This window comes from Amblyraja radiata, chromosome 12 (assembly GCF_010909765.2).
Source record: "Amblyraja radiata isolate CabotCenter1 chromosome 12, sAmbRad1.1.pri, whole genome shotgun sequence".
Classification (NCBI taxonomy): Eukaryota; Metazoa; Chordata; class Chondrichthyes; order Rajiformes; family Rajidae; genus Amblyraja; species Amblyraja radiata.
The window spans coordinates 33,641,696-33,785,874 of record NC_045967.1 but is presented as its reverse complement, the minus strand read 5'-3'; the positions used below and the strand labels follow the sequence as shown (position 1 = coordinate 33,785,874).

Sequence of the window (144,179 nt, the reverse complement as noted above, 5' to 3'; positions counted from 1 at the left end):
GTGGTAGGTAATAAGCTACCACATCCTTTGAATGAATATAAAGCAAGCACTATCTGCAATGGGATTGGTAGGCATGGTTGAAATTGTGAAATGGAATGACATTGCATCTTTCTCTTAACCATTTCCTTCTACCTGCACTACCTGGATTGTTTGCAATTCTTGCTGTCTGAAATGAGAAGGGTTAAAGTCCATATCCTGTACAAGATAGGGAGGTTTGCCAATTGATGTTATGCAATCTGTTTGCGTGGCATGTTTCATTGGCCGGGCTAATCATGCAAGCTGTGAATTGCAGGCATGTTGTGCAATAACCTTCACCACCCGACTCAGCCCTTCTGTTACCAGGCTTCTGAACGCTCCTTTCATAAGCTATGCTACTGTCAATTCATCTTTACCTCATTGTGAACTTTGTCTATCGAGCTGGTGTGCTACAATGCTGAGAACTATATTCTGCACTCTGTATCTTTCCCTCTGTCTACCTACTGTGCTTGAGTTTAGCTTATGTATAGTATTATCTGATTTGATTGGATGGCATATAAAACAAGGTTTTTTACTACATCGTCATAGAGGTGGCAATAATAAACACAAATCCAAAACTAAGCATGCAAGTGTATATTGAGCACCCACCAAAATGCTACCACATGTCTCCTGTCCCACCAAAGACCCAACACCCTTGAACACTGCTGCACATCCAACAAAGATGCCTACTGCTCCACCCCTCACTGCATTGCAGTAAATCTGACCACCTGTCTCTGCATCTACTCCCAGCTTACAAGCAGAAACTGAAATGGGAGAATCCAGTGCAGAAAACTATATGCTACCTGTTTAAGGAAACCATTGAGATCCCACATTACTGCTTTTTTCAAACCAAAAATAAATTTAATCAATCATTACAAGAATAATATGTACAATAGAAAACAATACCAACAAACCCACCACCATAGTACAATGTAAAACAATTATTCTTAAATATCAAGCATTAAACAACTGCATTCCAATCCTTGTCCGGAAGTCATGCATGAACCGTGAGGTGAACTCCAAGTCTGTAACGTTCAAGTAGAATGATCCTGACTTGCACAAGAAATTGATGTATGACCTTGGCAAAGCCATCAAGGATGCTAAGAGATAATGTCCGACAAAGCTGGAATCCCAGGATAATCACATGGACATCCGTCGATTGTGGCAAGGCCTGCATGCTATAACGGGCTACAAGATGAGCTCAATGCACACATTAAACAGGGTTGATGGAATGACATCATCTGCTCCAACAGCCTCAGGAGCATCTGTACCCACACCATCGTCAGAGACCTTCTAGAGAGTGAATCCACTGAAAGCAACTGGGCTAGCTGGAGTCTACCGCCATGTCCTCAGAACCTATGCAGACCAGCTGGCAGGTGTATTTGTGGACATTGTTAACCTCTCCCTCCTCCATTCCGAGATTCTCACACTGCAAGAAGATCACCATAACTTTGGTGCCAAAGAAATGCAAACTATCATACCTTAATGACTACTGTCACTGTCATTCAACATCATGACATGCATCAACAGGCTGCACACTGTCCATATCCAGCCACCCAGACATCCTTTATCCACTACAATTCACCTACCACTGCAACAGGTCCAGAGCAGATGCCCTACATATATCCATGGAACATTTGCGTAACAATGACACCCTCATCAGACTGTTATTTATTGACGAAGATAGACATCAAAAGCTGGAGTAACTCAGCGGGGCAGGCAGCATCTCTGGAGAGAAGGAATGGGTGACGTTTTGGGTCGATACCCTTCTTCAGACTGAATGTCACGGGAAAGAGAAACGAGAGATAGAGATGATGTAGCGAGATAGAGAATAATGAAAAAGATATGCAAAAAAGTAACAATGATAAAGGAAACAGGCGATTGTTAGCTGTTTGTTGGGTGAAAACAGGAAGCTGGTGCGACTAGGGTGGGGGAGGGATAGAGAGAGAGGGAATGCTGGGATTACTTGAAGTTAGAGAAATCAATATCATACCACTGGGCAGTAAGCTGCCCAAGCGAAATATGAGATGCTGTTCCTCCAATTTCCATTTAGCCTCACTCTGACAATGGAGGAGACCTGGGACAGAAAGCTCAGTGTGGGAATGGGAAGCAGAATTAAAGTGTTTAGCAATCGGGAGATCAAGTTGGATCAGGTGGACTGAGCGAAGGTGTTCAGCGAAACGATCACCCAGTCTACGTTTGGTCTCGCCGATGTATAAGAGTTCACATCTTGAACAACGGATACAGTAGATGAGGTTGGAGGAGGTGACTATTGCTCCATCTTCAATACCATAATCCAAACTCATCTCCAAACACCTGAACCCCGGGCTCAGCATCTCTCAGCAACTGGACTCTCGGCTTCCTGACCCATAGACCACAATTAGTAATGAGAGGCAACAAATCTTCTACATGATTATTTTCAATCCCACTGCCCTGTGAGATGCATTCCAGGCCCTTAACTATACTCTCTGTACATTCACAAATGTGAAGACAAATTCTGCTCCAACTCTATTTACATGTCTGCAGATGACATCAATGTAGGGGGACAGATCATGAATAGTGACGAGGAAGAAGATAGAGAACTTAGCAACATGGTGTCTAGACCATAATCACCTTCTCAATGCCAGCAAAATGAAGGAGCTGGTCATTGACCAGCCAGTCTGGTGGAATAGATGCCCCAGTCTTTGCCAATGAAGCTGAAGTGTATATCCTTGAAAGGTTCAAGTTCCTGGGTGTGAATATCATCAACAATTTGTGCTGGTGAAACCAGATTGTTGCCATTGCCAGGAAAGTACACCAATGCCTCTACCTTCTCAGAAGAAGAAGTGCATTTGACGTCCCCAATGAATCTTAACAATTTCCAACGGATACAATAGATAAATGCATCACAACTTGGTTTGGCGACTGCCAAAGATCACAAGAAATTGCAAAGAGTTTGAATTGTAGCCCAGTCTATCATGCCAAACAGCCACCCCCATTAAGCCCATCAACACAATTAGCATTCGTAATAAGGTGGATGAGTTGAATGTGCAGATAGCTATTAATGACTATGATATAGTTGGGATCACGGAGACATGGCTCCAGGGTGACCAAGGCTGGGAGCTGAACATCCAGGGATATTCAATATTCAGGAGGGATAGAGAGAAAGGAAAAGGAGGTGGGGTAGCGTTGCTGATTAGAGAGGAGATTAACGCAATGGAAAGGAAGGACATTAGTTTGCAGGATGTGGAATCGGTATGGGTAGAGCTGCGAAACACTAAGGGGCAGAAAACGCTGGTGGGTGTTGTGTACAGGCCACCTAACAGTAGTAGTGAAGTTGGAGATGGTATCAAACAGGAAATTAGAAATGCGTGCGACAAAGGCAAAACCGTTACAATGGGTTAATCCCCTCTCCCTCTCCCAACTATCCTACTGGCTAATGTACAGTCCCTTGAAAACAAAGTGGAGGACTTAAGGACAAGACTGCTTTATCAAAGGGAGCTGAGGGAATGCTCTGTGTTCTGTTTCACAGAGACATGGCTCACCCCCAGCTCCCCAGATTCAGCGGTCCAGCCTGAAGGGTTCTCCATCCACCGCATGGACCGTACCCTGGCATCTGGGAAAGGGAGAGGAGGGGGCGTCTGCCTCATGGTCAACTCTGCGTGGTGTTCCGACGTGGCAGTCCTGTCCAACTCCTGCTCTCCACACCTCGAACATCTGGCGGTGAAGTGCCGTCCCTTCTACCTCCCGAGAGAATTCACCTCCGTTATCCTGACGTTAGGTCTACATCCTACCCCAGGCAGACGTCCGTCTGGCACTGGAGGAGCTGCACACCGTGGTCAACAAACAGCAGACGTCTTACCCCGAGGCATTTACCACCATTGCTGGGGACTTCAATAAGGCGAACCTCAAGAAATCACTCCCCAACTTCCACCAACATGTCTCCTGCTGCACCAGAGGACCTAACACCCTCGACCACTGCTACACCACCATCAAGAATGCCTATCGTTCTATCCCTCGCCCTCACTTCGGTAAGTCCGACCATACCGCGGTGCTGCTTCTTCCTGCCTATAAGCAGCAATTAAAGAGCGCACCCCCAGAAGTGAGGACAGCACAGAGCTGGTCGGGGGGGGCAGAAGAACAACTCCAGGACTGTTTGGAGTCTGTAGACTGGGCAATGTTCAAGGACTCGGCAACGGACTTGAACGAATATGCCACAGTCGTTACAGACTTCATAAAGAAATGTGTGGAGGACTGCATCCCTACAAAAACCTTCCGAGTGTTTCCCAATCAGAAACCTTGGATGAACTTTGAGATCCGCACTCTCCTGAAGTCCAGACACAGGGCATTCACATCCAACGATACAGTGGCCTACATGAAGACCAGATACGACCTTGGTAAGGCCATCAAAAAGGCCAAAAGGGACTTCTGCTCCAAACTGGAGGACGAGACAGATGTTCGACAGCTGTGGCAGGGTCTGAATGCAATCACCTCCTACAAGGCAAAACCAGGAGGCAGCTCGAATGCCGGTGTAACATCACTCCCTGACGAGCTCAATGCGTTTTACGCACGCTTTGACAGGGAAAATACTGATGTGCCTTCCCGATCCCCCATTCGATGCGATGGCATTTCAGTCTCAGTCACAGAGGCCGATGTCAGGAAATCCTTCAGAGGGGTGAACCCCCGAAAAGCACCTGGTCCTGATGGTATACCCGGCCGTGTTCTAAAAACCTGTGCCGACCAACTGGCGGGAGTTTTTACGGACATTTTCAACCTCTCACTTCTGAGGTCTGAGGTCCCCACCTGCTTTAAAAGGGCATCAATTATACCGGTGCCCAAGAAGAGTAAGGTGACCTGCCTCAATGACTATCGACCAGTGGCACTAACGCCGGTGGTGATGAAGTGCTTTGAGAGGTTGATCATGGAGCAAATCAACTCCTACATCGACAAAAACCTGGACCCACTGCAGTTCGCGTACCGCCACAACAGATCAACGGTGGATGCGATCTCGCTGGCCCTCCACTCCACACTGGACCACTTGGACAACAAAAACTCATATGTCAGGCTGTTATTCATTGATTACAGCTCGGCATTTAACACAATCATCCCCTCCAAACTGGTTACCAAACTCGCAGAACTGGGTCTCTGCGCATCCCTCTGCAACTGGATCCTCGACTTCCTCGTCCACAGACCACAGTCTGTTCGTATTGGTGGAAATGTGTCAGCCTCAATAACAATCAGCACGGGAGCACCTCAAGGCTGCGTGCTCAGCCCCCTGCTGTACTCACTCTATACCCATGACTGCGTAGCGAACCACAGTGCGAACTCCATCATCAAGTTCGCTGACGACACCACTATTGTGGGGCGTATCACTGATGGGGATGAGTCAGAGTACAGAAGAGAGATCGAGCGAGCAACTGTCCATATGGTGCCAGCGCAATAACCTGGCCTTGAACACCAGCAAAACCAAGGAACTGATTGTGGACTTTGGAAGGAGTAGGAGGGGGACCCACAGCCCCATTTATATCAACGGGTCGATGGTTGAAAGGGTCAAGAACTTCAAATTCCTGGGGGTGCACATCTCTGAAGATCTTTCCTGGTCCGAGAACACTAACGCAATTATCAAAAAAGCTCATCAGCGCCTCTACTTCCTGAGAAGATTACGGAGAGTCGGATTGTCAAGGAAGACTCTCTCTAACTTCTACAGGTGCACAGTCGAGAGCATGCTGACCGGTTGCATCGTGGCTTGGTTCGGAAATTTGAGCGCCCTGGAGAGGAAAAGATTACAAAAAGTAGTAAACACTGCCCAGTCCATCATCGGCTCTGACCTTCCTTCCATCGAGGGGATTTATCGCAGTCGCTGCCTCAAAAAGGCTGGCAGTATCATCAAAGACCCACACCATCCTGGCCACACACTCATTTCCCTGCTACCTTCAGGTAGAAGGTACAGGAGCCTGAAGACTGCAACAACCAGGTTCAGGAATAGCTACTTCCCCTCAGCCATCAGGCTATTAAACCTGGCTCGGACAAAACTCTGATTATTAGCAACCACTTTCTGTTATTTGCACTACCAGTTTATTTATTCATGTGTGTATATATTTATATCATGGTATATGGACACATTTATCTGTTTTGTAGTAAATGCCTACTATTTTCTGTGTGCTTAAGCAAAGCAAGAATTTCATTGTCCTATACAGGGACACGTGACAATAAACTCACTTGAACTTGAACTTGAACTTGACTTCAATCTACATATAGATTGGGTGAATCAAATTGGCAGGGGTGCTGAGGAAGAGGATTTTTTGGAATGTATGCGGGATAGTTATCTAAATCAACATGTAGAGGAACCAACGAGAGAGCAGGCTATTTTAGACTGGGTATTGAGTAATGAGGAAGGGTTAGTTAGCAGTCTTGTTGTACGTGCCCCCTTGGGCAAGAGTGACCATAATATGGTTGAGTTCTTCATTAGGATGGAGAGTGACATTGTTAATTCAGAAACAATGGTTCTGAACTTAAAGAAAGGTAACTTTGAGGGTATGAGACGTGAATTGGCCAAGATTGACTGGCAATTAATTCTAAAAGGGTTGACGGTGGATATGCAATGGAAGACATTTAAAGACTGCATGGATGAACTACAAAAATTGTTCATCCCAGTTTGGCAAAAGAATAAATCAGGGAAGGTAGTGCAACCGTGGATAACAAGGGAAATCAGGGATAGTATCGAAGCGAAGGATGATGCGTACAAATTAGCCAGAAAAAGCAGCATACCGGAGGACTGGGAGAAATTCAGAGACCAGCAGAGGAGGACAAAGGGCTTAATTAGGAAAGGAAAAATAGATTATGAAAGAAAACTGGCAGGGAACATAAAAACTGACTGCAAAAGTTTTTATAGATATGTGAAAAGAAAGAGATTAGTTAAAACAAATGTAGGTCCCTTGCAGTCAGAAACGGGTGAGTTGATCATGGGGAACAAGGATCTGGCGGACCAATTGAATAACTACTTTGGTTCCGTCTTCACTAAGGAAGACATAAATAATCTGCCGGAAATAGCAGGGGACCGCGGGTCAAAGGAGTTGGAGGAATTGAGTGAAATCCAGGTTAGCCGGGAAGTGGTGTTGGGTAAATTAAATGGATTAAAGGCCGATAAATCCCCAGGGCCAGATAGGCTGCATCCCAGAGTACTTAAGGAAGTAGCTCCAGAAATAGTGGATGCATTAGTAATAATCTTTCAAAACTCTTTAGATTCTGGAGTAGTTCCTGAGGATTGGCGGGTAGCAAACGTAACCCCACTTTTTAAGAAGGGAGGGAGAGAGAAAACGGGGAATTACAGACCAGTTAGTCTAACATCGGTAGTGGGGAAACTGCTAGAGTCAGTTATTAAAGATGGGATAGCAGCACATTTGGAAAGTGGTGAAATCATTGGACAAAGTCAGCATGGATTTACAAAAGGTAAATCATGTCTGACGAATCTTATAGAATTTTTCGAGGATGTAACTAGTAGCGTGGATAGGGGAGAACCAGTGGATGTGGTGTATCTGGACTTCCAGAAGGCTTTTGACAAGGTCCCACATAAGAGATTAGTTTACAAACTTAAAGCACACGGCATTGGGGGTTCAGTATTGATGTGGATAGAGAACTGGCTGGCAAACAGGAAGCAAAGAGTAGGAGTAAACGGGTCCTTTTCACAATGGCAGGCAGTGACTAGTGGGGTACCGCAAGGCTCAGTGCTGGGACCCCAGCTATTTACAATATATATTAATGATCTGGATGAGGGAATTGAAGGCAATATCTCCAAGTTTGCGGATGACACTAAGCTGGGGGGCAGTGTTAGCTGTGAGGAGGATGCTAGGAGACTGCAAGGTGACTTGGATAGGCTGGGTGAGTGGGCAAATGTTTGGCAGATGCAGTATAATGTGGATAAATGTGAGGTTATCCATTTTGGTGGCAAAAACAGGAAAGCAGACTATTATCTAAATGGTGGCCGACTAGGAAAAGGGGAGATGCAGCGAGACCTGGGTGTCATGGTACACCAGTCATTGAAAGTGGGCATGCAGGTGCAGCAGGCAGTGAAGAAAGCGAATGGTATGTTAGCTTTCATGGCAAAAGGATTTGAGTATAGGAGCAGGGAGGTTCTACTGCAGTTGTACAGGGTCTTGGTGAGACCACACCTGGAGTATTGCGTACAGTTTTGGTCTCCAAATCTGAGGAAGGACATTATTGCCATAGAGGGAGTGCAGAGAAGGTTCACCAGACTGATTCCTGGGATGTCAGGACTGTCTTATGAAGAAAGACTGGATAGACTTGGTTTATACTCTCTAGAATTTAGGAGATTGAGAGGGGATCTTATAGAAACTTACAAAATTCTTAAGGCTAGATGCAGGAAGATTGCTCCCGATGTTGGGGAAGTCCAGGACAAGGGGTCACAGCTTAAGGATAAGGGGGAAATCCTTTAAAACCGAGATGAGAAGAACTTTTTTCACACAGAGAGTGGTGAATCTCTGGAACTCTCTGCCACAGAGGGTAGTCGAGGCCAGTTCATTGGCTATATTTAAGAGGGAGTTAGATGTGGCCCTTGTGGCTAAGGGGATCAGAGGGTATGGAGGGAAGGCAGGTACGGGATACTGTGTTGGATGATCAGCCATGATCATATTGAATGGCGGTGCAGGCTCGAAGGGCCGAATGGCCTACTCCTGCACCTAATTTCTATGTTTCTATGTTTCTATGTTTCTAACACTTCATGCTGCCTCTGGAAAATAGCTGTGGCATTGGGGATGACGCCCAGTTTGGCAATGACCACACCAACACTCACAATAGTGTGAACGCACGTGATATATTTTATTTACAGTGATAAGAAAGTCCAGGGCTGACTGGGGGCCTTGTCTCTTGTCGTCAGGACACATGCACAGAGGCACTGGTGATCTCAGGCTTGTCCTGGCAGCTCCGTCCTTGGCTCAAAGAAGGAGGAGGAGGCATTGCGATCTCAGGCTTCTCCCTGCAGTTCACGCTTGCCTTGAGATAAGGCACTGGCGGTCCCAGGCTTATCCTGGCAACTGTCTTTGCCTCGATGTTTGGGCGTAGTGTTTGGCATGATTAGCCTGCAGCTACTGTGTACTTGGAAGCATTTAAAATGATAAAAGGCATGCCATTTATATACTGGAGGCACAAGAGTCTGAAGTTGGTCCAATAGCAAAATGCCATCAGTTTATTTCCCTCCACAGATGCTGCCTAACCTGTTGAAATCCTCCAGCAGTTTATTTCTTCCCCTAGGCAGTCAGTGTGTCTTTTCATGTCTTTCCATGTAACTCTCAAAATGCATTGCAGCCAATTTAGTCAGTTCGAGGTGTGGCCACAATTGTAGGAATGCAGCTACTCGCTTGTATGTTATAAGGTTTCATAAACATCGATGTGGTAATGTCCATGTTTTGTACGAATCAATTTTGTAATGTTGATTGAGAGATAAACAATTGCCTAAGATACCAGGGTTCTGATCACGTCTTCAATCTGAAACATTAACTCCGTTTTTTTTTCTTTTTGCAGATGTTGCTTGGCCAGTAGTTTCCAGCATTTGTGACAACGTTTCTAGTCTCTGCTATTTTTTTTGTTTACAATAGATTGGTCCATACTATTGAACAAATAATGATTTGTCCTAATGCAGGATCTTGACTGGAAATGGCAACCATGTTTTTGCCTTCACAGATACTGCCTGACCCACTGAATTCGTCTGGTAGTTTTATTTTTGCTCCAGGTTCCAGCATCTGCAGTCACTTGTGCCTCCAAACAATTCTATGGGATGGTACACAAAATTGCTGGGGAAACTCAGCGGGTGCAGCAGCATCTATGGAGCGAAGGAAATAGGCGACGTTTCGGGCCGAAACCCTTCTTCAGACTGATGGGGGGTGGGGGGGGGGAAAGAAAGAAGGAAAAGGGGTGGAGGAGGAGGAGCCCGAGGGCGGGCGGATGGGAGGGTGGGAGGAGACAGCTAGAGGGTTAAGGAAGGGGAGGAGACAGCAAGGGCTAGCCAAATTGGGAGAATTCAATGTTAATGCCATAAGGACGCAAGGTCCCCAGACGGAATATGAGGTGCTGTTCCTCCAATTTCCGCTGTTGCTCACTCTGGCAATGGAGGAGACCCAGGACAGAGAGGTCGGATTGGGAATGGGAGGGGGAGTTGAAGTGCTGAGCCACCGGGAGGTCAGGTAGGTTATTGCGGACTGAGCGGAGGTGTTCGGCGAAACGATCGCCCAACCTACGCTTGGTCTCACCGATGTAAATCAGCTGACATCTAGAGCAGCGGATGCAGTAGATGAGGTTGGAGGAGATACAGGTGAACCTTTGTCGCACCTGGAACGACTGCTTGGGACCTTGAATGGAGTCGAGGGGGGAGGTGAAGGGACAGGTGTTGCATTTCTTGCGGTTGCAACGGAAAGTGCCCGGGGAGGGGGGGTGCGGGAGGGAAGGGAAGAATTGACGAGGGAGTTGCGGAGGGAGCGGTCTTTGCGGAAGGCAGACATGGGGGGAGATGGGAAGATGTGGCGAGTGGTGGGGTCACGTTGGAGGTGGCGGAAATGGCGGAGGATTATGTGTTGTATTTGCCGGCTGGTGGGGTGAAAGGTGAGGACCAGAGGGACTCTGCCCTTGTTGCGTGTGCGGGGATGGGGAGAGAGAGCAGTGTTACGGGGTATGGATGAGACCCTGGTGTGAGCCTCATCTATGGTGGCGGAGGGGAATCCCCGTTCCCTGAAGAACGAGGACATTTCCGATGCCCTGGTATGAAATGTCTCATCCTGGGAACAGATGCGGCGTAGGCGGAGGAATTGGGAGTAGGGGATGGAGTCTTTACAGGGGGCAGGGTGGGAAGACGTGTAGTTCAGATAGCCATGTGAGTCAGTGGGTTTGTAATGTATGTCGGTCAGGAGTCTGTCCCCTGCGATGGAGATGGTGAGGTCAAGGAATGGTAGGGAAGTGTCGGAAATCGTCCAGGTGTATTGGAGTGCCGGATGGAAGTTGGTGGTGAAGTGGATGAAGTCAGTCAGTTGTGTGTGGGTGCAGGAGGTGGCACCAAAGCAGTCGTCAATGTAACGGAGGTAGAGGTCGGGGATGGGGCCCTGGTACGTCTCGAACAAGGATTGTTCAACGTACCCGACAAAGAGGCAGGCGTAGCTGGGGCCCATGCGTGTGCCCATAGCTACGCCTTGAGTTTGGAGGAAATGGGAGGAGTCAAATGTAAAGTTGTTGAGGGTGAGGACCAACTCCGCTAAGCGGAGGAGAGTGTCAGTGGCTGGGTATAGGTTGCTCCTCTGGTCGAGGGATCTATGGGATCATTTACACATGCATGAAATAACTGAAAGGGTGTTTGTTCCCCATCTTCTTTGGCAATCCCTCTAATCCCCTAAGAATGCAATCTATCTCCATTACTTTCACTTCTGTTCCTTGGAATCAAAGGTGTTTGTTCATGAATTATTTTAACAGGAGGGGACAATGGGTTGGCACATCAACTGCAATGTCGTCTTGACGAAATGAGTTGCAGGACGAATGATAAGGAGATCGAAGATGAGTGGAGAGCTGATGTGCTGCATGAAGTATTGCTCATGTACATGGACAAACTCAATCTAGTCAGACATGGATGTACTTTGATCACACGTACACATATGGAAACAAACACACACTTGATTTTGCACAAATCCTCTTCCTCGCATACGTCACATCCACCGTTCTGATCTATTCCCTGCTTCATTTCCCTCTCCCCGAGCACACGTCCATCAACTAACTACTCAGTTCCACTGCTCTCCTTTGGATCCCCTCCCTTTAGCTCTCAGGCATGTCCCCACTCTCCAGCTGTCAGCTGCTTGCTCTTTCTCTATCTCTCTCTCCCCCCTATGTCCTTCTTCACCACCATTCTCCCTGTCTCTGATTGTGCCTAACCTCTGATTGGCCTACTCCCCCAGTAGGGGGGAGTAGGCTAATCAGACTGACACAAAGCTGGGTGGCAGTGTGAACTGTGAGGAGGATACTATGCGAATGCAGGGTGACTTGGACAGGTTGGGGGAGTGGGCAGATGCATGGCAGATGAAGTTTAATGCGGATAAATGTGAGGTTATCCACTTTGGTAGCAAAAACAGGAAGGCAAATTACTATCTAAATGGCGTTAAGTTGGGAAAAGGGGAAGTACAACGGGATCGGGGGGTCCTTGTTCATCAGTCTATGAAAGTAAGCATGCAGGTACAGCAGGCAGTGAAGAAAGCGAATGGCATGTTGGCCTTTATAACAAGAGGAGTCGAGTATAGGAGCAAAGAGGTCCTTCTGCAGTTGTACAGAGCCCTAGTGAGACGACACCTGGAGTATTGTGTGCAGTTTTGGTCCCTTAATTTGAGGAAGGACATTCTTGCTATTGAGGGAGTGCAACGTAGGTTTACAAGGTTAATTCCCAGGATGGCGGGACTGTCATATGCGGAGAGAATGGAGTAGCTGGGCTTGTATACTCTGGAGTTTCGAAGGTTGAGAGGGGATCTTATTGAAACATATATGATTGTTAAGGGTTTGGACACGCTAGAGGTAGGAAACATGTTCCCGATGTTGGGGGAGTCCAGAACCAGGGGCCACAGTTTAAGAATAAGGGGTAAGCCATTTAGAACGGAGACGAGGAAACACTTTTTCACACAGAGAATTGTGAGTCTGTGGAATTCTCTGCCTCAAAGGATGGTGGAGGCCAGTTGTCTGGATACTTTCAAGAGAGAGCTAGAAAGGGTTCTTAAAGATAGCGGAGATGGAATATGGGGAGAAAGCAGGAACGGGGTACTGATTGGGGAAGATCAGCCATGATCACATTGAATGGTGATGCTGGCTCGAAGGGCTGAATGGCCTAGTCCTGCACCTATTTTCTATTGTCTATTGTCAATCACAGTGACTGAAGCCTGTGGTCTAACCCAGAGCTGTAAGACCTCTCCCACAGAACCTTGGATCAGTGCCTAGCAACTTGTCCTGGACCATCCATATCGAAGCAATGGCCAAGAGAGCACAGTAACGGCTCTACTTCCTTAGAAGGCTGAAGGGCCTGTCCCACTTGGTGATTTTGCCGGCATCATATCAGTGTCGACCAAATATTTTGAACATTTCAAAATCCAGCAGCGACAAAAAAAATGTCACAACACTTGAAAAAACACCGCCACGTAATACGTCATCACGCCGCGTCACCGCCGCATCATATGCCATCACGCCGTGTCGCGCCGCATCACGCTGCGTATTTTTAGGTGACCTGATACATCAGTCAATGATGCTGGCAGTCACCAAAAAAAAATCGCCAATTGGGACAAACCCTTTAGGACAGGGGTCAGCAACTTTGTTCTGCATAGGGGCCAGGACGCATGTCCGTGAGCAGATGGTGGGCCACATCTATCACGTGTACACATGGATCTCGCCCCCAACCCGCCCCGAATGGCAGGCATCAAATCACGTGTTCACATAGATCCCGCCCCTTCTAGGATGCCACCCGGAGCACTGGTCCCTAGTTACGTGCGCTCACGAACATGGCGCACCTATGGACCATTGCCTTGGCTCTGTCCTGAAGGCGGTGGCTCAAATATCATATTCACTCATCTCCGGCCTATTGACAACCCCAATCCCGACAGTGAAGCCCAGGCACAGAAGGTGCGCGGCCGTGCCGGCGGCTTAGTGCAGGATGTGGTACAGCCAGAGCTCGGCACTCGGCGGCACTCGGCGGCTCCGCCATTGCGATCCTGAGTTACCAGCTATCTCATTGGAGACCCTCAGACTATCTATTTTTTCTGGACTTTATATTGCACTAAATGTCATTCCCTTATGATGTATCTGTGGATGGTTTGATTATTACCACAGATAATAGTATAGTCTTTCCACTGACTGATTAGCACACAACAAAAGCTTTTCACTCTATCTCAGTACACGTGACAATAAACTAAACTCAACTCATCTCAACTAAACAGTTAGTGCAGCCTGACACTGGAAATCTTAGCATCTGCAGTCTCATTTTGTCTCTGTCCCATGGGGGCCCTAACCCTACGCCCCTCTGTCTCCTGCATTGTCTTTTCACCCAAAGGACCTCTGTCTCCACATTGTCTGTGCACACATGGGGATGTGTCTCCCATGCATCCTTTAAGAAGCTTCCAACTTGCCTTCGAACCCACGTGGACTCTGACTCCTATCCTTTGCCCAAACCAATGGGCTTCTGTCTCCCACATTTACTTTACGTTCACAGGGCCCGTCTTAGACGTTGCCTATTAACCTCACGTGCTGCATGACTTTCGAAAATGCATTTACCGTTCTTGCCCACTCAGGTAAAACCATTGACTTGTTCATGTGTACTAATGCCATCAACTTTTAGGGAAAGGGATATGGAAACACATGATCATGGTTCGGATCCCTTAAATCTTATTGTCACATGTACTGAGGCACAGTGAAAATTTTATATCAAATACAATAGGTAGAGCAAAGGAGAAAGTACAGAGTGCAAAATATTGTTCTCAGCATTGTAGCACATCAGTTCCATAAACAAAATCCAATTTCCACAATACGGTAGAGGTGAATCAGACAGTATCCTAGCTTATGGAAGAACCGTGCAGAAGCCTGATAACAGAGGGAAATAAACTGTTTCTGATTCTACTGCTGCATGCTTCCAAACTTCAATATCTTCTGCCTGATGGGAGTGGGGTGAAGAAAAAATGATTGTGGTGGGACAAGTCCTTGATTATGTTGGCTGCTTTTCTGAGGCAGCATGAAGTGTAGATGGAGTCAATGATGTTTCTGCAGTGGCATCTTTCCCTGTAGGCATCAGTTGTCCATTGCTTCCCATTGATCTCTTGATTCAAAACAACACACCCTCCTCATTTTAACAAGGAGAGCCTGACTACTGGAACTTTACACCATCACTTGCCATAATGGGCCTCTACTGATATATCCACCCACAGAGTAGCATCAATAGTGCTGACTGCTTGCTGGAATCATTGGCCCAACTCTTCTACAAAAAAATGGGGCACTTCCACACACAGCAAAGTGACTTTCATAACCGCAAAGAGGGCCAGAATTGCAGTACAAGCTATCTCCAAATTACTAATGAGCTCCAGTTTTATGGATATCAATAAGGCAATGTTGTCCATAAGTCAACAAATACTCTATGCCACTCAATACAATAGCAATATTGTCATGAATGGTGTTGGTGAGGGCCAATTAACAGGAAAATCTGTTTAATGTCTTCCCCTGCCAAGTTACAAATGGTACAGTCAGGACATTCCACGTTCAATGGCTAGTTTTGATGAGTGAAGTATCATTGACTTTTATGTATTGTTTAGTAGAATATAATTACTCAACAATCAAAAGAAACAATTTATTGTCAATTTCCAAAGCAAAACAGTAGCCAAAATGTGTAGGAAAGAACTGCAGATGCTGGTTTAAATCGAAGGTAGACACAAAATGCTGGAGTACTTAAGCTGCATTCTTAAGAGACAATGGTGCCTGATTACAGCAGTATTACAGGTATTACAGGTAAACAATATTCTTTCAAGCCTGTTTGAATTTAATATTTATTAGAGCTTGTTCATACATCGGGCGCTCGTAACCCAGGGTCATAACTCATAATAGTCATAGTCACACAGCTTGGAAACAGGCCCTTCGGCCCAACTTGCCCAGGCGGACCTACATGCTCCATCTCTGCTAATCCCACCTGCCTGCATTTGGCCCATATCCCCATAATATAAACCTATCCTGTCCATGTTCCTGTCTAAATGTTTCTTAAACGTTGTGATAGTATCTGCCTCAACTACTTACTCCGGCAGCTCGTTCCAAACACCTACAACACTTTGTGTAAAAAAAAGTTGCTCGTCAGGTTCCTACCTTTCCCCCCTCCTTTATATCTGACCTTCTCGATTTGCTGAGGAAGTTTGTGCTCTGGAGCCACTCAAAATAAGGGAAGGATTATTGGATCGCCAACCATTAGCAGCAGGTTTTGGGCCACGGCATTAAGCTTGCTTCTCTTCAGATTATAGTTAGTTATGTATCAAAATGTTTTTCCTCAGACATAGACCTTGTCCGAGATTTTCAGATACCTGTTGCCTTAGATCTTGTATATTTAATTTTACATATGCATTCAAAAAAAATCACAAGGGAGCTATTCTATATCAATAATATCACCTCACTAAATGCAACTGATGAATTTGAATCAAAAGGTTTAATATACAAGTACTTTCCAACCAACAGCAATTTCTTGCAGGCAATGTGAATTCCACCGCTTCATTAACGTTAGTTTTATTTTCACCTCAATGGATGATTAATTTTTAAGTGCCATTTTAAATCAATTATCAAGAAATTGTATAGTGTTTATTATTCTATATTGTGGTCATCACATTTCAGTCTTGTCAGAGTTTCCATGTGGTTTTATGTCACACGGGATATTTGACGAGACACACCCAGACATGATTCAACGCTGCAGTTCCGATGCAATTTTCTCTTCAGAGGAAGGTGCCATTTCCAGAACAATAGGAATGAAATGGCTGCCCAGTTTGGATTGGTTACCTTCAGCATTTGATGTCCACATCCCCTCAACTGCAATAGGCAATTCGGCAGCCCAGATCTCACCCCGGCTTCCTCAGCCCTATCATCTCCGAACCTCTCCAATCTCACCCCTCATGACTTTGTGATTGCTAGTCCCAGCCATTGATCTGTTGTCCTATGGAGTAGCGATGAAGAGGTGGGGCATCGTGGACAGCGCCTCCTGAGGGTGTGGGGACCCAACACAGACAGTGGAGCACATAGTCACCAGTTGCCCCAAACACCAATGGTGAACGAGGTCTGATTGACCTGGACGATGACACGTTGGCCTGGCTCGCCTCAACGGAGCTGCAGGTCTAAAAGACATACGACAGAAGAAGAAGATCTGTTGTCCTAAACCTGTGATCTCCCGAGTCACAGACTCTACAACTGAATGCGTAGGCCTTCAATATCCATCTACCTCAGCAATATCCAAAGTACTCATCCTCATTCATTTACCACTTCCCTGACAGCAAACTCTTGGGTTTTGAAGCACCTGGAATACAACGTAGCAAAGTGTACTGTCATCCACTTTGATATAAGGATTAGATGCAGAGACTATTTTCTAATAGGGGAGTGGATTCAGAAATTGAAGGTGTAAAGGGAACTCGAGAGTGCTGGTGAACAATTTCTACAAAGGTTAATTTGTAGGTTGATTTGGTGGTATTGATATTGTGAGCAGCTTTGGGCCCCTGTTCTGAGGAAGGATGTGCTGGCATTGGAGAACGTCCAGAGGAGGTTTACGAGAAAGATTGCGGGGATGATCGGGTTTACATATGACGGTCGTTTGATGGCTCTGGGTCGGTGCTCGCTGGAGTTTAGAAGGAAGAAAGGGGACCTCATTGAAACTTACCAAATAATGAGAGGCTAATGATAGAATGGATGTGAAGAGGTTATTTCGAGTAATGAGAGAATTTAGGACCAGAGCACTGCCTCAGAATAAAAATACGTACCTTTAGAATGGAGATGAGGAGTTTCTTTAGCCAGTGGGTAGTTAATTAATTGCCACAGATGGCTTTGAAGGCAGGTATTTTTAAAGTGGCGATTGATAGGTTCTTGATTAGATTAGCTTGAGCTGCCATTGGTTTTGCCTTGTTGGAAGTGATGGTGTGCAAGCCCTGCTGCAACTGCCCACTGTCCAACTCATCCTCCAGTTTAGAGCAAAAGTCCCTTGTAGCCTTTTTGATGGCCTTATTGAGGTCATATCTGGACTTCTTATATGAATCTGCATCACCAGAGATCTGGTCCTGAGAAGATTGTGAATCATCTGGTTTATCCAAGGCTTCTGGTTGGGGAACACTATGATGGTTTTCATAGCAACACACTCCTCACATTTCACTAAAACGTCTGTAACAGCTCTGTGCAGTCCTCACTGCTGGGGCTGTGCTCTTCAGTCACTGCCTATACATACAAAGAAGCAAAGCCAGCTGGTCAGATTTCAGAAAGTGAGGGTGAGGGATGAAGCTGTAGGCATCCCTGATGGTGGTGTAGCAGTGGTCAAGGGTGTTTGATCCTCTGGTACTGCACGACACGTGTTGGTGGTAGTTAGGGAGTGATTTCTTCAGGCTGCCTTTGATGGTCCCCGGCTATGATGGAAAAGACGCAAGGGACGTAATGGTGTTTGTTGACCGCGGCGTGCGGCACCTCCAGTGCTACACAAACATCTGATCACCACGAAGTGTTTACCATGAGGCAGACACCTCTGCCCTCTCCCTTGCCCCAATGCCTCAGTTCAGTCTATGGGATGAGTTGAGAATCCTTCAGGTTGGAGGGCTGAGTCTCGGGAGCTGGGTGTGAGCCATGTCTCACCTTTTGATAAAGCAGCCTTGCCCTTAAGGCCTCAACTTTATTTTGTATGAAAAGTACATTGAACAGTAGAAAGGCAGGGAGGGGGAGGGGGGGGGGGTTATAGTCCTCTTTGCATGTCTTACTTGCAGTCCATCCAGTTGATCACATTTCCAGACACAATGGAGACCTCCCCAGTGTTTCCTGGCACTGTACTTACTGTAAGTGTGAACCTCCATGAGGTCAGGGATTCCCCTGCCATTGGGGATTCCCAAACGGTAATTAGTTATCTACAAGGGATTGTAATAGTGCTAATCCATTCACTCATCTCCGGCCTATTGACACCCCAATCCCGACAGTGAAGCCCAGGCACAGAAGGTGCGCGGCCGTGCCGGCGGCTTAGCGCAGGATGTGGAACAGCCAGAGCTCGGCACATGGCGGCACTCGGCGGCTCCGCCATTGCGATCCTGAGTTACCAGCTATCTCATTGGAGACCCTCAGACTATCTATTTTTTCTGGACTTTATCTTGCACTAAATGTCATTCCCTTATGATGTATCAGTGGATGGTTTGATTATTACCACAGATAATAGTATAGTCTTTCCACTGACTAATTAGCACACAACAAAAGCTTTTCACTCTATCTCAGTACATGTGACAATAAACTAAACTCAACTCATCTCAACTAAACAGTTAGTGCAGCCTGACACTGGAAATCTTAGCATCTGCAGTCTCATTTTGTCTCTGTCCCATGGGGGCCCTAACCCAACGCCCCTCTGTCTCCTGCATTGACTTTTCACCCAAAGGACCTCTGTCTCCACATTGTCTGTGCACACATGGGGATGTGTCTCCCATGCATCCTTTAAGAAGCTTCCAACTTGCCTTCGAACCCACGTGGACTCTGACTCCTATCCTTTGCCCAAACCAATGGGCTTCTGTCTCCCACATTTACTTTACGTTCACAGGGCCCGTCTTAGACGTTGCCTATTAACCTCACGTGCTGCATGACTTTCGAAAATGCATTTACCGTTCTTGCCCACTCAGGTAAAACCATTAACTTGTTCATGTGTACTAATGCCATCAACTTATAGGGAAAGGGATATGGAAACACATGATCATGGTTCGGATCCCTTAAATCTTATTGTCACATGTACTGAGGCACAGTGAAAATTTTATATCAAATACAATAGGTAGAGCAAAGGAGAAAGTACAGAGTGCAGAATATTATTCTCAGCATTGTAGCACATCAGTTCCATAAACAAAATCCAATTTCCACAATACGGTAGAGGTGAATCAGACAGTATCCTAGCTTATGGAAGAACCGTGCAGAAGCCTGATAACAGAGGGAAATAAACTGTTTCTGATTCTACTGCTGCATGCTTCCAAACTTCAATATCTTCTGCCTGATGGGAGTGGGGTGAAGAAAAAATGATTGTGGTGGGACAAGTCCTTGATTATGTTGGCTGCTTTTCTGAAGCAGCATGAAGTGTAGATGGAGTCAATGATGTTTCTGCAGTGGCATCTTTCCCTGTAAGCATCAGTTGTCCATTATTTCCCATTGATCTCTTGATTCAATACAACACACCCTCCTCATTTTAACAAGGAGAGCCTGACTACTGGAACTTTACACCATCACTTGCCATAATGGGCCTCTACTGATATATCCACCCACAGAGTAGCATCACTAGTGCTGACTGCTTGCTGGAATCATTGGCCTAACTCTTCTAGGGGGGGGGGGGGGGGGGGGGGGGACTGTAAGTGTGAACCTCCATGAGGTCAGGGATTCCCCTGCCATTGGGGATTCCCAAACGGTAATTAGTTATCTACAAGGGATTGTAATAGTGCTAATCCATTTAAATGGATTAGTAGTTTCTCAGTTACGGCATTGATTTGTGCAGGAAGGAAGTTGAGAACCCCGTGTCCTGGTGTCGAGACAACAACCTTTACCTTAATGTCAGCAAGACATAGGAAATAGTGATCGACTTCAGGAAGCACAGCAGTACACATACCCCAGTTTGCAATGATGGCGCCGAAATAGAGGTGGTTGAAAACTTCAAATTCCTAGGAGTCAATATCACCAACAAATTCTCCTGGACCATCCATATTGAAGCAACGACCAAAAAAGCACACCAACTCCTCTACTTCCGGTGAGGTGAGGTGAGGTGAGGTGAGGTGAGGTGAGGTGAGGTGAGGTGAGGTGAGGTGAGGTGAGGTGAGGTGAGGTGAGGTGAGGTGAGGTGAGGTAAGGTAGTAAGTAAGAAGGTAAGGTAGTAAGTAAGTAAGTAAGTAAGTAAGTAAGTAAGTAAGTAAGTAAGTAAGTAAGTAAGTAAGTAAGTAAGTAAGTAAGTAAGTAAGTAAGTAAGTAAGTAAGTAAGTAAGTAAGTAAGTAAGTAAGTAAGTAAGTAAGTAAGTAAGTAAGTAAGTAAGTAAGTAAGTAAGTAAGTAAGTAAGTAAGTAAGTAAGTAAATAAGTAAGTTTTATTTATATAGCACGTTTTAAGTCAACTCGCATTGACACCAAAGTGCTTTACATAAAATAGATAAGTTTCCATACAAACCATAGAAAAAGGTTAAAAAAAATAAAGAAAATGGACACAACATATTATAGAGTTCAACACAAACGTCCCCCCACAGCAGAATCAAAAATTTCCACTGTGGGGAAAGGCACCAGAAAGTTAAGTCCTCTTCCTCTGTGAAACACCAGAGGTCGGGGCCCATTTGTGGCTTTGCAGCCAGTCCGATAATTTTCAGGGCCCTCTTGCCGTGAAGATGGAACTCCAGCGTCGGGTGAAACATTCCTCAGCGGCTTGGAAAGTCTGGAGCGGCTGCCTCCTCCCCGGAGACCGGGGCACTCGTAGCCCTCAGGCCACGCTGGTTGGAGCTCCGACCCCGGCAAACTCGATCCCAGGCTCCACGGCGATCCAAATCCAGCGCTGTGTTGTATTGAATCAAGAGATCAATGGGAAATAATGGACAACTGATGCTTACAGGGAAAGATGCCACTGCAGAAACATCACTGAACTTTTATCTTCTGTTTTGTATTATGTTTACATATTCTGTCGTGCTACAGCAAGTAAGAATTTCATTGTCCTATCTGGGACACATAAACTCTCTTGACTTGACTTGAAGTCCCATACAACTCTCACGAATTTCTACAGATGCACCATATAAAGCATTTTATCGGGATGCATCACAGCTTAGTTTGGGAACAGCTCCATCCAAGACCGCAAGAAATTGCAGTTAATTGTGGGCGCAACTCAGACCATTACGCACACCATCCAGTGTGTGTAGGATAGTGTTAATGTGCGGGGATCCCTGGCCGGTGCAGACTCAATGGGCCGAAGGGCCTGTTTCAGTACTGCATCTCAAATCTCAAAACTAAACTAAAGCACCTGACAGCTCACGTCAGCAAAGTACTAATGCATACCATAGAGCCCATGTGGTCAGGTTTCTCTGTGTTCAAAATCTGAAGAAGGGTGTCAACCCGAATCTGAAGAAGGGTGTCAACCCGAAACGTCACCCATTCCTTCGCTCCAGAGATGCTGCGTAGTCAATGACTGAATTGTTTGAAGGTACACAAAAATGCTGGAGAAACTCAGCGGGTGCAGCAGCATCTATGGAGCGAAGGAAATAGGCAACGTTTCGGGCCGAAGAAGGTCTGAAGAAGGGTTTTGGCCCGAAACGTTGCCTATTTCCTTTGCTCCATAGATGCTGCTGCACCCGCTGAGATTCTCCAGAATTTTTGTGTATCTTCAAACAATTCAGTCATTGAGTACACAGCCAATTAACGATGGGAGGTTATAGACATGGAACTATTATTCCTACCTGAAGCTTATAATTATCTTACTTAACTTAAAATCCAAAGCCATTGCTGCCACTTCTTTTAAGGATGTGATTAAATGGGAGCAAGTTAAAAAGTACCTTATTCACAAGGAAGTATTGAATGTTTATCAGCAAAGATCCTGTTTGCACAAGTTTGTGGTCAAATATTTAAGAAACTCAAGGACAGCTGGAATGTTCAAAATAAAATGTTGCTGATTTTCCTTAAAGCGTTTTTCAATGCGCTTCCTCTATATCAAGAGTATCCTTTTTTTAGGCAAGGCAATAAAAAATGTACACAATTACACAAGGAGTCGTCTCACAATTTATATTCTCAAATATTTTCACAGTTTCTGATGACAAAGAGGCAATTTGGTTCATCGAGTCTATGCTCAGAACATCACTTTCCTGCAACCTATGCTGTAATTGTTGCAACACATATTTACTCTTGCACTCAAATGTATTCTTGTACAGCAGGAAAGGCCAACAGACTATTATCTTCCTAACATCTTCTTACACCTGCATGTTAATTTTTTTGTGAATTTGCCAAAAGTTTGGGTATTATACTGAATTTGAGGTTACGGTGTTGATGAATATTCCAGTGCACTGTTGAGCAAGGGGCCTCAAGACTCACATTTTTTATCTGTGAAGTTTGAGACACAGCTCCCGGGGACCAGTGCTGCAGCCCTTTACTTACATGGGAGAAGGCAAGTGTAACTTGAATTCTTAGAATGGATGTGGCATCTGATAAATGGTTTCTCAGTATACAATGTAACCAAACGAGTTTCCCACTCATCTGGTTGACTGGTTGGAGGTCTGACTGCCTCATCAGTCTGAAGTCCCTGAGATAAGGTATGTTAGGAAGAAATAAGTGAGTAAGATTGTTAGATGACATAAGAGAGTGGTGGAAATATGGTAGCGTAGGTTTGGTGTATGGACCACAGTATGTGTACTGATGTAGATGGGGTGTGTATGTATTGAAGTGAAAGTGGAGATAATGATTGGTCTCTAAAATAACACCACGGGTCTATATTGCAGCGTGATGTTAATATTCAGATGATGATTGGTGAACACAAATGGAGACCAATGGTAAATATTATGAAAAGCTAGGCATAAGCTAATTGCTCATATTTATGTCGCTCTTCTAGGGAGATGCTAACTGCATTTCGTTGTCTCTGTACTGTACACTGCACAATGACAATAAAGTTGAATCTGAATCTGAAGACTATTTGTGAATCCACTCTAACCTCACAACCTCTGCCTCAGAAGTTTGTAGGTTTGGGTATCAAACTGCATGTGAGGTTATAGTAGGTATGTTACAAAACTTACCTTCAGCGGCATTGCAGTTCTGTCATTGGCCGTGTGCGCGACTTTGGCGCCTTTGAGGGGGTGGGCTGGATTAAAATGACGTTTTCTCCTGCCTGTCCAAGATATATTTTCTCGGGCTTCCACCTGATGCTGAAAATTCGTTTTGACTGCCGTTCTCGGAATAAAAAAATAAAAAAACGTGGGACGATTTCAGCGCTGGAGTAAAATAAAAAGCTACTTCTAACGCCGTCAACGCCGACAACGGGACGGATGTCACGTACGGGACAAAACAATGTAAGTCATTTATTTTACATATAAACTTGTTTCTTAGGATTACTTTAATCAAAATTTCACATTGCGAAAATGTGATTTGGGCCCCATACGAACCAGCAGTGTTTTTCCTGCCGATATGGGGTTTAAATTCACCGCAAACCGTAACGTTTCAATCGATCGCGTTCCACAAAAACCCACTCGCAAGATGATTAAAATGGCCATTAATTTACCGGAATTAAACATTAAATTCCTTCCATTTGGCCTATAAATTAATGACAATGAGATTTAAAATTCGTTATATTGTGAATTCTTGTGTGAATGTTATTTGGACACTATTAGGCTATTTAAAAATGTTAACCTTTTCTGAAGAAATGGATAAATGTTTAGATCTAGTAATTGAATTTTGTAATTAGCTACAATTAGGTAACTAACTAATTATATGCTTTAATTTCAGGTCATCCTAGTAAGATTGTTTGTTATTTGTTTCAGAATGCTTCAATCTACAATAACTGAAAATTTCATTCAGTTCTCTTAATTTTTAAGAAAGTTATGGGCTTTTGACTGTCCTCATTCACAGCTTTTAAGTTGTCAATGGAAAAGCAGATGGGAACAAGATGCTAATTTCAGAAAATGGCCATAACTTTTTTAATACTGAAGATATGAAAGTCAATTAGGTGTAAATTAAACTTCTTTTTATGCTTTATCTGATGGGATAAATTGCAGACTTGATTTTTAAAATCTCAAAATTTTGTAACATTGCTAGTTATAGTGTGGAAAAATATTGAAATAGTGCTGAAAGATCTTTGCATTTACATCAGTGCCTTCTTTAAGAAGCAGCCCAGCCCAGCCCCAAGCAGCAGCCCAGCCCCAAGCAACAGCCCAGCGTTGGAGACATGACACAGCCCAGCCCAGAGTCGGAGACCCAGCCCAGCCCAGAGATGTCGCCGATGTCACCAAACGGAAAGGGGAGACTGATTCCGGCGGCGGAGAACAAACAGCGCCCGCATCGCAACGCCAATTCCAGCCACTACCATTATGGTCCCCCTCGCTTGCTCTTCGCCCCTCTCCCCCATGGCTCTTCCCCGTCTTTTCTCCGAGCTCACTCCCCCCCGCTCACACAACCCTCTACCCCCACAACTCCCCCCCCGTCCACACACCCCTCCCCCACCACCAGCCCACACACCCCCCGCCCACACCCACCCACCCGCCCACACCACCATCTCCCCCCACAACTCCCCCTACCCACACACCTCTTCCCCCCACCAGCCCACACACCCCCCGCCCACACACCCCTCCCCCACCACCAGCCCACACACCACCCCCGCCCACACACACCCACCCGCCCACACAACCATCTCCTCCCACAACTCCCCCTCGCCCACACATCCCCCCTCCCCCCACATACCCACCCTCCACATACCCACTACCCCCTCCACCCACACACCCCCACCCACCCAACCCCCCCTCGCCCACACCCCCCTCGCCCACAACCCCCCCCACACACCCCGCCACCCCCACAACCACCCTCCCCCCCCGCCCCCACAACCACCCTCCCACCCCCACCCCCGCCCCCACAAACCCCTCCCTCCCACAGCCTCTCCCCCTACCCCCACACCCCTCCCCCCCACAACCCCTTCGCCCGCGCACCCCTCCAACCACACAAACTCCCCCCTGCCCACACAGACCCCTACACACACACACACGCACACACACACACACACACACACACACCCCTCCCACGCACACACCCACCCCCACAGATCCCTCCCACACACACACCCCTCCCACATCCCTCCTCCCCTACTCCCACAACCCTCCCGCCCGGATACACACCTCCACCCCCACCCCACACACCCCCCGCCAACCCCCCTCCCTCCCCCAGCCCCCCTCCCACCATACCACCCTCTTCCCCCCCCCCCTACACCTTCCCGTCCACACACACCCCTCCTCCCCTCCCACCCCACACCCCACTTCCCTCCTCCCACACATGAAGAGGAGGGGGAGGGAGTGCTCAGGGATGAGGGGAAATGTGCTGCGCCTGCGCAGTTAGGGGCTATGGGTGAGTGGTGGAATATTGCATTTGGGGAACGGTTGCTTTGGGGGAACGGGTGAGTGGTGGAATATTGAGTTGGGGAATGGGTTGCATTGGGGCACCAGGCCTCCCATGTGGCTGGGATCCAACGGGTCCCACTTAGTCTAGTACATAACTAAAACTCTGATCTTGTGCACCCCCGGTTTGCTTCATTTTTCTATTTGCGCAAAAACGATACATGATAGCATAAAACTTTTTTGCCACCTTACTCATCATTCTCCTGTGCTCAAGTGCAACAAGTTTTGTTCTGATCTATGGTATAGGTTAAAAGTTATTAAGGTTTTAAAATCTTAAAAACCGCGCATGCGCAGATTTGTCTCCTCTCCTGCCAGTCACCGCCACGCAGATTGGTCTCCTCTCCTGTCAGTCACCCGGGACAGCGATGCCTGGGCTGGGACAGTGACGCCCCTTCCGGTGCACCAAATTCTAAAAGCCGTGCACGCGCAGCTAGGGGCTATGGGTGAGTGGTGGAATATTGCTTTGAGGAACGGGTTGCGTTGGGGGACCAGGCCTCGTGTGTGACTGGTGCCCAATGGGTCCCACATAGTCTAGTTATTATATTACTAAAACTCTCATCTTGTTTGTTTGTAAGTATGTGTGTGCATGTGCGCGATATGCCAAAATCCCGCGAAAACGGTACACGATAGTGCTACAATTGTTTGGCCCACTGTACTCACCATTGTCCTGCCATGTAAAAGAAACAAGTTTTGTTCGGATTGATATTATATTTCACAACATTTCTGCCAACCCCTACTGTGCAGTGTCTACCATTCAATGGTGGCCAGTGCTCTGTTTTTTGCTGTGGCCTGTTGGGGAGATGGCGCCCGCATAGCGGACAAAAACAGACTGGACAAGCTAATCAGGAAGGCCGGCTCAGTGGTCGGGGCTGAGCAACGAACGGTCCAGCAGGTGGCAGAGGCCAGAACTCTGAACAAACCGGGTTCAATAATGACCAACCCCACTCACCCACTCTATGCCCTGAAGGTGATCAAGAGCAGCATCTTCAGTCAGAGGCTGATTGCACCAATGTGCAAAACTGAGAGACATAGGAAGTCCTGTTTACCAGCTGCTATAAGGTTATATAATGCGCATAAATAACTGCACTTTTTTTTAAATTAATTGTATTTTAACTTGTATTTTAGCTTGTATTTTAACTTGTTAAGTATGGAAGCCATTTGAGGAAATGTGTGGTGTTATGTCTGTCTTAAAGCTGTCGTGGCACTGTAATTTCCTGTAAAGGATTATTAAAGGTATAATCTAATCTAATCTAAACTAACATTGACATTTTAAACTTTACAAAAAATACTTTTCAAACCACTTTTCCACTTGCCCTGCCCATCAGTGGCGTTCGACGTCACAATGACGTCACAATGAGATCCCGAATCATATTTACATTTTTTTAAATCGTGATTAAAAAAAAAAAAAAAACAGTTTTAATCAAATTCTTCCATTTTCATTAACAGCTAACATTGTGTTTAGGTTATTTAAAATAAAAAATGCGACTTTCATTGAGAATTTCATTTAAAAAAAAAACGAGGGTGGGATAGGGAGAGCTTTCATTTTTAAAAAAAACATCGGGATTTTCATTGTGGGGAGGTGGGATAGGGGGGAGGCGAGGAGTGGGGAAGCAGGGGGATAGAGAGAAATGTGGAATGGTGCTAATCCAAATTAGCTGTGTGTCATGTCGTTATTAGACTAATTGTAGTTTGGAACAGAAAGATATGGCAATGTTTAATCTAATATTCTAAATTATTTCCTGATTAGACTGAGCGAAACACACAGATTACAAAGACAAACAAATCGGAAGACACAATTGATTCAAGGGAGGTAAGTGATCCGGAAGTGGCGGCGCTGGTGAACGGCTGCGGCTCGCCTTCAGTCCGTTTGTCTTTACTTTTTTGTGTTGTTTTTTTTCGTTTTGTCTAGTTAAGTTTTTGGTTTTTAGGTTGTGTTTATATGTGGGGTGGGGGGGTTGAAACGGGGCTTGCTGTCTCTCCCTTCGGGGGAATGCGACTTTTTTGTCATATCCCCCTTCTCTGCCTCCGTCTGTGCTGAGGCCTAATGGCGGAGCTGGCGACCTCGAGACTCCGGAGGCAGCCAGTCAGGACTCACCCTGGGCTCGCTCCCGTGAGGGCGGCCCAGCTCGGGGCTGGAACGGCGCTCCCGTGAGGGGCTGTGACGCTCCCGTGAGGGGCTGTGACGCTCCTGTGAGGGCGGCCTGGCGAGGGGCTGAGACTCTCCCGGAGGGGCTGTGGCGCTCCCGTCGGAGCGGCCCAGCCCGAGGTGGAATGGCGCTCCCGTCGGAGCGGCCCAGCTCGAGGGAGGAACGGCACTCCCGTCGGAGCGGCCCAGCTCGAGGGAGGAATGGCACTCACGTGAGGGCGATCCGGCTCGGGGCTGGAACGGTGCTCGGGTGGCTGGGACGGCGTTCTGGCGGCTATGACCTGAGTCCGGGGTTCAGCCGCGGGCCAGCGGCTGCGACTGCTGGACTGGAGGGCGGCAGCTTCGACCACCCCGGGCCGCGGTGTTTGAGCCGGCCCGTTTGCCGGGTTCGGTGAGCCGCGGGACTGTTTGTGCCATCGCCCGGTGGGGTATCGCCTCAGCGCAGAGGGAGAAGAGGAGGGAAGAGACTGCAGCCCTAAGATTTTTGCCTCCACCACAGTGTGGAGGTGCTTGGAGGATACACTGTGGTGGATGTTAATTTGTGTTTAGTGTTGTTTATTATTGTATGATTGTATGTATGACTGCAGGCACGAAATTACGTTCAGACCGTAAGGTCTGAATGACAATAAAGGAATTCAAATCAATTCAATTCAAAAAAGAGCAACTACTTCCTTGAAGTCTGGTTTGGCCAACACCCTTCCCACCCTATTCATCAAGTATAAAATATGAAGTGACTGCTTTATTCCCATTCAAGTCAGAGGAGCCCTGGAACCATGAGCAACTGGGTGCTTAATCATGGCCTGTCTGCCCTGGTCATTGTAAGAAGAATATTTGGAATTCTCGGCTGAGTCTTTTTCATCGACAGAAGATCTGCAGAAAACTGAGTGGTTATTGTCATTTTTTTTGCTTACAGGTGGTGTGGCTGGGAATCAACATCTTTCTATTTGTCTATTACTTTCACTTTTACGAATACAATACAGAATTTTACTACACAAGACAAATTACTGGAGTAAGTACTCACACTTCCATCATCTATTGAAGTCAGTTCATGTCTGTAGTATGTTCTTCACAAATGTGCAGTTGAAATACCTTATTGATTTTTTTTCTTAAAATCAATCAATCAACATTGTTGATATTTGTAAGTAACTGGTTATTGGCGCACTAAGTAGTATTGGCTGTATGTATCACATTAACAGGAATATTTCATTTACAGGAATGTTGTTTTTTAGGTTGTGTTTATATGTGGGGGGGGGGGGGTTGAAACGGGGCTTGCTGTCTCTCCCTTCGGAATGTATGGCCGTTGTTCTAAAGTGAGATAAGAAATGTTCAGAATTTGCCGAACAATCACCTGCCTCTATGAGAAAGGATGCACTTCAGGTGAAGTATTCACCCCCCAGAACTGAAATGTATTCCTGAAAATGCCTATTACAACATTACTTACCAGCAGGTGCTTCCGTCAGCAAATGACTCATAAAGGGGAATTACGTCTAATTAGGGGAATTAGGCATCGGGTGCTGTCCTTTTCACCCCATTGCAGACATTGGACTTTGTCTTTAGAACGGGTCTGCTTTACTACTGAGATCTATATTCTGCACTCTGTATCTTTCCCTTTGTTCTACCTATTGTAGTTGAGTTTGGCTTGATTCTATTTATACACCTGTTCTTGCGCTGTACTATTCCATGTTCTATAAACAACCGGGACATTTGGGTAGCACACGTGCGCGATTCCTGTCCCGTCCCCTTGGGACAACTCAAATTAAACCTCTTTTGTCTGATGTCCTACAGCAGATTCCAGCGCTTCCAAGAATGACATTACCCAGAAAATCATCCAGGCAAAAGATACTTATAGTTTTAAATCTGCAGCAGTCGACAAACTCATTTTGTTTGAAAAACAAGTGATGCAAGAGAATTAAAATTTTTTTAAAGCTGCAGATGTTGGAAACCTGAAATAAAAGCAGAAAACAGAGGGAAAACCCAACAGATCCAGCAGCACGCATGGAAAGAGACAGTCAACGTTTGGTTGAACTGAAATGTTGACCATTTCTCTGTCTATTGAGGATGCAAGGGGTTGGGAAAGCACAGGAACAAACCCTTCAGCCCACGATAACTGTGCCAGACATGATGCTAGGTTAAACTATCTCATCTGCCTACACATGATCCATATCATTCCATTCCCTGCTCATCCATGTGCTTATCTAAAAGCCCTCTAAACGGCACTATTGTATCTTCCTCCACCATCACCCCTGGCTGCTCGTTCTAGACGCCGACAAACCACTCATGGACAAAACTTGCCCCACACATCTCCTTTAAACTTTGCTGCTCTCACAGTATATCTATCACGGGCTATCTGGCGTTGAATTCTCCCGTGTTCCTCAACATCACTCTGCCTTCATTGCTAGCACCATGGGTTGTCAGCTGTATCAGCCACCATTCAGCAAATAACTCTCATCCCTGGCCTGATGCAAACATAGAAAGCCACACGATACTCAGTATGAATCCTCAGGACACACTCAAAAAAACCTGTTTCACAAGAACAAGCAGTAACTAGATTTTAACCAAAAGGTAGCTTTGCCTCATTACCTTATAATGGTGTCAAAAACATATCGCTCTTCTTGGCATCGTTGATATCTGTGGCTTCATGGTTCAGCTTCCTCGTGACTTGTCACCTCGTTATATATTATGTTGTTCCCATTCTACCCCACTTTCAAAAGTACTATGGCAGGTGTAGTTTTTGTACAGTAAATCTCTGCTATCCAACTGTTTAGATATGCTAATAGTTCAGCATTTGGTTTACCAGGTTCTGTTTCCTTTGCTCCTGAAACTTAGCAGGTTCATAGGAAAAATTATGCTACTACTTTAATATGTACACCAAAACAAAATGACTTAACCCAGAAAAATCTGAGGGTCCTTTGTGCACCGGATTAAAGCTTTACTGCACACAGTTCCATCGGGAGCAATACTCAAGAGCAGGCAAAGACGGGGATAAAATGAACTGAAGTTGCTGGTTTACAATAAAAAACAAAGTGATGGAGTAACACTGAGGATCAGGCAGCATCTCTGGAGGTCATGGATAGGTGATGTTTCCGGTCGGGATTTTTCTTCAGAGATGCTACCTGACCCGCTGAGTTACTCCAACACTTTATTTATCAGACAAAGGCATGATTTCTTGATTGTGAGGAATTGCTTGCAAAGGTTGAACATAATAGGGTGCTTGATTATTAATCTTATCATCAGAGTCTCAAGCACTATGTCTGACATGCCATGTTTATTGGAACCCTGATGCTGCCTCTTAATCCAGCATCTGTTTCACATTCCTTCCTTTGTAGTCAATCTTTCCATGCTGTCTCTTGAGTTATTGTTGTGATCTACCAGTGTCGTTTGTGTTATGATTGATGATCCTTCATTATTTAAATACGAGCACAGAATTTCTTTACGCATCCATATGTGGGGGGAGAATAATGGTGGACCCAGCGAGGGAGGACTGCCGTGAGGGAGGTGGGAGGAGAACATTGGCCCACCCCCTATTGTCCATTAAAGGACAATGGGGACCCTGCATGGGGGAACCGCTGGGGGGATGGGGGGATGGGGGGGGGGGGGGGGACAAAAGGAGGAGCCGGCGTGCTTTGTAACTATGTTACAAAGGCCGCTATTTGTATACATTGGGTAAGCAAGCAAAGAATCTCACTGTGCCTAGTCACATGTGACAATAAAGTCTTCCTATTCATAACCAATCTCACTACACTGTCAGCAGTCTGAACAATGGGTTACACATTAAAAGAGCAGATACGCATTCAAAGATTAATATAGCCATGAATATCATAGTCAGATCTTCCATCTTCTTTCCAATCATGTATCCTAACCAAAAAAAAAGAATCACAAAATTGCACTGTATATTTTTTCAATATCATTAAGCATATATTGATATGGGCATTATTGTACTTTTTACAAATAAAAATAAATAAATTCTGCAATTATAGCAGGTTTGCTCAGCGTCTGGAATTCAGCAATGTGTTCAAGGATTCTCTCTGACAAAGAATTTTCCCACTAAACATATGTCAACATTGCTTTTGAAATGGAATTCAACACAGATTAATATTAATTGGTATTTTTTATTTTACTCTGAGAAGTGTCTTTATGTTAGGTGGACGCTGGGCAGCGTGACATGACGTTTCATTCTGAAGCTGACGGGCAATGTAGATCAAAAGGCTAACAGTGCTCGCATGTTTTTTTTTGCAGTCTGCACTGGCCTGGGCTCGCGCTCCAGCTGCCTGTCTCAACTTCAATTGTTTGTTGATCCTGCTGCCTGTCTGTCGCAATTTATTGTCCTTCCTCAGAGGATCCTGTGTGGTAAGAAACATCTTCCTTTTCTGCTCACTGTTGGTGCAGTAGTGATAGAGGATAAGATTACCGTAGCTAGTAATTGATGCTTCACCTACTTAACTTGAGGTAGACATGGGAATGAATCCATTGCCTATTCTGAAAATGTCCTAGAATATCAGGTTGCAGATGTGGTGAATGTGCTGCGAGTAGAAATGGGAGAGTGGGTCCAATTACAATATTTAATAGACACAGACATGGAGAGGAAATGGACCAAGCTCAGGAAAAAAGGACTAACTCAATAACTCAACTTGGTCAGCATGGATGTGTCGGGCCAAAGGGTCCGTTTACCTACTGTCTAGCTCTATGACTCTAACTCTACAACAAACGGATCCAATTTCAGAATCTGGAATCAAGAATTTGTCAAAAGGGCTTCTGCTGGCTGTGATAAAGATAAAACATCAGAAGGATTTTAAAATAGAACTCTCAGTCATCAGGGCCCCTGGATACAATTAAATGATATACGACATGTACATCACCTTACCTTATCACTAGCCATTTCTTTCACTGTGAAATCATTTGGATTCTAGTGAACATGTACATTTATTTCTATTTTAAGGCAAAAATATTCCTGCATAATTTGTAATGTCCACACTCTGACTCCAAAATTGCAAGGTACAAACTCCACCAGTCCATTATCCCAGTAAGTAAACTTCATTAGATGTTTACTAAAGAAAATATTAGACTCAGATATGATGCTGCCCAGGGGGAATAAGCCACCGGCACTTCATACCAACATGTGGATGAGGTACAGAGGGAAACCAGTGCTCATGGAATCCCAAAATAAATTACACACCAACCAGAAAACTCGAGAAAATTAGAGGAGATAAACAGTCTGTGAGAATGGCAAGTATGTAGAGTTAGACTTAGCATGGAAACAGGACCTTTGGCCCACCGAGTCCGCGCTGACCAGCGATCATCCTGCATGCTAACTAAGGAATATTTACACATACTAGGGAAATTTTACAGCTCATCAAAGCCAATTAACCTACAAACCTGTACGTCTTTGGAGTGCGGGGGGGGGGACTGGAGCACCCGGAGAAAACCCATGCGGTCACAGGGAGAACGTACAAACTCCATACAGACAGTACGTGTAGTCAGGATCGAACCTGGGTCTATGGTGCTGTAAGGCAGCAACTCTACCACTGCTCCACCATATTGCCCCTAGACACAACAATGTATGACACAGCTAGAGCTATTCACCATAAAGAACACACATAGTTCACCTTATTTTCTCCTTCCTAAAATACCATATCATTCTTCCATTGCACCATCAATGATTTCTCAGTAATTCGGTAGTTTCCACATCCACTCTAACAAGGAAGAGCATCCCATATATTTATCTCTCTCTGGAGGTCATTTAAATTTAATTAATCTTCTTCCTCTTCCCTTTCTTCTGAGGCAGTCCTTTGGGATTATGGATGATTTTATTCCATTTATTTTTTTCAGTTCTAGCCCAAAATGGAAACTATGTATACTGTACCTCCGTTGATGGGGCACGAGTTGGCCGACAGAGCCAAGGGGTGGGTAGTTTCTGAGATGGTCTGTTCCTTCTGCCACTTACAAAGGGTTTCTGCAAATCCTGATGCATGATCTTGCAATTCACAACGTCATTCTCAAACCCACAATAACAGAGTGGAAGTGAGTCATTTATGTCTCATAGCACTGCATGAGGGCTGAAAGGAAAAGACAAAAGAACTAATCCCATGTTTTTTAGAATACTGAGGATAATCCAAGACAAAAAAGGAGACATGAATCATAATCTTTAAATCAGTTTAAATGATTTCACAGCGTGGAAACAGGTCCTTCGGCCCACCGAGTCCAGACTGACCAGCAATCCACACACATTAACACTACCCTACACACACTGGTGCAATTTTACATTTACACCAAGCCAATTAACCCGCATACCTGTACGTCTTAGGCGTGTGGGAGGAAACCAAAGATTTTTTGAGAAAACCCATGCCGGTCACAGGGAGAATGTACAAACTCCGAACAGACAGCACCCGTAGTCAGGATCGAACCCGGGTCTTTGGCGCTGTAGGGTAGTAGCTCTACTGCAACGCCACCGTGCCATCCCTTGATCAGTTCTTGATTCAAAGATTTTGGAGAGGATTCTAAAAGTGTATATATAATATCTTTTGGGGGAGAGGGTTTCCAGCTCACTATAACCTATTCAATTTAATGACAGTCAGTGATGGGTCTTTGGGAGCCATAGGCAAGATGAGCTGATTATGGACCATCAACATAGTCTATACAAATAGCAAATAACAGAATTTCCTGGTAAATAGATTACAAAGGATTATGCAATATTGTATGCAAGAGTTTTGAACAATTTCAAAAGAAGAAAAAGGAATAAATATGTCACAGAAGCCATTGATAAAATTATTGCAAGTGTTAAAAAGTGTAGCTGGGACATGTTGGCCGGTGTGGGCAAGTTGGGCCGAAGGGCCTGTTTCCACACTGTATAACTATGACTCAATGACTCGATGTTAGTTAATGAACTGCAGAAACATAATTTTGAATTGTTTAAAGCACAGAAAATCATGTGGGTTATGGATATGTTTTAATCCCATGTTTAATCCCATGTTTTAAATTGTGTGGTAAATGGATATGTTTCAGACTGGAGAAATATAAACAGTGGTGCTGCACAAGGATCAATGTTTATTGTTCTTTTCAATATATGGTACATGAATGATCTGAATTAAGGCAACACCTCAATTTGCAGATGCAAAAAAAAAAGCAAGCATGATTATCAATAAAGGTTGATGTAGATGTCAGGATATAGCACAGTTTTCTATTGAACATGACATCATGAAGCAAAGCGTGATGCATTTCAGGAGAAAAAAGAGGAAAGGGAACACCTATTAAACAATGATGCTTTAGAAAGAGTAGACGGTATAAATTATGTTATAGAAATCTTTAAATTGAGAATATTCTGATAAAGTTGTTAGTCGACCTGGGACTAACAGTTATAGCATGCTAAACAAAAGAGATATACCAAACCAAACTAATTTTATGCATCCTTGAGCCTTTTTGGTTTATCTGCCTTGGTGAGGGAGCACAAACAGAAGACATTCTCCAAGGAGCCGCCAGAAAAAGACATGAAATACACAAGAAGATCTGGGTATTTTTCATTAAAGCAAATAAAGTGGTGAATGTTGAAGATGCCCAACTTTTGTAGGGACCTTGATAAAGCAAATAGAACTATTTCCAGTGTTGAATCAGAATGCAGAGGAGAGTAAAATTTGAAGGAACAGGATAGAAAAAAAATAATATTCAGGTAAAAGATTGCCACAGCAGAAACATTGTTGTCGAGGAAAGTCTATTGGAGTTTAACAGAGGATCCATAATATACTTTAAAGGAGTAGATAGTTGAAAAAGTTATGTTTTGAGTGGCATTAGAAAAGGAGAGAGCATTAGATTAAATGAATAATAGTATCACAAAGATAGCAAAAAGTGATGGCTATATAGCTTCTCTGTTGTGTAAAATTCCATGACAGAGAAATATATGTTTGGTTATTAGCAACAAACATAAATACATAATCGACCATGGTTTGAAGCCATCTCCATATATTCATTTCCAGCAAACCCAATGTGTGACAGCATGAGAGGGTTGTATATGGACACATAATTAGCACTGGCAATGAATGATCTTGTGATTTTGTTATTCCAATCCCCTCTTATGAGCAGCATTTCTGTGCAAGTGGATAATCTGATTCTAACATCATACATCCACTCTAATACAAAGCTCCATTGTGGAGTGTCTATTAGTTCAGGAGCAATGATCAATGTGACCATCAATATCAGTGCATTTCCACATCTGTTTGGAAAGTCATGCCGCTTTGCAACAATTTCAACCAATTTTAACAAAATCACTGAGGTTTCTTTATCACACACATCAACAAAACCTTTTCCAACAAAACATGTTTCCAAAAAGAATCATTCAACTGAACTGTATAATTGCAGTAAACACAACTAGATATGTTTCTGAAAAAGGATGATTCGAAGAAATAAGCGAGTAGGAAAGCTGGTGGTTTGGTCTATAATAACGTGGATTTATTCATGCCTCTCCCTCTCCTCAGAATTCTTCTATGTTAATCCTGCAATTCCTTTTGACTTGCAAAATATGAAAACTGCTGAACAAATTATTTAAACGCCATTTCCAAATTTTCATCAGACTATTTTATAAGTACCACAAAACAAAACCTTTGATTTGCTCTCTTGTCCTATCACAGTAAAATGTGACTGTTTAATAGGCTTCCTTTTGGATGTTGATTGTATTTTGGTGCTATGTTAGTGCTGTAGATGCAGTGCCCGGAAACAGTTGGACAAGAACATCACATTCCATAAACTTGTGGCCTACATGATCGCCCTGCACACGGGTAAGTGCCATTTGAGGATGACACACTCAATGCAAATATAGGGAATGCAAATATTTTCTTTGCTTACTTAGCCATCCTACCCTTTAGTTTAATGGAAGTCACAACTTCTGATTTCCCCATTCCTAAATCCTAAACCCTAACTGACTTGACAGGAACATTTGAACAGGCTGTCACTCCAAGTACACATGTTCAGATGATGTGGAACAAAGGGGCTCTGGTGCCTGCCAGGATGCACCAGGGCCAAAGATTCTTGCTGAAGATGTGGATTCAAAATCCAAATTAAAATTCACTACACCAGGAATATTAATCTACTGTAGTTTCATTTATTTCATGATCCATAACTCCATAACGCTTGGTGCTTTGTTAACATTCAGATGACATCGTTGTTCACATAAGGATGCATGTATTCTGCAGCAAGGTTGCCCAAACATTTCTACATTGCTCGATGGTAATCATGTATTGTCTTCCCGCTGACTGACTGGTTAGCACACAACAAAAGCCTTTCACAGTACATGTGACAATAAACGAAACTAAACAAACTAAACATAAACAGACGCAATGTTATATTTTTCATAAAATCTAATAAGATTTAGATTTAAGCCTTAGTTTGGATAAAAGAAGTTACCTGTATTTTGTTCTTCAAAACTATGGTCATCTATTTTCCACAGTAATTCACATTGTGGCGCATTTATTCAACTTTGAACGGTTCAACGACAGTCAGCAGTCAACTGAACATACGCTGGATGCGGTCCTATCCCGCATTGGCAACAATGACAGCAAATGGTTGAATCCTATTCGGTCTAATGAGACGGTAGGAAATAGACTCTTGTTCATGAGTAACTGTCCTTTAAATGAAAAGATTGTCACCTTCATGGTATATTCCACAACCCTTTATCCAGAAAAACATCCAATTCTCTTGAAATTGTGTGTTCTCCATGCCAAAGATATTTCCTGGCATCCCAATATCCCATAAACTTATCATTCTTTACAATGGTCATCTATTTAATTTCCAATGTTTTAATCTTGGTACTTGAAACTTATATGACAATGGACACTGTTTTCAGCACTTTAACTCCCATCCCATTCCCAATCTGATCTTTCTGTCCTGGGCCTCCTCCATTGTCATAGTGAGGCCCATCGCAAATTGGAGGAACAGCACCTCATATTTCACTCTGGGTAGCTCACACCCCAGAGGTATGAACATTGTCTTCTCAAATAGCCCTTGCTTTCCCTCCCTCTCCATCCCCTCCCCAGTTCTCCCAACCATCTTACTGTCTCCAACTACATTCTATCTCTGGCCCGCTCACTCCCCTGACATCAGTCTGAAGGGTCTCGACCTTGAATGTCACCCATTCCTTCTCTCCAGAGATGTTGCCTGTCTGGTTGAGTTACTCCAGCATTTTGTGTCTACCTTTGTTTCCTTATTCAATACTGTCAACCTTTTACAGTCAAAGGATCATCTTAATTTCATCACAGCCTGTGCTATCACTGGACAGAGCACGATATGACTTTGATGTAAAAAAAATATTTTCATTCTTTTAGTTCAGTTTTAGAAATTTAGAGCCAGCAATTCGGCCCAGCAATCCCTGCACACTAACCCTATTCTACAAACACTTGGGGCAATTTACAATTATACCAAGCCAATTAACCTACAAACCTGAACGTGCAAACTCCATATGGGCAGTATCGAACTCGGGTCTCGGGGGCTGTAAGGCAGCAACTCTACCACTGTACAACCGTGCCGCCCTGCTGCTATTTATTTACTAATTTATTTATTCTATTTGCTCCATCGTTTCGTTTCACTTAGTTTAGTTTCCTAATAAAGATGCATAAACAATTGCATTATTTTGCATTGTTACTGCGAACAGGCACCCACACATGATGTAATGAATGCCTGCTTTTTGTTTTCAGTGTGAGACCAGCACAGGTGTAAATTCCCCGTGGAAATTTTCCTTAAACATGTTTCATTTCTTCATCGTTCATTTATTCTGGAATGTGACAATTGCCTAATTGTACCCATGGGACAAGTATAGGCAATGTTACACATTCTTCCCAACAAATTATATTTTAATGACAATATCTGTTCTCAACTGGTGCACTTTTGTGACTGATTTTTAATAATAACATCATGCAGAATGCAGTTATTCCTGTCCACCCACTCCAATCAAACTCCCAACCACTGAAAGCAGATAGCATTGAGAAACTCCTTCAAAAAGCACACGGCACATTGACGGCAAGAAGGCATTTTCCAATGAGAATTAAATTGAACTTCCTCAAAAACAGAAAGATCTCCAAGGCACATTCACTCTAAACACTTAGAAAACTTGAGGGACGTTTCACAAGTATTTCTTGTTTATATGTGGAGTGGGTGAATACATATCTCCTAGATCTGGCAAGAGTGTACATTGAAGGGGGAGAGTACTTAAAGTGAAGGAATTAATCTCTAAAAAGCAAGGAAATGTGGATATAACTATTAACATCTGACTCAGCTAACTATTCAATATTAAAAAATGATTGAGAACTCATAAAATGTTTATAAAGTTTTAACAGATGGGGTAAATATTGCGACGATATCTTAAGACTTGAATAAATGCGTGTATTTGTGTGTGTGCATTCACGTGTGTGTGTGTGTGCTTAATTATGTAATCAAGTCATCAGACCTCTACAATAGAAAAGGAATATATTGATTTGATACCAATGGCACAAAAATTATCAAGGCATGTTTTACAAAGGAATCCTAAATCTTTTCAGTCAGTATCCTTATTTTTTGCTGAATGCTGCTTTTGTTAACGTTGATTTCTTCCTCAGACCCCCTCCTATATTACATTCACCACCATAGCTGGATTAACTGGAGTTATCATCACGCTTGCCCTCATCCTCATGATCACATCCTCAACAGACACCATTCGGAGGTCATATTTTGAGGTCTTCTGGTTCACACACCATCTCTTTGTCATATTTTTGCTGGACTTGTCATCCATGGAATTGGGTATGTATGACGATACCTTACTAAAAACAGATGCAAGGATCGAATATTTGATTGGGAAGCTGTAACATAGATATTAAGCTTTAAAAGGCCATTTTAAATGAGAGTTTTATTTAGGATACTTAACGATGTTGTGTGTATGCACAGGTCTTTGCGTAGCTGCTCACTTAATTGTTCAAATAATTTTTCAAACATCTTCATTTAACAACCAAATGTACAGTAGTTAACACAGAACAAGTGTATGTCAGATTTAGAAAGATTAAATCAGATGGGGCCTTTGTAAGTAAAATGCTCAAAGAATCCTCTCTAATAGCTGCCCTTCCACTGACATGACAGCAGCCTATAATTTCCTGGATTATCTACACTTCGCACGATACCATATCAAATTTATATTGCTCCTTTCACAACCTTAGGATGCAAAACAATTTTATAGCAAACGTCACAATTTTGATGTAATAGCAGCAAAAACAACCAAAGTGCCATAAAATGTGTTTTTGTAATAAAACAAAGCATCCTGGAAATATTCAGGGAGCATCTGTGGAGAGAGAAGCAGAATTAACATTGAAAGCCAATGATCTTTCATCAGAATTACAGTTCTACTAACACAAATACACATAAACACAACAAATACATCTTAAAAAGTTGTTGTTCTGATGATAATACTTGGAGCTCCGCCATCAATCCAATCTGTGTGTAAATCTGATTCAATCTGTGGACCTGCCTAATTCACTAATACCATCAAATTGCCCCTTTGAACGAAAACCCTCTTTGTTTCCTTCAGCCGCATTGTTCGTCAACAAACCGAGGAGAGCATGGAGGTACATGACTTCCTGTTCTGTCAAAATCGTACTGCAGAATGGGGGAGCATCCCTGAATGTCCAATCCCTACTTTCAAGGGAGGAGCTCCTATGGTGAGTATTTCATAATGAATTATTCATTCCCTCTGCATGTTTTACTCACTCTCTAGAATGTAACCATTTCATGGTTTAGAAAACAGGTTAACAATCTAATGTTGGCATTCACTAATATGCCAGTGGCTGTGGCATGTCCTGTGGTATGTCTGGTGCTGTCAGTGTAGTTTGAACATTTTCCCTGCATCCGCATGGGTTCTCTCTGGGTGCTGCAGTTTCTTCCCACATCCCAAAGGTGTCTGGGTTTGAAGGTTAATTGGCTTCTGAAAAATTGCCCCTCATGTGTCACGAGTGGAGTGATAAAGTGGGATAGCATAGAACTAGTGAGAATGGGTGATCGATGGTTGGCATGGATTCTGTGGGCTGAAGGGTTTGTTTCTATGCTATATCTCTAAAAAAATTAAAATATATGGCTGACAAAGTCAGCAGTAACAGCCTATAATAACAGATAAAAGCAGGGGTTGGAACTTTATCCTTTGCGCTTGCTCTTCTGTTCAAAAGACTGTGACTTACATTTGTCATGGCACTATATATTGATCTGTATCTTGAATAGACTCCTAGACCTGAGCTCAATAATGACCTTGCACAGGGAACTACAAATATTCATTATCACCTGGGTGAAGAAATTTCTTCTTACCTCCTCAGTCCCGAATGATCAACCCTCATATATATTTATAAATTCACCATCTTTTCCCTTTTAACAAGAAAGCTGTCAGCATCACGTCAGTATTGAGATTAAAGATTGCCAAAGGTCAGTTTAGAGATCAAAAGAATCCTCCCCAACAGCTTCCCTTCCACTGACATGAAACTCACCAGCCTATCATTTCCTGGATTATCTCTACTTTGCACTTGATAACATATAACATTTATATTGTTCCTTTCACAACCTGTCTGAAGAAGGGTTTCAGCCCGAAACGTTGCCTATTCCCTTCGCTCCATAGATGCTGCCTCCCCCGCTGAGTTTCTCCAGCATTTTTGTCTACCTATGAATATTGACCTTAACGTTTCTTCATCATGGCTGATAAAGGGTGTAAAATTCACAGGCGTGGAATTGATTTCTGATAAACGCAACACACCAAAGTCGATAATTCCATGCGTTTAGAAATATATTGCATAAATTATTTTAAAATTATTTTCAGGATCTGGGCATTGTAAGGCTGGTATTTATTACCGATCACCCTGATTTCCCTTGAGGTATCGGTGATGAGCCACCTTCTCAAACCACTGCAATCCTTCTAGTGAGGTACTTCCACAGTGCTGCTGGGCAGATGGTTCCAGGATTGGACACAGAGATAGTAATTCTTAATATGAATTGTCTCATCTTTGGTATTGTGCCCTGACCACCACAACTTTCAGTTATTATGGGCACTTTAATTCCATAATTCGTTGACAAGACTCTTAAGATGTTCTCTGATCTCCTTATAATATGCTCTTCTGTTGCAGACTTGGAAGTGGGTGCTTGCCCCAATGATCTTGTACGTCTTTGAGAGACTACTACGACTGTATCGATCACAACAGAGTGTTGTTATCACCAAGGTAAAAAGAAGTGGAATGTTGCTATAACAAGTCTCGCACATCTCGCATGTATCAATGTCACATGAACCAACTGCACTGTGGGCATATTCAGCACCCAATTCCCACACTGAAAGTTCAGCATTAGTAAACATGATGAGTTAACTACTCAGTTGTTTCAGCTGATGTTGGCTGAAGAAGAATTGTTGATCAGGATCACTGAGGTACTGTTGCTTATTGCCACAGGATTGAGTTTGCTCATTTGAAAATAATTTAATCTTTCACCAAAAGCTAATATATTTGTGGACCCTCTATACTGATGTGCCAGCCCTGATGGCATACATCAGTAATATTTAATCGGGAGGACAGTAGAACTAAGTATTACGTCTGAGCTATAGTGATAGAATGGGCAGGCTAGAATCTCAATCTGAAACATCACCCATTCCTTCTCTCCAGAGATGCGTTACTCCAGCATTTTTTGTGTCTATTTCTGATCAAAATGTTTACTGCAGCGCATCTGTAGGAGTTGATGAGAGTTGTTACGGACACAGATACCGAGTGACAGTGAAAATCTTTGCTTTACTCGCTACCCAGCCAAATCGTACCATGTTAGAAGTGGGAGGTCATGTATAGAAGTTGGGAGGTCATGTTGCAGTTGTATAAGACGTTGGTAAGGCCGCATTTAGGGTACTGTGCTCAGATCTGGGTACCATGTTCTAGGAAATATGTTGTCAAGCTAGAAAGAGTACAGAGAAGATTCATGAGGATGTTGCCAGGACTAGACAGTCTGAGCTATAGGGAGAGGTTGAGTAGGCTGGGACTCTATTCCATCTAATGCAGGAGGATGAGGGGTGATCTTATATAGGTGTACAAAATCAGGAGAGGAATAGATTGGGTAGACGCACAGTGTCTCTTGCCCAGAGTTGGTGAATCGAGGACCGGAGAACATAGGTTTAAGGTGAAGGGGAAAGGATTTAATAGGAATCTGAGGGGTAACTTTCTCACACAAATGGTGGTGGGTGTTTGGAACGAGCTGCCGGAAGAGGTAGTTGAGGCTGGGACTATCCCAACATTTAAGAAACAGTTAGACAGGTACATGGAGAAGACAGGTTTGGAGGGATATGGCCTAAACGAGGGCAGGTGGGACCAGTGTAGATGGGACATGTTGGCTGGCGTGGACAAGTTGGGCCGAAGGGTCTGTTTCCACACTATATCACTCTATGTCAACAGTGACTGGACTATTTACAAAATGGGTTCAATTGGTGAGGTACCTTGGAAAATCACTCTGAAATGGGCTGCAATTGTACCATCTATTTCATGCATCTTGCTGTGTTCGACAATGCTTCTTGCCTTGTCCTTCATTTGCACCTAGATCTACCTCCATCAATTCTGCCTCAGTCAGCTCCATCAAGCCTAGTTGCCATGCCATCAAAGCCAAGTGGCAGGATTATTCATTGATCTGAACTAGTCATGCAATTCTTTTTTTGTTTCATCGCTTAGCATTTGATTATAACTATAAGAGGAGGTGGTTAGTTGCTGGCAATGTTACAGCCTGACAAATTACTGGGAGTCTGCCAGCCCACACACTTTCTGGCCTGAAATGAAAGCAAAATCTTAATTAGATGTCTAACATATTTCCTGCCTCTAAAACATGATCACAATGATGTTAATAAAATTTGCCATGATGATAATCTATCTTATCTCATTTATCGTGAATTATATTGAAGCCGTAACACGTCTAAGCTCTCCATAACTTGTTCTCCAGACTGTTGTTCATCCGTCAAAAGTCCTTGAACTTCAGATGCAGATGAAGAGTTTTAAAATGGAAGTGGGACAATACATCTTCATCAACTGTCCATCCATCTCACAACTGGAGTGGCATCCCTTCACTCTGACCTCTGCTCCAGAAGAAGATTGTTTCAGTGTACACATTCGATCAGCTGGTGACTGGACAGATAGCATGTTCGAAACATTCGGAAGAGATGAATTTGAGAGACTAAAACAAATGCAACCAAGGTATGTCAAGTAGAAGAGCAGAAAATTAATATTAATGAATGAAGAATATTATATGCGAAAAGCGTCAGAAGGGTGTCGATCCGAAACATCACCCATTCCTTCTCCAGAGATGCTGCCTGTCCCACAGAGTTACTCCAGCATTTTGTGTCTATCTTCAATATTAAAAGACACATTGGGCTGCTGAATGACTTGGTTTGTATTAAATGGCAAAAATTATTAATGTTGGAAATTAATATTGGAAATAGTCAACAATTACAGCAAGACAAATATAAAATAATTTGCTAATTTAGGGTATCTAATTTAGTCTGAAAATAATTCCCATGAACAAAATGGTTTTTGTATGTAATTTTCTGTTTTATAACTGGTCTTCACTGTAAATCCCTTTCCTTGTGATCTCCCAGGATTTCAGTGGATGGTCCTTTTGGTACGGCTAGTGAAGATGTCTTCCATTATGAGGTCAGTGTTCTAATTGGAGCCGGCATTGGAGTGACGCCGTTCGCATCTGTTCTCAAGTCTATCTGGTACAAATATGAGAACTCTGACGCTGGACTGAGAACCAAGAAGGTGCGTTGTTCCTTGAAAAAAACTTGTGCTCCTAAACTTCCTCATTTTCACTCTAACTTGTTTGCATCGAAAGCCAAGTTATCCTGAAAGCACATTGTAATAGACCTTTTTATTCCTCCTGTCAAATTACCACAATTTGATTAGAGTTGGCGTATCTCTCTTTCACTTCGGTTATGAAATATTCTACTGGTGGTCAGATCACTCTTAAGAATGGTCCTCCAACAGCATGAATAATAATATCAATTCAACATCCCAATCTTCTACATCTAAGAATTTAATTATTTAAATAGGCCATGTAATTCCTCACCCTTACTCAAAGAAGATTTATGATAAAAGCATTGTTCATAGATAGAATTAGATAAATATGGATACATATGTAAACCCCTGAAATATTTTGGCAGCACTATGAGCAACAATTTATCCTTTATCTATTGGTAGATTTACTTCTTCTGGATCTGTCGAGAGACTCAGGCGTTTGAATGGTTCGCTGACTTACTCCGATCACTTGAGAGCAACATGGAACAATTGGGCAAACCCGATTTTCTCAACTACAAACTTTTCCTGACCGGCTGGGATTCTGCACAGGTAAAGAGTCTAAAAATACACCATGGCACCAAATAGTAAACCTATACTGTGCCTTCCGATGTAACCATAATTAGTTACTAATAGCCACGTATTACACTGTCTGGGAATATGGAACTAAGCTGGTGGACGTAATGCCGAGATAATCAAACATGAAGCATGACATTTACTTGCAATTGGGGTTGGAACCTGTGCTCTTGAGTTACGAATAATAACCTCTTTGGTTACCTTGTTTTCTCTTTTCATTGACTTGAGCAGAAGATAGGGATAGAGTGAATATAAGAGCCAAATCCGTGAATAGACTTTGAATGTTCTCAGGTGATGAGTTAACTTCAAAGTACAAGGTATTTTTTTTAACAAAAGATATTTATGCAAGCCTGCACCACTTTACACAACCCTTCAAAGAAGCGGTGGGAGCCACTTTTAATATTGACAATAAAGGGAAGTCCATTCAATGTCCTCAGACTCATGCTGTTTCTCATTGTGAGACTTCTCTTTGTGCTTGCAGGCGGTTCACATCAAGGTGCACTTTGATAAAGAGACTGATGTAGTGACTGGACTCAAACAGAAAACACACTATGGTAGACCCAACTGGGACAAAGAGTTTCATTTGATTGCACAAGCACACCCCAAGTAAGTGGAAACAGCAAAGTCAACATTTTTTGTGATAATTCTTTGTCCGGTACTAAGGTAAGTCTAGAATTTGCACCAATGGAAATTAATTGGGTGGTAAACAAGTTTTGTATTGCATGCAGTTGCATAGGAAACAGTGAACTTTTGAACTGACATGAATTCTAGTGGGAACATTCCCTGTGAAAATGAGGAGGACTTTGCTTAACGCAGCAATATTACAAGCTTGATGAGATTTTGCAAGAAGACTGCAGTTTCTGAGAGAATAATCATCCTGTTAACAATAGCAAAAGTAAATTCATAATCACGATCATTTTCAAAAATAAGAGAAGTCCAAATGCAATTATTACAGAATGGACTCCCTGCTGTCCACCATAGGGAAAGTCATGAAGATCCTCCTCAACCACTTCCCTCTGCTGGCTGTAGAGTCACAATGCAGAATTCATCTATCAATGGGACATACAATGTATATGATCAGCATGTGACAAAGAAAGAAAAATATGGGGAAGAACATGAAACGCTGTACATCATCTTTTCCAATCTGACAAACACCTTGGACCATCACCAAAATGAATCACTCTCAGAGAATCATTCCCAAATTTAGCTTTGATTTATATTTGTTTACATTCTAATGTGCTGCACAATAAAATGCAAGCACAGTGGCGTAAGGTACCACTGCTGGTGCCAGTGCTGCTACCACTGAGCCTGGGTGTTGTCTGTGTGGAGTTTGCACATTTTCCCTGTGACTGTGTATGTTCCCTCCAGGAGCTCGTTTCCCCCCACATCCCAAAGATGTGCGGGTTGGTAGCTTAATTGGCCTCTGTAAATTGCCTTTGGTGCTTAGGGAAGTGGATGCCAAAGTGGAATAACGTAGAACTAATGTGAATGGATGATCAATGGTGGATGTCGACGCAGTGGGCCACAGGGCCTGTTTCCATGCTTCATCTCTCTAAATTAATCCTACCCAATGGGTAGGTCATCAAAGGCTCAATATCAATGCAGATAGTGTCAAGAAGAGATGTATCACTAGCTGTTTCCTAACTTTACTCAATAGTCCCCCTTGTCCTCACCTTCCACCCCATCAACCGTCACATACAGCACATAATCCTCTGACATTTTCGCCACCTCCAACAGAATTCTTCTTCTGGCCACATCTTCCCATCTCATTGGTGAGGAAGGTGGTGGTAAAAATTGTAGCGCTATCGTGTACCGGTATTGTGCGAATACAAACCGGGCAAACAAACAAGATGAGAGTTTTAGTAATATAGAGAACATCCAATTTATAGAAACTAGAGACTATGTATAAAAAATTCTGAAATGAGTAACTTGACTTTTTAACCTTTTCAGGACAACAATTGGAGTCTTCTTGTGTGGACCACAACCTTTGGCTAAAGCTTTAGAACAATGCACAAACAAGTACTCTGAGATCAACCCCTTGGGTGTTCACTTCCATTTCAACAAGGAGAACTTCTAGTTTTCAGGGGAAATACCTGGCAAAAAAAACACACAAGGAAGAATTCTAATTTTATAGGATCCAGCTTCCCTCTCTTCGCACAAACTTTAAAATTCTGATTTTATAGAAGCGCAATGCCTTGAAACTCATTTCCGTGAAGCTTACAATTCAGACGGCTATTTTCTCCCCATTTTAATGGATGTCAAAGTATAGACTGTCTATGTTTGGTGTGCATCGGCTCCTCAGAATCACTGCACCATTCAATAAAACAATGGTTAATTCTCTACCCAAGGCCTTAGAACATCAACTTTTGTTTTGTTTTCTCCACAAATGTTGTCTCATCTGCTGGGATTTCCAGCATTTTTTACATTGAAACTCATTGCTCACTTGTAGTACGAATCAAAAAGGTGAATGGTAACATTTAAGTAATGTTTGATAATTGCACAAGTTATGAACATAATCAACTTTTACTGTTGCATACATTTAAGCGTCAAACTACCCAAATATATTGGCCCCATGGGCTCAAGGTATTGTCTGTAAATTATTGTTGGAAAGAACTAGCAATTTAATGTTTTAGGAAGGATATAGTTATTTAATATTCCCCTAGCTCAGCAGCCTAAGATTTTTTAATACGAAAGATTAAACTTTTATAAGAACTCATAAGACAATATGGCTAAAGCATAAGTAAGTAATACTATAAAGTGTGTTGGGGGTGAACATGATTTCTACCAATTATGTTATTGTTTGTTGGGACAACATGTTTAAGCTATATTAACCATGAATGAAATGCAGATTGATAGCGACTTGGGTCATATGGATTCTGAACTGGCTTACTGATAGAAGACAGAGGGTGGTGGTGGAAAGACACCATTCAGGCTGGAGGTCTGTAACCAATGGTGTTCCGCGGGGATCTGTGCTTGGGCCCAAAGATCTTAGAGCGGAGCTTGGGCCGGTGCAGTTTTTTATATTTATATATATATACTAGACTAAGTGGGACCCCGTTGGGTCCCAGCATCCCATGGGAGGGCTGGTCCCCCAACGCAATATTCCACCTCTCTGCTAATTCCAATATTGGTGGCCAGTGCCATTTCAAACAGGGTACAAGGCCACTAAAGACAGCGAGTCGTGACCTCTCCAGCCCCCATATTGCAGAGTCCACACTTCCGGGTTTTATAGTCCCTCCCCCCTCCCACCAGAAGGGGCGTGGCCTTCATGGCTTGATTGACAGGAGAGAGAATCGCAACATTTTTTAAACACTAATAACTTTAATTAAGGCAGCTTTAATTAGGCAAGGCAGCTCTAATTAGGCAAGGCAGCTATAATTAGGCAAGGCAGCTCTAATTATGCAAGGCAGCTCTAATTAGGCAAGGCAGCTCGCGTTAGCACTTTCAAAACCAAAGGCAAGGCAGCTCGCTTTAGCACTTTCAAAACCAAAGGCAAGGCAGCTCGCTTTAGCACTTTCAAACCAAAACACTTTTGCATTTTCAAACCACATTAAGGGCACTGACAGGTCAGAAAAACCACTCACAGTTTAGTAGACATGTGTTTCAGTGTTATTCACAGCTCAGACTGAGAATTGCGACCTCTCGCTCCCCCCATCTTGCAGAGAACTGAGGCACCTCCACACTTCCGGCTTTTATAGTCCCTCCAGAAGGGGCGTGGCCTTCAGGAGAGGTTAATCTCAACATTTTTTAAACACTAATAACTCTTTTATTTTTAATCGATAGGCAAAATCCTCAGCACCTGATGAGCGAAGGGGGACTCTGAGTAAGATGGCCAAAAATCACAGCCGTACGTGGTAGCGTTTTTCTAAAATCAATATAAAGCGCAAACAGGAAGTGGTCAAGATTAGACTTTTAATTATATACTAGACTAAGTGGGACCCGTTGGGTCTCAGCATCACACAGGAGGGCTGGTCATCCAACGCAATATTCCACCTCTCCACCAATTCTAATATTGGGGGCCAGTTGGGGGGGGGGGGGGGGGGCTTTCTGGAGCGCTAGTATGGGTGTTATGGGCTGAAGGGACTGGTTTCCAGTGGGCTAGTATGCAAAGCCGTAAGTGGTAGCATTTTATCTAAAATCAATATACAGTGCAAACAGGAAGTAAGTGCATTTACAGTAGTGCCTTTTAACTTCAAGCCAAAGCACCCAAACCACCATTTGCAGTAAGTAATGCATTTCAACTTCAAGCCACACCCAAGCCACCATTTGCAGGACGTAGTGCCTTTCAACTTCAAAGCTCCCAAGCCACCATTTGCAGTAAGTAGTGCCTTTCAACTTCATGCCACCATTTGCAGTTAGTGCCTTTCAACTTCAAAGCTCCCAAGCCACCATTTGCAGTTAGTGCCTTTCAACTTCAAAGCTCCCAAGCCACCATTAGTAAGCAGTAAGTAGTGCTTTTCAACTTCAAGCCAATGCACCCAAGCCACTATTTGCCGTAAGTAGTGCCTGTCAACCTCATGCCACCATTTGCAGTAAGTAGTGCCTTTCAACTTTAAGCCAAAGCACCCGCCACCATTTGCAGTAAGTTGTGTCTTTCAACTTCAAGCCACAATTTGCAGTAATAGTGCCTTTTCTACTTCAAGCCAAAGCTCCCAAGCCACCATTTGCAGTAAGTAGTGCCTTTCAACTTCAAACCAAAGCTCCCAAGCCACCATTTGCAGTAAGTAGTGCCTTTCAACTTCAAGCCACCATCTGCAGTAAGTGGTGTCTTTCAACTTCAAACCACACCCAAGCCATCATTTGCAGTAAGAGTGCCTTTCAACTTCAAGCCACAACCAAGCCACCATTTGCAGTAATAGTGCCTTTCAACTTCAAACCAAAGCTCCCAAGCCACCATTTGCAGTAAGTAGTGCCTTTCAACTTCAAGCCAAAGCACCCACGCCACCATTTGCAGTAAGTAGTGCCTTTCAACTTCATGCCACCATTTGCAGTAAGTAATGCCTTTCAACTTCAAGCCATTGCACCCAAGCCACCATTTGCAGTAAGTACTGCCTTTCAACTGCAAGCCAAAGCACCCAAGCCACCATTTGCAGTAAGTAGTGCTTTCAACTTCAAGCCAAAACACCCAAGCCACCATTTGCAGTAAGTAGTGTCTTTCAACTTCAGGCCAATGCACCCACGCCCCCCATTTGCAGTAAGTAGTGCCTTTCAACTTCAAGCCACACCCAAGCCATCATTTGCAGTAAGTAGTGCCTTTCAACTTCATGCCACAATTTGCAGTGTGGTGTCTTTCAACTTCAAGCCACACCCAAGCCACCATTTGCAGTAAGTAATGCCTTTCAACTTCATGCCACAATTTGCAGTAAGTGGTGTATTTCAACTTCAAGCCACACCCAAGCCGCCATTTGCAGTAAGTAGTGCCTTTCAACTTCAAGTCAAAGCTCCCAAGCCACCATTGCAGTAAGTAGTGCCTTTCAACTTCATGCCAAAGCAACCAAGTCACCATTTGCAGTAAGTAGTGCCTTTCAACTTCAAGCCAAAGCAACCAAGCCACCATTTGCAGTAATAGTGCCTTTCAACTTCAAGCCAAAGCTCCCAAGCCACCATTTGCAGTAAGTAGTGCCTTTCAACTTCATGCCACCATTTGCAGTAAGTAGTGCCTTTCAATTTCAAGACACACCCAAGCCAAGCCAAGCCAATCGGGGGGCGGGGGGGGGGGGGGGGGGGGGTTGTTTCTGGAGCGCTAGTATGAACCATTTTAGAACCAATAGACATTTTTTTGCAAGCATTAGAACCAATAGATATTTTTTGCAAGCTTTAGAACCAATAGACATTTTTTTCAAGCTTTAGAACCAATAGTCATTTTTTTTGCAAGCTTTAGAACCAATAGAGACACTTTTTGCAAGCTTTAGAACCAATGGACACATTCTGCAAGCATTTTAGAACCACTAAGGGCACTTACATTTGAGTAGACATGTGTTCAGTGTTATTCACAGCTCAGAGAAACGTGACCCTCTGCCTTCCTCCATCTTGAAGAGTGAAGCACACCACTTCCTGGTTTTATAGTCTCTGCCGCCAGCGGGGGCAGCAGAGAGAATGGGGAATTTTGTAAAAACATTAATATCTCTGTCATATTTAATCGACGGGAAAAATCCTCGGCACACATGCGGCGGAGTGGGACTCTGAGCAAGGTGGCCAAAAATGACGGCCGTAGGTGGCGGCGTTCTCTCGGAAATCGCAGCACAGATGGCCAAAACCGGTCAAGAACAGACTTTTAGTAATATATATATATATATATAAATAATTTGGATGTAGATGGGTTGGTTAAAAGACAGTCAGAATCCTTTTTCCCCCAGGATAGAAAAATCAAATAATAGAGGGCATAGCTTTATGTGAGAGGGCAAAGTTTAAAGGCATTTAAAATAATTGCTGGCTTTTAAAAGACTTTTGGATAGGTGTTTGCATATGCAGGGAATGGAAGGATATGGGTTATGTGCAGTTATACAAGAGATGATCTTGGCATCATGTTCGGCACATACATTGTGATCCGAAGAGCCTGTTCTTGCGCTGTACTGTTCTATGTTCTGTCAATTACACACGTATAAGATTTATTTTATTCTGCTCCAAACCCACCTTTATTGCAATTTAGAATCCCACTGCCATACTCAAAAAAGAAACTAGCATACATGTTCTACCTCATCCTTTGTGACCTTGGGTAGGTTAAGCGGTCCTTTAAGGGAGTAACAATGTGAAGTGGTAAAGAGGTATGGGAGGGAATTCCAGAGGTCATGACATGATAGTGAAAACATGACCGGCAATAGTGAGCGACAAGGTTAGGTGGTGGCTGCGGGGTAGATTGTAATTGGGAGCAACAGACAATGGCTGAGATTCAGAGAAATGTTTAAGGAGAACATGTTTAAAGAAGATTCCCAACTGAAACGTCCCCTATTATGTCATCCAGAGATGCTGTCTAACCTTCTGAGATACTCCAGCACTTTGTGTTCTACGCAAGATTCCAGTACCATGTCTACAGAATATTGTTGATCAATATAACCTTAAACCCACAAAGCAGAACAAAATACACAAGTCTGATTTAAATTTATAAAATTTGTCCACCTGTGTCAGTCAGAGAATAGAATGTTCAAAACAGTTGTCCGCTTGGTGGGCACTCTGCTGGTCAAACTGCTCCCAAATCATACATCCATCAACTCCAAAAAAAATATCCGGAATGCTAAGAGCTGCTTTTCTAATCCTGCCAGAAGTAGATTCAGACTGCCAGTGGAGTGATGCTCAAACAACAGTTCTAATTATTCATTGACTTGGGGGTGGGGGGTGGGATATAATATTTAGAATTTTAGGACCATACTGGTACCTCTCAGAACACATGCAACATGGTTAAAGTTCAAATAATTTTCCATATATTTCTGGGCACTGTTAATTAGGCTATTGTGGAATCCCTAAGGTGTACACATTGAATTAACTGTAAAGTATATAATTTTATTGTTTACACAACTTGCAATAAATAAAGATACAAAACTGAGTATGGACATGGAGATGAATTTTATTTTCGGTTTTTTTTAAATTTGCAAGTGTCACATTTCTCCAACATATTCAATAGCAACCAAGAACAGAACTGAACCTTAATGCTAATAATCATAAAAAATCTCAATGGTTTTAGCTGCAACCTGTTTTCAAAAGAGGGGTGGGTATAGAAATAAACATAACATTATGAAAAACAGAAAGCATCAGTTCAGTGGTAAAACTGCTACCTTGTGGATAAAATGGAGCATGTTTTTATGGTGGGCAAATGTAGAGATTTAATATATCCAGAAAACACACAAAAATCTGCCCGTGCTCCATTTTCCTTTTTTTAACCCAATGTAATACCACATCTAACATTACATGAAGTACGTACGTTCATTTTTTTCCTAAAAAAATCTTTAAACCCCTAATATACCCACAAAACATTCCTGTTAGTTTTTCAAATGTCTTTCTCTCGTCCCATATATTCAATGCATCAAAGCTTTGTGATGATTTTCTTAACAAAAAGGGTAAAGGAAACACATTCCGAGAATAAGTGTAACCATATCATGAAGTATGTTTAGGATTTTCCCTCCTTCAATGAGTTGGAGCAAAGGACAACTCCGCATTTTACACTGCCAATGTAATAGGTAACCAGAGAAATAATTTTCCTTGAGAAGTTGACAGTCCACAAAATATCCATTCTGAAAGACAAAAATGGCAAGAGTCATGGAATTCTTATAATTACAACTGAAAACACAGACTGGAAACTTGTTTTCATCACAAAAAAATTAAACCGAGCTAGACTGATGACAGAAAAACGGCACTGGTTTTTTTCTACTCCAATGTTAGAGATACAACACCCGGGAACGTTGGCATTCCATGCTTCCCTCCCTTTCTCACTGTCTCCCACCTTCTCTCTTCCAGTACCTTAGGTGTAACAATCTTACTGTAGGACTTGTCGAGGAACGACTCCGTTTCTCGGACGAACCGGAGGTCATCATTTGCTTCTCCAGTTCCCCAACACGGTCCTTCAGGAGCTCTACCTGGATGCACTTCTCGCATTTGTAGCAGCCAGAGGCACCAGCAGTGTCCTTGACCTCCCACATACTGCAAGCATCGCACTGAATCAGCTTGCCTGACATCTCTTTCTTTCGTCTCTCCCTCTCAAGCGTATTGCATAGTCTCCTCCCCTCAGCTTCCTCGCCGAAGACTCTCGAGCCAAAGACTCACACTTTACTCACAGGGCACTTCCCTCACAAGGCCGCTCACTCACTCCACAAGGCCGCTCACCCACCTCTTGTGAACAGGTCCACCCACTTAGAAGCTGTCGGGACAGACGACGTGTTTACACTGAGCGGCGGACTGGCTTGTGATGCGAATAGGGCTGTTGAGCCAAAACCAAAAAGGCCTAAGGCAGGCAACGCCATTGTAGTGGGAGACTCCATTGTGAGAGGTACGGACAGGGGTTTCTGCGGCAACAGACGGGATGCGAGGATGGTGTGCTGCCTTCCTGGTGCCAGGATCCAGGATGTCACGGACAGAGTGCAGAAAATCCTCAAGGGCGAAGGTGAACATCCGGAGGTGGTAGTGCATGTCGGCACAAACGATGTCGGAGAGAAGGGGATGAATATTCTGCAGCGTGACTTTAGAGAGCTCGGAAAAATGCTGAAAAGCAGGACCTCCAGGGTTGTTATCTCCGGTTTGCTTCCAGTTCCTCGTGCTGGCGAGAACAGGAACAGGGAGATACATGACCTGAACGTGTGGCTGAGGAACTGGTGCACGGGGCAGGGATTTAGATTCTTAGATCACTGGGATCTGTTTTGGGGTAAGGGGGAACTGTACAAAAGGGACGGATTGCATCTTAACAGGTGTGGGACCAGCATTCTGGCAGGCAGGTTTGCCACTGCTACACGGGTGGTTTTAAACTGAATAAGGGGGGTGGGGAGTCGAATGGGATAGTGGAGGATGGAGTTAAAGGGAAAGGGTTTCTTAAATGTGTGAGCGTAGAGACAGAGGGGTGTAAAATGAGGGTAGAAGCAATAGGTAGCAAGGTGAAAAGTAAAAGTGGCAGGCCGGCAAATCAAGGGCAAAAATCAAAAAGGGCCACTTTTCAGCATAATAGTATAAGGGGTGAGAGTGTTGTAAAAACAAGCCTGAAGGCTTTGTGTCTCAATGCAAGGAGCATTCGTAATAAGGTGGATGAGTTGAATGTGCAGATAGCTATTAATGACTATGATATAGTTGGGATCACGGAGACATGGCTCCAGGGTGACCAAGGCTGGGAGCTGAACATCCAGGGATATTCAATATTCAGGAGGGATAGGCAGAAAGGGAAAGGAGGTGGGGTAGTGTTGCTGGTTAGAGAGCATATTAACACAATAGAAAGGAAGGACATTAGCATTGAGGATGTGGAATCGATATGGGTAAGCTGCGAAACACTAAGGGGCAGAAAACGCTAGTGGGAGTTGTGTACAGGCCACCTAACAGTAGTAGTGGAGTTGGGGATGGCATCAAACAGGAAATTAGAAATGCGTGCAACAAAGGTAAAACAGTTATAATGGGTGACTTCAATCTACATATAGATTGGGTGAATCAAATTGGCAAGGGTGCTGAGGAAGAGGAATGTATGCGGGATAGTTTTCTAAACTAACATGTAGAGGAACCAACGAGAGAGCAGGCTATTCTAGACTGGGTATTGAGTAATGAGGAAGGGTTAGTTAGCAGTCTTGTTGTGCGTGGCCCCTTGGGCAAGTGTGACCATAATATGGTTGAGTTCTTCATTAGGATGGAGAGTGACATTGTTAATTCAGAAACAAGGGTCCTGAACTTAAAGAAAGGTAACTTTGAGGGTATGAGACGTGAATTGGCCAAGATAGACTGGCGATTGATTCTTAATGGGTTGACGGTGGATATGCAATGGAAGGCATTTAAAGACTGCATGGATGAACTACAACAATTGTTCATCCCAGTTCGGCAAAAAAAAAAATCAGGGAAGGTAGTGCATCCGTGGATAACAAGGGAAATCAGGGATAGTATCAAAACAAAAGATGAAGCGTACAAATTAGCCAGAAAAAGCAGCCCACCAGAGGACTGGGAGAAATTCAGAGACCAGCAGAGGAGGACAAAGGGCTTAATTAGGAAAGGGAAAATAGATTTTGAAAGAAAACTGGCAGGGAACATAAAAACTGACTGCAAAAGCTTTTATAGATATGTGAAGAGAAAAAGATTAGTTAAAACAAATGTAGGTCCCTTGCAGTCAGAAACGGGTGAATTGATCATGGGGTACAAGGACATGGCAGACCAATTGAATAACTACTTTGGTTCTGTCTTCACTAAGGAAGACATAAATAATCTGCCGGAAATAGCAGGGGACCGGGGGTCAAATGAGATGGAGGAACTGAGTGAAATCCAGGTTAGCCGGGAAGTGGTGTTAGGTAAATTGAATGGATTAAAGGCCGATAAATCCCCAGGGCCAGATAGGCTGCATCCCAGAGTACTTAAGGAAGTAGCCCCAGAAATAGTGGATGCATTAGTGATAATTTTTCAAAACTCTTTAGATTCTGGAGTAGTTCCTGATGATTGGAGGGTAGTTAATGTAACACCACTTTTTAAAAAGGGAGGGAGAGAGAAAACGGGGAATTACAGACCAGTTAGTCTAACGTCGGTAGTGGGGAAACTGCTAGAATCAGTTATTAAAGATGGGATAGCAGCACATTTGGAAAGTGGTGAAATCATTGGACAAAGTCAGCATGGATTTATGAAGGGTAAATCATGTCTGACGAATCTTATAGAATTTTTCGAGGATGTAACTAGTAGAGTGGATAAGGGAGAACCAGTGGATGTGTTATATCTGGACTTTCAGAAGGCTTTCGACAAGGTCCCACATAAGAGATTAGTATACAAACTTAAAGCACACGGTATTAGGGGTTCAATAGTGATGTGGATAGAGAACTGGCTGGCAGACAGGAAGCAAAGAGTAGGAGTAAACGGGTCCTTTTCACAATGGCAGGCAGTGACTAGTGGGGTACCGCAAGGCTCAGTTCTGGGACCCCAGCTATTTACGAAATATATTAATGATTTGGACGAGGGAATTGAATGCAACATCTCCAAGTTTGCGGATGACACGAAGCTGGGGGGCAGTGTTAGCTGTGAGGAGGATGCTAGGAGGCTGCAAGGTGACTTGGATAGGCTGGGTGAGTGGGCAAATGCAGTATAATGTGGATAAATGTGAGGTTATCCACTTTGGTGGCAAAAACAGGAAAGTAGATTATTATCTGAATGGTGGCCGATTAGGAAAGGGGGAGATGCAACTAGACCTGGGTGGCATGGTACACCAGTCATTAAAAGTAGGCATGCAGGTGCAGCAGGCAGTGAAGAAGGCGAATGGTATGTTAGCATTCATAGCAAAAGGATTTGACTATAGGAGCAGGGAGGTTCTACTGCAGTTGTACAGGGTCTTGGTGAGACCACACCTGGAGTATTGCGTACAGTTTTGGTCTCCTAATCTGAGGAAAGACATTCTTGCCATAGAGGGAGTACAGAGAAGGTTCACCAGACTGATTCCTGGGATGTCAGGACTTTCATATGAAGAAAGACTGGATAGACTCGGTTTGTACTCGCTAGAATCTAGAAGATTGAGGGGGGATCTTATAGAAACTTACAAAATTCTTAAGGGGTTGGACAGGCTAGATGCAGGAAGATTGTTCCCGATGTTGGGGAAGTCCAGAACAAGGGGTCACAGTTTAAGGATAAGGGGGAAATCTTTTAGGACCGAGATGACGAAAACTTTTTTCTCACAGAGAGTGGTGAATCTCTGGAATTCTCTCCCGCAGAAGGTAGTTGAGGCCAGTTCATTGGCTATATTTAAGAGGGAGTTAGATGTGGCCCTTGTGGCTAAAGGGATCAGGGGGTATGGAGAGAAGGCAGGTACAGGATACTGAGTTGGATGATCAGCCATGATCATATTGAATGGCCTACTCCTGCACCTATTTTCTATGTTTCTATGTTTCTCACTCAATTATGTTCTTCAGAGGTGAAACATAAAAATTCTAGCCTGATGTTACATCTAAAAATATGATCTCCAAGCTCTTAAATCCTACGATCACGAATCTTGATCAATTTAGTTAATTATTTTTGATCAAACATTGGAATTCCTAAACATACATTAATAAAAAGTCGTAAGTGTATACCATTAACATGACTTCAAAACCTTGATCTATTTTCATAAATGTTTCCCTTCCACCATCCAAGTACTGCCAAACCAACTGGACAACCAAAGAATTCCTTTAGTCTTTGCCCACAAATATCATCACTATAGTGAACTAGTACAGCTAAAAGTTGGATTTTAAGACTGAAACACCTAATCATGGAGAGAAAACCCCCCCCATAAAATTGATAATTTAATATTCACAAAAATTAAATCCTATAATGGGGTCTGCAAATCTGTGTATGTCTGAGATGCAAATTGCATTTAGTTAAGCTTGTCCGATTCAGATTCAATCTTTATTCTCATTGTGCAGTGTACAGTACAGAGACAACAAAATGCAGTTAGCATCTCACCCAGAAGAGCGAACATAGAATAATGGAACAGTAAAATATATGTCCATACAGTAGCAGTAGTGCAATTTTTCTGGGGGAAGGAGTGTCCGGGGGGGGGGGGGTGACTGGCAATCACCAAGGTGCAGAGTTAAGTTGTGTAACAGCCGCAGGGAAGAAGCTGTTCTTGAACCTGCTGGTCCGGCAACGGAGAGATCTGTAGCGCCTCCCGGATGGGAGGAGGGAAAACAGTCTGTGGCTGGGGTGAGAGCAGTCCTTGACGATGCTGCGCGCCCTTCGCAGACATCGCTTGCTCTGGACAGACTCAATGGAGGGGAGTGAGGAACCGGTGATGCGTTGGGCAGTTTTCACCACCCTCTGCAAATATCCATTACAAATATGCAAAGGTAGATAAAAAAGCTGGAGAAACTCAGCGGGTGAGACAGCATCTATGGAGCGAAGGAATAAGTGACGTTTCGGGTCGAGACTCTTCTTCAGACTGATGTGGGGGTGGTGGGGGCGGGAAGAAGAAAGGAAGAGGCGCAGACAGTGGGCTGTGGGAGAGCTGGGAAGGTGGGGGGAGAAGAGGGAGAAAGCAAGGACTACCTGAAATTGGAGAAGTTAATGTTCACACCGCTGGGGTGTAAACTACCCAAGCCAAATGTGAGGTGCTGCTCCTCCAATTTACGGTGGGACTCACTATGGCCATGGAGGAGGCCCAGCACAGAAAGGTCGGATTCGGAATGGGAGGGGGTGTTGAAGTGCTGAGCCACAGGGAGATCAGGTTGGTTATTGTCTCACCGATGTAGAGCAGCTGACATCCAGAGCAGCGGATGCAATAGATGAGGTTGGAGGTGGTGCAGGTGAACCTCTGCCGCACCTGGAAAGATTGCTTAGGTCCTTGGATGGAGTCAAGGGGAGAGGTAAAGTGACAAGTGTAGCATTTCCTGCGGTTGCAAGGGAAAGTACTAAGGGAGGGGTGGTTTGGGTGGGAAGGGAGTTACGGAGGGAGCAGTCTCTGCAGAAAGCCGAAAGGGGAGGAGATGGGAAGATGTGGCCAGTGGTGGGATCCCGTTGGAGGTAGCGAAAATGTCGGAGGATTATTTGTTGTATGTGACGGCTGGTAGGGTGGAAGGTGAGGACAAGGGGGACTCTACCCTTGTTACGAGTGGGGGGGGATGGGGAGTGAGAGCAGAGTTACAGAATATAGAAGAGACCCTGGTGCGAGCCTCATCTTCCGTCGAAGAGGGGAACCCACATTCCCTAAAGAATGAGGACATCTCCGATGCCCTGGTTTGGAACACCTCATCCTGGATGCAGATGCGGCATAGATGGAGGAATTGGGAGTATGGGATAGAGTCCTTACAGGGAGCAGGGTGGGAAGAAGTGCAGTCCAGATAGCCATGGGAGTCAATGGGTTTATAGTAGATGTCAGTCAGTAGTCTGTCACCTGCGACGGAGATAGTGAGGTCTAGAAATGGTAGGGAGATGTCGGAAATGGTCCAGGTGTATTTAAGTGCCGGATGGAAGTTAGTGGTGAAATGGATGAAGTCAGTGAGTTGTGTATGGGTGCAGGAGATAGCACCAATGCAGTCGTCGATGTAGCGGAGGTAGAGTTCGGGTAGGGCCACGGGACACCTCAAACAAAGATTGTTCGACGTACCCAACAAAGAGGCAGGCATAACTTGAGCCCATGCGCGTGCCCATAGCTACGCCTTGTATTTGGAGGAAATGGGAGGAGTCAAATGAAAAGTTGTTGAGGGTAAAGACCAGCTCTGCTAGGCGGAGGAGAGTATAGGAAGACGGGGATTGGTTGGTTCTGCGGTCGAGGAAGAAACGGCAGGGCTTTAAGACCCTCCTGGTGGGGGATGGAGGTGTAGAGTGACTGGACATCCATGGTGAAGATGAGGGAATGGGGGCCTAGAAAACGAAGAGCGTGTGAGGTGTCTTGAACATAGATAGGGAGGGATTGGGATGGAATCGAGGAATGTGGATATGCAAGTAGTTTAGAAAATTTCACCGCAATATGACATCTAGATAAAATTAAAATTTTAAGAGAAAACAAATAATGACCAACTGTTCTAATTCACAGTGGATAGCATAATAAAATATACATTTGGAGGCTATGTAACTAGGTGTTTGAGGATTTAGGAAACATTTATTGCAAAGAACAGTATTGCAAATATAACAAGGCCACCTCTTTGAAGCACTGTAAAAGCACTAGTTGTTACTTATCATTGCCAGGTTATTATTGCATCAGCATACATCAAATGACACAGGTGATCAACTCACCATGAACAACAATAAACAACGACAAACCTCATTGTTTTTGAAGTAAAATCCTATAATCGTGCTCAGGACCCGAGAATTATGCTGGGGGCATGTATTCCACATGGTTGGATGTTTAATTATATTTGTTAACTTACATAAAGAAAGCTGCTTAAATCACAATGCCCTTTTAGGCTGCTAGTATATATGCAAGTCTTGTGTGGTGCAAAAAGAAGGATTCAGTGAGGTGATGTGGAGAACAAACAAGACAGGTATATGGGAAAGGCACCACCTGGTTAAAATAGCAACAGCCACATCAATAAAAATGTTACACATTGCATGATGGATCAATATGGTGTAGCGATCCATTTCAAATAATCAAAGACCAGCACATCTCCTGTTACAACTGCAGGATATCCTGAAAAGGGGATACTAGCCCAACTTTTCTTCTGGTATCAAAAGGATATATAATGTTGGCAGGAATTAACAGCCAATACCACATCAGTTGTATAATTATTTATTTTGAAGAGCAAATTGACTTGCAAAAAGATTTCAGTAAAGTTGATTACAGTTGAAATACATTCAAATTGTATTTGGTTAAATAAAATTGCAGTAGCAACACTTAAACCAAATAAGCTCAGTAAATATGGGGCTGGCTTACAGTGACCCAGGTTCAATCTTGACCTCCAGTGTCACGTAGAGTTTACGTGTGCTCCTTGTGACAGGATGTGCTGGCTGGTGGGTTAACATTGCCCCTATTGTTGGTGGAGAATCAGGGTGGAGTTACAACAGTACAACACAGGAACAGGCCGTTCTACGCCTGTTGAACACGATGCCAAATTCCTCCATTCCATGCACTTATCTGTGCCTGTCTATGAGCATCTTAAATGCCATTATCGTATCTGTTTCCACCACCACACCCAGAATCATGATCTAATCAAAGCCGACTGTATTTTTTAAGGAGGCTGAGGCCATTTAACATCTGCCAACCCCTACTGTGCAGTGTCTACCATTCAGTGGTGGCCAGTGCTCTGTTTTTTGCTGTGGCCTGTTGGGGAGATGGCGCCCGCATAGCGGACAAAGACAGACTGGACAAGCTAATCAGGAAGGCCGGCTCAGTGGTCGGGGCTGAGCAACGAACGGTCCAGCAGGTGGCAGAGGCCAGAACTCTGAACAAACTGGGTTCAATAATGACCAACCCCACTCACCCACTCCATGCCCTGAAGGTGATCAAGAGCAGCATCTTCAGTCAGAGGCTGATTGCACCAATGTGCAAAACTGAGAGACATAGGAAGTCCTGTTTACCAGCTGCTATAAGGTTATATAATGCGCATAAATAACTGCACTTTTTTTTAATTAATTGTAGTTTAACTTGTATTTTAACTTGTATTTTCACTTGTTAAGTATGGAAGCCATTTGAGGAAATGTGTGGTGTTATGTTTGTCTTGAAGCTGTCGTGGCACTGTAATTTCCTGTAAAGGATTATTAAAGGTATAATCAAATCAAATCAAATCAATCATAAGCACGTACCACTCTGTGTGTAAAAATAACTTGACCACCACATCTACATTGAACTTTCCCAACCTCACCTTTGAGCTAGGTGCTCAAGTATTTGACATTTCCACCCTGGGGTAAAGATTCTGACTGTCTACATTATCATAATTTAATACACTTAACTTCTATTAAGTCTCAACTTAATCTACAACACAGCACAGGAAAAAAAATCCAAATTTGTCCAATCTCTCCACATTACTACCCTCTAATCCAGGCAGCATCCTGATAAATCGTTTGTAACCTCCCCAAAACCTCCACATTCTTCCTCAAAAGAGGTGACCAAAATCACTCACAATACTAAATGCAGCCCAACCAATAGTTTTATAAGGCTGCAACACGACTTCCTAATTTTTATCCTCAATGCCTTGAACAATGAAGGCAAACATGCCATACGCCTTCTTTACCACCCTATCTACTTGTGTTGCGATTTCGAGGGAGTTGTGGATTTCGACCCGAATGTCTCTCTGTACAACCCAAGCTGTTAAAGGTCCTGTCAATAACTGTATAAATTTCATCTTACATTTGACCTCCCAATACCTCATTACTTATCCACATTAAACCCACCTGCAATTCCTTCTAAAATCATCATTGATTTCAAAATCATCTTTCTTATCCCTTGAACCTTCATTTCAACAATACACAGAAAACTGTGCCCCTTCAGAACTGTATCTTAACAACTGATCCGAGGTGACCTGAGGCACCGACATTACTGACAAGGAAAGACAATCATGTTTGTTTGTCCAGAAATTGTGTTGATTCCTTCTCTTTCCTTCCTCAAGCCTCTAACCGTGTGTGTGTGTGTGTGTGGTGTGTGGTGTGTGGTGTGTGGTGTGTGGTGTGTGGTGTGTGTGTGTGTGTGTGTGTGTGTGTGTGTGTGTGTGTGTGTGTGTGTGTGTGTTAGCAAAGATCCTGTAGGATCTTTGGTCAGTAGATGCAGCTCACGCCTCGGTCAAGGCTTTCTAGGCGAGTGACCAAAACCCCTGGCGACGCATGGAAACCTTGGGTGGCGCGCAAGGTCTCCAGAGGTTTCCCTTCAGGTTTCCTAAGTAGGACAGGGGCATAACTTACAAAGTTGAGCATAGCCAAATGTTCAGTGACTTCTCAAATTTACCTCAAGGAGCTCCTGCAGATTTTTGAATCTGTTCTTTCAGGATAAGGATGCTCTGTCTCTGTTCTGGGGGTAGCATGGCGATCTGTTCCGGAGTTAGCTGGAGAACCTGCATGATCAATGCAGCCTGGACCAAACAGAAGTAGAAACCGTGTCAAAAGGAAACAAGCTAATACTTCTATGTCATAGCTTTTTTAATTATACTGAACATAATGAATGAAGAAACAAAAAGATATGGCATTTCAAGCCCAAACATTTTGAAGAATGTCTAAAAATAATTGCAAAGCCCATGAACCATATTGCAGCAAACATAAAAATAAATATTGCTATTTAGAAATATTTTTAAATACCTTATATGGAAAAAGAAATATGAAATCTTACTTTCGATAATACAATCTATTGAACTGACTCTGGGTTTGATGATCATTAAACTCACAGGCTAGCTTATACACATGGGCCTTATGGTCCACTCTGGACCAGAGACCCATATATGTGTAGGGACCACAAATGAAGGGGCCATGTTAGGCCAATCTAATAAACTGGACAACAATCCAAATCAAGGTTCACATCGATCTTTCTGCCTAGATGTACTGTATTGGCGGACATCCGTTTGTAAATGTCAAATATATGTCTAAACATCCAGTACAAATGGATATAATATTGGAGGGTACAAGTACAGTACCCTCCATAATGTTTGGGACAAAGACCCATCATTTATTTATTTACCTCTGTACTCTACAATTTGAGATTTGTTATTAAAAAACAATCACGTGGTTAAAATGCACATTGTCAGATTTTAATAAAGGCAATTTTTATACATTTTGGTTTCACCATATAGAAATTACAGCTGTGTTTATATATAGTCCCCCCCATTTCAGGGCACCATAATGTTTGGGACACATGGCTTCACAGGTGTTGTAATTGCTCAGATGTGTTATTTGCCTCCTTAATGCAGGTATAAGAGAGCTCTCAGCACCTCGTCTTTCCTCCAGTCTTTCCATCACCTTTGGGAACTTTTATTGCTGTTTATCAACACGAGGAAAGTTGCGCCAATGAAAGTCAAAGAAGCGATTATGAGACTGAGAAAGAAGAATAAAACTGGTGGAGACATCAGCCAAACTTTACGCTTACCAAAATCAACTGTTTGGAATATCATTAAGAAGAAAGAGAGCACTGGTGAGTTTACTAATCCCAAAGGGACTGGCAGGCAAAGGAAGATCTCCACAGCTGATGACAGAAGAATTCTCCCTATAATAAAGAAAAAACCCCAAACACCTGTCCAACAGATCAGAAACACTTCAGGAGTCAATAGTCAATCATCAAAAGTCAGATTTATTCGTCACGTACACAATAAAGTGCAGTGAAATGAATAAATTTGGTGTGGATTTGTCAATGACCACTATCCGCAGAAGACTTCATGAATAGAAATACAGAGGCTACACTGCAAGATGCAAACCACTGGTTAGCCACAAAAATAGGATGGCCAGGTTAGTTTGCCAAGAAGTACTTAAAAGAGCAACCACAGTTCTGGAAAAAGGTCTTGTGGACAGATGAGATGAAGATTAACTTATATCAGAGTGATGGCAAGAGCAAAGTATGGAGAACTGCCCAAGATCCAAAGCATACCACCTTGTCTGTGAAACACGGTGGTGTTATGGCCTGAGCATGTATGGCTGTTGAAGGTACTGGCTCACTTATCTTCATTGATGATACAACTGCTGATGGTAGTGGCATAATGAATTCTGAAGTGTTCAGACACATCCTATCTGCTCAAGTTCAAACAAATGCCTCAAAACTCATTGGCCGGCAGTTCATTCTACAGCAAGACAATAATCCCAAACATACTGCTAAAGCAACAAAGGAGTTTTTCAAAGCTAAAAAATGGTAAATTCTTGAGTGGCCATGTCAGTCACCCGATCTGAACCCAATTGAGCATGCCTTTTATATGCTGAAGAGAAAACTGAAGGGGACTAGCCCCCAAAACAACCAATAAGCTAAAGGGCTGCAATACAGGCCTGGCAGAGCATCACCAGAGAAGACACCCAGCAACTGGTGATGTCCATGAATCACAGACATCAAGCACTCATTGCATGCAAAGGATATGCAACAAAATACTAAACATGACTACTTTCATTTACATGACATTGCTGTGTCCCAAAAATTATGGTGCCCTGAAATGGGGGGGACTATGTATAAACACTGCTGTAATTTCTACATGGTGAAACCAAAATGTATAAAAATGGCCTTTATTAAAATCTGACAATGTGCACTTTAACCACATGTGATTTTTTCTCTTACAAATCTCAAATTGTGGAGTACAGAGGCAAATATATAAATGATGGGTCTTTGTCCCCAACATAATGGACTGTATGTGGCTATATAACACTAGTCTACAGTACTAGTGGGTACAGACCTGTCATGTTTTTAACACTGTTCAAGGTAGTGTTCAATGCAGGAAGCTGAAAGGAATATGAATCATAATTCACTTGGGTATTTTATGCCCAGTTTGCAAAAAGTACCAAAATGGTTACAGTATTTTTTTCAATCAATATCTTTCTTAATTAGAAATCCATCTTTGAAGAATAGTCCAGTATACTTCAGCCTATATCTTCTCTCCACACATAGGATAGGAAAGGTTTAGAGTTATGGGCAAATGCAGACACATGGAATTATCTTAGATGGGGCAATTTGCCCACTTGAGCGGGATGGGCCAAAGGGCTTGTTTCCATTCTGTATGAACCTATGATATAGAAATTTGCTTATCCCACTTCTCGTCCTTCAAGTTTTTAATTTACAAAATCGCTTGTATCCACAGATCGGAAAAATTGAATCGAAATGAAACAGAATGCAGCACATTTTGGACAAAAGCGGTAACAGCTTTGACCTAACAATTACTGGTTATTAATTTAATACTGAAACTTGTTTGTGGAAATTAAAGCAACATCATTTCTGCAGTGTACTACTTTAATTTCCAAACCTTTTCATGGTCTTGTGGTGTCACTTGAGTCTGAGCAGGACTGAATCCTCCAGGTTGACCTGCAGCCACCGGGTGAGCAAGGCCCTGACAAAGTGCAATAAATGCAGGTCATCAACAGAAGAGCATCAGCATTTGGTTGGAAGGTATTTTCAGTCATTTCTTAGCACAATGTCCACCAGACACAAGCAAGAGTCTCATGCGCTGCCTAATCAGCCTAGGTGGCATCATTATCTACACCAACAGAACACATTCTGAGCAACACAAATCACTGGTACAACCCCTACATTTAGAATTGAAATATTGCAGTGTTCCATGGAGATCAAAGAAGATCAAAGAGATGGATTCCGTGGAGACCAGACACAAAGCTGGGTGGCAGTGTGAACTGTGAGGAGGATGCTATGAGGATGCAGGATGACGGACAGGTTGGGTGAGTTGGCAGCATGGCAGATGCAGTTTAATGTGGATAAATGTGAGGTTATCCACTTTGGTGGCAAAAACAGGAAAGCAGATTATTATCTAAATGGTGTCAAGTTGGGAAAAGGGGAAGTACAACGGGATCTGGGGGTCCTTGTTCATCAGTCACCGAAAGTAAGCATGCAGTTACAACAGGTAGTGAAGAAAGCGAATGGTATGCTGGCCTTCATAACAAGAGGAGTTGAGGATAGGAGCAAAGAGATCCTTCTGCAGTTGTACAGGGCCCTAGTGAGACCACACCTGGAGTACTGTGTGCAGTTTTGGTCTCCAAATTTGAGGAAGGACATTCTTGCTATAGAGGGAGTGCAGCATAGGTTCACAAGGTTAATTCCCAGGATGGCAGGACTGTCATATGTTGATAGAATGGAGCGGCTGGGCTTGTATACTCTAGAATTTAGAAGGATAGGAGGGGATCTTATTGAAACATATAAGATTACTAGACTAAGTGGGACCCGTTGGGTCCCAGCATCCCATGGGAGGGCTGGTCCCCCAACGCAATATTCCACCTCTCTGCTAATTCCAATATTGGTGGCCAGTGGGGGGGGGGGGGGCTTTCTGGAGCGCTAGTATGGGTGTTGTGCGCTGAAGGGACTGGTTTCCAGAGGGCTAGTATGAACATTGTGGGTCGCATGGATTCTTGGGCTGGCGGCTCAGTCACTCAAGCCTGTTGTGCTGGCGGCTCAGTCACTCAAGCCTGTTGTGCTGGCAGCTCACTCACTCACGGCTGGTGGGCTCGTAGTTGACTCACGGCTATTCCTTGAAATGCCATTTCAAACAGGGTGCAAGGGCACCAAATTCAAGTGCAGTTTCATACCATTTCAAGCAGTGTGCAAGGCCACTAAAGACAGCGAGTCGTGACCTCTCCAGCCCCCATATTGCAGAGCCCACACTTCCGGGTTTTATAGTCCCTCCCCCCTCCCACCAGAAGGGGCGTGGCCTTCATGGCTTGATTGACAGGAGAGAGAATCACAACATTTTTTTAAACACTAATAACTTTAATTAAGGCAGCTTTAATTAGGCAAGGCAGCTCTAATTAAGCAAGGCAGCTCTAATTTAGGAAGGCAGCTCTAATTAGGCAAGGCAGCTCGCTTTAGCACTTTCAAAACCAAAGGAAAGGCAGCTCGCTTTAGCACTTTCAAAACCAAAGGCAAGGCAGTTCGCTTTAGCACTTTCAAAACCAAAGGCAACACAGCTTGCTTTAGCACTTTCAAAACCAAAGGCAACACAGCTTGCTTTAGCATTTCCAAACCAAAACACACTTTTGCATTTTCAAACCACATTAAGGGCACTGACAGGTCAGAAAAACCACTCACAGTTTAGTAGACATGTGTTTCAGTGTTTTTCACAGCTCAGACTGAGAATTGCGACCTCTCGCTCCCCCCATCTTGCAGAGAACTGAGGCACCTCCACACTTCCGGCTTTTATAGTCCCTCCAGAAGGGGCGTGACCTTCAGGAGAGGTTAATCTCAACATTTTTTAAACACTAATAACTCTTTTATTTTTAATCGATAGGAAAAATCCTCAGCACCTGATGAGCGAAGGGGGACTCTGAGTAAGATGGCCAAAAATCACAGCCGTACGTGGTAGCGTTTTTCTAAAATCAATATAAAGCGCAAACAGGAAGTGGTCAAGATTAGACTTTTAATTATATACTAGACTAAGTGGGACCCGTTGGGTCCCAGCATCACACAGGAGGGCTGGTCATCCAACGCAATATTCCACCTCTCCACCAATTCTAATATTGGGGGCCAGTTGGGGGGGGGGGGGGGCTTTCTGGAGCGCTAGTATGGGTGTTATGGGCTGAAGGGACTGGTTTCCAGAGGGCTACTATGCACAGCCGTAAGTGGTAGCATTTTATCTAAAATCAATATACAGTGCAAACAGGAAGTAAGTGCATTTACAGTAGTGCCTTTTAACTTCAAGCCAAAGCACCCAAACCACCATTTGCAGTAAGTAATGCATTTCAACTTCAAGCCACACCCAAGCCATCATTTGCAGGAAGTAGTGCCTTTCAACTTCAAAGCTCCCAAGCCACCATTTGCAGTAAGTAGTGCCTTTCAACTTCATACCACCATTTGCAGTAAGTAATGCCTTTCAACTTCATGCTGCCATTAGCAGTAAATAGTGCCTTTCAACTTCAAGCCAATGCACCCAAGCCACCGCTTGCAGTAAGTAGTGCCTGTCAACCTCATGCCACCATTTGCAGTAAGCAGTGCCTTTTCTACTTCAAGCCAAAGCTCCCAATCCACCATTTGCAGTAAGTAGTGCCTTTCAACTTCAAGCCACAATTTGCAGTAGGTAGTGCCTTTCAACTTCAAGCCAATACACCCACACCCTCATTTGCAGTAAGTAATGCATTTTAACTTCAAGCCATTGCACCCAAGCCACCATCTGCAGTAAGTAGTGCCTTTCAACTTCAAGCCACACCTAAGCCACCATTTGCAGTAATAGTGCTTTTCAACTTCAAGCCAAAGCAACCAAGCCACCATTTGCAGTAATAGTGCCTTTCAACTTCTAGCCAAAGCTCCCAAGCCTCCATTTGCAGTAAGTAGTGCCTTTCAACTTCAAGTCAAAGCTCCCAAGCCACCATTTGCAGTAAGTGGTGTCTTTCAACTTCAAGCCACACCCAAGCCCGACCCAAGCCATCATTTGCAGTAAGTAGTGCCTTTCAACTTCAAGCCACAACTTGCAGTAATAGTGCCTTTCAACTTCAAGCCACACCCAAGCCACCATTTGCAGTAATAGTGCCTGTCAACTTCAAGCCAAAGCAACCAAGCCACCATTTGCAGTAATAGTGCCTTTCAACTTCAAGCCAAAGCTCCCAAGCCTCCATTTGCAGTAAGTAGTGCCTTTCAACTTCAAGTCAAAGCTCCCAAGCCACCATTTGCAGTAATAGTGCCTTTCAACTTCAAGCCAAAGCTCCCAAGCCACCATTTGCAGTAAGTAGTGCCTTTCAACTTAATGCCACCATTTGCAGTAAGTAGTGCCTTTCAATTTCAAGACACACCCAAGCCAAGCCAATCGGGGGGCAGGGGGTTGTTTCTGGAGCGCTAGTATGAACCATTTTAGAACCAATAGACATTTTCTTGCAAGCTTTAGAACCAATAGATATTTTTTGCAAGCTTTAGAACCAATAGACATTTTTTTCAAGCTTTAGAACCAATAGTAATTTTTTTGCAAGCTTTAGAACCAATAGTCACATTCTGCAAGCATTTTAGAACCACTAAGGGCACTTACATTTGAGTAGACATGTGTTCAGTGTTATTCACAGCTCAGAGAAACGTGACCCTCTGCCTTCCTCCATCTTGAAGAGTGAGTGAGGCACACCACTTCCTGGTTTTATAGTCTCTCCCCCCTGCCCCCAGCGGGGGCAGCAGAGAGAATGGGGAATTTTGTAAAAACATTAATATCTCTGTCATTTTTAATCGACGGGAAAAATCCTCGGCACACATGCAGCGGAGTGGGGATCTGAGCAAGGTGTCCAAAGATGACGGCCGTAGGTGGCGGCGTTCTCTCGGAAATCGCAGCACAGATGGCCAAAACCGGTCAAGAACAGACTTTAGTAATATAGATAGAAGGGAAGGCAGCTCTAATTAGGCAAGGCAGCTCTAATTAGGCAAGGCAGCTCTAATAAGGCAAGGCAGCTTGCTTTAGCACTTTCATAACCAAAGGAAAGGCAGCTTGCTTTCGCACTTTCAAAATCAAAGGCAAGGCAGCTTGCTTTAGCACTTTCAAAACCAAAGGCAACGCAGCTTGCTTTAGCACTTTCAAAACCAAAGGCAACGCAGCTTGCTTTAGCACTTTCAAAACCAACGGCAACACAGCTTGCTTTAGCACTTTCAAAACCAAAGGCAACACAGCTTGCTATAGCACTTTCAAAACCAAAGGCAACACAGCTTGCTTTAGCATTTCCAAACCAAAACACACTTTTGCATTTTCAAACTACATTTTCAAGCCACATTAAGGGCACTGACTAGTCAGTAAAACCACTCACAGTTTAGTAGACATGTGTTCACTGTTATTCACAGCTCAGACTGAGAATTGCGACCTCTAGCTCCCCAATCTTGCAGAGAACTGAGGCGCCTCCACACTTCTGGGTTTTATAGTCCCTCCGGAAAGGGCGTGGCCTTTAGGAGAGAGAATCTCAACATTTTTTAAACACTAATAACTCTTTTATTTTTCATCGATTGGAAAAATCCTCTTGTGCTGCGCAAGAGTAAGATGGCTAAAAATCCAGCCGTAAGTGGCAGCGTTTTTTATAAAATCAATATACGGAACGCCATGAAGTGGTCAAGATTAGACTTTTAGTAATATAGATTAAGGGTATGGACATGCTAGAGGCAGCAAACATGTTCCCGATGTTGGGAGAGTCCAGAACCAGGGGCCACAGTTTAAGAATAAGGGATGAGCCATGTAGAACGGAGATGAGGAAATACTTTTTCACACAGAGAGTTGTGAGTCTGTGGAATTCTCTGCCTCAAGAGGTCAGTGGAGGCCGGTTCTCTGGATGGTTTCAAGAGAGCTCTTAAAGATGGCGGAGTCAAGGGATATGGGGAGATGGCAGGAACAGGGTACTGATGGTGGATGATTAGCCATGATCACATTGAATGGTGGTGCTGGCTCAAAGGGCCGAATGGCCTACTCCTGCACCTATTTTCTAAATATGTTAAATTGTAGAAAGTAAACTTACACGATAGACAATTTGGATTTTCAACTCCAGAAACAGCAATTCGTCACTACAATTTATTGATTACATAAAATAGAATAACAGAGGGATATAGGTCAAACACAGGCACATGGAACTAGCTTAGTGCATTCAGAAAGTATTCAGACTCCTTCACTTTTTCCACATTTTGTTATATTACAGCCTTATTTTAAAATGGATTAAAAAATTTTTTATCATCAATGTACACACAATACCCCAGAATGAAGAAGTGAAAACAGGTGTTTAGAATTTTTTGCAAAGTAATTAAAAATAAATAACTGAAATATCACATTTACATATGTATTCAGACCGTTTGCTATTATACTCAAAATTGAGCTTTGGTTCATCCTGTTTCCATTGATTATCCTTGAGATGTTTCTGCAACTTGATTGGAGTCCACAGAAACATAGAAAATAGGTGCAGGAGTAGGCCATTCGGCCCTTCGAGCCTGCACCGCCATTCAATATGATCATGGCTGATCATCCAACTCAGTATCCTGTACCTGCCTTCTCTCCATACCCCTGATCCCTTTAGCCACAAGGGCCACATCTAACTCCCTCTAAAATATAGCCAATGAACTGGCCTCAACTACCTTCTGTGGCAGAGAATTCCACAGATTCACCAGTCTCTGTGTGAAAAATGTTTTTCTCATCTCGGTCCTAAAAGACTTCCCCCTTATCCTTAAACTGTGACCCCTTGTTCTGGACTTCCCCAACATCGGGAACAATCTTCCTGCATCTAGCCTGTACAAACCCTTAAGAATTTTGTAAGTTTCTATAAGATCCCCCCTTAATCTTCTAAATTCTAGCGAGTACAAGCCAAGTCTATCCAGTCTTTCTTCGTATGAAATTCTTGCCATCCCAGAAATCAGTCTGGTGAACCTTCTCGGCACTCCCTCTATGGCAAGAATGTATTTCCTCAGATTAGGAGACCAAAACTGTACACAATACTCCAGGTGTGGTCTCACCAAGGCCCTGTACAACTGCAGTAGAACCTCCCTGCTCCTATACTCAAATCCTTTTGTTATGAATGCTAACATACCATTCGCTTTCTTCACTGCCTGCTGCACCTGCATCCAATGACTGGTGTACCATGACACCCAGGTCTCGTTGCATCTCCCCTTTTCCTAATCGGCCACCATTCAGATAATAGTCTACTTTCCTGTTCTTGCCACCAAAGTGGATAACCTCACATTTATCCACATTATACTGCATCTGCCAAGCATTTGCCCACTCACTCAACCTATCCAAGTCACCTTGCAGCCTCCTAGCATCCTCCTCACAGCTAACACTGCCCCCCAGCTTCGTGTCATCCGCAAACTTGGAGATGTTGTATTCAATTCCCTCGTCCAAATCATTAATATATATTATAAATAGCTGGGGTCCCAGCACTGAGCCTTGCGGTACCCCACTAGTCACTGCCTGCCATTGTGAAAAGGACCCGTTTACTCCTATTCTTTGCTTCCTGTCTGCCAGCCAGTTCTCTATCCACATCAATACTGAACCCCCAATACCGTGTGCTTTAAGTTTGCATACTAATCTCTTATGTGGGACCTTGTCGAATGCCTTCTGAAAGTCCAGATATAACACATCCACTGGTTCTCTCTTATCCACTCTACTAGTTACATCCTCGAAAAATTCTATAAGATTCGTCAGACATGATTTACCTTTCATAAATACATGCTGACTTTGTCCAATGATTTCACCACTTTCCAAATGTGCTGCTATCCCATCTTTAATAACTGACTCTAGCATTTTCCCCACTACCGATGTTAGACTAACTGGTCTGTAATTCCCCGTTTTCTCTCTCCATCCCTTTTTAAAAAGTGGGGTTACATTAGCTATACTCCAATCCTCAGGAACTACTCCAGAATCTAAAGAGTTTTGAAAAATTATCACTAATGCATCCACTATTTCTTGGGCTACTTCCTTAAGTACTCTGGGATGCAGCCTATCTGGCCCTGGGGATTTATCGGCCTTTAATCCATTCAATTTACCTAACACCACTTCCCGACTAACCTGGATTTCACTCAATTCCTCCATCTCATTTGACCCCCGGTCCCCTGCTATTTCCAGCAGATTATTTATGTCTTCCTCAGTGAAGACAGAACCAAAGTAATTATTCAATTGGTCTGCCATGTCCTTGTTCCCCATGATCAATTCACCTGTTTCTGACTGCAAGGGACCTACATTTGTTTTAACTAATCTTTTTCTCTTCACATATCTATAAAAACCTTTGCAGTCAGTTTTTATGTTCCCTGACAGTTTTCTTTCATAATCTATTTTCCCGTTCCTAATTAAGCCCTTTGTCCTCCTCTGCTGGACTCTGAATTTCTCCCAGTCCTCTGGTAGGCTGCTTTTTCTGGCTGATTTGTATGCTTCATCTTTTGTTTTGATACTATCCCTGATTTCCCTTGTTATCCACGGATGCACTACCTTCCCTGATTTATTCTTTTGCCAAACTGGGATGAACAATTGTTGTAGTTCATCCGTGCAGTCCTTAATGCCTTCCATTGCATATCCACCGTCAACCCTTTAAGAATCAATTGCCAGTCTATCTTGGCCAATTCACGTCTCATACCCTCAAAGTTACCTTTCTTTAAGTTCAGAACCCTTGTTTCTGAATTAACTATGTCACTCTCCATCCTAATGAAGACATGGTTTGGAAAAGCACATACCTGTCTATATAAGGTCCCAGATTTGGCAGTGCATGTCAGAGCAAAAAACAAGCAATGAAGACGAAGGAATTGTCCGTAGATCTCCGAGACAGGATTGTGTCGCGTCACAGATCTGGGGGAGGGTATTAAATAATTTCTGCAGCATTGCAGGTCACGAAGAGCACAGTTGACTCCGTAATTCTTAAATGGAAGAATTTTGGAACCACCAGGATTCTTCATGGAGCTAGCCGCCTGGCCAAACTGAGCAATCGGGGGAGAAGGACCTTGGTCAGGGAGGTGACCAAGAACCCGATGGTCACTTTGACGGAGCTCCAGAGTTCTTCTGTGGAGATGGGAGAACCTTCCAGAAGGACAACTATATCTGCAGCACTCCACCAATCAGGTCTTTATGGTAGAGTGGCCAGACGGAAGCCACTCCTCAGTAAAAGACACATGACAGCCCGCTTGGAGTTTGCCAAACGGCATGAGAAACATGATTCTCTGGTCTGATGAAGCCAAGATTGAACTCTTTGGCCTGAATGCCAAGCGTCACGTCTGGGGGAAATCAGGCACTGCTCATCACCTGGCCAATACCATACCTATGGTGGCAGCATCATGCCGAGGGGATGTTTTTCAGTGGCAGGAACTGGGAGACTAGTCAGGATCAAGGAAAAGATGAACGGAGCAAAGTACAGGGAGATCCTTGATGAAAACCTTGATGGACCTCAGACTGGGGAGGAGGTTCACCTTCCAACAGGACAACGACCCTTAGCACACGGCCAAGACAACGCAGGAATGGCATCGTGACAAGTCTGTGAATGTCCTTGAGTGGCCCAGCCAGTCCGGATTTGATCACCATTGAACATATCTGGAGAGACCTGAAAATGGCTGTGCATCGACGCTCCCCATCCAACCTGAAAGAGCTTTAGAGGATCTGCAGAGAAGAATGGGAGAAATTATCCAAATACAGGTGTGCCAAGCTTGTAGCGTCATACCCAAGAAGACTTGAGGGTGTAATTGCTGCCAAAGGTGCCTCAACAAAGTACTGAGTAAAGGGTCTGAATACTTATGTGAATGTGATATTTCAGTAATTTCTTTTTAATTACTTTGCAAAAAGTTCTAAACACCTGTTTTTGCTTTTTTATGATGGGATATTGTGTGTAGATTGATGACAAAAAAAATGAATTGAATTAATTTTAGAATAAGGCTGTAACGTAACAAAATGCGGAAAAGGTGAAGGGGTCTGAATACTTTCTGAATGCACTGTAGATGGGGCATCTTGGTCAGCATGGCAAGTTGAGCCAAAAGGCCTGTTTCCATGCTGTTTGACTATGATCAATCTGAGCAATATTTTCTTTAACATTTCAGCATAACTAGCACCACTTAACACAATAAATTGCTGAAATTGCTATTCACCACCAATTCTCTTACCTGTCGAGGTGGAACAGGTTGCTGTGATCCTTGAGGGCCACCTTGCCCTATCTGATGGGTACCTGGACCTTGAACTTGTAGTCCTCCTGCTATTGGTCCCCTTGGATTTGGGACTGGGCCCTGGCTTGGTCCAGGACCTGGACCTGGACCTGGACCTGGTCCTGGTCCTGGTCCTGGTCCTGGTCCTGGTCCTGGTCCTGGTCCTGGGCCAGGCCCTAGTCCTCTGGTGTCAATACCTCTCGAATCAATACCTCTGGGATCTCTTGCACCTAGGCACAAATTAGAAGTTTCGTGTTACTCTTTATAGTTTGAGAGTCTTGATAGCTATGGTATTCAACACCATCATAAACCTATGTATAATTCAATTTTTATTTCCATATTCAAAGTAAGCTTTCCACGTTAAATTTGTTCATTATTTACCTTGTGTTGTTAAGATAATGGAATGAAATTCAAATTAAAGATCACTGACATGAATCATTACCTTTTTCTCTTTCTGCAGACAATGCTTGACCTGCTGAGTATCTCCTGCATTTTGTTTTTAATTACAATCATAAAGAAGCAGCAATGTCCAATTCTAATTTGTTTCCTTAATGAAACAAGCATTTAATAGAGAGAGAAAAAGCACTGAAATCTGCCATGCAATAGCAAAGTGTTATATATGTGTTTTTAAAGGTTTTTCCCCCAACAAAAGCAATATCCGTAATTATTTGCATTCTTCTAAATAATGTCGTAATTTTTTTGTCCATCTGCATCAAATCAAATAATCTACTCTGACAATATTACACTACCTCAACGCTGCACTATGGTATCGACCCACATTCTAAAACAAGACTTTCAACCATGTCATATTATTAACTGAGCCAAGCGCACTCTTACAGGTATCCTGTTGACAAACTGCACGGAACAACCTCAGTTCCAAAGATTCAGAGGACATCACATTGGATGTCCAAAAGTAGTTTAAAAGGTAGGGGTTAAAATTCATCTGAGGAAAGATAACTCCAGATTATGGATTCAAGGCCCTCTTTTTTTTCCTATAAAAAAAAGCATGACCCAGTTCAAATATTCAACTCCAAATTCAACAGCTTGAAACTTGCTGAACTGCTGACATTTCGCAGTGTATGCACGTCTAAGTTTATTTCTGAACAAACATTATTGCAAACTCACTAACTTCCCTTTGCTGGGGTGTTGTCAACAATGGTCTGTCATTCAACTCTGGGAGTGTGTTGCTGTAATTTCCCTGCACTTATTGTGGGAAATTCACCAAATAAACTTATGAAAGATTAGATATAAAGCAAGAATGTCCATAAATGTTAAAGAAGCAGGGCAGTTGCAAGGATTAAACATAAGAATCAGTTAATTTATTTTTTTCCTCTGAATTAATTGATAGTTAAATGCTTTGAATATTATGATTTTTTGATTACCTTTTGTAATTGTTTCACTGGGTTTTTTTTAATTATTTTGAATGCTTGAGGCCATCCGAAGCATTTATGGATCTTGACAGGTTGCTAAAAAATCCTGGGTGTATGGCTTGGGCAGCTATCCATTGTTCTGAAGAATTGTCCCAACTTGAAATGTCATCTTTCCATGTTCTCCAGAGACACTGCCTGACCCCCTGAGCTACTTCAACACTATAGGTCTTCTTTTGTAAACCAGCATCTGCAGTTCCTTGCTTCAACTATTCATTTTTCTCAACTGTTTATTGGTAGGGTTTTTCTGGCCTATCCACACGACAGCAACATATTGAGCAAGGGCATGTTCCTTGGAGTTTTGGATGACGTTCGGCAACAAGTCAAGACCATTAATTGGTACTTGCCTCAAAACTTGACATTGTTTGGTCTGATCCAGCACCATACAATTTAGGAACAAGTGCACAGAAGTTGTGCAGCTCTGCACATGATCCAATTGGCATTCAATTGCTTACATTCTCGATTTGGAATTGCTTACATTACTCAGAATCATGGGATGAACATCTGCATGTTACTCAAAAGTGCTTTGGCAAATTGATGATTTTGTCCATATAACATTAGCATTGCAAATTCTGTCAATTACCAATCTTGTTGCTTTGCATACATACTACTTTAAATATTTGTCAGAGATACTTAATTGAGAACTCAGAGGAAGATGATATCAATGAGTGAAAAAGAGGTTAGAATGTAAGGCTGCATCTATCCGTGGAAGAGGAGAGCTTAACCTATCCCAAAGAAAGAAAGATTTGTTCAACATCTGGGCCACTATCCCTTTGTGGCAAACCAAAAATAAAGAGATATTAAATCCAGCTCACTGAAGATACTACAACTGATTTGCATAACAACAGATACAGTCAGCAAGGAGAATTTCTTTTACTTCATTCGGTATGATTAAGCCTAAAATGGAACAGGTTTCCTGATATGCAGCAACGTTGCTACAATGAACTGTTGACTATAAATCCAGCTTTAACGAGTGGCAATCGTAAAATTAAGTCACTGGACCGACCATGTATGGCTATTCATCAGATTTAGTTTCCTATGCAGCATCTTAATAAAGTTGTCAATTCCATAAAACAACATATAAGGATTCTTTAGATTCCGTGCTTTGAGGAGAAATGAAAGAAAGACAGCGACTTTTCTGTTCAGCACATCAAGACATTAAATTACCACTGCAACGACCACCTGGGAACCTAAAGGGCCTGTCCCACTTTCACAACCTAATTCACGACCTTTTTTACTCGTGGACATTTTTCATCAGGCTAGAAAAACGCCCCGACCTACTTGATGCCACGAGTACCTACAACTGGCATCACGACCTACCTACGACCTCCTATGACCTCGTGACGACCATGCTGCGAGTATGAGTCAAGGGCAAACTCGGCAGAGGTCGTGACTTAGGTCGTGAAAGTGGGACAGGCCCTTAACACGAATCCAGTAAACAATTGTCTCTTGAGGAAAATTCAGGGTGCTGGAGGAACTCAGCAGGTCAGAAAGCATCTGGTCATCTGTTTCGGGTCAGATGTAATCTGTCCATTCCCTCACCACTGGCTCCTTCAGCTATTGAGTTCCTCTAGCACTTTGGGTTTTGCTCAAGATTCTAGCATCTGCAATACCTGGTGTCTCCAATAATTGTCTTTTTTTGTACTAACCCATTTGTAGATGGAAAATTCCTATTACAGCAATATGAACAAATGCATATGTAAATATGCCTTGTAAATCTAGTCTCCTAAGGTTTGGGTTAATAGATCCATAGTTCCATGTTATCTGCACATGTTCAAGTAAGGGATAGTTGATACAATAATTATTTTGATTCACACTTAAATTACTCTGGTATATATTTAATTCCTGAAGTCGTTTAAATGCAGACAAATGCATTAACATTTGAATCAGTTTTCTTTATCATGATATCATACATTTAGAAATATACAAAACCGAACAAGTACACTCAGCCAATCATATAAATGCAGACCCTTTGAAAGGGCAATTCTACTTGCTTCCAAAGTCTTATTTTCAGCTCATAACCCTGGGGGTTCTGGGTCCCCAAAGCTCAATATGCAAATTGTCAACAGCCAAGAAAAAAATCAATTTTGCACCACTTGCGGGATACCATTTCAAAAATAAAACCATCTACAATTGTGCGTGTAACCTTCTGAGGATATTCCACACACTTTCATGCAAATTTGTGGGTTTTACTGATTAAAAAAACCTCAAGTTCTTTGTTTGTGCAACAATATTTTCAGTAATGAGTACATCAACAATAAAAGTGTTAGTAACCTCAGTGATTTAGAACATCCAATAAAGTGTTAAATTAACACTGTTAGCATTCAGAACAAAAATGCTCAAACGATAATAAATCACTTAGTCCTACAAAAAAAAAAGCTGTAAAGAGTAAAATAATAACAAATTATAGGGAGTCTAGGTTGGCTCAAAGAATCCAAAAAGATAGTGACAAACCACGTGGAAGTGAATTCTGCCCTAAAATCTGGCAAAAAAATCCGACGGCCTTACAAGCAAACCTTATAGCAAACACTTATCGTGTTTTCTATTAAATAATGTATTTAAAATAATCTGCACTTACCTATTTTAGTAATGCATTGCTAAAGGAAGTTAGATCAATATTTCACCAATGTACCGTTCCAGTATTTTCGTTAAATATGAAAATGTGCTTTTTAGCAGCATTGTGAAAGATGTCCCATGCAGAAACTGTGAGCCAACCTACAGAATTAAGAGGGCAGCTGGACTCGTTTTTTCTCACCCATGGGTGCATTTAGTTGATGTGCATTCGGATAAGACCCTCCACGAGGGTCTTGCTGAGCAATATGAGGTTGGGAGCGTGGATCATGCTGAGGTCCATGTCGAGAATCGTGAGGTGGGATGCTGCGGGGATCAAATGTACCTAGGAAGCAAATAACTACTAGTGATGGCGGGGAGTGAGAAGACTAGGGGAAAAAAAAAAGAGAACAGGGAGGTGCACAAGCAAGCAAAGGTGATTTGTTTTAAAGCTGCATTTGTTATCAACATTAACCCACGATCCTTGACAACAATTTCATATTCTCCCCAGAAGAATAACTTAATCAATCATAGATTGGATTTTGTTGATCAGCAATAGTAACTTTTAAGAGTATGATGTCTTTTAAAATAATTTCCTATTAGCCAATAAATACTATTCAATGTAAATGAGAGAGTGATATCAACCCTGGTGTTCAGATACAAAAAAAATTGAAGAGGATCTGCATGGTTCTAACCAGCGAGTCAAATTATTATTTCTTGCAAAATTCTTCTGTGTGAAAAAGTATTTCCTCATCTCCGTCCCAAATGGCTTACCCCTTATTCTTAAACTGTAGCCCCTGGTTCTGGACTCGCCCAACATCGGAAACATGTTTCCTGCCTCTAGCTTATCCAAACCCTTAATAATCTTATGTTTCAATAAGATTCCCTCTCATCCTTTAGTCTCTACTTTAGTGAAAATTATAGCATTATGCCATTTCTGATTAAACGTACTATGCTGATAGGCATAAAGGGAATATCAGACAAAACCGTGTCAATATCTGATGGTGAACAGTTCTTGAAAAGTAAACCCAGATTAGATTTCTTCCTATAAAATGCAGAGATCCAAGCATGAAAATGTCCAGTTGGCTTAATATATTTGTCATATTTGGCATATATCCATGTTTTCCCTGTTCCCCACAGGCCTCCAATCAAAAATCAGTTCAACTGCATTTAACTAATGCTTTCAGTTCAATTTTAATGCACTCAAAACATTAATGACTCCATTTATGAAAATGAAAATATATGCTAAAGGTGTGGATATGCACAAAGAATAGCCTTCAACAGTGATATTACTCCAGTTTCTCCCAGTCCAATTCATGACTTGTATTGTTGAATGTAATAAAGGTCTATTTAACTGAATAAAGAGCATTTGCATTTGAATTAATGTGCACTTACTTGGCTTTCCCCCCCCCCCCCATCATCTGAGGATATCCCATTACATTTAACAAATAATAAAGTACTTTAAAGAATAAAGATTGGTGCAGTTTCAGAAATCTGCTGGGCAATTTGCATGTGATCTTTTACATCCACGTCAGAGGGAAGATATGACCTCACCATTTCACCCAATAAACTGTATCACCAACTGGTAGCATTGCCTCAGTGCTTATATACTACCCAGAATCTATATCCTCATGATATTTATTTTAGTTGTTTATCTTTTTTTAAATATTTTACCTTGTATGTATCGTTAGCTTTTAGAAATGTTTGAATGGTGCACTGACTGGCTGACATTTTACAATTTCGTTGTACATGGTTCATGTTACAATGACAATAAAGAAACTATTCTATTCTATTCTCTGGAGTGATAAATGAACTCACAGCTACAACTGAGTGGTTTCACTGAAATACGGCTGTTAGATTAGAGAGGATAACATTCTACTTCCAAGTTCAGTCTCGATATCAACAACAGGTTTTATTGACCCACCTGTAGCCATGTACTATGGAGAAATTACAAACACACAAATATATGTAGGCGGGTACAACTTCCATCAAATTTGTGGACATCAGTATCTCAGGAGATGCACACATGGTGTGTGCACACATGACACATGGTGTCAGATCTTTGCAGCCCTTCGGAAAATACCTGCTAAAATTTTCTTAGTGGTGAAATGACCGATTGCTTCAACTTCCAAATTTTGGATCCTTCCAAGGCTTTGAAGGAGATATATTTAAGTATTGTTGGACACTGCAATCCATAATATATCCATAAGTATATCAAGATGATGATAGCTTGCAAAGGCTGGCATGTACATCAGCTTTGTGAATGGAGGTCAATAACAATATCATTGAATCTGAATCTGAATCTGAATCTAACTACCTTCTTGTGGACTATTTATCAGTCATAAAGGAATTATTTTCATTAATCGTTCATTGTTCTGCAACCACAGGATAATCCATCTTCTGCCATGGGATAGGTATCCAGGCAACTGCCATGATTCAATCTCAATGGGGAATTCATATTTAGAGAAATCATGGATTGGGAACAAATTAAAATTTCACAGGATGCCCCATGTCTCAAGTGATGAGCCCAAAAAACAGGTGTTTCATGAGCAAACCAATCTGTCTAACTATCACCCAGAAATGTCAATGAACAAGCCATAAGAATGTTGGAAAATCTGTGAACTATGAGAAGCTCTACAACATGCCAGGCAGTAAAGAATTATGGTGGTCTTTTTGCTCAAATACAAATATGACGCATGCCATGAAACACACTTCCTCCTGTTTCTGAATAAATGCTGAATAAGTGCTGGAGTAATAGAATACAATGTTACATGGGATGCATTTATAGCTGCAAGATTCAGTTAGATTACAACAAAACCTCCATTTGAACCTCTATGCAATTCTTGGTTCCTTCCCACCTAGCGCCAACACAAATGAGTCACCCATGTACATGTATTCTTTAGTTTTGACAAGACCATGAATTTCCAATTCTCACAGATTAAAATACTTCTTTCTGATCTAAAATACATGCTATAGACAGAGCAACATTGTAGGAGTTTGCTCCCTGATATACTGGGCTTTATGGGTCTGTGCAGATATCAGAGATGCCAAGTTTTGTCAGAGCATTTCAGTATTCTAATACCTGAAAATCAGTATTTTGCTGAGGAAATCAGTATTTTTTACACGGTGCCATTTTTATGTGCGGTCATACACATATAAGAGTGCAAGAATGCATAATTTTGATACCAATTGACATGTCTTCTATGCACCTTACTTGACAGTGCATTCATTGTCATCTCTTTGGATACTGTTGTTTGAACAGCTGCTTCTGGCTTTCAGCACCAATTGATGTTGTGGAAGCCAATTTGGAAGCCTCCCTCTCTCTCCCTCCTTCCTCTCTTTCCCTCCCTCTCCCTCCTTCCCTCTCTCCCTCACCCACGCTCTCTCCCTCCCCCACCCTCCCTCTCCTATCAGAACTCTCACTTCTAATGTGCACCATCATCATTATCACTCTTGTTATTCTTTTGCATGGTTCTGCCAGCAAAAAGTTAAGAGCACTTCAAAAAAAGCACAAACCCAAGGCAACATCATTAATTATCCTATTAACGTTGGCAATCATACCGTAAATGCCCTTTGAGTATATCATTGGATTGTTGTGCTTGGCCTTCTATGCGCTTGGCCACTCCCTGTAAGAGCACATATAATTGCACTGGGAAACATTAAATTATCCTCTGTTGCTGCTGCTGCTCAAGAAGAACTCGGTTCCTGAATGACCTAGACTGCAGTGAAGCACGTATAACCAGCTAAGAGTCTGCAGGATTCCGTGCCTCACGATGCAGACTTACCACTATTATTCCAGTCTCCATACCAAGCACATATCTCTGGCCTGTGGAACACCATGTGAAAACTCATCTATATGTCCTACTGAACACAAGTGTGACTATCAGTGTTGATGGTAGGCATAGCTTTCATGAAGGTTTGGTTTTGGAGGGAATAACCTCCTTTGAAGAGTCATTGTTTATCATCCTTCAGTCACATGTCCCGTTTGGATGGATGAAAGCCCAAGGAAGACTGAAGTATGAATAAGAAGTTTTAGGTCGAGAACACGAGAAACACTTGTTCACTGACCAACTTCTCCGGATACATCCAAGATGTGCAATAAAATACACCAATCTGTTCCCTTTCAGAGGAATTATTTCGCATGTTCTTTTACACCTATATATTTTTTCCCCAAACCACCCAACTTGAGGATTCTTCCTATTTTACAGCAATTTTCCTCAATAGGTTTAACTGCCTAATTGGTGTCCTGATAAACACAATACCAAAGGCTTCCGTGATTTACCAGGCTGAAGATTTACTTTGAGCCAACATCAGTGGATTTGTTTTCATTCTCCCCATCAACTATCCTGTAAAGTATTTCACTTATGCGAGAACAATGAAGCCCACAGACAATCCTGAAACAAAATAATGGTTGTTTTGTACTGTTCTTATAACGGAATACTATGGAGAAAGATACATTTCATTTCAAAACTGATTATTTAAAGGTTCAAAACCAACAGTATTTGATAATGCCCGTTTAAAAGCAGTGGCAATTATTCTCGATATAGAGACTAATTGAAATGTGCCCACTGAATTAAGTAAATATTTTATATTTACTGAAAAATGTTTCTGCTCTCCAGCAAAGATTGTCAATTATATGTACACTGAAAAGTCAAATATAAAATACTGATAATAGCAGGAAAGTTAATCGGTTAATCACATTTAGTTATCTCTGTCATTTTCCAAATTATCTTAATTTTCCTCTGCTTTGCACTAACTTGCCTCTAGATTCATGAGGAGGTCCACGCTGATCCATCATTGGGCCCCTTGGATCTCCCATCATCCCTCTTGGATCACCCATTGGCCCCCTTGGTTCAACAAGTGGCCCACGTGGTTCACCCATGGGGCCCCTTGGTTCACCAATGGGTCCCCTCTGTTCTCCCATTGGCCCTGGTCTCATGTCATGTTGCATGCCCCGTGGTTCATGGGCATTTCTAAGTTCTGGAGGTCCTCTACCATCATGGCCAGGAACATGGTGTATGGGTGGTCCCTGATGTGGTTGCCCAATATACCCCCTGAAACACAGAAGACAAAATTACACAAATATATAGGTAACTAGACCAAGTGGGACCCATTGGGTCCCGTCGCCTCAACACGCGGTTACGAGGGGAGGGGGCGGCCTGCGGCGTCACATACACACTAACCAACCTCACACACACACTAACCACCACACACACACTAACCACCCCAATGATATTATACAGAGGCACAGAGACACAGAGGCACAGAGAGGGACACAGAGAGGGACATAGGCACAGAGAGGGACACAGAGGCATAGACAGGGACACAGAGGCATAGACAGGGACACAGAGAGGGACACAGAGAAGGACATAGAGGCAGGGGAGCTTGCTGCCTTTTGGAGCCTGGGTTTCTGGGTGTCCGCTACCTTTTGTAGCTTGGGTTACTAATTTGCAGCGTCTTTTAGACAATAGACAATAGGAGGAGTAGGCCATTCGGCCCTTTAAGCCAGCACCGCATTATAAAAAGTAAATCAAGCCAATGAACATGGAATCAACTGTGATTATTAGCAATACTTCTTGAAAAAACTCAAGAATTGATGTGACCAGTTCACAAGTTTAAATCAGTTTATCATGGCTGAAAATGTTATTACTGAGATCTCCAATGTCAATTTGTGCAGATTAGACTGATAATATGAGAATATGATCCATCCATGTTTGCTGGGGATGCTTTGTGTCTCTTATGTAAACCAGCATCTGCAGTTGTTACTGCATATGGGAAGCCTTTCTTAAAACGCAAGCTGGAAATAATCTGTCACTTCACGGAAACCACTAATTGTCTCCTATTATAATATCATATAGTGCCTTTAATTAAAAATAGTAAATTTATCTAGCTGAGTAATTGCTCGGTTGTGTCATAGCCCCGGGACTCTCATATAAATATTATGGATTATAAAGTATTATAAAGAACGATACAGTAACACAATCCCTTCCCCACCCCATTATAATCCATGCAACAAATTAGTGCATGAACAACGTTTTCTTTTCCAGTGCTTGTTGCTTAAAATATGGTCATCCAGGCAGAGCAATACATTACATAGGTATGTTGCAAAGCCTACCTGAAGCGTCGTTGAAGATCTGCTGCTGAGGGTGTGCGCGATTTTGGCGCCATTTAGAGGGGGCGGGTTTAAAACGCGATTTTCTCTAAGCTGTTCCAATCGAAAATGTTCAGCCTAGTTAATTATTAACGAAAAATCGCTGGAAGACCCCGTCGCAAAAGCTATTATTAGGTTTAAAGGCCTTGAATAATAGTTATAGTAGTTTAAAAATCAATCTTTAAACCCGCGACCGTCAGCAACCGCAGGGTCTCATAAAGAAAATAGCAGAAGGTAGGTTGTATATTTTTACATTCAAAAGGGCTTCTAAAGATCCCTTTATACTAAGTTTAATATTGCGAGTAGCTCAATTTGGCCCCATTATATCGCGCAGTATTTTTCTCGGCATTTGAGGCACAAATCTACCGCAATGTGAACGTTCTAAACCAGCGCGTTCCACAGGGACCCACTGGAAAGCTGATTTAAATGGGCATTTATTTACAGCAATTAAACACTAAATTCCTTCCATTTGGCCTATAAATTAATGTAAATGAGATTTAAAAATCATGTTTTATTGTGAATTATTTGTGAATATTATTTGGACATTTAGGCTATTTAAAAATGTTAATCATTTATTAAGAAATGGATAGATGTTTAGATCTAGTAATTGAAGTCTGAAATTAGCTACAATTAGGTAACTAACTAATTATATGCTTTAATTTCAGGTCATCCAAGTAAGATTATTTTATATTTGTTTCAGAATGCTTCAATCTATGATAACTGAAAATTTCATTCAGTTCTCTTAATTTTTAAGAAAGTTATGGGCTTTTGACTGTTCACGATCACAGCTTTTTTGTTATGTCCATAGAAAATCAATAGGGAACAAGATGCTCATTTCCCAGTATGAAAATGGCCATAACTTTTTAAATACTTGAGATATGAAAGTGAATTAGGTGTCAAATTAAACTTATTTTTATGCTTTATCTGATGGGATAAATTACAGACTTGATTTTTAAAATCTCAAAATTTTGTAACATTGCTACATTACATCTGAACGATAAAATAGCATCTACAAAAATTAGGTCATATGGTCATAAGGAATAGTAGTAGAATTAGGCCATTCGACCCATCAAGTCTACTCCGCCATTCAATCATGGCTGACATTTCTCTCCTAACCCCATGCTCCTGCCTTCTCTCCATAACCTCTCACACCTGTACTAATCAAGAATCTATCTATCTTTGCCTTAAAAAATATCCACTGATGGCTTCCACAGCCTTCTGTGGCAAAGAATTCCACAGGTTCACCACCCTCTGACTATGGTATTAACACCAGCATAGCCACACTTGAGAAATAATTGATTGTAAAAATATCTTGGATTAAAGTCTGGGATCAACTCAGAATTATATAAGGAAATACTTGACAGGCGACAACCAAATACTTTAGTTTGTCACTTACCTTGGTTCCACCTCCCCAGTGACAGAAAGCAAAGTCCCTCCACGCGGGTCATTTGGTGCATCTCCAAGCAACCCTCTTGGAGCTGGAGGCACACCTACAGGGGGACCCCGTTGCATGTTGCCTCGGGGGTCCTGCATAGGGACTGAAAGGGAAAAGGAACCACTGTCAAAATATTTGTCAAATGTGTGCATGAAATTATATTTTATAAATTCAGGCAGTAAACAACTGAAACTCTTTCTGACTTCACAGAGCATAGGTGATTACTTTCTGCATGGTGAACATTCTGTATGAGGCCTGCTCCCAAGCTTTTAGATCATTCTAAAAAGTAGTCTTAAAAGAATCATGGACAGAGCATAAGGATGATTCAACCACAGATATCCATGATACATCACCTTTGGAAACTATAGGTACCTATGCCTGTTTCCTGTCATTCGACACATGCCATTGTATCTTATGGTATGCTACAGCTGACTACGTTAGCACAATTATTTGAGTTAGCTATTTGAGAATTGAATGATTATGTTCTGTAAAGTTCTATGAACACATGAATTATTTCAAACAATACATTTAAATTGTAAATTTATATGAACCATTCAGCTCAAAGAGCAAATTAAGCATTCTAATGTACTTTAACGATTCTTTTAAAAAAGCATCGCCATTCAGCCATGCGGCCGGCATTTCCATTTCCAACATATATGCTCGTCACCTTCCACTAGCTAACAATAATCTATCCTACATTTTCTTTGAACTTCGTCCCCTTTGGTCTTATTTTCACACCCTACCCTTCCATATCTGTGTCTCCCCTGACTCAGCCTGAAGAAGGGTCTCGACCCAAAACCTCACCCATTCATTCCATCCAGTTACTGCCTGTCCTGCTGAGTACTCCAGCATTTTGCCTATTTTCCATTTCTAAAATTCATTGTAAAAATAGCATTACGGTTAATGTATGTATTGCTATTATGTATTGCTATCTTCCTTTTCTATGTCTAGTGACCACGTAACTTGAATTGAGGCTGCAGTCTCTTAAAATAAGCAAATCTTGAAATGTTTTTACCTATGAAGCATACTTGTCAACAAGTGGAAGTTCTATGAGACTGAGGGAAAGACATGGGATGTTTATTGTCTATCAGTGTCTATCTGCATGGAATGGAATGGAATACTTTATTATCACATGTGACTAGGCACAGTGAAATTCTTTGCTTGGATACCCAATGTATACAAATAGCGGCCACCTACAGCACTGACAAAGTTACAAAGCACGCCGGCTCCTCCTTTTGTTCTCTCCCCCTCCCTCCCCCAACAGCGGTTCCCCCACCGTGATCGGGTCTCCATTGTCTTTTGTTCTCCCTCCTTCCCCGTTGTCTCTCCCCATCTTCTCCACGCCGGGTCCTCCATTGTTCTTCCCCTCCCCCCTCACAGCGGTCCCCCCACGCCTAGTCTTACATTGTTCTTCCCCCTACCTCATGGGGGTCCTCCACGCTCTCAAGAATCTTGACCCAAATGAAAATGGTTTCTCACTTCCAATTTTATTGACACATTCTTTTGTAAGAAATATAGTATCCAGTTATAATTAAGTTATAGCTCTCTTATTGTAAATCTAGAAAAAGCCAGATCTAATCAATAATCACTATCTTGAAATATTTCAATAAATATTGGCAAAAATAAAAGTTCTTAACTTTATGAGAGTATCAAGGAAGAGAAGGAAAAGTAAACAGCAAGAAGTTGAAGTCAGTATTGTTGTCAATGGCACAGGCAAATAAGGCCCTACAGACAGACTATAGGAAATAGGTAAAGGACCACAAATCAGTACCTTAAAAGATAGAAATCTCTGCTTCAATATCAATACCACATATTATTGAGCTCAGAGCAGATAAATGAACAGTTGGAGATATGGTGTAGAAGGAATGGCTTCAGAATCCCGAGGAATTAAGACAATTTTGGAGACAATTTGAGCTGCTGCAAGTTTATGGCTTGTACTTCAGCAGGAATTAAACCAATATCCCCATGGGAGGATCAACTAGTGTTGCTGGGAACCTAGGCTCCTAAACAGAAGGGCGAAAAGCCAAGCTGGAAGCTCAGATAAGGGGATATTAAAAACAGCAAAAAATCAAAGGTAATTATACATAGTAATGGAGACACAAGAGACTGCAGATGCTGGAAACCGGAGCAAAAAATAAACTGTCGGATGACCTGAAACATTGTCTGTAAAATTTTCCACCACGGATGCTGCCCAATCCACTAAGTTCCTCCAGTAATTTATTTTATTTTAAATGGAGCTATAACGGTACTGATAACCACAATGCGTGGGAGATAAGCAGTGTACTAGCACAAGTGTGCATGTGTAAACAGAATCAGAATAATGAAAAATAAGATAAAACTTACTAAAGGTTTAAAAGAAATAGGAAATGTGGAAGAATTCACAATGGATATAGTCAGTTTATGGACATTACCGAGGGTCAATGGAAATGAAGTAACAAGTAAATTTGATTTGTTATGCTTGTAAGTGAATGCACAAGTGAATGTAAGTGAATGTGTGGTAAACTTGGTCAACTTCAGGCACAGATAACTGCGTGGGAATATAATGCGGTGGCAATAACAGAAGCTTGGTTCAAAAAGGAATGGTGCTGGTATTTAACAATGACCCCAGCGAATTATCTTTTGGATATTAGTATAGAAATCCACGAGACCCCGGCTTATACTGTCTTCACAAGTTGGGCACGACTTCTTGCTGTGACAGATTCAGAATTCAAGGTTCTTGCTTGTTCTGTTTTTGAAGTGTACTTTGGTACATATTTCCTTCCAGAATTTTACATTTCCATTTAAACCAAGAAAAAAACTATACAATAGCCAACATCCTAAGCCTACACGAGGAAGTAATAGCAAAAGCACTTGGTACAGAAAGTACATCTTGCAATTCAATCAAGACTGCACTGCTTCAATGACCACTCAGCTAGCTGATGATTTATCTGTAACAGTGGAAAGATGATAAAAACTGAGAAGGATCTGTATTTAAAACTGCAGTTAGTGGGGTTATCAATTTAGTCGGTTCACGTATCCAAGAAGCAAGGATACACAAACTGAGTTGGGAGCCTGTGAGTTGAGTATAACTCACGTGATGTATTAGAATTTGTAAACGGTATAACAAAATGTCAAAAAGGCTATAAAGTTAAAGATCGTCATTCTTAGTCTTGTTATCAATCACAAGTTCAATCTTAGAGGCCAAACAATTGGGGGGAAAGTCACATCCTGCATTCTGAACCCCTTGAAGTTCAATTCCACAAAAACAAACAAAGGCACAGAAATCTATAACTGTTTGTCATTTTCCCTCAACTGACAAATCAGTCATGTCCATGGTGAATACTTTTTAAAAAGCTGCAAGGTTAGAGTTAATGATTATCAATCAACAAGAGTGGTTAAGGGGCTGTCCCACCTGGGCGACCTAATTGGCGAGTTTAGAAGAGTTAAAAAAAAATGAAGACCTCCAAATGTTGAATACCTCCCTCGACTATGTAGAAGACCTCCTTCGACGTCCTTCGACCATGTTGATGACTAGCTATGATTAGCTATGATAAACTTCGGGAAAATTGGACACCGAATAGTGGAGTGAAGACGACCTCCTACGACTACCTTCGACTGGCCTCGATTACATACTACTAACATTCCGACCTACTACGACTAAACCTACAAGTAAAAAAAGCATCAATTTTTTTCCATGGTCGACCTTGTGTCGACCATGCTGTGAGTACGAGTCGAGGGCAAACTCTCCAGAACTCGCGGATTAGGTCGCCCAAGTGGGACAGGCCCTTAAGAATACTGGCCTCACTGGCTTCCTCAGCTGATTTAGCTAGAAACATAGAAAATAGGTGAAGGAGGCCATTCAGCCCTTTGAGCCAGCACCGCCATTCATTGTGATCATGGCTGATCATCCCCAATCAATAACCCGTGCCTGCCTTCTCCCCATATCCCATGATTCCACTAGCCCCTAGAGCTCTATCTAACTCTCTCTTAAATCCATCTAGTGACTTGGCCTCCACTGCCCTCTGTGGCAAGGAATTCCACAAATCACAACTCTCTGGGTGAAAAAGTTTTTTCTCACCTCAGTCTTAAATGGCTTCCCCTTTATTCTAAGTGTGGCCCCTGGTTCTGGACTCGCCCAACATTGGGAAATTTTTTCCTGCATCTAGCTTGTCCAGCCCTTTTATAATTTTACTAGACTACGTGGGACCCGTTGGGTCCCATGTTCAAACGGGAGGGCTGGTCCCCCAACGCAATATTCCACCTCTCCACCAATTCCAATATTGGTGGCCAGAGGGATGGGGGGGGGGGGGGGTTTCTGGAGTGCTAGTATGGGCGTTGTGGGCTGACGGGACTGGTTTCCAGAGGGTTAGTATGGACATTGTGGGCCAAATGGATTCTTGGGGTGGCAGCTCAGTCACTCAAGCCGGATGTGCTTGCAGCTCACTGGTGGGCTGACATTTGACTCAAGGCTATTCCTTGAAATTCCATTTCAAGCAGGGTGCAAGGCCACCAAATTCAAATGCAGTTTCCTACCATTTCAAGCAGGGTGCCAGGCCACCAAATTCAAATGCAGTTTCCTACCATTTCAAGCTGGGTGCAAGGCCACCAAATTCAAATGCAGTTTCATACCTTTTCATGCAGTGTGCAAGGCCACCAAATTCAAGCGCAGTTTCATACCGTTTCAAGCAGGGTGAAACCACCATAAAACACCACATAAACAACACTCACAGTTCAGTAGACATTCAGTGTGTTCGGTTGATTCACAGCTCAGAGTCCTGACGTCTCCCTCCCCCATCTTGCAGAGACTGAGCCACACACACACTTCTGGGTTTTATAATCCCTCCCCCTCCCACTGGAAGGGGCATGGCCTTCATGGCATGATTGACAGGAGAGAGATTCTCAACATTTTTTGAACACTAATAACACTTTTATTTTTCATTGATGGGAAGAATCCTCTGCACCTGATTAGCAGAGAGGGGACTGAGTAAGATGGCCAAAAATCACAGCCATAAGTGGTAACGTTTTATCTAAAATCAATATAAAGCGCAAACAGGAAGTTGTCAAGTTTAGACTCATAATCATTGTTTATTTCAAACCGACAACAACCATTTGCTGTGCTTTATTTCAAACCGACCACCACCACCAACAACCATTTGTTGTGCTTTATTTTAAAACCGACCACCACCACCAACAACCATTTGCTGTGCTTTATTTCAAACCAACCACATTTTCATTTTCAAACCACATTAAGGGCACTCAAGGTCAGTAAAACCACACTCACAGTTTAGTAGACATCTGTTCAGTGCTATTCACAGCTCAGTCTGAGAAACATGACCCTCTCGGTCCCCCTTCTTGCAGAGACTGACTGAGGCACTCAACACTTCCGGGTTTTATAGTCCCTCCGCAAGGGGCGTGGCCTTCAGGAGAGAGAATCTCAACATTTTTTAAACACTAATAACTCTTTTATTTTTCATTGATGGGAAAAATCCTCTTGTCCTGCGCAGCAGCGGGGACTCCGAGTAAGATGGCCAAAAATCACAGACGTAAGTGGCAGCGTATACAGAACAGCAGGAAGTGGTCAAGATCAGACTTTTAGTAATATAGATAGATTTGTTTCGATAAGACCCCCCTCATTCTTCTAAACTCCAGTGAATATAAGCCTAGTCTTTTCAATCTTTCCTCATATGACAGTCCCGCCATCCCAGGGATCAATCTCGTGAACCTACGCTGCACTGCCTCAATCACAAGGATGTCTTTCCTCAAATTAGGAGACCAAAACTGTACACAATACTCCAGATGTGGTCTCACCAGAGCTCGATACAAGTGCAGAAGAACCTCTGTACTCCTATACAGAAATCCTCTTGTTATGAAGGCCAACATTCCATTAGCTTTCTTCACTGCCTGCTGTACCTGCACGTCAACTTTCAGTGGTTGGTGTACAAGGACGCCCAGTTCTTGCTGCACCTCCCCCTTACCTAACCTAACACCATTGAGACAATAATCTTCCCCCTTGTTTTTGCCGCCAAAGTGGATAACCTCACATTTATCTATATTATACTGATTCTGCCACGCATCTGCCCACTCACTCAACCTGTCCAGGTCATCCTGCAACCTCCTAACATCCTCTTCACAGTTCACACTGCCACCCAGCTTTATGTCATCCGCAAACTTTCTAGTGCTGCTCCTAATTCCCTCTTCCAAATCATTAATATATATGGTAAACAGTTGCGGCCCCAACACCGAGCCTTGCGGCACTCCACTCGGCACTGCCTGCCATTCTGAAAAGGAACCGTTCACTCCTACTCTTTGCTTCCTGTCTGCCAACCAATTTTTTATCCATGTAAACACCCTACCCCCAATACCATGTGCTCTAATTCTAGTCACCAGTCTCCCGTGCGGGACCTTATCAAAGGCTTTCTGAAAGTCTAGATACACTACATCCACTGGCACCCCTTCATCCATTTTACTTGTCACATCCTAAAAAAATTCCAGAAGATTAGTCAAGCATGATTTCCTTTCATAAATCTATGATGACTTGGACTAATCCTTTTACAGCTATCCAAATGCCCCATTATTACCTCTTTAATAATTGACTCCAGCATCTTTCCCACCACCGAAGTCAGGCTAACTGGTCTGTAAATCCCTGTTTTCTCTCTCGCTCCTTTCTTGAAAAGTGGGATAACATTAGCTATCCTCCAATTCACAGGAATTGATCCAGAATCTATTGAACATTGGAAAATGATCACCAATGCGTCCACTATTTCTAGAGCCACCTCCCTGAAGACCCTGGGATGCAGACCATCAGGCCCAGGGGATTTCTCATCCTTCAGTCCCATTAGCCTACCCAATACTATTTCTCGCCTAATTAAATTTTATTTCAGTTCCTCTACCTCCTTAGATCCTCTGTCCTCCAGTACTTCCTGGAGATTGTTTGTGTCTTCCTTAGTGAAGACAGATCCGAAGTACCTGTTCAACTCTTCTGCCATTTCCTTGTACCCCATAATGATTTCACCTGCGTCTGCCTTCAAGGGACCCACATTTGACTTTGCTACACTTTTTCCCTTAACATATCTAAAGGAGCTTTTACTGTCCTTCGTTATATTCCTGGCCAGCTTCCCCTCATGCTCCCCCTTATACATTCATATACAATACTTTTAATTCCTTTCACATCAATCCCTATTACACTTCGACATACTCTCCTATCCCTTTGTGAGCTTTCTTTCCCATTAATTCTGGGGTCATTAACTATCCCTTTACTCTCTTTCCCTTTAACTCCGTCCTTGACTATCCCATTTGACACCCCACCCCCCTTATTCAGTTTAAAACCACCCGTAGGAGTGGCAAACCTGTCTGCCTGCCAGCTCGATTTGTGTGGTGAGAGATAAGTGCGATACAAATCTATGGACATATTTACTTCATCGGTTCATGGCAACATTGCTAGAACTGGTGACACAACATTCCTTCCAGATGCAAGATCATGTCTTCCAATTGAAATCATGCTGTATAACATTGTGTAGTAACACAAATCATTGATATGGGATGGATCTAAAAAGAATAAAGTAGCTCAAAAATCGGTCATGGTCAATGGGGTGCTGTGAGCTGCAACTACACAGCCCAGCATATTCTGCAGCCCATGACCAATCTGGAGTGGAGAAGAGCAATGGCAGAAACTGACATCTATACGAAACAGATAAAAGCAGAATGCTACACAGGGAATGAAGAGAAACCACAATAGTAAGGAGGGCACACAGAATCAAGGTACGGACAACGTGTCTAAGATTTATTTCCCCTTAAGTCTATTGGATTATTTTTCAGCATGTATTAAGGGGGCAGTTATAGCAGTCAGTAGAGCTGCATACCTCTCTCAGATTTGGGAAATCTGTGAGCATTCATGTGTCCCTAACAAATGTCTACAGGACGTATGTCCCAGTTGGAGCAGTTCTACATACAGAGGGGCATATAGGAGACAGAGAGGTTACAAATAGCAGTTTTAGGGAAGTACCCCACCCAAGGTTCAGCCAGATACGTAGGCAAACGTCATCACCAGGAGAGGTAGGCAGATACTGCCTGAACCGCTTGTGGCTATGCTTCTCTCTCAAACAAGTATACCATTTTGGATACTGCTGGGGGAATGGTCTCTCAGGGACCTAGAGCAGCAGTAGCCAGAACTGCGGCATCACGTTCGACACTTGAACAGCAGGGTAGGGCTAAGTTTAGGCGAGCACAAAGACACAATATTTAAGGGTACATACAGGCATTTCTGTGGCCGCAAGCACGAAATCCAGGATGGTATTTTGCCACCCTGGTGCCGATATGAAGAACATCTCTAGGTGGCCACAATACATTCTGAGGAGGGTCAGCAACAAGAGGTCATGGTCCATGTTGGTACCATTGGCATTAAGTAGGAAGGGAGATGAGGATTTGCAAAGGCAATTGCAGGTATTAGATAAAATATTTATTTTGAAAAAGGGCCTCTGCAGTTATGATGTCAGGATTAGGACCTGTGCCACGAGTTAGTGAGGCAAGAAGTACAAGGATAGTGCAATTCAATATAATAATATAATAATAATAAATTTTATTTATGGGCGCCTTTCAAGTCTCAAGGACACCTTACAAAAATTTAGCAGGTAGAGGAAAAACATGTAAGGGGAATGAAATAAATAGTAGAGACATGACTAGTACACAAAGTAAAGACAGAATACAATTCAAAACACAATATGAGGCAATTAATGCACAGATGAAAAGGGAGGGGGACGTGGGGCTAAGGATAGGCAGAGGTGAAGAGATGGGTCTTGAGGCGGGACTGGAAGATGGTGAGGGACACGGAATTGCGGATCAGTTGGGGGAGGGAGTTCCAGAGCCTGGGAGCTGCCCTGGAGAAGGCTCTGTCCCCAAAACTGCGGAGGTTGGACTTGTGGATGGAGAGGAGACCGGCTGATGTGGATCTGAGGGACCGTGAGGGTTGGTAGGGGGAGAGGTCAGTGAGATATGGGGGGGCCAGATGGTGGAGGGCTTTGTAGGTGAGGATCAGGATTTTGTAGGTGATCCGGTGGGAGATGGGAAGCCATCTAATGTGTGGCTAAGAAGCTGGTGCAGGAGGAAGGGGTTCAGATATGTGGATCAATGGGCTCTCTTCCAAGGCAGGTGGGAGCCGTACAAGAGAGTTGGGACGCAACTGAACTGGAGGGCAACCAATATCCTATGCCAGGAAGTTTGCTACTCATGAGGGTTTAAACTAGTAACAGTGCTGTGAGAACCAGAACAGTAGGTCAGCAGCTGGAGGGACTGATAGGAAGGTAGAGGTTTTGATAAGCAAATCTGAAAGGAAGGACAGGCGAGACAGATGAATGAACATGGTGAGACTCATAGTTTTGATGTGTTTATTTCAATGTAAGCAGTATCACTGAGGGCCTGCATCAGTGCATGGAGCTATGATGTTATGACATGGTTTTAAAAGAGAGGACTAGTCCCATTTGCCGCATTTGGTCCATACACAGTACCCTCCATAATGTTTGGGACAAAGACCCATCAGTTATTTATTTGCCTCTGTACTTCACAATATGAGATTTGTAATAGAAAAAAAATCACATGTGGTTAAAGTGCACATTGTCAGATTTTAATCAAGGTCATGTTTATGCATTTTGGTTTCACCATGTAGAAATTACAGCAGTGTTTATACATAGTCCCCCAATTTCAGGGCACTATAATGTTTATGACACAGCAATGTCATGTAAATGAAAGTAGTCATGTTTAGTATTTTGTTGCATATCCTTTGCATGTAATGACTGCTTGAAGTCTGCGATTCATGGACATCACCAGTTGTTGGGTGTCTTCTCTGGTTGTGCTCTGCCAGGCCTTATATTGCAGCCATCTTTAGCTTATGCTTGTTTTGGGGGCTAATCCAGTTTTCTCTTCAGCATATAAAAGGCAAGCTCAATTGGGTTCAAATCGGGTGATTGACTTGGCCACTCAAGAATTGACCATTTTTTCGATTTGAAAAACGCCTTAGTTACTTTTGCAGTATGTTTGGGATCATTGTCTTGCTGTAGAATGAACAGACAGCCAATGAGTTTTGAGGCATTTGTTTGAACTTGAGCAGATAGGATGTGTATATACACTTCAGAATTCATTATGCTACTACCAACAGCAGTTGTATCATCTTCTTCTTCTTCTTTTCGTGTCTTTGAAGCTGGTTGGCTATATGACAGTTTCCCATTCCTTTACACAGTCCTTTGCGTTTCTATTGAACACTGCAAGATCCTTTGAGCTGCACTGGTTGGGTAGTAGGGGGCAGACAAGGCAGTGCTGCATTGTATGGTCCTCTTCTCCACATTCACAGGTGGTTTGGCCAGTTTCATAGCCCCATCTGGCCATGGCAGCTTTTGATCGCCCTGTTCCTGTTCTCAGGCGGTTGAGCGTCTTCCACTGGACCCATGGTGCTTCTGAGCCCAGAGGGAGGGCTTCAGAAGGAGGGATACCCATGTCAGTAGGAGGGGGGTCGTCCTCAAGCCTTTTTGTCCATAGTTGGAGTCTGGTTTCTTCCCGTGATGTTATTAGGGGCTGGACATGGCTGAGAAAGCTTCTCCTGGACTTCAGCCGTTGGGCCGGGGGTACACGTCCGTAGAGGAGGTGGCGTTCATCACTGGTGGCCTTGGTCATCTCTACTCGGCTGGCGACTTCCCGTCTCACATCAGCAGTGGCAATGCCAGCGAGGAGGTGCAGGTTGTTTATGTTGGTGGGCTTCAAGCAGCCAGTGATTGAGCGGCAGGTGTTATTCAACGCTGGGTCGTTGAATAACAACGTTGGGCAGTTGTATCATGAATGAAGATAAGTGAGCCAGTACCTTCAGCAGCCATACATGCCCAGGCCATAATACTCCCACCACCATGTTTCACAGATGAGGTGGTATGCTTTGGACCTTGGGCAGTTCCTTCTCTCCTTCATACTTTGCTCTTGCCATCACTCTGATATGTTAATCTTCGTCTCATCTGTCCACAAGACCTTTTTCCAGAACTGCGGGTGCTCTTTTAAGTACTTCATGGCAAAGTACTGTGGAGGTATTTCTTGGCCTTCCGGTCCCTTTGAGATTATTAAGCTCACCAGTGCTCTCTTTCTTCTTAATGATGTTCAAAACAGTTGATTTCGATAAGCCTAAGGTTTGGCTGATGTTTCTAACAGTTTTATTCTTGTTTCCCAGTCTCATAATGGCTTCTTTGACTTTCATTGGCACAACTTTGGTCCTCGTGTTGAAAAACAGCAGTAAAAGTTTCCAAAGGTGATGGAAAGACTGGAGGAAAGACCAGCTGAGAGCTCTCTTATACCTGCATTAAGGAGGCATTTAAAACACCTGAGCAATTACAAACGCCTGTGAAGCCATGCGTCCCAAACATTATGGTGCCCTGAAATGGGGGGGGGGGGGGGGGGGGGGGTTTATGTATAAACACAGGTGTAATGCCTACATGGTGAAACCAAAATGTATATAAATAACTTTTGTTAAAATTTGACAATGTGCACTTTAACCACATGTGATTTTTTTTAAATTTACAAATCTCAAATTGTGGAGTACAGAGGCAAAGAAATATATGATGGGTCTTTGTCCCAAATATTATGGAGGGCACTGTACTTCTAAACTTCCCAACCCATGTACCTGTTCAAGTGTCTTTTAAATGCTGCTATTGTACCTGCCTCAACTACTATCTCTGACAACTCATTCCATATACCCATCACCCTAAGAGTGAACAATTTGCCCCTTGGGTTCCTATTAAATCGTTTCCCCTCACCTTAAACCCCTATCCGAAGGTTCTTGATTCACCCTATCAATTCCCCTCATGATTGTAAACACCATAAGATCACTGTAGTGGAATCCTGCGTTCCAATTAATAAAGTCATAGTCGCCCCTAACTCTGCCATTGCTTAGGCCCTCGTCCTGGAACACTTCGTAAATCTTTCCTGCTTAATGACATCCTTCCATTGGCAGGGTGACCAAAACTGAAGACAATACTCCAAATGTAGCCTCACCAATGAATTGTTCCACTGTAACAGAACATCCTAACTTCTATACTCAACATGCTGACTGATGAAGGTCAATGGACCAAAATATTCATTTACCACCTATCTAAGGGAACTGTGCAATTGTACTCCTGCATCCCTCTGCTCCCCAAGAATTCTGGTTTCCCAGGGCCCTACCATTCACAGTGAAGATCCTGCCCTGCTTTGACATCCCAAAATGCAGCATCTCACACTTACCTGCATTGAACTCCATTAGTTCTTCTTCAGCCCACTTGCCTAGCACATTAAGAAAGATTCTGCTACAATTTTTGTAACACTCTTCACTGTCTATTTTAGGGTAAAGCTCAAAAATAAGAAAGGGGCAAAGAATGTACTAAATTGGGATTTCAAAAATTTCTCTGAGACGGTGAGTCGGGAAGAAAATGTAAAGTTTAACAGCCAAACTTGATCCCATAAATTTGCAGCTGGAACCTTCAAAATACTGTGTGCATTAGCAGAAGACAAAACTAATGTGAATGCAAATAATTAGCCTATCAAACAATTAAAAAATAAAATAGCACATCTTTTTCAAAAATGTGTAACTGACAAGCGCGCATTAAAATATAGGACACTTCAACATTGCACAATATACAGTTACAAAGTAGGTCAAAAATATTGGTGGAAAATTCATCCTCATTTTTCCCATCAGTCCAAATAACAAATTTAGCTTGCAGACTTAAATATATAAATAGGGGTCAGCACACTGTGATGTTCCCAACTTGAATACCATTAACCAAAATCCTTGGAATGTAGCCATATTCTTCATGTTTTTTAGTCACTGGGTTGCTGCATTGTCAGGCATTACAAATGATAAAAATACATTTCCGGCATAATTTATCACATATTGGTGCATCACAATAATTCCAAAATCTATTTAACCTCTGACCTAAAATCTGCAACAGGAAATTAATTCCTTTTTTTTTAATGACCATTACATCTCCTCCATCAAAAATGGACACTTTTTTAAAGTGAACACAATCCAGTAAAGCTGAAGGGTTTACACCTCTGTAACAGACTAGTTACAAGATCAGAGGTTAAAATTGAAATCAGAATGGTACCTTGTCCTCTCTCGATCTGTGCAGTCCCTGCGGAGGCCACAGGTGAGTGCATATTTCCTGTGAGAACACGAGATAAAGAACAGTGCAATGGATATCCTGTCCTTTGCAACATTCAAGTTTGTGCATTAAAAGTAACAGAAGCACATGAAATAACTTCAAGAATAGACTCGGAGGCTTCCAGGGGCAATAAAATAACTTGTTTCTGAAACTGCGTAAAATCATTAAACAACTAGACTGTCATAAAGAATGAAAGTATATCAGAGAGCATTCCAAGAAGCGCTCAATGCAACAGTATCAACGTTTTCCAATGAAGAGTAAAGCGCAGGATGAAGATAAATGATAAGAAAATCTCCTACAACAGAAGGAGTAAAGCTCCACGATGACCATCACAGTGTAAATATATATAATGAAAGTAAAGCAAAATAAATAAATAAATACATTTAGCTAGATGCTATATAATGAGAGAATGACCATCAAGCAAGCGTTCAACAAAATCTTTTTTTTATGCCAAGTTAGCATTCTGACTATTTCAATTTGGAACCATTCACTGGCAAGTCTCTGTGCCAAAAACCAAATACGCCAAAATTTACAGAATGAGCGAGTTTGGTATTCCAACTGCGCATGCCCAGGTCAAAGGTCACTATGCATAAACATTGCTGGAAAGCAGTGGCGCTGTGTACAAAATACCTTAATTTCTGCCGTTTTCCAACTTTGATTCTTCTAGAGAAGAAAATACTGCTTTCAAACTATGAACTAGTTGTATTTATTGTTCCTTTGTTAAAAGATAAGATTATTTTGTTGTTTTTATCGCTTTATGCTTTGGTGCGTGAGCGTGGTCGTGCTTGTCCGTGGTCGGGGTCGAGTCTCCGGCACTGCTGAGTTCCTGCTGGGCCGTTGCTGTCCCCTCCCGGGTGTCTTGTCCCTGTCCGAGGGCGGCAGGAGGTGTCGGGCCGGGCTTATACCCGGCGTGAGGGGGAGGCGCTGGCTCCGGCTCCTGGGTGACCGTTCCCCGGCGGGCCGGGGACCGTCGGCAGCGCCTCTCTCCTTGTCCAGTGGCTGTCTGTGCCGACGGGGGCTGAGCGCCGGTCATCGGCGGGGATGCACACGGGGTGCTGCGGTGGCTCGGCGGGTCAGGTGGAGTTGAGCTGGGGTTGGGGCTTCTTCTCTGCGCTGGCTGTGGGCCTGGGGTTGCTGGTGTCGTCGGTCCAGGGCTGTCGGTTGGCCCAGCGGGACATGGGAGTTGAGCTGGGGTTGGCACTTCTTCTCCACGCTGGCTGTGGGCCTGGGGCCGCTGATGTCGTCGGTCTGGGGCTGTCAGTTGGCCCGGCGGGACAGGCAGTTGAGCTGGGGTTGGCACTTCTTCTCCGTTCTGGCTGTGGGCCTGAGACGTCGGTCGGGGGTCACCTCGGACGTCTCCGGCCGCACCCCCCGGGCGGGTATGCGACAGAGGAGGTTCGGCAGCGCCTGCGGCGCCGGGGACCCGGGTTCAATCCACGCTGCAGATGAGGTGCGGGTCTGTGTGCCACTCTCCCCTGCCTCCCACTTGCATCTGCCCCCTCTCTTTTGCTGTTACACCACGCTCTCCCGCTTCCTTTGGGGAGTAGGGGAGATAAGGAGTTGGCCATTTATGGGAGTCTCTCTGGAATCGAGAATTTCATTGCTCATTCGTATTCATAGATGCGGCTGAAGAATTCTAATGCCTTGAAATTAGCAGAATAGTGAAATTCAACAGAAACTATCATCGTTATGCTCCAATCTTGAATACATTAATTTTCCTATAATGTGACCACACGGCACCCCCGTTCCTCAGATCAAATATATTTTTACACATAAACTTTAATAAAGACAAGAATTTATACACAGTTTCTTCAGCCAGCGTTTTGTTCGCTTTTTCTTTATGGTGAATGACCTTTGACCATGATTCCTTGCGTTTTTCGGAATACCAAACTCGCTTATTCATCTGAATAATTAGCTATAAGAACAGTCCCAAGTAAAGTCTAAGAAAACTTGAATCTATGTATAGCTAATTTATATCTTGGAATGTTAATAAATCCTTATTGAAAAAAATATATAAATACAGTGCATTTAATTCTATCAAGGAAACTGATGGAACTATTTAGTAAAATCATTTAATTTATTTCTGGACTCAAACTTGCAAATTGTGATAAAGATAGACACAAAATGCTGGAATAACTCAGCGGGACAGGCAGCATCTCTGGAGAGAAGGAATGGGTGACGTTTCGGGTTAAGACCGTTCTGCAGACTGCCCCGCTGAGTTACTCCAGCATTTTGTCTACCTTTGATTTAAATCAGCATCTGCAGTCCTTTCCACAAACATAGATAACTTGGCCACTAAGCATGTAAAATGTTTATCTGATAACAGAATGATGTGCCAAATGATCAGTGCTTTTGTCTAAATTCAAATATTGACTTTAATTATCTTTCTGTCAAAGTGGAGATTCACACCTGGATCATCCACAATTCATGAATGACTTAGAAGTTTGCAATTGGGTAGAGTTAAACTGCAAAGCTTCTTTCATTAACCACTTAATATAATTATTTTACAAGCTTCTTGTCACTAGACGCCACCCTTAAAGGCTGCACTAAATAACAAATACTAAAATCAAAGAGAAGATATGACTAGTGTCGTCATTATTTGTTTTACATAGCGCTGGAAAATCAAAGTGAAAATGAGACTTACAGTAAAAATGATACTTATCATAAATGTCATGCCACAATCTTTATCCACATTTCTTAAGTGTGTATGTATGTCACACACACACACGCACACACACATATATATATATATTATATATATATATATATACACACACACACATAAACATACCTACACATACACACACACAAATACACACACAATTGCAATACCACATGCAAGAAATATTCTACTTAGCAACGCAGCCAAACATATTATTTGTGATTTTTTTTAAATTTGCAGATGCTGGGTTAGATAGTCTACATGATTGTTGTAATGGATTAGATGGGTTGGCAACTGTGAATAGGTGTCCTGTACTTCTTTTCCAAGAAAATTGGAAGATTTGATATGAGGTTTGGTAATAATAATGCCATTTAAATCAGGATTGAGAAGAAATAGGTAGTGAGAAGGAAGAGGAGATTGACCAAAAATTGAGAATTTAATGTTCATAGCAATGGGTTGTCGGCTGCCCAAGGGAAATATGAAGAGTTGGCCTCACTCTGGCAGGACAGACAGGTTGATAGGGAAATTGGAAAGGGAATTAAAATGTCTAGCAACCAGGAGCTCCAGCAAGCCCTGGTGGACCGAGTGCATGTGTTCAATGAAATGTTGCCAGTCGACGCAAGGTGTAAGTAATCGCATCTCTCCAGGAAGGGCTGTTGGAGCCCATGAATAGAGGTGAGGGAGGTGTAGGGACAGATGTCCAATAACCTGCGATTGCAGGACTGTGTTTGGGGAGGGGTGTGGCTATGTTGGAAGGGATGAGCAGAGCCAAGAAGTCCTGGAGGGAGAAGTCTCTGTGGAAAGTGGAAAGTGAAAAAGGGTGGGAATGGGAAGAAATGCCTGTTGGTGGAGTCACATTGAAGGTGGTGGAAATGTCAGACAATTATGGTTTGGATGCTTAGCTGGGTTTGTAAGGTGAAAACTGGGGTAACTCTACCATATTATACATGAGGGTTGCAGGGGAGCGAGGGATGGGGTGAATAAGAGCAGAAATGCTGGATAGTGGAGACATGAGATACATGGATAAGGCCACAACCGTTAGGGTGGAAGGTTGGGGGGGGGGGGGGGGGGGGGGGGGGCGTGGATTGGGCAAGGAATTCTGAGGTGTTAGCACAGGGGTAGAAATGTTAGGCCTCTGCTGAGTACAGCATTGGAGAGAGAGGTCAGGGGGATGGTGAAAGCACAGTAGGAGTGCTCGTTTTAGTAATAATGAATGTTCAGGACAATAGATAGGGTACCAGTCAAAAAAGTTGCTTTATCCTGGATGATTCTATGTTTTTGGAGTTGTTGAGGTTGCACTCACTCGGGAGTAGGATGAGTATTTCATCAATGTAGAAATGCTTAAGGGTAAAAAATGCTTAAGGGTATCAGCAGATGAACTTCTGATCGGTTCTTATAGACACAGTATTCCAATGAAGGCCTTATCAATGATGACCCCCTAGTACATATGATTTAGTAAGGCCAACTACATATTGGGATGAAGTTGGTTTGGGTGTATATTTTACTAAAATATTCCTTTTAAAGTGAGATTGGCCATGCCACAATAGCCCAATATTTCATCTAAATCAGGTTGATTTTTTCATCTTACAATTTGTCTACTATACCTGATCCAAGGTAATGCACACATGCAACAGAGTAAGAATATTCCCCACTTTTCCGCAAATAACTCGGGGTCAGATCACATAGGTTTGGGCTCTGGGCAGCTTCGAATGACAGTGATCAGTCAGGTTTTAGTTTTATTGCTGAGCAGTCCTTTACCAAGATATTACTGATGGACCCTAAGCAATTGCAATGCCATCAAAAGTCATGGGTTAGACTTTTTGGAAATGGTCAGTCCCTGTACTTGTGTGGTAGATAAGTTACTTGTTACTCAATCGCCCGTGCCAAGTACTGCCTAAATCTTTCTGCATATACAGTATCTGGTGCGATTCATTTTCTGAATTAATAACTACACCAAACATTTGGAATCGGTATAAAATTATAGAAAATATTGTTCAACAATGAAAAGTAACAAAAAAATTAACAGAACCTAACTGTTATTAGTATCCCCTCGAATTTCAAATGCAATGTTCCTTCCCTCTCATTAGAAAAATGTATTATTTTAAAAGTTATAGAGCCAATACTGGATCATTTTAATAAAGGTCACTATCAATCTTAAGCCAAATTAACAAGTTAATAAAAGCAAGCCCAATACCTTGTCCTCTGTCCATTGGCACCAGTCCTGAAGGAGCAAGACCCATCTGAGGCTGCATGTTTCCTGTGGGAAGTAATTCATGCAGATAAAGTATATATAATCAGGAAAGGAATATTGCTGCTGTACACAAATTATATTTTTGGTGAAGGTGGGCAAGAGAAGGTGAATGCATGCACAAGAAAACTGTTCACTAAACCTGACCTTTAAAAATCCCTGGGATTCTGAAATAGTCCCACCAGTTGGAAGGCATCAAAGAATGATCGATTAGACTTACATTCACTGGAATGTATAAGGATGAGAGGGAATCTTATAGAAATATATAACATTCTTAAGGGATTGGACAGGCTAGATGCAGGAAAAATGTTCCCAATGTTGGGGGGAGTCCAAAACCAGGGGTCACAGTTTAAAAATAAGGGGTAGGCCATTTAGGACTGAGATGAGGAAAAGCTTTTTCACCCAGAAAGTTGTGAATCTGTGGAATTCTCTGCCACAGAAGGCAGTTGAGGCCAATTCACTGGATGTTTTCAAGAGTTAGATATAGCTCTGGTTATTGTTGTCAGAAGATTCAACATACTTTGATTACCATCTAGTGACATTAACAGGGTATTGCAACGGTGCATTGGAATGGATGCACAGAAATTGTGTTCAAAACTTTTTCACCCAGAAAGTTGTGAATCTGTGGAATTCTCTGCCACAGAAGGCAGCTGAGGCCAATTCGCTGGATGTTTTCAAGAGTTAGATATAGCTCTTAGGGCTAAATATAGCTCGGGAGCTGCGGACTCCAGCTGCGGGAGGCGGCTGATCAGGAGGTCCGGGCCGCTGAGGAGGAGGATGTTCACCGTCGGGGTTCGGCGTCGGCGTTCCACCAGCCCGGCGTGAGGGCCTGAACATCGGGCCACCCGGGGCGGCGACTGCGGGTGCTAGGAAGGCCTCGACCACGAGTGAGCATCTGGGAAGAACGGAGGGGAGGCTGGCTGGACTATGGTGCCTTCCTCACCTTGGTGCCACTGTGTTATGTTGTGTCGTGGACTTTCTGTGTTTGTGCTTTTTTTTAAATTCTATTTTATTTTTAATGTTTAATTATTTATTATTATTTATTTATTTTTTTTATTTTTATGATACTGCCTGTAAGGGAAATTCATTTCATTGTCTCTAACTGAGACAATGACAATAAATTTGAATACAATACAATACAATACAATACAATACAATAAATGAATCAAGGAATATGGAGAGAAAGCAGGAGCGGGGTACTGATTGTGGATGATTAGCCATGATCATAATGAATGGCAGTGCTGGCTCAAAGGGCCAAATGGCCTACTCCTGTACCTATTTTCTACGTATCTATATCAGAATCATCAAAAAAAGTGAGAATGAGGAACAAAATAGGAAATAGTAGAGATTAGCCTGACATTAGTTGTCAACAAACAGTGGAATCTGTTTCTGAGGATCTACAGATGGCTCTCAGAAAACAGTTATCATGCTTTATGATAGAAAAAATGTTTGACAAATTTGATAATTTAATTTGTGAATGTGAATAAAGGGAATAATTGGAGGTAGTATAAACTGATCTTCAAAATGTATTTGATAAAGTGGCACACAAATGATAGTGACAGTAAAAAACAAAAGTCGAAATAGAATTGAAAGTAACAAAGTAGTTAGCTGGAGGTTTGATTAGAGGTCAGAAAAAATAAAAATTAAAGACTCTTTTTCTATCTGGGAACAGCAAAATGGAGCCCTCAACTATTCACAATTAGTTCAACGACTTTCCATAACCCACTTTGCTGATGATACAAATCTGTGAGAAAGCAAGCTCTGATGGGCACAAAAAAATCTACAAAATGGAATAGTCAAATTAAGTCAACAGGCAAGGTGATGCAAATGGAGAATAATCTACATTGTGCATTTTGACTCGAAGAAAAACAGAATATTTTTTAAATAAAGAAACTAGCAAACACATGTATAGAGACGGATCTGGGTGTGCTATTTCAGAGGATGCAGAAAAGTGAACATGCGGGTTTAGCAAGCAAATCCAAAGGAATATGGCAGTTCATTTTTATTGCAAAAGTATCGAAAAGCAAAAGGTTGAAAATTCTTGGTGCTCTCTGGCAACCACATTTCAATGAATATACCCGAAGAATCTTATAGTCAGTGCAATATTTACAAGATTGATTCCCGAGGTGATTGAAAAAAGCTTGATCTAAATTTATTACAGTTTAAAATACTGGGAGGTGATTGCATTGGGAAACCAGCCTTTGAGAGCGATTGAGAAGGATATATTGTTAAAAGGGCTGTTTCTCCACATTGCAAAATCTAAAACTTGAGGGCATAGTCCAAGGATCACTTAAGACTAAGATGAAAATATTTTTTCTGTTTTATACAGAAGGTTGAGTCCATTTGAGTGGTGTATTGAAGGCCGAGATCAACAGATCTTTGAAACAGTGAACCAGCAAGAAAGTGCTTTTGAAGCGTAGGGTCATCAATAATCTTAATGAATGTTCGAGCATGCTACATTTTTAACTTTAATAGTTGTTCCATTCGAAAGGAAGTTATTAAAAAGTGTCTATGGGAGGTCAACACACCCACCCTCCTCACCACCTCCCCTGCATTCACCATTCCAATGGTAGGTTACTTTCCAAGATGTGTCCTTAGTGGCTATGGAAACCGCTGGGTTAATATAAAAAAAACATGCAACCAATGAGATCATCATTTGACTTTAACGGACACATAATTTTCTTCAGAACTTCTAATAATGCCAAAAATAAAAAATTGAAAGTATAGCTGATCTAGCTGATAACAATCAACTGGAAAGCAGTTTATATAATTTTAAACTGACACTATTAGTCATTCTCTGGTTATTGTTGTCAGCAGATTCAACATACTTTGATTACCATCTAGTGACATAAACAGGGTATTGCAACGGTGCATTGGAATGGATGCACAGAAATTGTGTTCAAAATTAACGAGGCAACACTTACTTGGCTGTTTCAATGGACTAATACTGCACTAAACGAAAATGGACTAATACTGCACTCAACGTCCGATCAATGCTAGAATATATATTTTAAATGGAGCAAACAAAGGTACACAAAGAAAGAGTTCAGATTAGCCATAGTTTTACTGAATGAAGATGTAGATTCACCCAGGTCTACCCTATCAATGCTTCTCAGAATGTTATATACTTTTACGTCTCCCCTCAACCTCCGACGATCCAGAGAAAAAAAATCAATACTATCAACCTCTCCCTTTAGTTGAAAACCTCTAATCCAGACAGCAATATGGTAAACATACTCTGCACCCTATCCAAAGCCTCCCTATCTTTCCTGTAATGGGGCGATCAGAACGGCATGCAATACTGCAAATGCTGCCTAACCAAAATCCAAAGGAGCTGCATCATGACTTCCTGACTCTTATATACAATGCCCGCATCAATGAAGGCATGCATACCATATGTCTTCTTAACCACCCTATCTACATGTGCTGCCACTTTCACTGAGCTATGAATTTGGACTCCAAGATCCCTCTGCATATTAATGCCGTTAAGGGTCTTGCCATTAACTGTATACATCCTCCTTACATTCATCCTCCCAAAGTGCATCACCCCACACTCGGTCGGGTCAAACACCACGTGCCATTTCTCTGCCATTTTTGTTGCTGTAAGACTATGACTCAATCCATGTCACACACATCGTGAATGAACTTCAAACACAATTTCCTTTTCATAAAAGCAAGCAAACCCTCACTAGCCATGTTATGCTTTTCCCTCACCTCTGTCACAATGCAGCGACAATTTCACCAAAGATGCTGATATGTAATACAGACCCACTGACTCAATATTAGAATCAACTCAGATCACTGATAATCTCTGCTTATCTCTGAATTGAATTAAAAATATTTCAAAATGTTGCTATCACCAGAAGAGTAGATTGTACAGTAGTGATACAGAAAAGGCAATAAGTAAAACAGGAAATTAAAATTCGATTAGATAAAACAAAACACACTTTGATATTTTTCTGTAAACACTTTTATACCTCCAGGTCCAACGGGTCCTGGTCCTGGTCCTGGTCCTGGTCCAGGTGCTGGCCCGGGCCCAGGCCCTAGCCCTGGCCCACCTGGTCCTTGTACGGGTCCGAGTCCAGGAACAGATACTGCAGTTTGCATTGGTGGTTGCATTAAGGATGGTGCCCCATTCACATGCATTCCACTCTATTCAAGAGAAAACAAAAACAGAAAATTACAAATTAAATACACACATGTTCTTAAAGTCTAAACAACCGTTGCTCTGTAATGTATCACTAAAACTGAAGCTACTTTTATATCCTGTTGAGAACCATTTTCTTGATATTGAGAAGTGATTCACCGAATTGAGTGAATTGAGATTTTGGTACCTCTTCAGTAGTTTGTGGCATCTGCTGTCAGTTCATTTCTGAAGCAAGATCAATGGTGACTTTAAACGGTCATCTACTATATGATGGGCTGTAAGCACTGATCTTCAGTGGAGAATGGATAGATCCACATCTCCATTAGTAGATCGATCACAGAGCTAAACTCAGTACAAAGGGATCAGAAAAGATGGTTTTAGCATTCCAATCCTTTTCCCAACCTCTCTCAGCAAAAAGGCAGAAACACTGATCTTCCAACGGCACCATTTTGCAATGATTGGTTAAGTTTCCCTGTTAACTTTAGTCAGTCTTTTGAGAGGATTCTGAGCCTATTGCAGCACTGCATACCCAATAGCACCACTTAGATCAGTAAACTGACTATGATTACGCAAAATGTGCAATAACTGTAAACCCATTTTCAATTGCTTTGTATCATTGAAGCTATTTGTTATTTTTAAATGTAGTATAACATCCATTGCATCCAGCTAATTTGGTATAATTTTATATCCAGCTTTAGATATAATAAAGTCACTATAATAAAATAACTTCCGTTCCCTGAAGAATGAGGACATTTCAGATGCCCTGGTGTGGAATGCCTCATCCTGGGAGCAGTTGCGGCATAGACGGAGGAATTGGGAGTAGGGGATGGAGTCCTTACAGGAAGCAGGGTGGGAAGAAGTGTAGTCCAGATAGCCATGGGAGTCAGTGGGTTTATAGTGGATGTCGGTCAGAAGTCTATCACCTGCGATGGATAGTGAGGTCAAGGAATGGTAGGGAAGTGTCGGAAATGGTCCAGGTGTATTTGAGTGCCGGATGGAAGTTAGTGGTGAAGCGGATGAAGTCAGTCAGTTGTGTGTGGGTGCAGGAGGTAGCACCAAAGCAGTCATCGATGTAGCGGAGATAGAGGTCGGGGATGGGGCCCTTGTACGCCTCGAACAAGGATTGTTCGACGTATCCGACAAAGAGGCAGGCATAGCTGGGGCCCATGCGCGTGCCCATAGCTACGCCTTGTATTTGGAGGAAATGGGAGGAGTCAAACGAGAAGTTATTGAGGGTAAGGACCAGCTCCGCTAGGCGGTGGAGAGTATCAGTGGCCGGGTATAGGTTGCTTCTCCGGTCGAGGAAGAACCGGAGGGCTTTGAGACCATCCTGGTGGGGGATGGAGGTATAGAGTGACTGGACATCCATGGTGAAGATGAGAGGATGGAGGCCTAGAGAATGGAATGTGCAGAGACGACGGAGAGTGTCTGAGGTGTCTTGAACATAGGTGGGGAGGGATTGAACCAGGGGGGATAGGATGGAGTCAAGGTATGTGGAAATGAGTTCGGTAGGGCACGAACAGGCAGAGATAATGGGTCTACCGGGACAGTCAAGTTTGTGGATTTTGGGGAGAAGGTAAAATCGGGCCGTGCGGGGCTGGGGAACGATGAGGTTGGAGGCTCGGGGGGGCAGGGCATTGGAGTTGATGAAGTCGGTGATGGTGCTAGAGATAGTGGCCTGGTGCTCGTCAGTGGGGTCATGGTCCAAGGGTAAGTAGGAGGAGGTGTCCGAGAGTTGGCCCGTGGCCTCAGCCTTGTAGAGATCGATGCGCCAGACTACCACGGCACCTCCCTTGTCGGCGGGTTTGATAACTTAGACTTAGATCCTTTATTTGTCATTCAGACCGTTCGGTCTGAACGAAATGTCGTTCAGTCTGGGTTGTTGCGGAGCGAGTCGATGGCAGTACGTTCAGGGGGGGAGAGATTGGAGTGAGACAGGGGAGTAGTTGAGGTGGTTGATGGCGCGACGGCAGTTTTGGATAAAAAGTTCTAAAGCCGGAGGGCCACGAGGGGAGGTCCACGAGGAGGGGGTGCGTTGGAGACGGGAAAAGGAATCGTCAATGGGGGGCGAGGACTCCTTCCCATGGAAGAACGCTGTGAGGCGGAGGCCACGGTAGAAGAGCTCCAAGTCGTGGTGGGCGCGGAACTCATTGAGGTGGGGACGGAGGGGGACAAAGGTAAGACCTCTGCTGAGGACAGACCGTTCGGTGTCGGAGAGGGGGAGTCAGGGGGGGATGGTGAACACCCGACAGGGATGGGGGTTGGGGCCGGAGGAAGGCAGGTGGGTGGACTAAGGACAAGGCGATGAGTGGTGGGGGGCTAGTGGGTGGTCAGAGGGTAGGGGGGTATGAGGACTGCAATAGATCAGCTTAATAACCATTTTACAGTTTAACATGAAAATCATATATCCTGAACACCAAATAAAACAATGTATTCAAGTAATGCACATTTACAAAATCAAACTGCATTGAAGATAAATTGTGTTTGGATTGTGAACAATAGGACCTACCATAGGCTGTGGTTGGGAGACTGGGGTAGCAGCCTGAGCTGCTGGAGCATTTGGGCCTGCCACAGGTTGGCTAGAAGAAATCAGTGGTGTAACGTTGGCTGGTCGATGTAACATTTTCTGAAAAGATCAAAACATTGTGGTAAACTTTCAATATTTCCCTGTGAAGAATGTATTCAACATAGTCAACTTACGTGTCCTTGGCACACTAATTACGCAACCTCGTGGTCGCGTTGAGCCGCGACGGTCCCGCGAAGGTCGCGCGCAATTTCATGCACCTGCACAGCCGTCTAGAGAGCGTGACGTCATTTGAAGATGGACACAAAGCTGGAGTAACTCAGCGGGACCGACAACATCTCTGGAGAGAAGGAATGGATGATGTTTTGTGTCGAGACTCTTCTTCAGACTGAAAGAAGGGTCTTGACCCAAAACGTCACCCATTGCTTCTCTCCAGAGATGCTGCCGGACCCGCTGAGTTACTCCAGCATTTTGTGTCCATCTTCAATTTTCTTGGCCCTGCTCTGGGAGTACGAGTGGGGGCGGATCCGGACCGCAATGGCCATGAGCCCCAGGCCGAGTTCGACGATCATTTGCCTGCTTCTGCTACTGTTGGAGGTCTTGGGCCTGTCCCACTTTGGCTGTCAGTTACGCGACAGGCCGTTGGTGCGCAAAGATTTTGTTCGCTACAAAATTTCAGAGTGGCTCGCGATACCGCGTACAACTACATAACCCCTCCGCACTTCTCAGTGGGACCGGCCCCGTACAGCCATACGATGCCCGTGCGCCTCAACGCGACGACGAGGTTGCGTAATTTGCGTGCCAAAGACACACAAGTGGGCCAGGCCCTTAACAAACAAGAAATGTTTGGATCAGAGGTTAAAGCTTCATTAGAAATTTAGCCTTTCAAGCCAACCTATTTCCAATAACACACCTTTTAACATGACGACTCAGATAGCAATATTATGTTTGTGTGCATGGCAGTTGATAGAGTTTGTCAAGGTGTTCACTCACCATTGCAATTTCAGGATCCACAATTCTCATAACAACTTGTGCCTGTAGGAGTGCATATGCCAGTTGCGGGTTCTGTAAAAGCATATTACGAGCCTCCTGAGGACTGTTCTGAATGCAGAGCTGAAAACGACAGAATAATATTTCTTTAAGATATTGAAGAACCATTGCGTCTATGCTGATTCTCAGAGCATCAATCTCCTTTGTTCGCTAATTTCCTGGCAATCTTTTCTCTCACATACAATCTGGAGCACCTGGAGGAAACCCACATGTCACAGGGTTGACATGTATGCAAATTCCAAACAGACAGTACTTAAGATCAGGATTGAACCTGGATGGAGTTACAGTGCCCTGCATAATGTTTGGGACAAAGACCCATCATTTATCCATTTGCCTCTGTACTCCACAATTTGAAATTTGTAATAGAAAAAAAATCACATTTGGTTGAAGAGCACTTTGTCAGATTTTATTAAAGGCCATTTTTACACATTTTGGTTTCACCGTGTAGAAATTACAGCTGTGTTTATACATAGTACCCTCATTTCAGAGCACCATAATGTTTGGGACACATGGCTTCACAGGTGTTTGTAATTGCTCAGGTGTGTTTAAATGCCTCCTTAATGCAGATATAAGAGAGCTCTCAGCACCTCGTTTTTCCTCCTGTCTTTCCATCACCTCTGGAAACTTTTATTGCTGTTTTTCAACATCAGCCAAACATTAGGCTTACCAAAATCAACTGTTTGGAACATCATTAAGAAGAAAGAGAGCACTGGTGAGCTTACTAATCACAAAGGGACTGGCAGATCAAGACCCCCACAGCTGATGACAGAAGAATTCTCTCTATAATAAAGAAAAATCCCCGCATCTGTCCGACAGATCAGAAACACTCTTCAGGAGTCAGGTGTGGATTTGTCAATGTGGATGAAAGATGCGTCCTTATGGCATTAACATTGAATTCTCCCAATTTGGCTAGCCCGTGCTGTCTCCTCCCCTTCCTTAACCCTCTAGCTGTCTCCTCCCACCCTCCCATCCGCCCGCCCTCGGGCTCCTCCTCCTCCTCCCCTTTTCCATCTTTCTTTCCCCACCCCCCATCAGTCTGAAGAAGGGTTTCGGCCCGAAACGTCGCCTATTTCCTTCGCTCCATAGATGCTGCTGCACCCGCTGAGTTTCCCCAGCAATTGTGTGTACCGTGGATTTGTCAATGATCACTGTCCGCAGAAGACCTCATGAGCAGAAATGCAGAGGCTACCTGCAAGATGCAAACCGCTGGTTAGCTGCAAAAATAGGATGGCCAGATTACAGTTTGCCAAGAAGTACTTAAAAGAGCAACCACAGTCTGGAAAAAAGGTCTTGTGGACAAATAACGAAGATTAACTGATATCAGAGTGATAGCAAGTGCAAAGTATGGAGGAGAGAAGGAACTGCCCAAGATCCAAAGCATACCACCTCATCTGTGAAACACGGTGGTGGGGGTGTTATGTCCTGGGCATGTGTGGCTGCTGAAGGTACTGGCTCACTTATCTTCATTGATGATACAACTGCTGAGGGTAGTAGCATAATGAATTCTGAAGTGTATAGACACATCCTATCTGCTCAAATTCAAACAAATGCCTCAAAACTCAGTGGCTGGCGGTTCATTCCACAGCAAGACAATGATCTCAAACATACTGCAAAAGCAACAAAGGTGTTTTTCAAAGCTAAAAATGGTCAATTCTTGAGTGGTCAAGCCAATCACCCGACCTGAACCCAATTGAGCATGCCTTTTATATGCTGAAGAGAAAACTGAAGGGGACTAGCCCCCAAAACAAGCATAAGCTAAAGATGGCTGCAATACAGGCCTGGCAGAGCATCACCAGGGAAGACACCCAGCATGTCCATGAATCATAGACATTGTCATTGCATGCAAAGGATATGCAACAAAATACTAAACATGACTACTTTCATTTACATTACATTGTTGTGTCCCAAACATTATGGTGCCCTGAAATGGGGGGACTATGTATAAAAACTGCTGTAATTTCTACATGGTGAAACCAAATTGTATAAAAATGGCCTTTATTAAAATCTGACTGCGCACTTTAACCATATGTGATTTTTTTCTATTACAAATCTCAAATTGTGGAGTACAGAGGCAAATAAATAAATGATGGGTCTTTGTCCCAAACATTACGGAGGGCACTATATGAGGCAGAAAATTTAATTGCTGTGGTTTGCACGATTTAGTACAATTGCATTAATATCTTATGCAATGTACTACGACAACAAATATGCATTTTGGCAAGATAAATCAGGGCAGGATTTACAATAGTAAATGGTGGGCCCGGATAGTGTTGTGGAACATAGACACCCAGGGCTACATGTATTTGGGGACGACAGATGGCACAATGGGCTAAGTGTTCGGCTGGCAACCGGAAGGTAGCCGGTTCGAATCCCGCTTGGAGTGCATACTGTCGTTGTGTCCTTGGGCAAGACACTTCACCCACCTTTGCCTGTGTGTGAATGTGTGTGAGTGATTGGTGGTGGTCGGAGGAGCCGTAGGCGCAGAATGGCAGCCACGCTTCCGTCAGTCTGCCCCAGGGCAGCTGTGGCTACAGAAGTAGCTTACCACCACCGAGTGTGACTGAGGAGTGAATGAATAATGCGATGTAAAGCGCCTTGAGTTTTAGAAAGGCGCTATATAAATCCCATCCATTATTATTATTATTATTATTATGTATATTATGTATAGATCTGAAATTGCCGACACAGTTAGACAGGGTGGTGACGAAAGCTTTAGGCATGTTTGCCTTCATCTTTCAGGTCATTGAGTACCAGAGTTGGGGCCATTGTGTTACAAGTGTACAAGACATTGGCGAGTGCACTCAGAGTATTTTGTGCATTTCTGATCTAGATATGGGAAAGATTAAGCTGCAAAGAGTACAGAAAAGATTCATAAGATTGTTACTGAGAATGAAGGGCTTGAGTTACAAGGAAAGACTGGTCGAAGAGGCTGAGAGGTAACCTTAGAAGGGTAGAAAATCACGAGGGACATGGCTAAGGTGAATGGTTACAGTCTTTTACACAGGGTAGGGGGTCAAGGGCATAGGTTTAAGATGAGATGGGAAAATATAAAGGGGATGTTTTCCACACACCGAGGGTGATGCAGATGTACAACAGGTTGCCAGTGGAAGTGGTAGAGGTGGTACAATTACCACATTTAAAAGACATTTGAACAGATGCATAGATATGAAAGATTTAACAGGATACGAGTCAAACGCAGGTAAATGGGACTAGCTCAAGTTGGCAACTTGGTCGGCATGGCCGAGTTAGGCCAAAGGGCCTAGTTCCATGCTATATAACACTGTAACTCTATTGAAAATCTCAAAGCATAATTGCAAATTAAACAGTTGAGGGAAACTAATACCTCTGAAACAAAGATATCTAGCAGTTTATATAACATCCAACTGGAAGTGGCAACGGGGGGAACAGAGGGATTCTAATTTTCATTCCAAGACCTTCAATAGTTTTACATCCTTTGGCTGTCCTTCAAAATAGAGAAACAAGAATAACAAGGTCTGTGACTGGAACCCAATCATATTCCCAAAAATGATTCTCTGCCTTGTAGTTGTGAACAGATTATTAAATATTCTTGTGAGATGAATGGAAAATATGCATTAAAAATAATACAAAGTGGACAACAATTGTTACATTTCGATTTAACATTGCCTCTGTTAGAATTAATATCTTGTATAATCATGCGAACTGTAGGCCGTTTTACAGTTGGTTGGATGCAAGCAAGCAGTGTTATTTAAATTATTTCCCTGATGCACAGTGGAGCATATAGATTGTAGAGGAATAACACAGTTCTGCACAGAATAGCAGAGGCCAGCACCTTAGTATATGGGTAAATAGATACATGCCATATCCATTATTTTATAAATGTTATATATATCACAATAGGCAGATTTTAAATAAAGATTGCAATTTTTTTCCAACAAAAAATGATGATTTTTCTGATCACGTTATTGTTAATAAAGTGGGTCTGAAACATCTGGCAAAATCTCCAGGCTACCTGCTCGCCTCTTTTACCTTCCGTTTTAAATGTCATTTAAAGCAAAAAATACTTATTTCTCCTTAAAAGCAATTAAGTGCTTATAATTAAGAGAGTAACGTCGTAACCTTCATTTGCTTCATGAGTTCAAACATTTGCTCAGGTGGTAGACTGGCCACAGCACGACTGATGGATTCTGGAGCATCTTCAGGCAAGACTGGATCTCCATAAGGAGATTCCATGACAGGGCCTGCAGTGCCCAAATCTGGAAACAAAGCACAAATATGGATTGTTGAATGAATTGTTAAAGGCACTATATAGTTATATTATCTTAAGTGGCTTTGAAACGTTGTATCTACGTACCTGGCATACAAAAGTATTCAAATTGGTAGACAAGAATGTATGTTTCCATATCCCTATGCCTAGAGGAATATTTTTAGTTTTATTTGGAAAAATGTTGTAATGTAAGGTGGCTGGAACATTAAACCTGCTTTCTTTTTCAACATAGTGAACAGTAAATTAACAAAATGTCATTAATCTGGAAATGATTTGAGATAAAGTCTTTATTCTAGCTCCAAACTAAGTTGCCAGTTATCAACTTCGGAAAAAATTCAGCTGCATAAATACTTTGAAATTCATATGTAGTATTTAATTCTAGCTGGAGATATTGTCATCCAAATAGAACAATAACTACAACTTCACGCTGTCAACGTTAGTAATTTTAAATTTGTGGAAACAACTGCCTAAGTTTCAAATATACATAATGGATTAGACAAATTACATCCAATATTACATTCCAATTTGAAAAGTCACCATAAAATAGTCAAGTCATGGGTGTTTTGTTATCATATGTCCCAAAACTGAATAATCAAATTCTCACTTGCAGCAGCACCACAGGTATGTGAACATAGCACTCTATAAGCACCTTAATAAACAATAAAAAGTTCAGTATGTATAAAAACAAATAAACAATTGTAGTGCAAAGACAAAAACATTCCCCCCCCCCCCCCCCCCATTTAGAAATGACAGGAGTATTTGGTGGTCATAATTTCTCCTAAATGACCTACTTCAACAAGGGAGTCACTGTTAATAAGAATGTGCATATTTCCACAAAAACATTTTGTGGGGTTGTGGCACTTGGATTGCATATTAATGAAGTCAATGGCAATCCTCAATTGACAATGAGACTGACAACAGACCATTCAAAGATCTACTTTGGTGGCGACTTTACAATTTAAGTATCTGTTACTACTATCAGCAGCCCACCTCTGAAGAATCCAGGCTAGACTCTTAACCAAGTCACAAAATAACAGCTGAAACTGTCTTATAAGGCAGAAACCCAATGTCTTCCCTTCAGACTTCTCATTTTTCGTTTTCACATTTAGTTTATCAAGACCCCACTGTAAGTATCAAACGATATGATAGAAGTCAAGAGGGGGCTAGGGGCGCTGCACTGGCAGCAGCCTCTACCTACAGCCTGTGTGTCATTTCTATCTTTTTTTAAATTTTCAGTTAGTCCAAAGTCTGTTTTAGGGGGAAACTTTAACTTTTCTATGTGGGGGAGGGGGGCAGGGTAACGGGGAAACCGTTTCCCAGTCTCTTCCTGGCGGGGACGCGACTATTTCTCCGAGTCGCGTCCTCGCCCCTCACCTCGCGGCCTACCAGCTGGATCGGAGCGGCCTTTCCTGCCGGGGACAGAGTACCGGTCCAGGGCTGCTACAGCGGCGGCGCAGCGCTGGAGTCACGGCGGAGCGGGCGATGCCTACCTGGGTCGCCGTTTTGTGCTCCGGAGCGTTGGGCTGCTGCTCCAACATCGTGGAGCTCTGGTGCGGAGAGCTTCCAACGCGGGCGGCGCTGAACAACATCGTGGAGTCCTGGGGCGACTTGCAGAGGGTCTACAGCAGCAGTCTCCACCCGGCGCGGCCTGCGGACTTTGGAAGCCGCCGACTCCGGTAGGAGGGGGCCAACTCTGGTGTCCACGCCGTTGAGGACGTCCCGCAGCCCCGACGTCGGACTTGTATCACCCCGGCGAGCGGGCCTGAACATCGGGCCACCCGTAGCTGCAACTGCGGAGGGCTTGGGGAGGCCCTGACCACGAGGAACAGTGGAGGAAGAGACTGACTTTGGTGCCTTCCCACACAGTGGGAAACTTTGATTCTGCTGTGTGGGGATGTTTTATGTCAAATTCTATAGTGTGTTGTGTTCTTTATTTTTAATTGTATGGTTGTATGGGAATTTCATTTCACTGTGCCATCTACCCATACTCAGTATTTGTGCAATGACATTAAAGTTGAATTGAATTGAATTGAATTGAATTGAATTGAATTGTGTTGTGAAAATAGACACCAGGTCTGCCTGACGTGGTGTGGATTAATACTCACTCTTGAGCTCTTCTTTATTCTTTTCGCTAGCAGCATTGTCCACTCGCAGTGCCCTTCCATTAAATTCCCTCCCATTGAGATTGCGCATGGCACTGAGTGCTGTCTCCTGATCTTGGTATTCACAGAAGCCATAGCCTTTGGGTTTACCAGTTTCTCTGTCATACACAAGCCTACAGAAAGACAGAATGTTAAAAGATGTTCCACTTCTATTTGCACAAAACGCTATTACACAATGCACAAGTGAACAAAGCCATGTGTTTTGGGGGATATAACAAAGGATTTCCAATGATGTGATGAGTGTCCAAACCATCTAAATGTGTAGTACAAATGTGATGCAGCAGTTGCATTCACCAGGAGAAAAATGCGCATTAATTAGTCTTTCAAGGCTTCTTTCAACAAAAAGATATTAAAATGCATTCTAAGTGTAAGCAGCACAAACTTCACTGTTTCGCCAAGATGAGTAAAGTAGTAAATAAAAAGTCAGGGGGTCCCTTTCAGAAATCAAAATGTTTGGACTCCAGCTTCCTGCATAAAGCATCCTATTTATCTTTCAGCTAGCAAACAGATTAGCTCATTTGTCAGCTTTTCCAGTCATCAATTTCATGATCAGTGTTTCAGTATTCATACTGCCTGGCGAGGATCTGGCCTATGTGATAAACTTTAGAGATGATGAATTAATAACTGCCCACTTCGAAATGGTGCAGATAAAAAGTCCAAAATAAATTTAACAAGATTAAAGAAATGAATCTTACACTATTGTATTGTTTAGGCATTAGTCAGTCACGACTCATTAAAACTTTACAAAAACAACAAAATAAATCCTGTAAAACATATGCTTTGTGCCCCAAAATATTCAATCGCCATAATTCTCAAAATATGCTTATACTGTGAGAAAATATATGTGAGAAAATACAATGTTATGCTGTGAGAAAATATATTGTTTTAAATAAATAGTTTGTTCCATTTTCTCCAGCCTCCTTTTATTGACTGTTGTAAGGTTGTTATAAATGGGTGAGGCTTACCAAAACTATCAAACTTGTAGTGAGCTGAATTTTAGAATTTAATTACAGTCAAATGTCAGTTTTAATGGACGACAAGTGGATTGTCTCAAAACTGAGTTAAATTGGCTCAAAAGCAAAACTGGCATCAAAAGCAAAAACATTTGATAAAAAATACATCTATTGATGCTCCTGAACATCATCAGTGAAGTAACCTGGGGTCATTGGGTGTTTCGGGTCTTTCAACATCAGACACCCTCACCCAGGCAACCCAGCCGTGGTTGATCAGACCACGATTTGTGTTCAGGTGGCATTCGCTCTTCCCCATGGACCTTCTCTCCTGATCCAGAGCCATCTCGAGGCATTCTCCGCTGCCTCTGTTGTGTTCTTGATGGCTCTTCTCCTCGCCATTCCGTTGATGCCCAGTGCACTCAAGGCTTTGTAGAGCGATTGCCCTGCAAAACCTCTGCAGCCAACCTCGATGGGCATACACCTTGCCTTCCAGCCCTACTTACGGCAGTCTATGACCAGCTCTTCATACTTGGTCTTCTTCCTCTCGTGGGCCTCCTCCAGACGGTCCTCCCACGGCACTGTCAGTTCCAACAAGACGATGTTTTTGGTCGTGTCTGAGACCAGGAGGATGTCTAGCCTCAGGATGGTTGTGGCAATGTGCTGTGGGAACTTCAGCTGTTTCACCAGGTCTACGGAAAGCTGCCAGTCCTGCACAGTCGCCAGGATTCCTGACCGATTCCTGGCTGCTGTGGTTCTTGACAGCTGCACTCTGGCCTTCACGAAGGTGATCATCTGGGTGGTGGGCCGTGCTCGTCTGCAGCTGCTGATTTCCATGCTGATGGCTTCCGCAATGGGTTTAAGAACCTGGTCGTGACGCCAAGTGTACCAGCCCTGCCCAAGAGCCTTTGGGCAGCAGTTCAGGATGTGTTCCAATGTCCCCTTGCCTGAGCATTGCGGGCAATCTGGAGATTCCGCTTTGCCCCAGATGAAGAGGTTCGATGGGCTGGGCAGGACATCATACACTGCCTGGACCAGGAACTTTATACGCCTGCCAGAGCTCAGTCTTAAATTTTAATGGAGGACAAGTGGTTTTAAATTGTCTCAAAAGCTAAACTGGCATCAAATGCAAAATCAAAACTTGTCTCAAAAGAAAAACAGTCAAAAGATTAATCTTATTTCTAGATGCTTATAGACCTTCCTAATTGCATGCAAAAATTATGTTGCACGCAATGAAGACCACCAATTGTACATTGCATTCAAAGGTGATACCTGAAACTCAATACTGGGCCAACTTCAGAGAAAATATCCTTCAATTGTTCTTCTGTAGCTTCATATGGAATATTTCCAACTGAAAACAAGAAAAATCATAAAAGGAGAATTCATAATTGAGTCAATATTTCATGTTTGATTACTCACTTTTTATTTATATACTTTACAGATATATTAGATTTCTTCAAGCATTGTTTCTGGGTTAGAGGGCAACTGATTGGTACTATACAATCATCATTCTTCATTGTTATACAAATCTGCACTAACCAAAGCGAAGAGTCTTATGGGCCTGTCCCACTTGGGCGATTTTTCAGCGGACTGCTGGCGACTGTCAAGTTGCCGGCAGTCACCTGAAAAACCGGCAACTGAAACGGCGACTGCCAGAGTGGAACACACACACAAACACACCGCTTCCTTCACCAGTCCATTATGCAGGAGGGGGACAGGGCAAGCGGGGGGAGCACTGTCTAAAAAATTCACACGGTGCAAAGCAAAGGTGAAACAGACGCACACCGCGATGAACAGGAAGGTTGGCGCTGTAAAAATATGGCTAAAGCACAGTGTACAGTAAGTCCTTTAAAAGAGGGGAGGAGAGGGGAAGGAGTGGAGACAACTTTTAAGAAGCCAGAGATACACGGCTGTGAAGCTCGGCGGACATTTAACATTACCGGTCGGTTATCCTTGGTTCTGAAAACTACTGCTTACCTTTCTTTCCCCAATGAGCCAATGAAATTCGGTCAGCATCAGCTACAACCTACAAGAACCTTCGACCTCCTGGCAACCCACATGGACCACCTGGCGACCCACCTACAGCTCGAGATTCTCGCCACTCTCCATGGCGGCTTCAATCTAGTCGCCGCTAATTTTTCAACATGTTGAAAATTTCACGGTGACCATAATGAGGCCGCGACTAGTTCCCAGAATGCGGGAACTCCTCACGACCATGAAGGCGACTCCCCGGCAAACTCCCGCGAACATGTGGTGACCATGAGGCGACCGCATATTCTCCTGCAGTCGCCTAAAAAGTCGTGTAAATGGGACAGGCCCATAAAGATAATATTTTTGATTCATTTTCATACATTATCTATGTTAGTAGATAGTAGATTGCAGTTAGTAGATTGTACATTTCCTTTCAATACATTCTCAACTTTTTAGACCACCTCGTGGTATTGAAGCTCAAGGAAAAGGCAAACTGGTGGAGATATCAGGAGATCGAGCAGAATAGGGATTGTGATGGGGATTAGTGATGGTTCGGATCGCGACCCTGCAACAGGACTGAATGTAGCCTCCAACGGCTCACAGAATCTCCGCTGGCACAAGGGACAGTTGCACCGTTATGGCGAGTATATGCAATGGCCACAACAAAGCAACTGCCCCTTGTACCAGGGAAGCTTCTCTCGCCATGCCCCTGCCCCCATGGCCATGTCTCTCTCACTTCAATCTGTTCCTCCAAAGCTCTGACAGCCGAGGCAACCTGGCGCTTGGCAGAATCTTGCTCGCAGCAGCAGCAGCAGCAGCAGCCCCGGCCCGAGCCCGAGCCCTTACCGAAGACGGAGCGCAGCGAGCGGTCGATGGCCGGGTCCCGCACCAGACTCGCCATAGCGACCAAAGACAGCCACCGCTCTCCGCGCTGCTTCCGCTAGGAAACGGAAGCCAACGCGAGAATCGCTCCGCTGGTCCCGCAACTCCGTTCCGTTCCGTTCCGGGCAGCGAGCGACTGGGCACCGTACGCGGGTCCACCTGAGATCAGTAGTAGTTTTATTAAAACAACCGATTGAAGATTATCTAAAGGTGCTGAAGAAAACTTCAAGCCTGGGACGCGCAACGCTAAGTACAGTTTGGGATGCTTGCTACCAGATGTAGACTAGACCAGGTCAGGGATTGGGGTTTGTGGACGAAGTGTTTAAGAAGGAACTGCAGATGCTGGAAAATGCTGGAGAAACTCAGCGCGTATAGTTCTGGTTGTTCAATATCTTCATGTTTGATTTATTACTTAAACTTAGCCTCGTGATTCTCATGACAAGAAAGTGCGAGATTTTGACTGAGTAGGAGTACATGTCCAGACATTGACCATCTTCCTCACCTTCACAAATACAATTTAAACCTTTGACCAAGGAAGAGCCTAAGGTATCTTAAAGAACAGCAAATTCATTTAGTTATTTAAAAAATAAAAACTGTAGGTGCTACAAATACCCAGCACGTTAAGTGACATCTGCGGAGGGAAGAATAAGGTTGCAGTGTCAGGTTAGATTTCTGGCATCTGCAGTTTTATTTTGTCGTTTTTAACTATTTTTAAAGTTTAGCCACAATAATAAATCCTAGTAGTAGTGATCAAGTAATTATGGAATTTTATAGTACCAGAAGGAGGTCATCGGTCTATTGTTTCTGTGCCAGGTCTTTGGTATAATTATGCCATTACACAACACTATATTTAGGCTAGAAACTAGAGGCTGAAGAAGGGTCTCAATCCGAAACGTCACCCGAAATATTCTCCTTAGATGCTGCCTGATCTGCTGAGTTACTCTGGGACTTTGTGTCCTTTACTATACTACGGCTATTTTTTTTTATAATAGCAATTATTATGTACATTGATGCTTTATGTTTAAATATCTCAGACAGAAAGTGAGTACCATCCTGTTTCTTAAGTCTGAAGAAGGTTGTCATGAAGATCTTTTGAGTTAATACACATTCATCCACAGTCACCTCCTTTCAGTAGAAATCAGGCATTGACTTCCAAATCCATGAAAAACAGCCTGATGTTGGTTGGTATTCAATGTATGGATCTGGGTACCGCCTCTGGATAATAATAAATGTTGCAGCCTAGAACTAAATGCATTGGCGTGTGATGGACCATTTTTATGCAGCAATTGTGACCACCTTGTCATGTGTTTTTTCCTCAGTAGCTTTAATGTGCTATTAATCAACAGCCAATCTACTCAATATAAATTGTCTACTTTGACCATTTGATGGTACACCTTCAGGAAAGGTGGTGAAAACGTTGCCCATTGCAAACACTGTTGAAATTCCCCTTTTATGCAACATGCAGTTCAGATTGCTTAATGTAAAAGTAGAACCACATCATCCTTCCTACCTGCTGATGTGAAGGGGTACCATGCCAGATTCTTCTTCCATGGCCAGAGTCTGAGTCCCACTGCACATTGCCCTAAATGCTCTTGCATTGAGCTTGAAATTATTAGCCATCTCTATTGTTTACAGTGTACTATGTTTACATATTGTTGTGCTGCAGCACTAGTAAGAATTTCATTGTTCGATGTGACAATAAAACACTCTTGACTTGACTCTTGGATTACACATGAACTAATATATTCAAGAAACAAATGCAGTAATCTTCATTGTGCTTTATCCCAAACGAAACAATTGTTGAAAGTACAATTTTAACTAATGGTTGACATTACTCTTCCTGCATTTATAATGACATTTTTGCATGTGTATTGCACACAGTGTTTGACTGTGTTTAACTATTTCTGTATAAATGGTTACCTAGCCATAATAATAACTGGAATCAAGGCTGTTTTGTTTGTTGGGATTTATTATATTATGGTTCACTACAAAACAAATTATTGAGTGAGAGTATCAGTGCCTCTTTGTAAATGTATCTCCAAACTAATTATTGCCACTTGATGCATTGAAGATAATATCTAAAGGGGGACAATTATATCCAATGCGGTTGGAAACCTGCAGGTGCGGTTGCATCAGCCTGTGTGCATTGACCCCGGGAATATAAAGGCAAAACATCACTGTGCTGAATTCCATCTGTTTTTGGTGTTTCTAAGAATTACCTTAAAGACATTGCTGCAAATTGTTCCATTTAGTTGGACTGCTGCACTTGTTCAGAAAAGTTTGTGCAGAAGAACACCTTTGACCACAAGGTCCATCGGGCAATAATCTGGCATTAACGTCCTCAAGGCTTTGAAGAATGCCTCGTCCACAGAAGTTTCAATCAGGTTCCAAACCCTTTCTTTTCAGCTATTGTGCAAGGGCTCTCTGTGAGATCCTTTACCCACATCCAGATTCACAATTCCATCATAAATTCCATCAAAACACTTTGCAAGGGGATGAAATGGTTATCTATCTTCTTCTGGATTGTACATTAGTGAAAAAAGAACCTGAGGGGTAACTTTTTCACACAATGGGTGGTAAGTGTATGGAGCAAACTGCTGGTGGAGGTAGTTGAGGCAGATTCCATTGCAAGGTTTAAGAGACATTTAGACCGGTACATGGATAGGACAGGTTTAGAGGGATATGGGCCAAATGCAGCCAGGTGGGACGAGTGTAGATGGGACATGTAGACCGGTGTGGTCAACTTGGGCCTAAGGGCCTGTTTCCACGCTGTAAGACTCTAAAAGAAACATTGATCTTTCTTGTGCATCAATTCAATCAGCAGCAATTCACATGTCCATAGCCTCATAGGGGTGTTACGAGTAATACATTGAGGCAATTTATTAATAGCTGTAGGAAGATTATCGGTTCAGTGAAAGAAACCTCCCGTATGTGCCAAAGCTGGTCTTCCAGTGCCAAGGAACTCTTCGTACTAGACTACTGCAAACAAGCACATTCCAAGGTCCAGGATTACATGTGGAGATCAAGGATTACACGCTGAGGAACACACTGAACTTTGTTGCAGCTGTGGTTGAGGTTCATTGTGACAGGTTACAGTTTAAGTATCTGCCACCATTGCTCACTGTGTGTCTGGAAATCCTTGAACTTTTCACTCATGCAACTTCAGTAAAAGAAAAAGTATCACGCCAGTGTAATGTAACTGTTGTGATTCAATGTCCTTTACTGTGAAAAGTGATCAACAAATTTACTGTATACTATATAAGGCACCATTTAAGAGTAAAGTATATTTTTGAAAGGATAATGAATTAGTATATTCTAATGCTTTTTCAGGTAATATAAGACTCGCGGTTATGGAAGACTGAAAATGCAGACTGAAAGAAATGCAATTGTGACTCAAGCCCAGTTTGCGCAACAATACAGGTGAATCGTGGGAGAGTTTTATTTGTTTGATCATGTTTTGTCAAGAGAGAAACAGGCATATTTTACTTTGACATTATTACATGTAATTTCCACAGTTGATACAAATATTTAAATGTTTTCAATAATGCCTAATATCTTACATCCAACAATATGTATTTGGGTTATTATTTTTCCAATACTTTATGATTTCCAGGGTTAAGTATTATTATAATAATAATTGCTCTTTTAAAAGAGAGAATGAGTACTCTGGCTACTGTCATGAATACACTAGAGTAACAGGAACAAAGTACCGAGACTGAAAGTGACATTAGCTCCATTGTTTCAAGAAAAGACCACCCTGCCAATTCTCTTCATCCCTCCTCCCTCTCACATAGGCATGTGGCACTAATTTATTCACTTGGGTGCCTTACAACCAAAGGTATGAACATTGAATTCTCCAATTTGAAGTAATACTCCCCTTCCTTCTTTCTTTACCATGCCCCCGCTCCAAAGTTCCAATTCTTCTCCCATTTCCTAACACCCCCCGCCCACTCACTCACTCTACTCTTTAGACACTCATCTCATCCCATGACCCCCACTACAGCAACCATCCACCCTTCTCACACCATGCCTGTAATCAAACATTCAAAAAAACCATTAAGTTTTAATAATTGCAAAATACTGTTGATCTGTCAATTAATTTTAAAGGAACCATGAAAATATAGTCTTCCTTAATCACTGATTAGAAAGTGATATTTACGCCTTGAATTTCATTTCTTCCCACAGAGAGTATTTGGAGAAGAATGGCTTCTTAGACACAACCATCCGTCTCCAGAAGCAACCTGATGGCTCAGTGGCATTGCCTGTGCTTTGCAATAAACTCAACCAACTCGACCATCTCAACCTGTGTGACACCGTGGCTCCAGGAAGTACATGCACTTTCACATTGTTGAAGGTGAGATTTCTTTTGTGGATGGGACACACATTAACAGAAGCTTTTGGCGAGGACTAGAATATCTGATCATCAGACAGTAATTGCAAATTATCCATTTAACTGCATGAATGTGAACCATTCAGAATGAAGAGAAACCTACCTTTCACTGAGTTTCATGTTTGGAAGGTATTTTGTGTTCTCGTATTTTTTGATGACATGCATGGTCCATTGAGACTATGCTTGCTCAGAGTATTTCTATCAGTCCCATTCCAACGCCTATTTTCCTGCAAGCTACTGTCCCTCACATGCCCAATAACTACCCCCAATTTTCCTGTTACACTAGGGATATTTTACAGTAGCCAGTTAGTCTACCAGCACGTTTAATTTAGAGATACAGCATGGAATCAGATCCTTCAAACTGAGTTCACGCCGACTGTCAATCATCTATTCACACTCTGTTATCCCACTTTCTCATCCACTCCCTACACATTAGGGACAATATTTATACAGATGTCAGTTACCTACAAACCTGCATGTCTGGGGTGTAGGAGGAAACCAGAGCATCCCGAGGAACCTTACATGGTCACCCATGGTCAGAACGTACAAAGTCCACATAGACAGAATCCTAGGTTAGGATTGAACCCGGGATGCAGGAGCTATGCAGCAGCAGCACTAACTGCTGCACAACCAGGATGTAAAGCTGAACTGTTTAAGAAGGAACTGCAGATGCTGGAAAATCGAAGGTACACAAAAATGCTGAAGAAACTCAGCGGGTGCAGCAGCATCTATGGAGCGAAGGAAATAGGCAATGTTTCGGGCCGAAACCCTTCTTCAGACTAAAGCTGAACCTCCTGTTCTGTGATGGAAGACCACAGAACTCAACACGATGCTGTCTGTCTTGCTGAGTTACTCCAGCATTTTGTGTCTACCTTCGGTTTAAACCAGTATCTGCAGTTCCTTCCTGCAACACTCAGCTCAATAAGGAATGGTACTTTTGTGTATTTGTCTCATCTGTACTTGCTCAGCTGCACGGTGAACACAATTGTTATTGACCTTCACAGACCAGGTTAATCATGATGTTTGCTCTTTCGTCTGACATCAGCTGAAGTAGCAATGAAGTCCAGGAATTACTCATTTTGGATGGACTCGAAATTTCTGATTGCAGCATGCGACAACATACGATGAAGCCATTGTGTGTATGAATATCAGATGAGAATATGATCAATATCAACTGCACATGATTCACTGAGTTATTCAGTAGCCCATTACCTTATTTAAGGCAAATGAATGAGAAACTAGAATGTTGCCTAAATTATGAGTAGAGGGAATAAATAATGTCTGACACAGTGGCGAGTGCCATTTATTTCAAATGCATGATGGAGTATTAATTAACAAAAATTAAAATGAATGAAGACCTTGAAGTGTCAAGGTCAATTTTATTCGTCACATGCACCCAAAGGTGCAGTGAAATGAATTTGCCAGCAGCGATACACGTAAAAAGAACACACAATATACAATAAGATCTTCACTGTGGTGGAAGGCAACAAAGTTCAGTCAGTCTTCCTCCTTGTTCACCTGTGGTTGGGGCCATAAACCCTCCGCAGTCGCCGCTGCGGACGGCCCGATGTACAGGCCCTCTCATCAGGATGATCCAAACTCTGACATGTGGCCGAAGAACAGCAAACAGGCACACTACAATAAATAATTGATCTTTTCATTACATACTTCTTTACGCACCATATTTCGAACTTGTTGGTTTTCTGTAATTTTGATGCATGCCTGCTTTTAGACACTGAATCCTGAATGTTTTACGAATATACATTTCAGAATCCAATTTCATCTAAGAAGGCTTTGGTAAAATCGTGCCACCAAAGGCTGCGGGAAGAACTCTGTGCATTATTGAAATGCCGTGGTGTTCTTTGGACTGAAGAACTCAGTCATGATGTACCTCAAGTGTGGAAGAGGCATGGAGACATGATTGTTCTGAATGAAAGTGCATTCCAGGCAGAAATCTGGAAAACTTTGGGTGAGATTTAAATCTTGAATTATGTAGCATAAGTATAGGAATCATATGTTTCACATACTCTATTGTGAACTCAATATATTTCCTCTTGGCTACATTCCCCAGATAAAATTTGCAGATAGTATGTACATTAGCCATTTTGAATCGACCACTGGAATGCAAACTTGGAACCTGCTGATATAATTTTCCTTCAGGAAGAAATGTGCATGATGTCCACACTCCACAGGAGGTCAGGAATGAATAATCATGTAGGTATCCAATCTGTGGAAGCAAATTCAAGGATATAGAACATCCTTACCTTGATCTTTTCCTGTAAGCAAATGGGTGACCCCTATTTTTTTATATGAAACATCCTGTCTAGATTCTCCAACAAGAAGAAACACCCTCTCTTGATCCACCTTCTCAAGACCCCTCAATTTCACACAGGTTTCAATCAACTCACCTCTCAGTCTTCTCAAATGCAGCAAATGCACATCAAGTTTATTCAATTTGTCTGCATAAGACGGGCCATCCATTCTAGGTAATAAGGTTCAGTACATTTTCAAGGGTCACCACCTAATCTATCTTCTTCTAAGGGCTGTGTGATTCAATGACAGACTGGTCTGAAAATCAGGGAGGCAAAATTAATGAAGCGATATGAAAATCATAAGCTGAAATGTTTATTCATTTTAAATACAAACTTAAAATGGTCCTGGTTTTATCATGTTCCAATTGTGCAGAGCCAGAAGTGTGGCACGTGGTTGCTAACGCAGTAGGCGTAAGACGCATTGCAAAGGAAGGCAGAATATCTGCGGATGGCTTTCGTACTCCAAGGGTGACTTTACTACTGGGAGACGATGCTTGGGTCCATCACGTTGACAATGGCATCAGGTGAGAGCAAAATAAACATATTTAAATGACAACCAACTCCCAAGCAACCCAAGAAAACGCATGCAACATTGTTTATGGGTAAAGATGATTCCTCATCTGTATCTACCTGTCACTTACCAGGCTGTGTCCTGCCCCTCCTCTCTTCCAGCTCTCTTCTCCCTCAACACAGTCAGCCCGAAATGTAACCTATCCATGTTCTTCAGAGATCTGTCTGACCCGCTGAGTTGCTCCAGCAATTTGTGTTTGTTTTTATAAACTAACATCTGCAGTTCCTTGTTTCTACAAACATTAATACTTTACTCACTCAAAATGTGTTCCCAATATCTAAAGTAGATATTTATACCATTATACATGAAGATGCATAACCAACAGCATTATTTGCCTCGTATGATCAACAAATAATTGAGGATAAATATAGGGTATTACAGAATAATTTATTAAACAATGAGATAAAATAATATAAACACAAAAATTGACTCATGAACAGTAGATTATTAAGTAAAAGGAGCTAAAGCTGGAAGGATGAACTAGGCTATGGTTCATTCTTAGTGGGAAGATGGGGCAGGTTGTGATTATTTGAAAAACAGATCAGAGATTATCTGTCTTCTCCATCTCATCTTCTTGTAGTACATGTCTCTAAAGCAGGAAGTGCAATAGAGCACAACTCCCTTCAACAAGCAGCTGTGCTCAGAAAATGGGTCCATAACTTCCTCGGTTTTTGAATGCCTTCTGTAAATTTGCTGTGCTTCCAACTGAAGTCGTAATGTCATAAGCCTCCACAAGGTGTACTCCAGATCTGGCAGTTTCACATCCAAAGTGATGTTTTTTCTTGATACTTTTGATGCTTTACCTGCAATTCCCTTGCTCACCTTCTTTCTGACATACTGGGTTAAAGGCATCTTTTAACAAAACTACAAGTACTGCAACATGTGAACACGCTACTGCAATCAAATTGGCCAAACAGCAATTTTGTATTGACGATTTTTGTTTTAAAATGCAGATGCTGGAAATCTGAATTATGTATTTGTTCTAATTGGCTGAGCTTCAACTTGCGTACAAAACTTCCATTAGCTGAGTGGTTAAATTATGTACTTCACTCTCTTGTTGAGCACCGATGATGTAAGGCACATTCATTAGCCAAATATGTTTTTTTTTGTAAATACATGTGTCCATCCATGAGGCACCTACCTCACCTTCCCAACTCCTCCCCTATCACTCCCTCTCCCCTCCCCTTCCCCTACCTGGTTGCTTATGTCCATGATCCTTCACCCCTCCTTGGTCCACCAATCACCTCTCACTTCTGTCCCTGTCTACTCCTTATACTAACTATCTCCTCTCGCTTATCTCAGTCCTGATGCAAGATTTCAACACAAGATGTCGAACATTCCTTTCCATTCATAACTGCTGTTCGACTCACTAAGTTCCTCCAGCAGATTGTTTGTTACTCCAGATTCCAGCCTCGGCAGTGTCCTGTATCTCCACTGATGTTATCTATGTTTCATCTTCTCACCAGGTAGACCCAGTAAATAACCCTTGAGTTTTGAATGTAAGTAAACGTGACAGGAACTTTTACTCCCAGCTCCAATCTTGTCATATCCTTAATGATCAATTTCCTCAAAAGTCAGGGTTTTTTTTTGTCATCGAGTTCATTTAAAACAGATCGATAGACTTTGGAATGTTTAAGGAAGTAAGGTTTGTGAGGTTAATGGTAAATGGCATTGAAGTAGATCAGCAATGGTCCTGATGAATGGCGGACTAGGTTTGAAGGTCATCTGGCCTACTCCTTTTTCTTGTGTTCATAGGTTGTAATGATTCTTAACAATATAGCATAATTTATTTCAGCAATTATGAAAAAAAAAATAAGACATGCTTTTCCTGTCCTCATAGCATCCCAGTGTGTTACTGAGAAATAAAATTACATTGCATAATGGCCACTTTCATACAGCATGGTATAACATAGAAACATAGACATAGAAACATAGAAATTAGGTGCAGGAGTAGGCCATTCGGCCCTTCGAGCCTGCACCGCCATTCAATATGATCATGGCTGATCATCCAACTCAGTATCCCGTACCTGCCTTCTCTCCATACCCTCTGATCCCCTTAGCCACCAGGGCCACATCTAACTCCCTCTTAAATATAGCCAATGAACTGGCCTCGACTACCCTCTGTGGCAGGGAGTTCCAGAGATTCACCACTCTGTGTGAAAAAATTTCTTCTCATCTCGGTTTTAAAGGATTTCCCCCTTATCCTTAAGCTGTGACCCCTTGTCCTGGACTTCCCCAACATCGGGAGCAATCTTCCTGCATCTAGCCTGTCCAACCCCTTAAGAATTATGTAAGTTTCTATAAGATCCCCTCTCAATCTCCTAAATTCTAGAGAGTATAAACCAAGTCTATCCAGTCTTTCTTCATAAGACAGTCCTGACATCCCAGGAATCAGTCTGGTGAACCTTCTCTGCACTCCCTCTATGGCAATAATGTCCTTCCTCAGATTTGGAGACCAGATCATCTGGCTTTGAATATGGTAGTTGAGCTACCAATGCCAGCTATAAGGAAACATCTGCTTCTCTCTGACTAGTTGCAAGAGACATTTATGTTCCAGAGGATGTATAAGAGCTTTTTGTACCACAATTAAAATATGTTTAATCCGATAACTGGAATAAAATAAAATAAAGGGGATCAGTAATATTTAATAAATAATTTCAAGGTATCTGTAAATTGAACTCAGAACCCAGTGATTGTCACACAGCAAATACTTACATTGCAAATTTAAACAAAAGTATTTAATTGCAATTTGCAGAAACACTCAGTTGTAATCTATGCATTATGGTATGGTTAGTGAATATGAAACAGAGACATCCAGATTGTAGGAGTAAATCCCCTAGAATTTAAATATGTCATGCCACTATTTAGCAAAGTTTATTGCTTTCAAATTTTTTTCTAAAATTGTTGTTCCTCCTTCGAATGATAATTACATTCACAAAACTAATGTAGCTGTGTCTCTAATAATTTGCCTTTATAGGTACACATTTGACATTACCAAATGCATGTTCTCCTCTGGGAACATCACAGAGAAGCTTCGTGTCAGCTCTTTTGACTGCAGAGGGGAGGTGGTTGTGGATCTGTATGCAGGTAACATTTAGAATTAACAGCTGAGCCACAATGAACTGCACAGGCATATGACGCATAGATGTTATAAAATGGAACTGCTTGTAGAACCTGGCTTAGGGTAATCGCCTCTTTGTGTCTGCTTTGTCATTCAAAAAGACGTGGGAGAGAGGGGGAAGGAGGTTAGATAAAGTTAATTTATATTTACATAACTCCTTAATAGACCCCTGTGTGAAATCTCGTGAATAGTATTATAATTAGCCTATTGATATTGCAGTTTAACATGATCAAAAATACGCGTGAGGCTGTCTTAGACATATCTTTACATGTTTCCTTTGGAAAAAAATTCTGAAGTTGGGCCCTTGCAAATCAGCAATCGAAACAAATCTTAATTGACCCATGTGAGACATTTACTGTCAACAGTGGCAATCCACTTCTGTTTATTTTGGTTTCTGTTACAACTACTGACAGAAGGGCCAATGTAAACTAGTTCCTTTCACGATTCTGTTTTGAAGATCAAACTGCCTCACCAATATTAGGTCATGGAAAAATATATACAGTATATCGTGACTCCCACATTCTTAGCACATCCTAAAGTGCATTACAGCCATATTCTTGAAGTACACAGTTATGTAACACTTTGGAGATAAGGGGGGGGGGGGGGGGGGGGGGGGGGGAGAACAATTGCAAACTATTACTATGTTTGTATACTCATAAAGGGAGTATCAAATGTGGTTTGTACTGTTAGTATTAAAATAACATGTAATTCCAAGTCTACACCGATCAGTGATCCCCAGAAACACTAACACTATCCTATGCATTAGGGACATTTTAGAATTTTACCAAGCCAATTAGCCTACAAACCTAACGTCTTTGGAATGTGGGAGGAAACCGGAGCACCCAGGAAAGTTTATGCAGGTCACGGGGAGAAAGTCAGACAGCACCCATAGTCAGGATCGAACCTGGGTCTGGCGCTGTAATACAGCAGCTCTACCGCTGTGCCACCGGGCCGCCCTGTCATACTGACAATTCAGTGAAATTAGTTGATTACCAATGTGACAGATAATGATAATATCGTTGGTTCTATCTGTGTAGGAATTGGATATTTTGCACTACCATTTCTGGTGCACGCGGGCGCCGCATATGTCCATGCCTGTGAGTGGAATCCACATGCACTTGATGCACTATTGAAGAACCTGGAACTAAATAAAGTATCAGATCGCTGTAAGGTTCACAGTGGTGATAACCAGCAGGTACTCTTAAATCCCACCATTTCTTATTAATGGCATTCTATTTAAATCTAATATGGCTTTCAATATTTGATCCGCAGAAGGGAGGGACATTTGGAGGAATAGCTTACTTCTTAGATATAGTTGCAGTCTGAAATGACATAATTTATCAAGACTTATTTCCCTTGTTCTAACCATCCCTTCAATTTGTTGCCAGTTAGCAGCAAAAAGAGAATGCAAGAGGTCTGTGGAAGAGCTAGATTGGGAATTCTGGAGACAAGAGAAAGTGTCCCAGCAAAATAGCTAGGCATGGAAGTGGTAGATGAAGTGTTAGAATTCATTACGGTGGGGACATAATCGACAAAGTGGAAGTTGAATCTGAGCCTCTGGTGGGAACTGAATTTAAAGGGAGACAAAGATCAGGAGGAGTATTATAATACAAGAGCTGTTGAAGTTTCAACCTTTAACGTCAGAAAGGCAAAAACCCTGTTTGAGCACCAAATACAACAGAGCATAAAGTAGATATGAAAAGCGTGACAACACTGAGATAAAGTGTATCGGAGTTATTGCAGAGAGATGCCAAGAGCATGCATGTGCCAACACATGGCATAAAGTGTAGAACTTAGAGAGCAATAAGTGCCTTCAGAAATGGAGGATAGATTTAACATACCTGAGATCCTGAGCGGTTCCAAATTGTGCAGGGTGAAATTTGAGTTGAGTTGAACCTAGTTGAACCTAGAGAGATTTTCTAAGAAATAGATGTGGTTGTACAGCGCTTTTTTGTCAACGCCTTCTTGAAGACTGTAGGTGAAGGAGAAACCACCGAGGGTGAACAAAGTAAAAGGGAGAGTTGGAAGCAGTGGAGAACTTCTTCCAGGCTGGAATTCGTGGAAGAGAAGTGGAAGTGAATTTAATAGTGAGAAACATTAAGACAGGTGCAGTGGTATCTGTGTCAGATTAGGATTGGACATGATAAGGGTTGCTAGAAACTAAGCAAACATTCTGGAACAAGAAGAACATAATAGCTTAGCATTTGGTGGCAATATTCAAAATGTTCAGACAGTGGGATTCAACTTTGTACCATCAACTGCAGATGAGGCTATACGTGGATTGAATCACCTGCATGCACATGGGTATATAGGAATGCCATCAACATCAATCCGGGTTCGATCCCGGCTACGGGTGCTGTCTGTATGGAGTTTGTACATTCTCCCCATGACCGTGTGGGTTTTCTCAGAGATCTTCGGTTTCCTCCCACAATCGAAAGACGTACAGGTTTGTAGGTAAATTGGCTTGGTATGAGTGTAAATTGTCCCCAGTGTGTGTAGGGTAGTGTTAATGTGCAGGGATCGCTGGTTGGTGCGGATTCAGTGGGGCGAAGGGCCTGTTTCTGCGTTTTATCTCTAAACTAAACTAAACTACATATAAGTGTCCAGACTGGGTGACCGCCAACTGTGCATGTGCCTAGATTATTGCACATATATGGACTTGAGAGTGCCAGTGACTATGCATGGCTGTAAAGGTGCCATCAAATATACACACACAAGAGCCTCCAGTTGTGCATGCCAGCAGAAATTGTTATGAACTGTTGGGGATGTTGATCCATCAATATGCAATTGCACCCATGTTCAGAAGACAATTACCAGAGCCATGGTTTAGCAGAAATATAGCACAGCAGTGATACAGAATTAGGCGGTTAACTTAAAAATATTTTTATGGCCACAGGGGAGATCAAAATAATTCAAATAGAGGATATATACATTATCTTCAACATATTTTTTTCCTTCCCTTTTTGTAGTCTAAGAATCAGTAACAGGTATCATTTTCTGATGGGGGGGCCTCTGACCTAAAACCGCAACTTTTTCTCTTTCCACAGATGCTGTCTAACTTCCTGAGTGCTCCCAGCATTTTCTGTTTTTATTTAAGATTTCCAGCAACTGCAGTTTTGTATTTGATTTTCATTAGGAAAACTGTTCATTGGTTACTGTCTTTGGATTGAAAGTCTGCTACTGAGAGACAGATAAGAGCCTATTGGTGATAATGTACCCTTGATGTATAATTTGTAAGTAATGGGTTGTTTGACATTTAAATTTATAACTCTATTAATAATCCATTTTGTCTTTTGCAGCTTCTTCTACGGAACCTGGCAGACCGAGTGAATTTAGGTCTAATTCCAAATTCAGAAGAGGGATGGCCTGTAGCTTGCAAACTGTTGAAAGAGGATAGAGGAGGGATTTTACATATCCATAATAATGTCAGCTTGTTTCCTGTGAAGAGAGATCCTCTTGTCAACAAGAAAAATAACAATGCACGTTCTCGCAAGGAACAACAACAGCATCTAACAGAAATGGAACTAGCTAGGAGCAACTCTGAGATGACATCTCCAGCAAGCACATATGCATTACAAAGCATTGCCATTGAAGAGAACACACCTGATTTGAGATGGAAGGACAATAAGTCACAATTTGAATCAAATTGTGGGACCTGTTGTGAAAAGAAGCGAGTTACTAATCCTGAATGGCAAGTTTGGGCAGAATCGACAGCATTAAGAATTAGGAATATACTGGAAACTCACCATAAGAAGCCATGGTCTACAAATATTTTACATATTGAGTATGTGAAATCTTATGCCCCGTATATTGACCATGTGGTACTGGATTTGGAGTGTAGACCATGTGATAATAATTGATGTGGTTCTTCACATACAAATAATATTTCATGAAGGATGCAAATCTGAAATCCTTAAATAAAGTGTTTAAAGGTGTAGCCAATCTTTAAAAGCAAACTTGCAAATTGTATTACCTCATGGAGCAGAACATTGTTGGCTTAAACATTGGTCCAATGCAGGCAGGTGGGACTAGTGTAGCTGAGACATGTTGGCCGGTGTGGGCAAGTTGGGCCGAAGGGCCTGTTTCCAGGCTTGGACACTATTTACAATAACACTGCATCATCTGATTCGATAAGAGGCAACCAGATGGTGCTGTTATAATTCAGCTTTAACTAGATCAGCCAAAATTTAAGTTAATTTCATTCATAACGTGTCAAACAAAGAGCTTAGTCTGCATTATAGATAGGAAAGAAATATATATTAAATATATATTAAATTCTAAATATGGATGGATATTTACAATGAGTGTATTGGTGAAGGGAAACGTTGGGCCTCTGTTCAAGGAAGAAGTGAGGGACCCTCAGTCAATCCTTGTGTGATATGAAGTGTAATACAGTATACATTTGTTCAGAGATTGGTTGGTTGAAACCAGTGAATAGGTTATTGGGCATCATAAATGTCATAAAAGTGAAAGGGACTGGTCCAGGGAAAAAAGATGAAGTCATGGTAGCACTGAGCATGATAGGTAAGTAGCACGCTGAAATAATCAATCAATCAATCAATCAGTTTTATTCGTCATGCACATTTAAGTGCAGTGAAATTAATTTGCCAGCAGCGTTACAATCAAAAAAGAACACACAATAAGATTTAACACAAACATCCACCACAGCATTGTTCACTGTGATGGAAGACACAAAGTACAGTCAGTCCTCCATTGCTCATCCATGGTCGGGGTCATAAACCTCCACAGTCGCCGCTAAGGGCGGCCGGATGTACAGGCCCTCTCGTTGGGACGGTCGAATCGGCACTTTCCTACCAGAGACCGCGGCTTCAGGATGTTGTAGGCCGCAGGACGGCGGTCGGAGTTCTTCTCTGGCTGTCCCTGGCGAGGGAACCCAGGTTCCGGATGGTAAGCCCACGCCGTGCCCACGGCCATAAGCTCCACAGGCCGCGGCTTCAGGATGTTATAGGCCGCGGGCCAGCGATCAGAGCTCTTCTCCGGGGATCCCCAACGAGGGATCTTGGGCTCCGGACGTCGCGCCCATGGCTAGAAGCTCCGCAGACCGCGGCTTCCGGATGTAACAGTCCGTGGGCCAACGATCGGAGCACTCCCTTCTGGCGACCCCGGCAAGGGCTTGCCCGCTCCGCGATGAAAAGTCCACGCTGTGCCTGCTGCTGAAACTTTGGGCCTGACTACGAGAAAGGCCGCTCCAATCCATGCTGTTAGGCCGCGAGAGAGGCGAATGGAAAAAGTCGCCTCTCCGTGGAGGTGTATAAAATCATGAGTGGAACACATAGAGTGAATGCAGTCTTTTGCTCAGGGTAGGGGAATCAAGAACCAGTGGGTAAAAGTTTAAGGTGAAAGAGGGGCGACACATTCCCACAGAGAGTGGTGAATATATGGAAGAAGCTGCCCAAGGAAGTAGTGGCAGGTGCAATAACAGCATTCAAAATGCATTTGGACAAGCACATGGATAGAAATGTTTGGAGGGTTATGGGCCTAACGCAGGCAAATGTGACTAGTTTACCCACCCAGCAGTTTGTTTTTCACTTGGTCCAGATGACAGCATCCGCAGTCTCCTGTATATCTGCCAACATCTCGACGTTTGTCCTTGCCCTTACATAGAAACATAGAAAATAGGTGCAGGAGTAGGCTATTCGGCCCTTCGAGCCTGCACCGCCATTCGATATGATCATGGCTGTTCATCCAACTCAGTATTCCATCCCATTAAGAATTTTGTAAGTTTCTATAAGATCCCCCCTCAATCTTCTAAATTCTAGCGTGTACATGCCGAATCTATCCAGTCTTTCTTGGTGCTCAGTCCTGGGGTAGATTTACAGGGCTGCCAACATTGGGTGAGAGTTGAGAGTGAGAAATTGCGAGGGAGCGTAGCGATCGAGAGGTGGAGGGTGTGGAGCACGGTAGGGAGCTTTAGCATTTTTCAGCTTGAAATTGTGCAATCTGGTGCATATTGTCTTTTAACTTACATTTGAATGCAACATTTATGCTTCAAATTGGATTAGGTATGAATAAGGTTAGGCTAAATTACCTTCCTAATTACATTCCACAGTAGAGCCAGGCTCTGATCAACAGGTTCAGCACATGAATTACCTTAGTATATGACCCATGTGGTCATAGGGAGAATGTACAAATACTATACAGACAGCACCCGTAGTCAGGATCAAATCTGTATCTGTGGTGCTGTAAGGCATCAACTTTACCGCTGCACCCCATTACATTTTTTTTTCTGTAATATATTTATTATGGTGTCACGTTAATAAAGATGAACACATGATTCTGATTTCTGCCCTTAGTTGGAAACACACATCTCCAATCATTGTGTTTTATGGCTGGTTTTCAACCTCTTCAGTCTGAAGGTCTCGACCTGAAACATCACCTATTCTTTCTCTCCAGAGATGCTACCTGTCCTGCTGAGTTATTCCAGCTTTTTGTGTTTATCTTCAGTTTAAACCACCATCTGCAGTTCTTTCCTACATTCTTTGTTAAGTGAAACAGGTCCTATTCTCATAATATTATTCACCTCAACTAAATCTTTTCTTCACCTCCGTTGCTGCAGAAAATACAATCCCAGTTATCAAATCTTTCTTCAAAGTGAAAAAAAAATTCCATCCCTGCCAACATGTTCATAAATCGTCCCTGGATCCTCTTCAGAGCAATTACACCCTTTCTACAGTGTGTTATGGTCTTACAGCATGGAAACAGGCCCTTCATCCCAACTTGTCCATGCAGATCAAGATGCCCCATCTAAGCTAGTCCCATTTAATCACATTTGGCCCATATCCCTTTAAACCTTGTGTGTGCCCGTGTGTGTGTCAGTGTGTGTTAGGTTGTGTGTGTCAGTGAAGCGGCGACAACACCCGGAGTGAGCGGAGACTTGGCGATGTCCGGGGAGCATTTCCCTCTCTCTCCGGTGCTGGGACCACCGCTGTGTCTCATCTATCACACCATCTGCACGGGAATGTGAATGCGGGTGAGGCAGCATCTATAGAGCGGTAGAGAAAAATGCTGGAGAAATGCTTGGAGTCTGAAGAAGGGTCAAACTCAAACATAGAAGCTGCCTCACCCGCTGAGTTTCTCTAGCATTTTTGTCTACATTGCCTTTTTAAATAGTGTGCGATGGGCTTAAGCCAATTAAATTGCTTGTTTTTTACGGGAAACCCGCTGACAGAAAACTATTCTCACTAGTGAGTGTGGAGGAGTGTGACTTTATTTATATATATATATATATTTTTTTTTAAAGTTTGCACGTGAGAACATTTGTCATCAGTGTGAGAGCGTGAGAATTTTGTGAAATGTGTGAGTCTCACGCTCAATGCGTGAAAGTTGGCCGCCATGGTTTTACAAATGGTGTTCACACTCTGATGCGTTGTAGGGGGGAGGAGAACAAAGGAGGTCCCAGCATGAGGGAGAACAAGGGAGGACATGGCACAGGATACTTTGTAAGTGCCCTTTACATGGCGACTATTTGCATACCTTGTGAGTTGTCACATGTGGCAATAAACTGCTCAATTCACTGCACTTGTACCTCCAGGATATTCTGCTCATGGCGAGGGAAGAGAAATCAGAAGTCTAACACTATAAACTCGCCTGGGGTATATTTCAAGGGATCAGATTGAGCTCCGTGACTCTCTTCCTTCTCCCCGTGCAGGGCAGGGCGGCGAATGTACCCCGGGCTGGGCTGAGTCAGCGGGAGAGTACTCTGCTGCCGCAGACCGCGCTGTGCAGGAGGAGCGCGACTCCGACGTACTTTCGCCACCAAGCGGCTTCGTCCAGTGTTCAGCTCAAAAGTTTTTAACAACAATTCGCTTCCGGAAACAGCGGAAGAAAGTCAGAATCCGACCCGAGGGGATTAGATCTTCTTGGGAGAGGAATTCAGTTGTGTTCTGCACCTGAAAGTAAGTGAATTTTAAAGTGTTGGGTTGTTAATTGTGGCGGTGGGATCCTCTCCCGGTATAAATAATTCGGTGCGGACAGTCGCTGAAACAGACGTAAAAGGTGAACAATGTGAGCAATAGAAATCCTCCCGAGGGAGAGAGCTTGTGGGTTGTCATTTTTCACTCTCAGTGTGAGGTTCAGGCCAGCGGGGACCACACGTTCAGCTCCTTTTAATCTCAGCACTGAATAAAACGATGTTTGGACTTGCAACTTCCATATCATTGAAATCAAAGTCGTCCACTTTAGCTAATTTCTATTCTAATTGGTAAATTCATTTTATAACATCGAGAATCTAGAGTGAGGATTTTCAAATGTACATTTTGCCACCTTACTGGCATTCCCTATAAAAGTGACGAGTCAGAATGAAATGCATGTTACCCGGGATTTACCTGTATCAGGGATAATACGATTTCAAAGCACGCTAAAGGCTTTTGGAAAATTCAATAGAATTGGAATTTTCAGAAGAATTGTCATTTTCAAGGCCCGTGATCCCGCTTGGTACTTATGACAAAACAGGGGGATTGAGTTGTATTTCGTGTGCAGAACAAAGACGTGTATAGCATTGTGTTTAACTTTTACACTCGGTGATATAAATTCGTATTTACTTTTTCATAAACTTGCATCGTGTATTTTTTAGTGATTATGTTGTGTCTAGGTAAACCACAGCGTGAAAGCAATTAATATTGGAAAATTGAATATTTGAATTAAGTTTATGTGAACGTTTTAAAAGCATAGGAGGAATAACAAAGTAAATCAAGAACTTTTGTAACGATGCCCCCCAGTTTGGATTTTAAAGATCTGGTGACAAAGTTGGCAATTGCTCATCTTGTGTAACTTTTAACAGACTCGTCCATGTATTTTAACTTGCACCTTAGACAATATTGTTTTAATTGTGCTACCTCCTAATACTGCTGGAGACAGGTTTGCGCTTTGAACTCCCTATTAGAAGCTGGATTAGTTCTAGTCCAAGTTATGTAGAATTTAGAAGATTGAAGGGGGATCTTATAGAAATTTACAAAATTCTTAAGGGGTTGGACAGGCTAGATGCAGGAAGATTGTTGGGGAAGTCCAGAACAAGGGGTTTCACACAAAGAGTGGTGAATCTCTGGAATTCTCTGCCACAGAAAGTAGTTGAGGCCAGTTCATTGGCTATATTTAAGAGGGAGTTAGATGTGGACCTTGTGGCTAAAGGGATCAGGGGGTATGGAGAGAAGGCAGGTACAGGATACTGAGTTGGATGATCAGCCATGATCATATTGAATGGCGGTGCCGGCTCGAAGGGCCGAATGGCCTACTCCTGCACCTATTTTCTATGTTTCTATGTTATCAATCCAAAGACCTATTTGAATAATTAAAAAGTAGGGGACAATTTGGCCTCGGATGTCAATACTAATATTTCATTTAAAGCTATCAAATGAAATCATGATGCCCTAATTTTCCCCAAAATGTTGGTGAACTAGGTTTTCTAAGGCTAGTGAATTGAAGCAGGTCATGATCTAATATATTTTACATGTATTAATTGTAATAAGAATCTTAATTTCAACAATTGTGCTTACATTTTATTTGCCAATTCACTTGAGTGGACTCAATATTATTTAATCTACTCACTTTAACTAAACATCTTTGAAATCCATCTATTGACTGACATTTTCTGAGGTGAGAAAAGTAAGCTACACGGATTTTGTTGAATATTTTAATTAATATTCCCCACAACATTTCCAAGGCTTGAATCCTAACAATGGTGTAACCAATGTCTTCACCTGTAATACCTTGTTTTACTATTAGCATACAAAGAATAAAATATAGAATCTCCTTTGCTCCATCAAGATTTAGCTTAATTTCATGCCTACTTGCATGCCATCCAGTCAAAGAAAAGACCAATACATGATTATAATCAGGCCATCCACACCAAAGATCCTATAGCAAGCAAGATAGATCATTCGACGTAAAAGACGTAGTACGGTCATGGGCAGATTCATGGGTAATTTTCGGCCCCATTTCTGTAACCGGCTTCCTTCTCCGCACCAAAGATCCCACTGCGGAACAAAGATACTAGTGCGGAGACGGAAGCCAGTTACAGAAACATCCTCGTAAAAATAAAAGTTCTTTGGTAAAAATCTTCTCCTCATTTTCAGAATGATAATTTATTAACACAAACTGTTCCCCCGCAACGTTGATTACACTGCGAGTCGGGTCGGGTTACTGAAATGGATGAAAAAAAGGCCCACGTTCCGCTCCGTTGCGTACTACACGTCAGCCCATTGCATTTAGCAGGAGTGGTCTATCTTGCTCCGCTATAGGATCTTTGATCCACACTGCACAGATAAAGGGTACAACATTTAGTGCAAGATAAAGTCCGATTAAAGATAACTTAAAGGACTCCAATGGTGTAGATGGGAGGTCAGGACCGCACTCTTACTGATGAGAGGATGGTTCAGTTGCCCTATAACAGCTGGGAAAAAACTGTCCGTAAATCTGGAGGTAAGCGTTTTCAAACTTCTGTCCCTCAATCCAGAGGTATGCATTTTCAAACTTCTGTACCTCATTGTGGAGGATGATTTGTCACCTATCCTCACTGATTGGGGTCAGTTGTTCAGGAAGTCGAAGCTCCATTTGCACAGGGGAGTGCTATCTCTACGTTCCACGAGTTTGGAGATGAACTTGT

At 42.8% G+C, this 144,179-nt stretch overlaps 4 protein-coding genes across 12 annotated transcripts in view; 3 read left to right on the top strand and 1 right to left on the bottom strand.

The window, feature by feature from the left end:
• The first annotated feature begins 28,680 nt into the window (after nucleotides 1-28,680).
• Nucleotides 28,681-47,507, top strand: LOC116979045 (NADPH oxidase 1-like). Its single transcript, XM_033030454.1, is given in 14 exon segments — nucleotides 28,681-28,804; nucleotides 28,900-28,995; nucleotides 32,223-32,333; nucleotides 36,664-36,748; nucleotides 37,417-37,559; nucleotides 39,557-39,710; nucleotides 39,713-39,737; nucleotides 40,516-40,645; nucleotides 42,089-42,181; nucleotides 43,923-44,173; nucleotides 44,575-44,737; nucleotides 45,176-45,322; nucleotides 45,828-45,952; nucleotides 47,297-47,507. Coding segments are annotated over 14 exon segments (1,695 nt in total). The 5' UTR covers nucleotides 28,681-28,759; the 3' UTR covers nucleotides 47,424-47,507.
• Nucleotides 47,508-52,887: 5,380 nt separating this feature from the next.
• cstf2 (cleavage stimulation factor subunit 2) lies at nucleotides 52,888-123,269 on the bottom strand. Of its 4 annotated transcripts, XM_033030450.1 has the most exons (16): nucleotides 123,129-123,231; nucleotides 121,584-121,662; nucleotides 119,305-119,474; nucleotides 117,052-117,188; nucleotides 112,897-113,016; nucleotides 111,889-112,005; nucleotides 109,210-109,384; nucleotides 105,179-105,241; nucleotides 100,266-100,322; nucleotides 87,142-87,283; nucleotides 84,356-84,648; nucleotides 79,800-79,940; nucleotides 75,579-75,847; nucleotides 66,313-66,396; nucleotides 63,339-63,462; nucleotides 52,888-53,571 (listed from the first exon to the last, which is right to left on the bottom strand). In XM_033030450.1, exons 1-15 carry the CDS (start codon nucleotides 123,181-123,183, stop codon nucleotides 63,340-63,342), a joined length of 2,025 nt encoding a protein of 674 aa, XP_032886341.1. In that variant the 5' UTR covers nucleotides 123,184-123,231; the 3' UTR covers nucleotides 52,888-53,571; nucleotide 63,339. The 4 variants fall into 4 exon arrangements, with proteins under 4 accessions (XP_032886341.1, XP_032886342.1, XP_032886343.1 ...); XM_033030451.1 differs by lacking the exon at nucleotides 100,266-100,322 and having other exon boundaries at nucleotides 123,129-123,247; XM_033030452.1 differs by lacking the exon at nucleotides 79,800-79,940.
• Nucleotides 123,270-123,282: 13 nt separating this feature from the next.
• On the top strand, nucleotides 123,283-137,514 carry trmt12 (tRNA methyltransferase 12 homolog). Of its 5 annotated transcripts, none has more exons than XM_033030446.1 (8): nucleotides 123,283-123,328; nucleotides 126,495-126,584; nucleotides 127,350-127,518; nucleotides 129,325-129,523; nucleotides 130,240-130,390; nucleotides 133,415-133,524; nucleotides 134,596-134,753; nucleotides 136,858-137,514. In XM_033030446.1, the coding sequence occupies exons 2-8, from the start codon at nucleotides 126,529-126,531 to the stop codon at nucleotides 137,416-137,418; spliced, it is 1,404 nt and encodes a 467-aa protein (XP_032886337.1). In that variant the 5' UTR covers nucleotides 123,283-123,328; nucleotides 126,495-126,528; the 3' UTR covers nucleotides 137,419-137,514. The 5 variants fall into 5 exon arrangements, with proteins under 5 accessions (XP_032886337.1, XP_032886335.1, XP_032886336.1 ...); XM_033030444.1 differs by having other exon boundaries at nucleotides 123,289-123,414; XM_033030445.1 differs by having other exon boundaries at nucleotides 123,289-123,456.
• A 3,765-nt stretch (nucleotides 137,515-141,279) lies between these two features.
• Nucleotides 141,280-144,179, top strand: part of sytl4 (synaptotagmin like 4) — a 59,720-nt gene continuing 56,820 nt past the window's right edge. For both annotated transcript variants that reach the window (XM_033030442.1, XM_033030443.1), the window contains exon 1: nucleotides 141,280-141,474. The gene's annotated coding sequence lies outside the window, so the exon portion shown is untranslated. The remainder of the gene's footprint in view (nucleotides 141,475-144,179) is intronic.

What these genes read in the sequence shown, in the direction of transcription:
- cstf2 (XM_033030450.1), bottom strand. Translation starts at nt 123,183, where the DNA reads ATGGCGAGTCTGGTGCGGGACCCGGCCATCGACCGCTCGCTGCGCTCC. An exon ending in GGCCCAGTATTGAGTTTCAG is followed by an intron (nt 119,475 to 121,583) that starts GTATCACCTTTG and finishes GTCTTTCTGTAG; the next exon opens with GCTTGTGTATGACAGAGAAA. An exon ending in AACTCATGAAGCAAATGAAG is followed by an intron (nt 113,017 to 117,051) that starts GTTACGACGTTA and finishes TGTCGTTTTCAG; the next exon opens with CTCTGCATTCAGAACAGTCC.
- trmt12 (XM_033030446.1), top strand. Translation starts at nt 126,529, where the DNA reads ATGCAGACTGAAAGAAATGCAATTGTGACTCAAGCCCAGTTTGCGCAA. An exon ending in CACGTTGACAATGGCATCAG is followed by an intron (nt 130,391 to 133,414) that starts GTGAGAGCAAAA and finishes TTGCCTTTATAG; the next exon opens with GTACACATTTGACATTACCA. An exon ending in ACAGTGGTGATAACCAGCAG is followed by an intron (nt 134,754 to 136,857) that starts GTACTCTTAAAT and finishes TGTCTTTTGCAG; the next exon opens with CTTCTTCTACGGAACCTGGC.